At 42.4% G+C, this 124,523-nt stretch overlaps 4 protein-coding genes across 9 annotated transcripts; 2 read left to right on the top strand and 2 right to left on the bottom strand.

Annotated features, from left to right (window-relative positions):
• Window positions 1–9,697: 9,697 nt before the first annotated feature.
• Window positions 9,698–73,206, top strand: CCDC88A (coiled-coil domain containing 88A). 6 transcript variants are annotated; one of them, XM_056487172.1, is made up of 32 exons: window positions 9,699–10,473; window positions 10,575–10,675; window positions 24,216–24,324; window positions 26,986–27,055; window positions 30,539–30,597; window positions 31,203–31,286; window positions 31,825–31,965; window positions 34,419–34,582; window positions 37,209–37,290; window positions 38,084–38,242; window positions 39,554–39,700; window positions 40,176–40,320; window positions 40,863–41,047; window positions 42,418–42,555; window positions 44,574–45,644; window positions 46,062–46,189; window positions 48,754–48,892; window positions 49,460–49,636; window positions 50,115–50,276; window positions 52,444–52,721; window positions 54,704–54,847; window positions 55,383–55,569; window positions 55,909–56,054; window positions 56,682–56,774; window positions 57,130–57,344; window positions 61,966–62,049; window positions 63,042–63,245; window positions 63,520–63,591; window positions 64,141–64,227; window positions 64,558–64,638; window positions 65,989–66,245; window positions 67,317–73,206. In XM_056487172.1, exons 1-32 carry the CDS (start codon window positions 10,411–10,413, stop codon window positions 68,298–68,300), a joined length of 6,156 nt encoding a protein of 2,051 aa, XP_056343147.1. In that variant the 5' UTR covers window positions 9,699–10,410; the 3' UTR covers window positions 68,301–73,206. The 6 variants fall into 6 exon arrangements, with proteins under 6 accessions (XP_056343152.1, XP_056343147.1, XP_056343146.1 ...); XM_056487171.1 differs by having other exon boundaries at window positions 9,700–10,473; window positions 48,751–48,892; XM_056487176.1 differs by lacking the exon at window positions 64,141–64,227 and having other exon boundaries at window positions 9,701–10,473; window positions 67,317–67,806; window positions 71,349–73,206.
• A 2,725-nt stretch (window positions 73,207–75,931) lies between these two features.
• On the bottom strand, window positions 75,932–76,935 carry LOC130250957 (prolyl-tRNA synthetase associated domain-containing protein 1-like). The gene is made up of 2 exons (XM_056487178.1): window positions 76,792–76,935; window positions 75,932–76,461 (listed from the first exon to the last, which is right to left on the bottom strand). The coding sequence occupies exons 1-2, from the start codon at window positions 76,870–76,872 to the stop codon at window positions 76,024–76,026; spliced, it is 519 nt and encodes a 172-aa protein (XP_056343153.1). The 5' UTR covers window positions 76,873–76,935; the 3' UTR covers window positions 75,932–76,023.
• A 1,582-nt stretch (window positions 76,936–78,517) lies between these two features.
• Window positions 78,518–87,757, top strand: MTIF2 (mitochondrial translational initiation factor 2). The gene is made up of 14 exons (XM_056487589.1): window positions 78,518–78,712; window positions 79,734–79,965; window positions 80,445–80,550; window positions 81,357–81,528; window positions 81,676–81,836; window positions 82,235–82,411; window positions 82,772–82,911; window positions 83,300–83,424; window positions 84,114–84,318; window positions 84,881–85,133; window positions 85,811–85,951; window positions 86,709–86,873; window positions 87,021–87,161; window positions 87,501–87,757. Exons 2-14 carry the CDS (start codon window positions 79,741–79,743, stop codon window positions 87,668–87,670), a joined length of 2,181 nt encoding a protein of 726 aa, XP_056343564.1. The 5' UTR covers window positions 78,518–78,712; window positions 79,734–79,740; the 3' UTR covers window positions 87,671–87,757.
• A 522-nt stretch (window positions 87,758–88,279) lies between these two features.
• Window positions 88,280–89,985, bottom strand: RPS27A (ribosomal protein S27a). The gene is made up of 5 exons (XM_056487590.1): window positions 89,720–89,985; window positions 89,440–89,494; window positions 89,165–89,250; window positions 88,745–88,876; window positions 88,280–88,458 (listed from the first exon to the last, which is right to left on the bottom strand). The coding sequence occupies exons 1-5, from the start codon at window positions 89,765–89,767 to the stop codon at window positions 88,309–88,311; spliced, it is 471 nt and encodes a 156-aa protein (XP_056343565.1). The 5' UTR covers window positions 89,768–89,985; the 3' UTR covers window positions 88,280–88,308.
• Between the last annotated feature and the right edge of the window lie 34,538 nt (window positions 89,986–124,523).

Genomic DNA, 124,523 nt, shown 5'->3' with positions numbered 1-124,523 from the left:
GGCATTTCAATTACGTAGTCTTAGGATTAGCCAAAATTACAGAGAGGTTTGGAAGCAAAAAGGCCTGTTTGGATCCACATCAGCCTAATAAAAAAAAAATATGTAGAAGTACCATGTCCAACTTTCTGGGCCTTATTTGTAGGAAAAAGCACAAAGTTTAATTTCCCTTGTAGTTGAACAGTCACCCTCAGGCTGTCTACTCCTATGCATACAAATACATTAAAAAATCCTCACGGGGGCACTCTTGGTTTAAGCACAATGCAGAGGAGGTGCAGTTTCATCTTGATTTTCCTTTGTAGTAGACTGACAAAAAAAAAAAAGCTTAAGGAGCTCCTGGAATGACTTTCAAGTCACAGTTAAAAATAAGCTAAAATAAGTGTTACATAAGGCAAAGGAGCTTCAATTCTGTAATTCTGGTATAAAGCAAATCTAGTTATATAATCTCTACTGCCAGAATTTTGACTTTCACATTAAATAGGGTCATAGTAGGAATGAAAGGTCATTATTTAGAAATTTGGGGTTTAGTTGACTTACCTGTCTCATTGTTTTTCTTATTTCTTTTGCAGTCATTACTTTTGTTGTGTGTAAAAGGAGGGAAGAAATAAACTGTCACTGTATGTGATGTGGCTTTCCTGCTCTTACAGTGATGGGGAAATCTGGGATACCTAGGGAAGAATTTATTTGGTAATTTGGAGAAAGCTTCCTGCTTGTGTCCATTTCCCAAGCCTACAATAATTGAACTGAAATTATTTCTAAATTTGTATACTGCTAAGCTTCTTGACCAGCTGGAGTTCTCTTTGTTATCATTATTAAGCACAATTATTAGTTGTTCAAAGAGCAGATATATAGATATATTATCTATCATAATGCCATCACAAAACAGCCCAAGAAAAATTGGCAGAAAGGGAAGAAAATTACATTAAACACCTATTTTTGCTTTTTTGGTCTTGCTGCAAGAGCACTTAGTAGGTAAAACTGAACTATGCCATGGGCTCTTGAGCGAGGAATTCCTTGGAAGAAACAAGCCTTGCATTCTTCACAAGAAGGATTAGCAGTTCCTAAATGCCTGACTAATTTCTTAAACACAGTCCATGTCGATGGTACAAAGGGAACTACAGAACTCCCAATACTTCAGTGTTCTCTGCTTCCACTTAACTGCATCAGGGCAGGAGCAGTAAAAGAAAGAACTAGACAGGGCAGAAGATCTGAGCTCGGAGCAGTTATGAAGTCAAGTCAATCTGAATCATTTGCAATGTGTATTTCCACTCAGTGTAAAAGGATCAGCTCTGAAATATTTAAAAAAAAACCCAAAAAAACTCACAAGCTGGAAGCATGTCAGTCATCTTTTTAATGGAAGTGTGGGTGAGGTGGGGGAAGTCTCCAGGGAGCAGAGTGGGATAATTTGAGTCAGAGGTTACTCGTGGGCTATTTCCAGCTCTCAGTACAGCAGCCTCTGCCTTCCTGCCAGCGGCTCTGTGCTCTCTGTGCTCCACAGGCACTCAGGCTGGGAGCTGCAGCTCCTGCAGGGATCTCATCAGAGGCAGGAGACCTCTCTGTGCTTTGGGATAATGATGATTACTACTGCCAACACCCCTTTTGGGTGACTATCAGCCTCAACTGTAGCACAAAATTGGCTGTCCTTGTTCACTAATTAATTTTGTTTGTAAAATACTCCTCTGAGGGAGAGGGAATAAATGTTACCATTAAGGACTTAAATAGGCTTTCAGATGAAATACCATAACCAGCTGCAGGTCAGCAACAAACCATTCTTTGTTAAGGTGTTTTCCTTTTGCAGAGATACAGCCTGAATAAGCTGAATAATCTCATCCTTTTAAGGCAGACTGTTAAGGTGGACTAATTCTATGATCAAAAATATCCTATAGATCATAATAGCAGGAAGAAATAAATTTCAAACTATTCATTATCTTAGTAGAGCTTTTTCTGTGTGAAAAGGGCTACGATCTCCTACTTTGTATATTAAGTATATCTATTATATTTTAATACTTTATATATTTTTGGCCTGTTACTAATATTTAAAAGTAATAGCCTTAAGAAAAATTAAACCTTCTCTGGCCCACAAAAGAATTATCAAGCGCTGAAATCAAAACTGATACACGTAAAAATCAGAATTCTAATTTTACCCAGGTTATTAAAAAAAAAGAAATCAAACAAATCATAGACTCCTTTAGATGGGAAAAGATGTTGGAGTCCACCCATTCCCCAGCCCTGCCAAGGCCACCACTAAACCACATCCTCAAGTGCCACATCTTCATGGCTTAAATCCCTCCAGGGATGGGGACGCCACCACTCCCCTGTTTCAGTAGTAATTGTAGGTAATTGCTTATTAATTGTAGCATTAAAAATCAGGAGTGTGTTAAATTGCTTCATATCAGATTTTAAAAAACCCAGACAATTGGCATCTCAGTATAAGCCTGAAATTAGAAGGAAATTTAGTATTTTGCTGAACCATCCTTTGACCTTTCAGCCACTGCGCACTGCACCCTTAATTCAGAAATTGTTTTACAGAATGGACTGTAAAAATCATAAAGAACTACAAAACTGTTGGACTACCTAAGTTGAAAAATAGAGCATTTTGTAGGTACATGAAGCTGGCAAGAAGAATCCACTGAGGGAGATATTTAGGCACTGGAAAAGAATAGGCAGGAAATAGCTGTTGATGACAGCAGTTTGGAAAAGCCTAAATAAAATGTATCACTGTAGGTTTTAGCAGGAGAAAAATTACCTGTTGTAGAAGAGTACTTCAGTAAGAAATTTTATAGAGTGGTAGATTTGGATAAAAAAATGGCATATGAGATGAACATAGGCAAGAATTCAAATGTTGTGTTCATCTCCAGTTAAATTCACGATTCAACTGGTGCCACAGTGAATTGAACCCTCTGGACTTAGTGCAAACAAAGGGGTCATGCAGTTAACAGTGGTGTCTGAAAGAGATGTGAGTGAGAAGGTTGTTCCCAGTTTTAGGTGACTCAGGAATCCCCCCTCTTTCAAGAACCTTCAGCAGAAATGCTATCTAGTAAGTATAATTACCATTTTTTTAATCCAGCATTAATTACTTTTTCATTATTTTTTCTGTTAATTAGTTAATATATTTTAATTTCAGCCTTTTTAGTGTAATGCTGTAAATAACTTGTGTTTTCTTGTTCTATAAGCTTTTCAAATGATTTTCCCAAAGGCAAAATAGGGATATCTTAAAAGCTCTTAATTGTCTCACCAGTATTTCATGGAGAGAAAAGCTGTTTTCAGACGTAAATAATTTGACAAATAACCAGGGGTAAAATCAGACATGGAAATGAATAGGATAATCCTGAGGGAGGGAGATCAGAAGAGCAGAGGTTTGAACAGAAAGGATTCTACTACAGCTGCATTTTTAGTGCTGTATATTTTTTCATAGCTAAGTCCACATACACAAATGGAAACCTCAAGGACAGAAGTGTTCTCCACCCAGTTCATTATTTCCTGACCTTGGGAAGATCCACCTCCAGCTGGTGAGGAATGCCTCTCTAATGAGACATGCTAACATCAAAGGTGATGCAGGGCTCTGGAATTTAATAACCTCTCCTGAGCTCAGAAATCTGGGTCTCACAGCAGCACTGCCCAAGCCACTGGGGTCAAGTGGCATCAAGAGTGCAGAACGTGGGTGAAAGCAGGGAGGCACCAGCAGGAGTCCATGGCAAAGGGAGCCAATTACCAGGAACGTGGTGTTGTGTGAAGGAAAGCAAATTAATGTCATCATGAAGCAAAACTGAGGCAAATGGAGTTTTAATTGGTACAGAAGGGGTACAGAACCTCTTCAGCTTTGTGGAGCTGAATGGGGAGAGTGCTCCATGCTGAAGGAAAACACCAGAGAGGAAAACCTGTTCAATGTTTCTGTACATCAGGGACAGGAGATGGCCCAGTGCTGTTGGTACAATCCCAGTGTCTTGCTTCCCTAAGCCACAGATCTGCAGATCCACGGGCAGCTGTGTCTGCTGCACTTTGCTCCTCATCAGAGGAAATGCAGAGTGTGCTCTGTAATTCATCTTTCTGACCCAGTTCATGGAAACACTTTTGTACTGGCAGGATCTCCTCTGACAGAAGGCATGTCAGCAAGAGCTTTTGCTCAGTCTCACTCCACTGGCCACAACAGAAGAGTACCAAAGCTATTGTCCTGCTAAGTGCTGTTTTTGCTGGAATACTCAAGGCTTGCTTTTAGGAAAATAACAATCTCTTTCCTTTATATGCAGCAAATAGCAAAGGGAAATTCACAAACAGCGTTGTTAGTCTTGGAGTTCACAGATAAACAGGAAAAATAGCCGAATTGTAATACTAAGTTCAAATGAATTTTCTTTGAAAGGGAGAATTTCTGTGACACCTTTTTAGGAGTTAAACTATGGAAAATCTTAGGAATGGCTATTAAATTTAAAAATCAAGATAAATACTTGGTCTATTTCTGATCACACGGGTTGGCCTGCCATAGTGACATTCTTCCTGCCCAACTGATTGAAGAGTAACAAAAAGCTGTAGGCTCCTCCCTCCTCAGATGAATCCCAGCATTAGATGTGACACTTTTACCAAATGTTTCACCTTTTAAGTGCTGTCCATGTAGTTCTCCAAGGAAAGTGTGGACATGTTAGGCTAGAAATGGTCACTAGCTGTTCTTGCAATGAACATTGTGCCTGACAGGAAATTCTGATGCATTTGACACTGGTACCCACACAGGGTATTCTTTGTCTGCTGTCTCTGTACTAATTTCTTGCTATTTACTACAATTGGACACAACCTGTAAAATGTCTGGGACCTGGAAAACATCTTAAATGGACAACACCAACTTTCTCCAAGGCCCTACTGTTTTCTTCTTAAATTTTAATTCAAAATACCCTCGTTTTGAGGTTACTTACAATTTTCTCAGGAAGTTCCCTTAAAGCTGATGGGGAATTTTGGTCACGTCAGAGCAGACGCTGTAGCAGGGAAGAAATCTTCGAGAATTGTTGTGGAATTTTCAGTTCTTTATTAATGTTACAGATGGATTTCCCCTTCTTTGCACTCCTGTGGGACAAAAAATAACTTCTAGTCTGCTGTATTTGTGGCACCTCTAGGAATTCATAGCCACTTAACAAGGCTCAACCCCTCAGTGCCCTTACTCTTTATTGCCCCATCCATTCCTACTGTCTTGGTTTGATGGGGAAATGGGATTCTCTGGGAACACACATGACTAAGAAGGTGCCTGTCTTTGTTTTCACTAAACACTGTCCTATCTAGCCAGCCCATATTCAGAACATTCCAGTTTTGGCCGTGGTTTCATGACGCTGCTGTGGATCCCAAGCACACACACTTGGTCCCTGTTTTTTTCCCGTGTTCTGGAGTCCCCCCCAGGCAAAGGCCGTTAACCCAGCAGGGCTGACGGGGAGGCGGAGCCAGGGACGAGAGCAGCGTCACCTCTTTCCTTTTTGTGCGAGAGGAAGAGAAAACCACTGCGTTGCATCAGCTAGAAAGGGCAGGTTGGTTGTCATCGGCCCCCCAAACTGTCCCCTCCCTTGGCTCACTCTGGGCAGGGCTGACCAGAAATGTTTTGATAAACCCTGACAAGGTAAGTGGGGCTGTGCATGATCACGCTTCCCTGCTGTCTGCAGATTCAAGGTTTTTTCTGCATATTCTTTTTCAATTTTTATTTTGCAATAGCAGGTACAGGAAATGATGCCACGACCAAAAAAAGTTCACTGAGAAGATGATGTAACTCTGTAGTTTGCAGATCTGGCATCTAGGCACAGATCATTTGTAATTCCCATGTCTTCTGTGTAGAGTCTTTGTGGTACATGGGAGATGCAAAAGAAAGGAGATGGGGGTGCTTTACCTGTACAAGAACAAACATTGCTCTTCAAACAACAAGGTAATCTCGAAATATGTTTTTTCAGAAGCAGTAGGCCACACTCTGTATTAAATACTGACAGTGCTGTTCCAGAAAATGAGATGTGAAAGAACAAAATTGTTCTCTATGCATTTTTTCAAATTTTAAAAAGGATACTTTTTTTAGTTCCAAAATATTCCTGAATGTACATTCTTAGAATAGTTAAAATAATATTAAAACATTGTATTTATGACTTTAATATTTAATATTAAAACTTCAGTTTTATAATAATGTTTCTTCTCTGTTTCTGGGTCAGGCTAACTTCAGCTGTCAGCTTCCTCAGCTTCTGGGATTCACCACTGCAAGTGCAGTCATCAAACTTCCTTTTAGGAGCCTTCCCAGGTAAAAAGTGCTAAAACAATGCAGCCGAATGTATCACAAGCTACAGGTTACAGCCCTGTGGAGCTGTGAGCTCTGAGTATTTCCTAGAACAATGCTCCTGGGACTACGCTGAAAATGAAAGCCTTCCTTATTCAGTTCGGGATCAGAGAAATAACTCGAAAGACAAACATTTTAATTCATTTTCAAGGCTGTCTGTCAAACAAGGGCTCGGCAATCAAAGGCTGACAGCTTCCTGTCCTGGGGCGAGTTGTCTCACCTCGCTGAGGTGGCTGCAGTCCAGGTTCTCCTGGCTCTGACTCCGCTGCAAACATCTGCCCTGGCAGCGGTTCATCCTGGTCGGTGTCTGTGTGTACCTGAAAGGGAGGTGAATGTTCTCACACTCGTGGGACAAAGGGGCAGCTGCTTAGAAGGAACTTTAGAGCTTCTTCACAGGTTTTCAGGGCTCTTAGTCTTGTGGGGGAAAAAAAAAAAAGAAAACAAAACCCAACCCAACCCAAAAGCAAAAACAAAACTCCTCTGACCGCGTCTGGATACCTTTTCTGAAACTTTGTCTTGTACTAATCTCCACTTCAAATAGGGAACTGTAAATCATCCGAGGTAAAACAGCTGACAGTGCATTTCATATCTAAAATGTAGCAGTCCTGCAGGAACGTGATCAACAGCCGCGCTGAGCACACAGGCCAACTGCACGATGTGGATGGAAGCAAAAACATCTAAAGCCATTTAACTCAATTTTGAATGCTAGGGAATCTCAGTATTAAATGGTTTCTGTGAGCCAGCTGCTGTTACTACTGCATGGGCTATCAACTTCTACTGGCTGGGCTCTAATTCCTAGAAATTGCTTTATGCCAAAGTCATTACTGCCTAATTAGAGCCCGCAAGAAACAAGGGGATGAGCCAGGGAAGTTCCGTGGCACTGTGGGCACAATTGCATGTTTACAGGCTGCTGCCAGACACAGGGAGCCGAGCGGTTGGCTGGCCAGGCTCGTACAAAAATGCTTTTGTGGCTGCCTTTAAGGGCTGGGAATTTATTATTGGCAGTTATTTCACCCATGGATCACCAGGTTCTTATTCAGAACCAAGACTGCAGAGTTTTCCTCTGCCCTTCCTTATTTCTTTTGTTTCACTGAGTTCACTCCAGAGATCTGGTTTGGGAGGGAAAGATCTGGTTTTTGCGGAAAAAATAAAAATGTGAGAACCAAAGTCATTTAACTATTCAACATTGTCTAAATTTAAAAAAAATCCTTAGAATACAAAAGACAGATTAATATTAGAAGCTTCATAATTTATTTTCTAATCTGTTACTTAGGCATTCTTCAGGGGAAACAAGTCATGATTGGAATTGGGTTTTTTCCCAGTTTTGGACATTAGGAAAAATGTATATCTGGTATTTGGGTTAAGAAAAACCTTATCTGTTTAGCTGTTACTTGATTTCTTTTCAAAAGCACTTAATTTCAGTCACTTCTATTGCAATGTTTTGTGGGATTTGTTTGTTTTTTTTTTAATTGGATGTGCAAAACAAAAGGCATTTGAAAAAATGCTGCTGCAATTTAATTTATACCACACAGAAGAGAAGCTGGATTTAGTTTGAGATTTTCTAAAATGCTTTGTCAATGAACCACATAATGTATTAAGCAGATATATAATCCATGCATATTAATGTAGGATTTTGTACTGGAAGCACAAGTAGCAGGAGAAGGCTCAGGGAAGGGACAATGGATCGGGCCAGCACACTGCTTGCCATCCTCTGATTCCCCACAAAACCTTTCCAGAAAGTTGGATTTTACCTTAACATGGGTGTGTCAGGATTCTGCCTTCTGAAGAGAAAACCTGTCCTGGATTCCACTTCCTGAGGGGAAAATCAGTCCTGCTCCTGGATTCCAGTTCCTGAGGGGAAAACCTGTCCTGCTTCTGGATTCCAGTTCCTGAGGGGAAAACCTGTCCTGCTTCTGGATTCCAGTTCCTGAGGGGAAAACCTGTCCTGCTTCTGGATTCCAGTTCCTGAGGGTATGAGTTTTTCTCAAAAAGGGAAATGGAAAAACATCTTGGTCCTGCACTGAGTTTTTCCCTCACGGGCACCTTTATTCCCCAAAGGAGAATAAAAGACCATCTTTTTCTCCCACACTTTCCCCCTCATGGGCATCTTTATTCCACATGAAGGGAATGGAAGAGCCTCTCCCTTCCTCCCTCTCTTCCTCCCGTGCTTTTTCCTTACAGGTACCTTTATTCTCCTAGGGGAAATAGAGAATATCCCTCCTGTACCGAGTTTTCCCCTCACAGGCACCTTTATTCCCTGGGGGAGGAATGGAAGAGCATTTCCCTCCCTCACACTCTTTTCCCTCACGGATACCTTCCTTCCCTGGGGCGGGGAATGGAAGAGCATTTATCTCCCTCACGGACACCTTTATTCCTCAAAGGAGAAAGGAAGAACATCTCTTCCCGCCCTTTTCCCCTCACGGACACCTTCACGGCACAAGGGGCGATTGGAAGAACCTCTCCTTTCCGCGCTTTTTTCTTCCCTCACGGGTACCTTCATTCCCCAGAGGGGAATGGAAGAGCATCTCCTTCCTGCCCTTTTCCCCTCACGAGCATCTTTATTCCCCAAAGGGGAAAAGGAAGCCCATCTCCTTCCCGCCCTTTTTCCCTCACGGGCACCTTCATGGCACAAGAGGAGATTGGAAGAACCTCTCCGTCTCTCCCGTGTTTTTCCCCTTACGGGCACATTTATTCTTCTGGGCCGAGTTTTCCCCTCGTGGGCGCCTTTTTTCTTCAAAGGAGAAGGAAAGAGCATCTTTCCCTCCGACACTTTTTCCCCTCGCGGGCACCTTTATTCTCCTGAGGGAAATGGAGAATACCCCGCCCGCGCTGGCTGAGTTTTCCCCTCAAGGGCATCTTTATTCCACAGGAGGGGAATGGAAGAGCACCTCCCTCACGGGTACCTCTATTCCCCCCAGAAGGGGGATTGGAAGAGCATTACCATCCCTCAGGGGCACCTTTATTCCCGGCGCGGGGAAGGGACGAGGCTCTGTCTCTCCCCCTCACGCCGAGGGCCGAGCGCTGCCCGCAGCCGCAGCTCGCGCGCGCGCGCCGGGCGCGAGTCCTGCAGCGGTTTGGGGCGCGGCCCCGCCCCTTTCTCATCGCGCCGCCATCCCCGCGCGGCGGCGGAGGGATACCCGGCTGCGGGCGGAGGGATCCGCGCGGCGGGGCCGGCCCCGGGCAGGGGGAGAGAGCGGGAGGCAGGCGGGGAGGGAAGGAGGGCGAGCCGGGGGGGCGAGCGATGCGGCGCGGCCGCGCTGCCTGAGGCGAGGTGGCCCCGCAGTTCCGGAGGACGAGGGTGGGGAGCGGAGCCGGTGCCGCGGGAGCGGCGGCGGAGCGGCTGCAGAACAGCTGGGGAGGGGTCAGGGGCCGCTCCGGGAGCGGCGAGGGGAGAGCGGAGCCTGAGGGGAGCGGCCAGCGCGGGGGAAGGGCGAGGCTGCGGGGCCGGGCGGCGTGTGCCGGTCGTGCCGCTCTCTGGCGTCGTAGTTTAGTGGAAAAGGGAAGGGCTAGAAAAGGGAACTGATTTAAAATAGCCCCCGATCCCTGCGGCGGCCGGCTCCCCGGCGGTGGCATTGCGGGGGGCAGCGCGGCGCTGGTGCAAGCCCGGGGGGCTCGGCTGCCTGAGGGGCGGGGGGCGCTGCCCGAGCTCCGCTCGCCCGGGCTCGGGGCTTTTTTTGTGGGGAAGGGGCAGGATGAGCCTGCGGAGTTTGGCTGGAATTTCTCCTTCCTTTCTGAGGCGCTGCCGCTGCTGAAGCAGATTTTTCCTTCCTCTCTCTTTTTTTTTTTTTTTTTTTTTTTTTGTCTGATGCAGAATCCCAGTAGCTAGGCAGCCTCCCTCTTTTCTTTCCTTCCTTCCTTCCACCCCTTCCCTATGTAGGGAGAGGCATCAATGGAAAGGCTGAAATATGCGTAGATGGACTTTCGGATGCATTTTTTCTTGAAAGAGGAAGACAAATCCTGCTTGCCAGTGCACTCACTTTTGTTGCTGTTGCATCGCTCGGTAAAAATGGGGTTCACTCACTCCAGCTGAATCCTTGGAGCATTCCAGAGAGTTGCTGCAGTGAAGGACTTATCCTTAATTTTCTGCATCAGAGGAGCTGCATTGATGTTAACCATTTTTTTGTAAAATGGAGAACGAGATCTTCACACCCCTTCTGGAGCAGTTCATGTCGAGCCCTCTTGTCACCTGGGTAAGCGTTCATTTTCCTCCCCTCACCCGTTCCCGGCTTATTCATTGTTCCAGCGAGGTGGAGTTGGTGTCACCGTGCTGCTGCTGCTGCTTCTGTTCCAGGTGAAGACGTTCGGGCCGCTGGCTGGAGGAAATGGGACCAACCTGGAGGAATATGTGGCGCTGGTGGATGGAGTGTATCTGAACGAAGTCATGCTGCAAATGTGAGTGTGGGCAAGCGCTGCCTTGGGGGAATTTTTTGCTAGCTTATCTATCTTCTTTTTTTTTTTTTTTTCCTGCCTTATAAAAAACCCTTTTCCCTCATCTCCCCGTATTGACCTTGGTGAATTACTCTCATTTGTGCGTGACACGGTCATGTGGGGAGTTGAGAGGAGGCTTGGGATGGTGGCAGATCCCGGCTCTGCACAGCTGAATGTCCAGGCAATGTATTTTGCAGGATGTATAGTGTGATACAGGCTGAATCATCATTGTAGAACTTACTGGAAAATGGGATGACTGTAAATAGTTTCCCAGATTTCCACTGAGAGGAGTAGAAAAGGTTCATCCTGCTGTAAGTCATGCTCATAAAGAAAATTTTGAATAAATTTGCTTGGCTAATAAGGTTCTAATCCATATCTTGGTGCACGTGACATGCAACTTAAGGATGGCGTGCAGCTCACACAGGATTGTTCATTGAGCAAAGGGACTGCCCTTAAACTCCTTCATCTTCGTTTTCCATGCTTCCAAATTAGAGTGGTAACAGTTGAGCAGTAAAACTGATGCTTTAATTGTGAGTGTAGAGTGTTTTCTGGCCATAGCCAACAGAAGAAACGTTTTTATATGGCTTTATAAACTGCTTATTGAAAACTCGGGTTGTCAGAAAAAATCCTTTACAGTGGCTCTCTGTTAATCATAATTTTGACTGGAATGTTGCCCACTACTGTCATTCTGGGGAGTAACACTTGTCAGGTGTCTAGTGATATAATCATAAAAGTGTTACTAGTGCAAAAATTTCTACATACGTTTTTTTAAAAAAACATTTTGAGTCTCTGCAGAGAAATTCATCAATTTTCTGTGTAGGTATGAAAAGTTGTGGGCTTATGGCTGGCTGGGTGCATCCATCAGTGCATGAGCAGCTTGTGTTGGCAGCTGTTCCTCAGGAGCACTGCTCAGGATGGGCATCCTCTTGCTCTGCTTTTAGCTTTTATTCATATTTAGTGCTTTAAAAGTTTTTACCCTTGGTGGAACTGATAGGTGTCAAAAGAGCAACACTTTACCACATTTAAGTGTGAATTCACAGCTTTTTGAAACCAGTATTTGCTTTGTCACCTACTTCTGTGCAACCAAGACTCCCAAGTATTCACTCCTAATACTCACCCTAATGTTGGAAAACATGGAAAACTTGGTGGAATGGAGCTTTTTGGAAAAAAAAAATTCTGAGCGAATTCTGGCACACTTTAATGAGAATTTTAAGTGATGCATTTCACTGAAGAATACTATTTTTATTTTGTAGCTTTTTTTTTTGGACTGCATAAAATAAATAAATTGTCAGCTGTGGCCACACATTTGATATGTAGAGCTTCTATGGGATAAAAAAGTTGGACAGCTGGAAGGCAAATTTAGCACTGGAACAAGGTGATTTTGGAGAATATAGTCTTAAACTTTTTTCAGTCAATTTTTTAATGCTGAGTATAAATTGATACCTGATGCATGTATGTGAAATGGAAAACTGTGGAGAAGGAACATTGCCATGCCTAAGGCACTGTGTGTTGAATTTGGCTGTGACTTTGTGCATCCTTGACCCCATGCCATGATTACTGTACTTAAGAAGCATTGGGTGTGTATGTGTAAAAAATACACATTGGAGATTTTTTAAATCTCTAATTTTTTAAAAAATTAGTTTGGTATTAAGAGCAGTGAAAACTGCTTCAAACTGGAGGTGTGTGGAAAGCATTGGTGCACAAAAAAAAAATAGTTTTAGAAATATGTCACTACACTGGCAGGTTTTTTGGGAACTGAGATGTATAACTGCTGGTTACTGCTTAGAACTGCCTCTCAGAACTCTGTTCACATTTTGGGAAAGTTCAGTTTGTTTTGGGTTTTGTGCCAGGATTGAAATAGGGGAAAAATTGTTTCATGTTTTGCAGTGTGGTCCTGTCTGTGGTGAAGTCACTGTGGAAACCTGTGTTAACTTTTAGTCCTGCTCACTTTGAATATCCAACTATTAAGCAAGTGGCTTCATTTGCAAGAAAAAATCACTTCAGAGATCTGGCTTTAATTAATCATCAGTACAGATTATTTCCAGTGTTTTCCATTTTTATTTCTCTTTTATTTTCCTTCCATTCTTTACTGCCATACATTGAGGAAATGTGGCAGAAAAAATTGTGTCATATGACTTCAAAAGAAAAGTTTTTCTTCAGAGGGCTGGGGAATTGCTTTTGGTTGTTTGTTTTGGTTTTTTTTTAAAGCTCAGTGACTTCACATGCAAACTAGAGGTCTGTGGTTAGGAGCTATGGCAGTGGGGGCTGTTAGAGGTGCTGTGGTCCTGCTGCACATTTACTTTAATACTTACTTTATTCTTGCCAAATGTTGAAAAAACAAATTCTGTGACCATAAAAGTGAGTGTTAATATTGGATTAGGCATGGTTTGTAAACAGTTACACAGTAAAAAAAAAAAAAAAAAGTGGTTTGTTAGTTAGAGAAGGTTTTTTGTTCAGTTAGAAAAGAGTTAATCCTGTCCTCCATCATCTACAAGTGAGAGTCCAGCATTTGTTTCTCCTTGTGCTTGTCTGGATCAAACTTTATTTTCTACAATTGTAATGATTCAGACAAGGAAGAGAGGTGTCAGCATTGGAATGGTTGCAAGATGTCATGGTGCTGAGATTGTGGCATTTATCAGCACTGAGTTTATTAGCACCTCATCCATGAGAGAATTCATTAAATTCCTTTATGTTTTTTTATCTTTGGGTGTTTCATGTGAAAATTTTACAGATTCTGTTCATTGTCCAGTTATACCTGATGGGCTCTTCCTTGCTGGAGATGCTACAAGCCAATTTAATCATTATTTTTAAATTTTATTTTTAATTAAGGAGAGTCCCAGTGTTTATAGTATTAGCTTCTAACTTGAGAGAATGTCTCTAATTTCCTGTTTAAATTTAGGTCCCGTTCTTCAGAAGTATCTGGTTACTTACCTTCTGCTGGGATCAGTCAGTATCTGATGCTTGTGGATAGAAACCCATCTGTCTTTCTAAATCTGAGCCTTTATCTTGGTGCTCTTTGATACAAAAAAGGGGTCATGCTTCTTGGAAATAAATCAGAGCACGAGAGATCACTGCAGTGGTGTTCTGCCCTGGCAGGGAGGTGGAGGGGCATGCCAGGAATGCTTCATACCTTCACTGCACCTCTGTATCATAATGTTCCTAAAATGATCTTTATGAAGTGCTCAGTGGAGTCTGTTGTGTGTGGTACTGAAATCGGTGAACCAGTGTAATTCAATGGATTAGTCACCTGTTGCACACCCAAGTGCAACTGCAGTAAAATAATACTCAGTTGTCCTGGTGATATTTTTCCAGAACCTGATTAACATCACCTCAGGGCTTTTTTTAATAGTCTTAGCACTGTGCTGTTTATAAACTCCACTGGTCCAAAAGAATCACACTATTTTTACAGAAACACTCATTTTCTAAGTGGTATTTATTTTCATTTTTGATAGATCTTGTTCTCTGATATTTGTTAACTGGATTCCAGTAGGATTGGGTAAGAAATGATGAAAGTCTTTTAGTATGAGCTGTGGTTCCCAAACTGACAAGAGTCTTGCTGGTTCCTTTGAATAAAATGAGACAGCTGCAAGTAGTTACAGGATGGAGGCTTTCATTGCATTTACCACCACCATTAATATTTGGTCAAACAACAAAGACTTGAAACAGTATTTTAGCTCTAATTGTTTTATTTTACTGTGCTTTGTATTTGTGGAAATAAATCTGCTTTAAGGGAACTATTGGACCAGACTATGTGCAGAGTTGGTAATGTACAGAACCAAACTCTGGAACTGAGTGAATTTAATCCACTGTCTGGAAAACCAGGCTGCTTTCATTCCAGTGTGCCGTTTATAACTTTGGTCTTAATTACATAAATTAAGTGATACTTTCCATATCAGTCTTTGCATCCAGACATGCTGAAAACTACTTGAAAGATGAAGTCTTTTATTCTTCTCCTGGGTTTTTCCCCTTTTACCATTCTCCCAGTGTTTTTGCTGACTGGATCCACTTGCAGGCCTTTCACACCATCAGATTTTCCAGGTGGACTGGCTGCCTGTTTGCTCCCAGCACGCTGGTGGTGTGTGCCTAGAATGTGGACAGCTTCCTTGGCTGCTGTTCTGAGCTCTCAGCCTTCAGTTGTGTGCTTTTTTCCAAGCACTTGAGCTTGCCAGCCCATACTCCTGGCTTGCCTATATCTTCTTTCCCTGAAAACTGGACTGGCTCTGCAGTGCTGGAGCCAGCTGCCTGGCTCTGTGAAAGAGTGCAGCAGCCACTCAATCCCATTAACTCCTTCTTGGGAAGGCCAGGGAGGGAGAGGCAGCTTCAGCCAGCCTCTGCCTGCTGGGGAAATGGAAAAGAGTTTGGGGGAGCAGGAAATCAGAGATTTTGGCAGCAGAAGTGGGAATGTGTGCTTTAGGAAAAAAGGTCAGATATTAAGTCCACACCTTTATCACTGCATGGTGTAGGTTCACACTTCCCAGATGTGCTCTGTCAGGTTTTCCACAGGTGCAAGGTGTCACTTGGACTTTGTGAGAGCTGTTGCTCCCAAGAGTGGTTCTGCAGCAGCAGGGCTGAGATTTTTCTTCAGGAAAGCTGAATTTGTAGCAGTCACTTTCTCTGTGAAGAGGCAAATTCTTTAATAAGTGGTCCAGCACAATGTACACCAGGACTGTTAGAATGAAACCCTTCTGATTAGGAAAAGGAAAATGTAGAGTAATAATGATTAAGTGGACACAGGCTGAGGTGCTTGGTTTTTTCATAGATAAAGGGGAAAATTGCTTGGGTTGATCAAGCTTGAAGTGCTTGATCTTGTCTTGTCTGTGTTTTACTAGTTTTTGTTATGCTTTTGTACCCTGATCTCCACTTCCCTCCATCCTGGCTACCATTATTTATTTCTGAGCAGGAAACTACTCTGCAGTTCACTCTTGTTCCTTGCAAAATTTTGAAAGTTAGGAATTAAATAATCTAACCTTCCTTTACACACACATACACATCCACTTCTTCCCTCTTTCCTTCATGTGCCATCTTGGTTATTTTTCTTTGACTCTGTCTCCTTATTTCTTTTAGTAGCCTGCTACTGACTCCATCCTTACTATAGGCTGGTACCTTGGGCCAGGGAATAAAAACTGAATTAAAAACTGTTTTTAAATACATACAGAGGTTTCTGTTAAGCCTGTCAACCTGTTCCATAAACAGCCATCTTAGATCTAATATCAAAATAACTTGTCTCAGCATTGAAAGCATTCTGGCAGAGAATGAACAAACATTCACTGTGGCTTTGCAGTTTCTTTTTCAGAGAATTTTGCATTTCACCTTCTCCATGCTGTTTCAAAGCACTCTGTGGGAATAACAGGAGCAGTAAAATCCAGGGTTTGAAGTTAGCTGCAGACACCTGGCTGATTAGCTTGTGCCCTTCAGTGCAGGGCTGTGCTATTTCAGATTTCATGGCTGGTCTGGGCATCTCTCCACCACAACCTTTGCAAAGTATTGCTGTGCTCTGATCTTTCTTTTACAAACTAACCTAGTTAACTGAATTTGGGTGCTAAAACATGCTCATCCTACACCAAATTTGAGACTTACTTCTAGATTTTCCTCATTTATTTCTTCTGTTCAAAAAGGACTTTTGATTTTTTGTTTTTGTTCATATGTCCCTCTTATTTTTATTCCCCCTCTTTTTTTTCTCTAAGAAAAATAGCAATTTGTTGCCTTCCTTGTCTTTCATAATTCACCACTTTTCCCTAGGTAGCAATTATTTAGGGATCAGGACATTTTTCCAAAATGCTGCTTTGTTAGAGCACATGACTTCAGTGGTCAAGGATTATTTGGGAGTAGCTGTGTGAGAGTCTCTGTGTTTGTTTACTTTGTTTTAGAGTCCAGTCTTTATCCTGAAGATGCTCCAGAGGCACTGTTTGCAAAATGCCTCCCTTTCCTTTCATGGGATTAATTGATTCCAAGGCTTTGAATTGAAGCCAGGCTACTGCTTGACACAAGCCAAAATTGTCTGATGTTGTATTTTTGGATGGGAAATTGTAAGGGATGAACTCATAAATGGTGCCTGTCGTATTCCTGGCCATTGAGTGAATCTTTGTGTTGCACATTTAGAGACACTCCAATACTTGCTTCCTTTCCTGTAGTGACAGAAGACAGTCCACTTAGGTTTATTACAGAATTTTATCTTGGTTTAAGCTTCAGGGGAATATTTGATTTAGTTTTTCCTCTGTGTGGTATCTTTGTTTTTCTTAAATAAGCCCCTGAGCAAGAAGTGTCTTCTGGAATTTCCTGGTAGCTTGGGAATACACTTGTATATTTGGAGTATTGTGTGTGCTGGGCAAAACCAGAATACAGATGCTAGGAGATGTATGAGAGAATGCAGACAAATGTCACATTGTTACTGGTCTGAAAATGAGAAAAGTTGAAAATGTGTATTTTATTATTACTAATTGACTTATAGAGGGTTTGTTTCCCTTCATGAGAAAGGAAGTTATCTACAGTCATGGTGTTTCAACCAAAAGTATTTTGTGGAAATCTATGCAATGCTATTTTTACAACTGAAGGTCTTTCTAGTCACTAAAACTGCAATATTTGTGTAGCTTTGGTGCCATCTCACTTGGCTGATCACACATCAGTGTTTCCTGTTGTTATTAGTGCTGAGAACTGATGTGTTTACCTGTGGTCAGACTGTTGTGACTCTGAAGCAAGAATTAATAATTTTTTTGAGAAGTTGTAGCTTCAGCCAAGTTTAAAGTCAAGAGTAAAATGAGTGAATGCTTTTCTAAGTCTTTCAAAGGAGAGATAATTTTTGGTGGTGCTGTGATTATCAAATAAAACCAAGTACATGCTGCTGTGGTGCTGTTACCTAGAATAGAAGAAAAAAACCTTGTGCTTACAAATGCCTCTTAAAAGTTTTTTTTCTTCATGCTTCAGTAGAAAACACTGCATATATGTCTATTGCTTTTAAATCCTACATAGCAATTTTCCCTTTCCTTTTCATAGCCACTTTCAGGAGCTCATCACAAAGTCAAGCAGTTCTCAACTGCTATTAGTTGGTACTGAACTGAATAGATCTTGAAAATTTGGAGTAGTTTTGGAAGTAAAAAATGTTGGTTCTGAGGGGGGAAAATAGCAAGCAGTGCTTGAAGTAGAAGTCAAAACTTTAGATTTCATGGTCCTCAGTATTTTGCTTCTGTGGAATGTCCATGCTCTTGCTTTCCTCTCCTCTTTTGCATCCATGGGCACCTTCTGGGTTTAATTTAATTTGGAAAATTGTGTGGTGCAAGTGCTACAGCAGTATAATTCTTCCTTTTCAAATGATATTTCCTGCTAAACCTCCTGTAGTTAAAAAAACCCTCCAAAACCAACCAAGCAAACTAACAAGATATCCCTTGAAAGATATTTAGATTTGTTGGAGTGTTTGTCAGACTTTCTGGTTCTCATATATTTTTCCTCAATTAAAAAGTTTGTTTGTTGATGTTTCTTCTAGGAATTACCAAATTTTGTATATTAGGTGTTCTGTGCTGCTCTGAATCCTATAGATTTTCCTTTCTGTGAGTGACACTTGTTAATTTGGTGGCAGCCAGGTTACCTTTTGCCAGCTGTGGAGCAGAGGCTGCTCCACATTCATTGATTTGTTGTGGGGAGCTCACCCATCAGCAGTGACTCACTAGGTTCAGTTTTTGGCAGAAAACTTTATTTTTTTTACATACTACCTTTTAGTGTGATAGGAAAAGAATGGTCAGGGTGAAACAAAAGTAATGAAGTTATTTCATACTATTTGGTGGTAAGGACAGTGGTTGCTGTATAAACTTGGAAATTAGGGGGTTTTTGGTCTTTCCCACAAGAGTGTGCTTAGTCAATGACAGGGGAGCTATTTTGCCTCCTTTCTTCTTTTCTCACACATGTAACTCACCTGCATCCATCTTCCTTACTGCAGCTAGGGAAAAGAGAACAAAAATAAATGGGGGCTGTTCTAGACTTAATTTTGTTGTGATTTTTTTTTTTTTTTAAACCCTGGGAGGAAGAAATGAAAGGTCAGTCAGCAGACCTGTTGAATGCACATTCCCATGTAAATCTGGGGGGATGTGAGGGGATGTCACTTCACACAGAGGTTGTGATGTGCAGCAGGTCCCCATCCCTGGAGCAGGGTGGCACAGGGGTGTTGAGCAGGAGCCTTGGGAAGCTGCAGCTCCTGTGCTGGCAGTGCCCTGGGAGCAGTGGAGCTGCAGAGATGCTGAGCTGAGGCTGGCACAGGGAAGCTGCCTGCATCTGCTCAGTATCCATGGGAATGATCTTGGCACAGCTCCCTGGGATCCCACCAGCCACTCTGTTTGGTTTAGGCCACTTGGTCGTGGTTTGGTTGTTTTTTATTCTTAAGTAGACATAGGGCTTCAGCCTCCCAGCAGTTTATGATGTTGGACATAATCCTAGGAAGTGGGGTTTTGTGCAAGGGCCAAGAGACTTTGCTGTTAGGCCTGCTTCCCAAAGCATGGTCACGAGGCAGAAAACGTTGGGTGCAGCTGTTGGGCTTCTGGCACACACAGGCAGTCCTTGCTAAGAGCAGACTTAGCAGAGTGTCCTTAAAGTGAGGTTTTAATACTGATCTTGTGGCAAAGGGTATCTCAGTGCTTGGGATACCTTCAGATGTTTGAGCAGATGTGTGCAGAACTGCACGACTGTTTCTGCTGTGCAGTGGATTTTGCTCAGTCTTGAGGGTAGAAATACAGGTGTTGTCCAACCTAGATTGTCAAATATTTATGCAGTTTGAAGATTATTAATTTTTCTCCAGTTTTGTTTTGACTTTTTTATTGTTTTATCAGTAAAAGGACACTGTTGGATTAAATCTCTTTGTCAAACACATTTTGAGCATGCTTATTAGTATATGATGAAGATGCTGCTCTATTAGTTGAAGTCTATCCCAAAATTCTGTTATCAGTAATTACTGAAATTTTTGACAGATACCAATAGTGAGCCTCAGCATTCCAGTTAAAAGGACTTTGCAGAAAATAAACTTCATTAGGCATTCTATCCCAAAATTCTGTTATCAGTAATTACTGAAATATTTGACAGATACCAATAGTGAACCTCTATGTTCCAGTTAAAAGGACTTTGCAGAAAATAAACTTCATTAGGCATGAAGCATTGATTTGCAGCAGTGAATGCTGTGCTGCTGTAAGCTAAAGCACAGGGTAGCATTTCCCTGAACTCACCAAATACATCAAACAATGGTATATTTCAAATTAGGGTGTGTTATGATACCAGACTTAATCATTAAGCACCATCAAGGAACAGATGGCAAGGGAGGACACAACTGGTTTGCAGTCTGCATAGATTTAAGCACAAGGCCATTAAGCTATCACATTCCCATTTCTGATAGATTTTGGTCAATGAAAAATTAAAGACACATAATCCCTGATTATATGAAGTCTCAATCTGTGATTCATGACTCTGGTAGTATTTCAAAATCACTGAAGTTCTGTAATCAGGAGTTTTAAACTAATGCATTATTGGGATAGATGCTCCTGTCTGCTTTTATTGCTATTGAAATTAATGTATCTTGTCATAAGTAGGTTGCTCTTAAATGTGAAATTGCTTAAGGGTATCTTTTACTGCTCTGCTTCCTATCGACTTCTAGACAGATTTGCCCTATTTTGCTGGGCTGTTTGCCACTGAAGCAGCTCAGTATCCCCACCTCATAAAAGGAGCAGGTCAGAGCATGGATGGCCTTAAAAATGTTTCTAGTAGCCACCAGAATCCTGGGTTTTTAAAAAGCTGCTTTTTAAAGCTGTGTCTTAAACTGGTTCCAAAATGGACCTTTTGATCTTCAAAATTATTGAATTTGCATCCTGTGTTTCCACCAGTTTATTTCAGTGTCACTTGGCCTAATGTATTCTAATAAACAGAATTGTTCTGCATTAATAAAATATAAACATTTTACTGGTCATAAAATTCAACAGCTCAACATAACGGTGCAAGTGCTTAATTAAAATATTTATTAAATTAATTTTCAAGAACTGTAAATGAATTTAAAGATGCTCTTAGAAAGTTTTGGCTGTTCAACTTTAGAATTTTATCTTTCTGTATGAAAAATAGGTGCACATCAGACTTCATGTGTGGTAAAAAATATTAGTATGCTATGACTTGGACCAGTCTGAAAAATTCTAGTTCTGCAAACAAGACAAAATGGAAATGTGTAGCCAACATCCTGCTATATTATTTCCTCTTTGAGAGGGACAAAATATGACATCAATACTTAAGATGATGAGCTATATTGACTAAATAAATAATATTTAAAATGCTGTTTAGTGCATTTGAGAAAATGACACCTGGTTATCAGTATTGGAAATGAAGGTGGGTTTAGTTATTTTTTTTTAAATAAGGAATCTCCTGTTCAAGGACCTAATCATGGTCCTTTCATAGCAGTGGTGTGAGGGAGGATCTGTCAGGTCTGTGCTTGGCTGTTCCATCCACAAACCTGACAGCTGTAACACAGTCTGAAAGGTAGAAATAAATCAGTGACTGAAGATGAGGGAGCTGTGCCCAACACCAGCACAGAGGGCACCTGGTGGAAGAATCCCTTGGTTTTCAGTGTTTATTTTCATTTTAGTAGGTAGCCTGTAAACAGTCTGTGTTTGTAATCATTTAATGACATAATCTGGTTAGAAAGTTCCCAGTTACTGCAGCACTGAGGAGAAGTGCAGGGTTTCACTCTGGGAAACAGTGGAAACAATTCTCTGTCCAAGTCACTCATCCTGGTCATGGCTAACATGTATTAATTGAGAGTGACTTCCCATGGTTGGAGAATAATGAACCAAGAGGACATTCATTACCAAAAATACCAGAAAAAGGAATCTACTACCAATAGTGAGTTATTGAGGGTACATGTTTAATTAAATCAAAAATGATTGGAAGAGATTAGTAGAGTTAGTACTGATATCTCACTACCTTGATTTCATTGAACCTTAAAAAAAGGGGGTTAAAGTTCTTTTTTATTCTTTTAAGTTCTGCTGAAAAATGTTAAGGGAACTTGGAGTTTGAGGTTTCTGTTGGCCCCTTTGCCATAATCTGGGAAAGTTTAAAATATTTTTTTTTTCTGTGCACCAGGTTGTCCCAAGGCTAACATTCTGATTTTAACAGCTCTAGCACAGCATCTTGAAACTGGACAGTGGAGTTTTCCAAAGTGGTAAAAACACAGTTCAGGGCACATCTGTGGCCCAAGTTTTCCCACCACAAATTCACAACCTCAGTAAACTGCTTCCTGCAATTTAAGCCAACAACAAAAAGCCAAACCAAAACAAAAAACCTCCCCAACTTTCTGTTTTAAGCTACAGGAATGAATCATTTTGGCACTAAGCAGGTCAGTTTTGTCATAGAGGGAGGTGAGGTGGTCAGGGGCTGATCCCCTGGTGTCATGAAGATCCAGTGCTGTGCAAATATTCAAGTTTTTGTTCATCCAGGATCAATCTCAATATCCTAATGCAGCTTTGGGAATGAGAAAATGGAAAGCCTGAGCTTTTTATGACGTTTGTGTTGTCAGTTCTTTATGGTTGCACGCTAATTTTGGTGTCAGTGCTGAAAATAAGAGCTGGCACAATGTCCAGGAAACCCCTGTGCCCTGTTGTGAGTGCTCTAAAGGGAGAGGCATCTGAAATGTGTGGCTGTAGAAATGCTGCTGAAGATGATGAAAAAGCCCAGAGATAATCCCCTGGTCATTAAGATTAAAGATGAAGATTAAGGGCCCAAATCGGCCTTTTGGAGATATGTATGCAGGAATAGGAGACTTCAGCTGATCTCTGTAGGTCAGCAGGATTTATTGTGGATTTTCTCTTCTGATTTTAACAAATTTGAATGAATTCAGTGTGGAGAGGAGTCCAGTTCTGTGCATCTGCAGAGCAGAATTATTTTTAGCCCATTTAGTTGCTTTTAAAGCTACAGGTTGGCTGAACTCATGATAATAAACCCAAGGTCACACCTTAGTCACATGGCTTGGCTAATATGTTCTAGAATGTATTTTAATTGTTAGTAATATTTTTAGGAACATGGTGATGAACATTTAGGAATGAGGCAATTACCCCTGTCCTAATTTTCCTAGATTTATAGTAATGAGTATAGAAAAAAGATCCTATGCCTACTACTTTTCTTTTAAAAATGTCTGTTGGAGGTACATTTTTTATATGACCTGACTTCCTTTCCCAGCAGTGGTTTTTTTCTATTATTTCTATTTGTGTTTACAGGCCAGGAAATGCTGGTAACAGTAAACTGAAGAAAAAGCATAAATATATATTTGAAAAAAACCTGATATGCTAAAAGTTAAGCAAGCTGTAAAAGGCAAATAAAGTTTGTGTAGGTAACTTGTATATAAGTGAAAAATATGTAATTTTTGTACAGGGAGTATGTGAAACTACCAGTTAAAGGGACAAATTGCATCAGAGGAAGTCATGATAACACAATGTTCAGGTCACTTTTGTTTTATAGCAGATGACTTCTCTTTCTGCATTTGATTCTGACTCTAATCCTTTGCCTGTGTGTGAGTTATTGAATTCCATTACTTTTGCACTTTACCAGGATCATTCTCCATTGCTATAATATTTTTTGAAGGTTGTTTTTTTGGTTTTTTTCCCTCCCAAAGTTTGCCAGTGGCTGTTCTGGAAAGTGTATTCTGTATTCCATTGTTGAAATCATTAATGGCAATGTTGAATAAAGCCAGAGCCAGCAGACACATATCCCTGCAGGGAGCCCTGGTTTGAAAAGTTGGTAGTTTGTTTCTGAGTGCAGCATCCCAGGCAGCTCTCATTTATCTGATAATAATATCATTAAACACTACAATAATGCCATTAAATATCAAAAGTTGCATTGTGCAGCTGTATCAAGAATCTGTGAAAGTGGGAAACTTCACACTGGCCATCCCTTAGGAATTCTTTCATTTCAGAGGGGGTTATGGGGGGTGCTTTGATTCTGCATGGTTTTCCATGAGAAATCCCAGAGAATGGTTGATGTGCTGTCCTGTGTGTGTTAGGAGGTATTGAAAAAGGGTGACTCATCTGCATTTCCTCAGGTCCTTTCTGTTTGTGAAGGAAAAAGTGATTGATTTCCTCCCTGAAGCCAAGACAAACCAGAGAAAAATCTGGTAGTGTGTGACAGTGCATGACAAAAACTCCAGTTAATAATCCTTTTGTTGACACATTTCAACAACCTGTACATATATTTTAAAATCTGTAAATATATTTATATTTATAGTTTAGTGTGTGTTAGCACAATGTGTTTCATATTCATCATCATTCTAAAAGTTAAAAATTACATTTTGTTCCTCATGGTAGTGAAATACCACCACAAGAACTTTCCTGTCAGACACATTTCCTGGGAATTGTGGTGGGTGCTCCCAGTTTGAGGCTGCACTGATGGCAAACAAGGATGTGGGGCTGAGCTGACTGTGTCAGAGACACATTTCAAGCTCTTTCCTTAAAGATTTATGTTCAATGTGTTTAATTTTTTCTTTTTTCTTTTCTTTTTGCAGCAATCCAAAGTCTGCTAATCAGAGGATAAACAAAAAAGTCAACAATGATGCATCATTAAGGATTCAAAATTTGTCTGTTTTGGTGAAACAAATAAAAACTTACTATCAGGTCAGTATTTGTTTGTTGTGTTATGTTTTGCCTGGAATTATTTCTAAATTTTGTTCTGTAGTTATGGCATTAAGGGTAACAGGAATAAGATCAACAAGAAATACTTGTATGGATGATGTTAAGATATGTAGTCAAATTTCTTATCATTGTTTACAGGTATAAAAGTGGTATGGACATACTTTAATATGAATGATGATTTTTTTATAGAATATATATACTCTGTATGTTCAATTACTCCTATGGTGCAACAGAAGGCACAAGCTCTGGCAGGATTGATCTTTATTGGCACACAAAGCATTCCCTGTCCTCCACTGGCCTTGTGCTATCACCAGGCAGAATTGCTGGCATTGAGGTTCCTTTGGGTGATTCAGGATTGTGGATGTTGCTGCAAACCTTTGTGATAGAAATAAGTTTATTAGAGCTTTTTTAAAATTAAAAAAAAAAATACAGTTTTTGAAGAGATGGTAAATCCAGTCAGCATGCCTGTAATGGTCCAAGCTATACTGAGCTGCCCTTTTAACTGTTTTATACACCTTTCCCTCCCAGTCTTTCAGGGTTTTGGTCACCATGCAAACACTTGAAGGGCTGGTGTTTGTATCAGGAGTAATGGCATTTACTCTCCAAGCTGGAGAGCTCCTTAGAATCTGAAATTGCTTTTTCCATGTGCAGATACTCACTCCCTGCAGTGCCTGCAGGGAGCTTTGTGCTTTGTGGTAGTTGAAGTGTTAAAGGATGGGCTGTTCCACCCAGGGGTCAGCTGAGTTCCTGTCACCTGTGAAATTCCCCAGGGCAGGAAGGCTGGGGCTTGATGGATGCCTTGGAATCAGAATGAGAGGCCTCCCTTAGCCTGGGGTGAGCAGGAGCCTCACAGCCCAGTGCTCCTGGAAGCTGAGTGTGCCCAGGGGTGTTCCCTGGGGATCCCAGGGGAGGGCAGAGAGCACTCCCTGCACCCAGAGAGGATTGTACTCACTGCTGGAACCACTGATGAATGAGGGAATGTGGAATTTTCAGCGTTTCTCATTGTGAGCTTGTCCATGCTGGTTTGTTCCTTTTGGATTTAGAACAACCTTCTCTCATTTAGTGAAAAATCACAGCAGTGCTTTGGATTTACTTGTCAAAAAACCTGCACTGGTAGAATATAACATTCAAAATTAAGGTCTTATGTTAGATTAGTCAGGTTTTTTATTCCTGCATCATCTCTGTTGTCCTCTGGAATTACAGTTCTGGTCCTGAATTTGAGTGTGTACATTTCTTGGCAGTGTGGAACTGTTCTCAGCAGTTAGTTTAAGACAAGTGATTGTCAATTTTTGGTGGGCTCAAGAGGTTTAATCCAGTGAGCAGATTTGACTGAGGATGTGGAAATCTTCAGTAAAATAAATGTTAATGAGCTGTAAAAGTTTGTGCAGGCAAAGCCAGTGCTGAGGTTAACACCAAGTGACAGAAAAGGTGTCAGACATCTCTGGGGCAGGGCAGAGGTGGTGTAAGGAAACAGGTGATCATGTCCATGCAGCACACACATTTTGGTTATGCTCTGCTTTGATATATGATCAGCTTTATGATAGCATCATGGAATTATTTGAGATACCAAAAAAACACCCCTCAAAAAGCCACTCTAAAAATAAGTGATTTTCTTTCATAGTAGCTGTTGCTGCTTATTAATCAATTCTGATACCATTTTGTTGTTGTATATTAACTAGTGGGAACTTTTAAGTATAGCTGTAGCTAATAATTTCTACAGGTGTTTTTCAAGAGACATTGGTTTGGTTGTTTTTTTTCAATTTGACCTAAAGCAAGTGGACTTGTGTTAGGTTATTGCTGAGGATGTGACACCTGATTTGTGCCTTGGGATCTTCTGGAATATGTTGCTTTTGTATTTTATGTAGTCATGGATCTGTCACTGTGGAAAAACAAAAAGCCTGAGTATAGGATGGCATCTGCTGGGAATAAACATCTGGGAACAGGAGAAAGACTGTTCTGCTTGAGGAGAATTAGGCTCTGTCTAGACTGGGGATTTGACCCGATTACAGCCATTTCAGGAGCTCCACTGATGGAATCCATGGAGCAGAGAGGCAGAGCTGCTGCCTGCTGTGTGCCACTTCCAAGCTAAAATTCCCTGTGATGGTGCACACAGGGATGTGCACCTTTGTATTCCCAGCTGGCCCAGTGCCACCGCAGCAAAACCCCTGGGAATTTCACATCCATGTTTGGTGAGGCCAAAGAAACAGTAAAATAAAGGAATTTTTTTTTTTTTTTTTTTCAGTAGAAATGCACTTTAGAGTCAATAAAATAAATACATATCAATAAGTTAGTCAGGGAAATATGAACATAATAAATTTAAAGGGTTTTGCTGCATTCTGAGAGGTGGGATCTCTTTGGCTTAAGATCCCTGAGCCAGCTCATTGCCATGAGAGGATTTTGCTGTGTGAGGTGATTGTGCAAACCAGTAAAACAAAGCTGCTGTAGAAGTAACTCATATTTGTCAGGTTTCTTTTACAATTAGAATGAAAATAATTTAGTATTGTACGAATTGTGTGCATGAAGTCCTGAAAAATATTACAGCTGTTTAATTAATACTGATCTCTCTTTATTGGTTGTTGGTGTTTGATGTTTGCTTCCATTCAGTACATATGATGTAAATAATGTTTTAATTAACTTTTATAGGAGACTTTGCAGCAGTTGATCATGATGTCTCTGCCAAATGTGCTAATAATTGGCAAAAATCCTTTTTCTGGTAAGTTTATTTTTGGCTAAGATAAAAATGTATACTGGTGTGATAATTTATATTCTTTCACTGCAAATGAAGTTCCTATAGGGTTGAGTCATTCAACAGAAGATTGTGTAAATACTTTATCAAATAAGTGGTTTATTAATGATGAGTAATAATGTAATAATGATTTTCTTTGTCCACACAAAGGGTCCACACTCCAAAAAATGTGTTCTGTCCCAGCCTCAGCCCTGGCTCTTGCTAGGATTTATACTGAGTGCATTTCCCAGCAACCAGTGAACCACTGATGGCACAAATTAAAGTTTCATGTACTCCCAGCTACTGCACTTTCTACTTTCTTTACCTGTGTCACTGCTGAAGGAATTGGCAGCTCAGTGCATCTCACTTGATCCAGCTCCTGATCCTTGTTTCTCCCTCCCCCAGACTCTCCTGCTTCTCTTGCATCCTTACCTGAAAAGTATTGCAATGACCTTCTTGTTTTCTCCCCTGAACTGACACTGTCTTCTCCATGCTCCCACCTTCTCTGCTTCCAGCTCTGAGAGTTGCAATTTTCAGACCAAGAAAATTAGCCTGTGTGGAGCCAGCTGAGTGTCCACAGCCACTTGGGAATCTCTGCACCATGCTCTCAATTCCAGAAGCACGGAGCAGACACACCTGGCCTGCATGGAGCCACAGTGGATTGGGCAGAATTTATTTACTTGGGTCTAGTGTGCCCCAGGTGTTCTCCTCCTGACGTTCTGGCACCTCAGCAGAGAGGTCAGGAACTGCTCTAACAGGCTGTGTAGCTTCCCCTGGCTGTTTTGATTTCTTTGGGACATCTTCTCTGCCACCCTTCTGTGTTTGTGGGACAGGGGGTTCCTCATGAGCCAGCAGAGCCATCTGTGTTTGCTCACTTCCCAACCCCAGGGCTCATAACATCAGTATTTTCCACATCCCATCTGCACATACCCCATCTCTGTAGGTACCTTGCTTGAATTCTTTTGGGTTTTACTTGCTGCTTTTGAATATTGCTGCTTTTGCTTCTGAGGTCACAGCTTTTTCAGTTCTTATATGTGCAGCTGCTGTCATATGCACCAAGAAGTGTGAATGTGGTCTCTTCCTTTCCAAAAGAACAGAATGCATCCTGCTTTTATAATTTTGATTGCAGGCTTTCTTGCCTAGAAACCAGACTTACTGGAAAAACAGATTTGAAAAACCCCAGGTCATAGTATTGTTTTGTAGTGACATTATTTATTCTGTTCAAGATGCTGTGAGAAAATGTCTTAACAATATTGTGTATAAGATGACATTTTATTGAAAATGCACTATCAAACCCCACAGAGATAATTCTGCATTCAGTTGTATACATTCAGTTTTATGGTGTGGTCATTTTGAAGGAGGTGTCTTTGTCTTTTGGGATCTGTGGTTTGGCAGCTCTGCTGATGTGTGCTTTGCTCTTCTGTGGGGCTTTTGTTGGATTTGTGAAAAAATTTGGACTTTCCTGTGGTGTAGCCCTCATATTAAAGAAAAAAAAAAAAAAGTTATATTTGGACAACATTCTTGAAGGTGTTTCAGCTCCCTACTGGAGTTCAGTCACAGAGTTTGGTCTGAACTAGAATATAGACCTGGTCTTTTGGCTTCTGTCCAAAACCTTTCCCCTTTGAAAGTGAGGACTGCTCTTGCTGTGTCAGCTTGGAAAAGGATCTCATCCCTCCATGTGTTTTTTAGCTTTTTGTGGGCAGATGCAGGGAAATAAAACCTCAGTGACCTTTGGAGACACTTGCTGTGTAAATCTGGTTGCATGGAGGCAAGCCCCAGAGTAAAAATCGATTCCCTGATAAAGACTTGGATTTGGTCCACTAAAACTTAGGCTGGAGGTGTGATTTTTCACAGGGATGTCTCCCAGTTTTTCCCCTTTGCACTTGAGGAATGATAAGCAGAGAAATCCCAGAAGATGCCAAATTGCAGATGGCAGGAGCAGATACCAGAGGGGCAGTTGGCTCATGGAGGAAAATGCAGGGAGAAGGCTGGAGATGAGGTTTGCTAAAACAGGGATTTTATCAGGAAATATTTCCTGAGCTGATTGGCAGGAATGCAGTTGGAGGAGAGCTGCAGCCTGTGACTGTAAATGTTAAATTAAATTACAAGGGGATAATGATGAGGCAGAGGGGAAAGGGAAAGATGAAAACAAGTTGATATTCCTCAGGGAGCAAGGCAGGGGAGAATGGGGGGTGTGAGTCTGGGATAAGGGTGAAAGATCAAAAAAAATCAAACAGTGACACAGGGTAGGGACAAAGTTCAGCAGCAGGTTCAAGAGTGTAGAATAGAATTGTCTATTTTTGTGTTTCTGCTGGAGGAAAAAAAGAAAACCAGAAAATGAGGGAAGCTGAGATGGTTCAGTATTTTGCCCTGTTCCTTGAGGGGATGTGAGGGTTAGACAAGGAATCAAGATTCAGGCAGTCAGGAGATGAAGAGTGAAGAGGAGCTCAGGGATTGCTTAAAAATTAAAAAAGTGTGATTAATTTATTGGGATAAGTGAATGTAGGCTAGGATGTTAACCTTTATTGATACCAGTAAAGGCACAGCCAGGTGGAATCCCCCTTCTTCAGCTGGAGCAGCTGCTGCTGAAACACATTCCTTGATGGTTTTTCTATTTCTCCATAAAAGACTTGACAGTTTGAGCCTTTGGGATACAAGAAGTCTGAATAAAGGATCAAAGCTCTCCCATCTGAGCCCATGTTTTTTGCAATGTATTTATCTACCTGAGAAACCTCTTGAAAAATTGCAGTGTTCCGTGTTCATTGGGATTATTCACATTATGTAGCTCCCTCAAAAGCAGCTTGAGTCAATGCCTGAACTTTGTGTCATCCTTGAAGCATTTGTTTCATGGCATTTGTGTTCTAGATATAGAAAATATCTCTATGTTTAGTAGCAAGATGAGGACACTGTGAGCATAAAAAGTAAGGAACGTTTGTATTAATCTGTAAAACAGGGTTCTTTAACTTAAGCTTCTTTAGGAGATTAAGATGCTTAAGGCCAGATTTGGAAATACATTTTGATTTTTTTGGATGTCCAGATGAATATCTAATACAGCTTTGTAAGGAATTTAAATGAACTTGTCACCTGAACTGTTCCAACTTGGGAGTGGCAGATAATTTAAGCACTTTCATAATTATCTTGAGATACCTGAGATTACCATTGAAAACTTGATTGTAGGTCTCCAGAGCACTTCTAAAAATGTCACTCTGAAGTGAAGTCTTGCTTTTTGAAGGGCTGAATTTTTTTCCATTTGAAATTTTTATGGCTGTTAAGGTGTTTGATAACTGGAAGTCAGCAGTTAAATGGCAAAAAGGACTGAACTCAGGACTGAAATCTCATCTGGTTGTTTTCTAAACTAGGTTAACAGAAATGATATGGAAATCATGAGAAAACCTCGTGTTTTCTGAGCTATAGGGGAAGAAGCTCTAATTACAATTTTGCAGTTACCATTTTTTCTTGTTTTCTTCTTAGAGCCAGGTACTGAAGAAGTAAAAAAGCTCCTCCTGCTTTTGCTTGGTTGTGCAGTTCAGGTGAGTTTAATTATGTTTGTGTCTATGAAACTTTTGAGTTATTGACCTCTTTTCTTACTATTTTAATACTTGGGTGGTATAAAACCTTTTCTCCTTTGGTGGTACAATGGCATTCCTTGAAAAACTGGAATATTCTGAATTTTAATTAAATGGCTTCAACCCTACATCTATTACTGCACAAATACCTCCAATACCACCATACCATTCTAATGGGTTATTAATTTCAATGGTGTGAATTTACCTGATATTGTAAAGAAAGAAAAGAATTGGTAAAGTACTGAAAATTAACTCACTGCACTATTTCATGTATTTAATAAACTATCATAGAATTTATTTATTTAATAAACTATCACAGAATTCGAATATTCAGCAATTTTTAGAAATCTCTTGCTTGTCTCATTTCAACTTGTTTTTCCTTGTATCATTTAATTAGTTACAATTACTGGAACATGGCATAAAGCACAGAATTATTGGGCAATAATTTAGCCATGTGACAATTGCAATATCAGCTTTATAAGTTCTAGCTCTTATAAATACAAAGGAGAAATGAAAATACTTGTGATTATCCATATAAATGTGTATAAAATAGATGTCTCTATTTTTAGTGCCAGAAAAAAGAAGAATTTATTGAAAGAATCCAAAGTCTGGATTTTGATACCAGAGCAGCTGTTGCAGCTCATATTCAGGAGGTATTTTGGGTTTTTTTTGCTTTTAATTTTGGGAATTTTTTTGAGCTGGAATGTTACATTGCAGGAAAGGGATTGCACGTGTTCAATGCCAAGTAAATCACATATGTGATTTGCATATTGAGTGGTTGTAGTAGGCAAAAAAGGCTTTATTTTTTCACTTGATTCACAAAAAGATTTCATGATTGAGCATTTTTGGCTTATATTTTTAGAGCAGTACCAGAAAGCAAATTTGTTGCTTCATGGATTTCTTAGTTACATCCAGCAAATTTAGTTTAGTGAAGTCTTTCTATGCAAATTTCTTTGTAAAACATAATTCCAATCTAATGTATGTGGTAGGGAATTGATAATGTTATTGTCACCTTGCCAGAAGGACAAGGTGCTGCTTCCAGGCAGACAAAAAACTCTTCCTTTACCTACAATTAAATAGATTTTAAATGTTTTTTCAAACCTTGTCCGGAGAATTTATTTTCTTTATGCTTTCTTTCTACCCTTAAGATTTCAAGAGAATGTTTTTCCTCTTTCATTTCCCCCCATGCAGGTAACTCATAATCAGGAAAATGTGTTTGACCTGCAGTGGATGGATGTGATTGTGCTGACACAAGAGTATGTTGAGCCTCTCCTGAAAAATATGGCATTGCATTTAAAAAGACTTATAGATGAAAGAGATGAGCACTCAGAGGTATGGATGTGTACAAAAAAATCTTTTTTTTTGGGATAATGCAGCTCAGGATTTTTATAACTAACAGTTTAATTTTCTGCTGATGTGTTCAAGCAAGGATTCCTGACTGCCAGAACATTGTTTCAGGGAGTTCCTTTGTGCATATTTGTTAAATAATGTAGGAAATACAAAGTAGGAATAAAGTAGGGAAGATAATAGGTGATCTTTTCCACATAGCCAGAGTGGGAAACAACTTCAACATTGATTGGTGGCTGAAAACAGAGAATCCAAAGCTGTATCAGCTGCAATGACCTGGAATCAATAACCATCAATTGGCAAGCCAATCACTGAAAGCTGCCTGTTCTATTCCCATTGTCCAGCTTTGAGGGGGACAAAGCAGAATCCATAGCAGGAAAGGAGGTTTTGCAGGCTTTTCATGATTTACAGTTGTGCTACTGTGTTAGAATCAAGAAACAGAACTGCATTTAATAAAAATTCTGAGTTGTGAATCATCTCAGTGGTCCCAGATTTGCCCCTCAGTAGAGTGGATGTGTAATGTTGCAATTATTCCAGATACTCTTTGAAAGTTTTTTCAGATGACAGCCTTGGTAGGAGTAAAATAGAGGGTGGAGGATGGGGGTGATGCCTTTGTGCAAAGCAAAGGAAAAATGCTTTAAACTATGAGAGGTGTTCATATTTGCCTAACACCTTTATTTATAGGAAAGAAATGGGGTTAAATAATTTTAAATTTTATTATTTATGGGGGAAATAGGAATGTTCCTGTAGAGCTTATGCTTTATTCAGTTGTCAAGGATGCTGCTGCTCACTGAAGAACACAACTTCATTTAGAGATACACACTTACCTTTATTTTCAAGAAGTGGTGGTTTTTAAGGAAGTCACACCTTTCATTAGTCAGTCCATTCTGAGCACTGGTCATTTTGTGGGCTTAGAAGTCCAAAGTGAAAAATAAAACTTCAAATAGCAGAAGGTCCTGATGAAGAGCTGTGGCTCTTAGAGGTCTTCTTCAAAACCTGAGCACTGGTCATTTTCTAGGCTTAGAAGTCTAAAGTGAAAAATAAAATAAAAAATAGGAGAAGGTCGTGGTTAAGAGCTCTGGCTCTTGGTTTTAGATTTAGAGGTCTTCAGAAATGGAGCACTGGTCATTTTATGGTCTTAAAAGTCCAAAGTGAAAAATAAAAGTTAAAATAACAGAGGGTCATGTTCAAGGGCTGTGGCTCTTAGAGATCTTCAAATCCTGAGCACTGGTCACTTTGTGGACTTAGAAGTGCAAAGTGAAAAACAAAATTTAAATAGGCAGGGCTGGCTGTGAGTGGCACCCCATGGCACAGGCAGGGCTGGCTGTGAGTGGCACCCCATGGCACGGGCAGGGCTGGCTGTGAGCTGCCCATGGCACAGGCAGGGCTGGCTGTGAGTGACACCCATGGCACAGGCAGGGCTGGCTGTCAGTGACACCCATGGCACAGGCAGGGCTGGCTGTGAGCTGCCCATGGCACAGGCAGGGCTGGCTCTGAGCTGCCTCTGGCACAGGCAGGGCTGGCTGTGAGTGACACCCATGGCACAGGCAGGGCTGGCTCTGAGGTGCCCATGGCACAGGCAGGGCTGGTTCTGAGCTGCCCATGGCACAGGCAGGGCTGGCTGTGAGTGGCACCCCATGGCACAGGCAGGGCTGGCTGTGAGCTGCCCATGGCACAGGCAGGGCTGACTCTGAGCTGCCCATGGCACGGGCAGGGCTGGCTCTGAGCCTGCCCATGGCACGGGCAGGGCTGGCTCTGAGCCTGCCCATGGCACAGGCAGGGCTGGCTCTGAGCTGCCCATGGCACAGGCAGGGCTGGCTGTGAGCTGCCCATGGCACAGGCAGGGCTGGCTGTGAGCTGCCCATGGCACAGGCAGGGCTGACTCTGAGCTGCCCATGGCACAGGCAGGGCTGGCTCTGAGCTGCCCCATGGCACAGGCAGGGCTGACTCTGAGCTGCCCATGGCACAGGCAGGGCTGGCTCTGAGCTGCCCCATGGCACAGGCAGGGCTGACTCTGAGCTGCCCATGGCACAGGCAGGGCTGGCTCTGAGGTGCCCATGGCACGGGCAGGGCTGGCTGTGAGTGACACCCATGGCACAGGCAGGGCTGGCTGTGAGTGACACCCATGGCACGGGCAGGGCTGGCTGTGAGCTGCCCATGGCACAGGCAGGGCTGACTCTGAGCTGCCCATGGCACGGGCAGGGCTGGCTCTGAGGTGCCCATGGCACGGGCAGGGCTGGCTCTGAGGTGCCCCATGGCACAGGCAGGGCTGACTCTGAGCTGCCCATGGCACGGGCAGGGCTGGCTGTGAGCGACACCCATGGCACAGGCAGGGCTGGCTGTGAGCTGCCCATGGCACAGGCAGGGCTGGCTGTGAGTGACACCCATGGCACGGGCAGGGCTGGCTCTGAGGTGCCCCTGGCCCTTGCTGTCCCCAGACCATCATCGAGCTGTCGGAGGAGCGGGACTGCCTGCGCTCGCTGCCGCACGCCGCGCCCTCGCCCTGCGGCTCCCCCGGCATGAAGCGCACCGAGAGCCGGCAGCACCTCAGCGTGGAGCTCGCCGACGCCAAGGCCAAGATCAGGAGGCTCAGGCAGGAGCTGTGAGTACCACTCCATGCTCATCCTTCCCCAGTCCTTCCTCTGCACACCAATCCTTCATCCTCCCAAGTGCTTTCTACTTACTGCTCCCCAGGAGGGGTGTTTTGATAATAGGAGATTTATGGACCTGCGGGACAAATACAACTTTTCATCTCCATTTGTAATCATAATGATTTTGCCCTCTGATGTCCCTGAAATCATGGATTAAATCTCCCAAATCACTGCATTTTGTTCTCATCAGGTGATAATTAAATCATCTGTAGGTGATTCCTTCTCAGCAGCATGATTTGGTGACCTGTTTCCAACAAGAAATACTCACCCATGTTTAATTCATGGTATAAATTCATTGCAGATAGGACAAAAAATTTCCATTAGAATGCTTTCCTGTCTCCCACCTCTTCATTCCTGTGTAAAAGATTTCTTGTCTGCACAACACTTGCTCCTGATCGTGTAGGTATCTGTGGGCACTTTGTCTTCATAGTCAAGGAGCAAATCTGAGCAGAATGAGGAGTTATTTAAAGAGAAGATCAATAGCAGACCTGTGGAGAATCTGCTTCTCCCTGTAGCAAAGTGTCAGTTGTTTTAGCTGAGTGAAGTGTATGTGTGTGTTCTGAATTAAAATGCTCTATCTGAAGAGATTCAATGTGTGTAGAAACAGCAAAAATAAAGATTTATTTTTTTTTATTTAACAATAGAGAAAGGAGGTAGGTATATTGAATCACAAGCTGAAGGCAGCATAAGTCACAATTCCCAGAGTTTGTTGATCAGATCATTTCTAGCTGGCTGGATGAAGGATCTTGTTGGTTTACTCTGAGGATCCCCTTCCCCCACTCCAGCATGGTCTTCATGAGGAACAGAGGACAAAAGATGGGGCTCTTTTTTCCTGATGTCTGTATTATTATGTGTCTCCTGCAATGAGCCCGCCCAGGATATTCTATAAACAGCTGCACCAAGAAAATTAGTGAAAAAATTGCTGTTATTAGTTTGATTGACAGTTAATAGATAGCCTAAACAGTGAACACTGGTATGTTCTGTATAATTTAGTCCAATCCTCTCCAGTCTGTAGCTGAAGCGTGCAATTAGGGCAGCACTGATGGCTCAGAACAGTCCACATTTTGCACTCTTATTTGAATTCAGTTGGTAAATAATTTCCCTTACAGTATCTTAAAATACCAGACTTGGATGAATTAACTGCAGTCTGCAGCATTTAGTGTTAAATGCTGCATCTATTTGATAAATTTAAAATTACATTAATTCCAGACTTGAAAATACTCATAAAATTTAATTCTAATCTGGTTTTGGCAGTGAACCTTCATACCTGGTTTAATATGCAGTGTAGCTGATGTAATTTCATTTAAAAGGTCTGTAAAGATTATTTTTCAGTTGGATGCAAACCAGGCAATACAGAAACTCCAAAGCTGGAAATTGCACACCTCATTTTCTGAGTGTTTGAGTTCTGTGTGTTCCCACATAGAACAATAACAGGAATATGGATGCTGATGGACAAGTTACAGAAATCAGGAATTAATTTGTATTTGTGCCTGGTTTCTGAGCACCTCTGGAGGGGGAAAGCTGTGCTTGTAGGCTCAGTGACCTTTTCCAGAAAGATCATTCATGGTGAAATTGGCTCATTTTTAAAAAACAACTGCTCTAGTTTTATTTAAAACATAACTAATTTTTGTTGGTATAATTGCTTTGAGGCAATATTATACATTTCAGTCAATTAAATTCTCTTATTTCCCCCTTACTTTGTTTCTTACTTGTATTCCAAAATATGGAATAATATATTAACACATTTGAACATGCAATATATCTTTTAAGAATATTCAGTATTGGCAGGTTTTTCAACAGCAAATATTGTTTGTTCTGAGGTGCAGTTGAATTTTGAACATCAGATGTTCTTTCTCTGTGAGAGATTAAAATATTTCCTTTACATTTGTGGTTTAACCAAATAATTTTTTTAAGAATTGGGAAATGAGTTGGAAGTTAAGAATGAGTCCTGTAAGAATTGTAGCATTCTGTGTCAAGTTGTTTTTATCACAGGTTTGGGAGTAGACTAGAACAGACACTGTGTTGTTTCCATAAAATTAAAATTCATTGTGTGTTTCATGCAATTACTGTGCTTATTAAGCAGTATCTTCTTCAATTGAGTAAAGACACCTAAAACCCTTAATTCTTCTCTGCAAGAAAAGGAAAAAATCACAGAACTATAAAAGTGCTTTTAAAATTTACTTGATTGTGACAAGGGGTTGGTGTCTGGTTCTCCTGGGAAGAATTTGGACCTTTTCAGTGTATAATTTGAAATTATTTTGAGTTGGCTTTTGAATGTGGATCTCCTGGTACACATTCACTTGTATTGTCTGTGGCTTTTTTACAGAAAATCCGTTACTGCAAAAATTCCCTTATTACACTCTTGTTTTCTGCCCTGCAGGAGTAGGAAACAACATCTAAAATATTACATAAAGACTAAAACCAAAAGAATAACTAAGTCATAATGGCAACCCTAAATTCTACACTCTGATGTCCCTGAAATTGTGGGTTAAAGGTGGAAGCCTCAGAAGTCTCAGCATTTTGTTTCCAAACCTGGTGATCATTAACATTTAACTGGTTTGTGTTTTTTCCTTCAAGTGAGGAAAAGACTGAGCAGCTGCTTGACTGTAAACAAGAACTGGAGCAGATGGAAGCTGAACTGAAGAGACTTCAGCAAGAGGTGTGGGTTTAATAATTTTATATTTTAAGAAAAGTTGCCACCACCAGAACAATTCTCCACTCTTTTTCTGATATTTAGTATGTTTTCATGTTTATTGTTTTATTTTGCACTCTGAAGCTGATCTTGTGTCAATTATTCCTTTATTTGGTATATTCTGATGGAAAAAAATGCCCTGACTTAGGTTAATAGTTCTTCTCTAATTTTTTTGTTTCTTCATTCAAGCAGTTTGCCACCAGTGCATCCTCTGAAAGGATCTCCCCCCTTTTCCTCCTCCCTTTTCATTCCCCTTTTCTTTTGCTCCTCCTTTTCTTTTGCTCCTCTTTTTCCTCCCCCTTTTCTTTTCCTCCTCCTTTTCCTCCTTCTTTTCCTCCTTCTTTTCCTCCTTCTTTTCCTCCTCCTTTTCCTCCTTCTTTTCCTCCTCCTTTTCCTCCTCCTTCCCCTGCTTAATGAGTTTAGGTGATTTTATGTAATCGAATAAAAAAGTCCACATTGCAGACCACAGGTAGTTAGTTATTAGGCTAAAAATAAAAATAATTTAGGCAGCTTCTCTTAATGAGATAATTTACCCTTAAAAGACCTTGTAAAGAAAGAAATATATCTCCACTTTTAACTTGTCAGCTTAAGGTGCTGTAGAACTCAGAGTTTGTAATAGAAATAAAAATTACGAAATGTCTTAGTCGGAACGGGAGCGCGAACAGGATCTGTCTCACACATTTAACCCCAAAATAAGAAAATGAAATAAGAAGTAGCCCAAAAGGGCCCAAAGCAGAGTGGTGTGTCTGCTGTGTCCCAGAACATGAGCCTGCTGTCGGATGCCCGCTCGGCCCGGGTGTACAGGGACGAGCTGGACGCGCTGCGGGAGAAGGCGATCCGCGTGGACAAGCTGGAGAGCGAGGTCAGCCGCTACAAGGAGAGGCTGCACGACATCGAGTTCTACAAAGCCAGGGTGGAGGTGAGGGAATCACCCAGCAGCACCTTTCTTCTCCTGGCTGGGCTTTTCTCTAACTTTTTCAGTGCTTTAATTTGGGTGTTAAAGCGTTGGGATGTGAGAAGGGGTTGCAGCTTCTTGCTCGAATAGCACAGTCAGGTTTTTGGGATAGATTCCAGTTGTCTAATGGCATCCCTTTGTGAAGGATGGATTGAAAAACCTGCAGAGGAATTAATTCAAAAAATGCTATAAATATCATAATTCCCTTCTCCTCCTGTAGGTCTCCTAAGGAAAAGCAATTTTCTAAGACAAGTATTGAGGAAATGAAGGCTGTTCACATAAATGAGTACAGGACAGTGGCATAAAAGACACTAAAAAAAGATGTGCCAACACCAGGCAAGGGGAATTTAAGAGTTCTGGCATGAATTAGTAATTTAGGAGACAAATCAACATGCAGGAATTTATCAGGCCATCATTCTGTCTGTAAATGCCACATTTGATGGGCAAGTGCCATATGGCATAAAACTTATTAAAGGAAAACAGATCAGTGTACAGGATTTGACAGCAGTGGAAGTTTCATTTTCATAGAAGGTTCAAACTAATAAACCCCCTAAAAATTGTTTGTGTCTTCACAGTTTGTAAACTACCAGATATTTCAAGCATGCTTCAGTACAGACAGATGTTAATTAGTTGGGTTTGCTTCATAAAAATTAGAAGTTAACTTAATATTTGTGTAGGGAAGAGTATGAAGGATATTTGTGTGGTTTTTTTCAGATTTTGCAACTGATTATGTGCTAAAGTTTGAAAAGTTTTTGGCTTTATATCATGAGGAAAGTTGCCAGTTATGTGTTTCACACCTTACTTTCATCAGATGCTATTAAAACATCCTCTATGTACCAGGATTAAAGTTGCTTAGGCCCTTTGAGAGTGGCTGGTTGTATTTTAAGATTGTGGATGCATTTTCAGCATCATGGCCTGACTTTGGGCCCAGTGGCCTATAAACCTAATTTTGGGCTGTACATGCAGTGCTCCTTTCCAGATCACAGCCCAAACGACAGAGATTCTGATGGTTTGATTAAAATTACCAACACCTTATTAGTTCTTAATGGCTTAGGGAGTATTTTATTTAATTTATGTCAAGTTTTATTTTCACAGAAACTCATAAGTTGCATTTCTGTGGAATTGCTGTAAATGTGTTTTTTATAAAAAGTCTGTTGCAGCTCCCAGTTTTAGTTTAGGTTTCTGAACCTGGTTGTGATGTGTATCATAGTTTGTATGAGCAGGGGAATACTTCTGCTTTGGAGTTTATTTGTTGTTGTTGCTCCATTTTTGCAGGAGTTGAAGGAAGACAATCAGGTGCTGCTAGAAACCAAGACAATGTTGGAAGATCAACTGGAGGGGACCCGAGCCCGTTCAGATAAACTGCACGAGTTGGAAAAAGAGAATTTACAGCTGAAAGCGAAATTGCATGATATGGAGATGGTGAGGGTCAGGGGAGGGTGGCAAAGACAACTGATCCACATTGAATTTCATTTCCATTTTTAATAAAAGCCTTCAAAATAGCAGGGAAGAAAAGGAATGTGATAAATGCAGAGATTCAAGAGCAATATAATTGATTTTTTTTTTTTTTTAATGTGAAACAATTGTCACTTAAATATTTTGTTTACCCCATGCTTTACTCCCTAATATTCAGAGAGAAGTAAACTTTGGAAGAGTAGGGAATGATTTCTTTAGGTTATGAGGAGAGGTTCTTTGTAATCTTCTTTTTACTCTTCCCTTCAAAGTTCTCTCAACTTTTGCAAGTTTCTCTCCATCTCTCTGTCTAGGCAGATCAGAAAAATTCCCTGTGACAGCATAATAAAGATAGTAGAATATAGATATTAATAGAATAATATAGATAATAAAACACTTGGTATGTATTGAGACTTTTCTTTTAACCTGGGAAATGATTTTCCAGGAGCGTGATATGGACAGAAAGAAGATTGAGGAGCTCATGGAGGAAAATATGACCCTAGAAATGGCTCAGAAACAAAGTATGGATGAATCTTTGCATCTTGGCTGGGAGCTGGAGCAGATAAACAGGACTACTGAACTTTCTGAAGGTCAATCAAGTTAATCCTTACAAAGTGATTCAAGTAGAAATCTCAGAGGCTGTGTGGAATTAGGAAATGAAATGCTGATTCCCCTGTATGCATGGAGATACAGTCAACATGAGAAGTCTGTTCTTGTGGGTCTTGTTCAGTTAAACAGTGGTGTAAACCCCATAAATACCTTGAACTTACTTTATTCAGACTTGTGTACTCATGAGTCTTCTTGCTTTGCTGTTCTCAAAGTTAAGGAGAAGAGCTGTGGTAAAAAATTTGATTTTTCCAGTATAACATGTTTGGGTATAAACTGGATTCTGTGCAAGGCACTTGTGGAATTTGGAGATACATCCTGAGCTGTGGGAATCAAATCTGTGCTGTCATTAGGAGAGTAGGATGTATTTTAATTTCTAATATTTCTAATCCTAATCAGCTCTGGTCATCAAGAAGGTGATTGAAGGTCATTGCAAGGACCTTCAAAGGCTGTTAAATCCTCTAAGAAAAATGCAGATAAATAAAATATTACCTTTTATTTTAATAGTGGTGTTTTTCTCCTGCAGTGCCCCAGAAATCACTGGGCCATGAGGTGAATGAGCTGACATCCAGCAGGCTACTGAAGCTGGAAATGGAAAACCAAAGTTTGCTGAAGACAGTGGAGGAGCTGCAAGGTGCAGTGGGCTCTGTGGAAGGCAGCAGTTCAAGGATTCTGAAAATGGAGAAAGAAAACCAAAGACTTAGCAAGAAGGTAAAGGTCAGGGTGTGCTTGGATTGTGTGAGAGACAGCTGCCTGATGTTCTGTGCCATTTTCTTCCTGAAGGGTAATTTTGTGAATTGCTGTTGTTTTGGGTGAGGCATTGCAAGGTGCTGAATGGAGTTACAGTGTTTGTAAGTTCATGGTAAAGAATAAAACCATCTCCAAGAGGTTTTTCTCTTTTTTATTATGTGAGAGTGTGTGACCAGTTTATTTAGAAAAGTCTTTGAATAGTGAGGGGAAAAACAATAATATGTTGAGGATATGATGAGTAATGAAAGTGGTTTAGAATACTGGAGAGCATTAATTTTGGTAATTATGAAGCAGAAGAAAGTGTGAGTGCAGAGGTGAAGAGTGAGTGATGAGACTGAGCTGAAAACTTGGTCCTGTGTCCTCATTTTAGCTGAGGAAGGGAGAAGGTGGGTCAATGAATTGATAAACAGCTCAAGAGGGGAGTTTGTCAGCTCTAACTGTGCTGAGCTATACTTTACTCCTCAAATTATGTGTATCAAATAGAATAATTTAGTCAGTGGTATTTATAGAGAATAAAAATTAGAGAAAAAAAAAAAAAAGCTGTGACTAATTACAGTGGAGTGAAAATGTCTAAATGCCTGAAATAGCTTTGACTTCAGCAGCTATTTCAGGTGAAAGACTATTCTTAGAGTGGCTAAAAGATAATTTTAAAAGAAAGAAAATTAAAGAAATCCCTACAGCATTCCATGCTTCCATAAGATTTCTAAGAAGCTGGTGTTTTTTGGAGCAGGTTCTGTGCTGTGCCCAGAGGGCAGCTGGGAGGTACAAAAGGAAGGGATAGGTGTAAGAAACACACAAATATTGTTCAGCTCAGCTTGTTACCACTTAAATGGGACAGAGAAATCATGCTTGGGCATTTTAAATTTTAAATAATGTTGCTCTCTGCAAATTGGAGCCATTTGACAAAACAAACTCATATATTGAATTCCCAAGGAATCATCTTAATTATCTCTTGAAATAGTTTAGTAAGATCAAACAACATTCAACCTTTCTAAGTTAAGAGTCTTGGAGGAGCAGTATAAATCTTACTAAAATGGAATTTTAAGAGAAAAAAAAGATGCTTGAGGAAATATCCAGAGCCTGAGAAAATCTGACCCTTATTTTTTTTTACACTAAAGTATTTTGCAGGATACAGTGTTCTGAGCCAGGGAGAAAATTCTGGCAGGAGTCAGTGTGTATTCCCAGGAGAAATTAATGTTTCAATTAAAGATTAGAAACTTCTGTTTTATTCTTTCCCTTAAGCTTCTTTATTCATTTCTATAAGGGTGCCTTCAACCCAGCTAATTCTGTCATTTTTAACTACATTTTACAACTTTTGTTTCTCTTCCCAGCTTGAGGAGCTGGAGAATGAAATCAGCCAAGAGAAACAAAGTCTTCAGAACAGTCAAAATCAGAGCAAAGATTTGCTGAAAGAAAAAGCCCAGCTTGAAAAGACACTTGAAGCACTTCGAGAGAACTCCGAGCGACAAGTGAGTAGCAGAACCACAAGTTTTAATGCTGCTTTGTGCTCTGCTGCTCTCCTTTTGTAGGATTTTACAGACTTGGAGGGATTGTAAATGCAGTGGATTTGCCAGAAGGAGGTTCCTGCAGGAAAACAGCTTTGCTGAGAGCTGCAGGCAGTGAGAGACGTGACTCATTTCTGGCTGGGGCTTTCCTCGTGGGCTCGGAGCTTTGTGGTGCTGTAATGCTCCTGTGGGCATCTGCTGGAGCTGCTTGGAGGGTATAGCTCAGCCAGGAGAAATTTGGGAGCTTTGGAGGGAGGCCAGACAGCTCCCAGAGGAGGAGAGCAGGTCCCAGGCAGCTGGCAGTGCATGGAGTGATATTGGAGTTTTGATGGGAATTCCAGCTCCATAATTCTGCCCTGCACTGGGGTGGCTTCCTGCTCTGACCACCTGGATTGATTGAACTGGCATCTGAATATTTGTGAAATATGTACCTGGGCCTGGTGGGCAGCACTGGCACCTTCTGAGGTGTCTGCACAGCAGCAACCAGGAAAAAGAGTTCTGGAAGTCCCAGATTTAGGAATTCACTCCTTCAGAATTGGAACTGCCATTAGTTTTTATAGATTCTATTTGTATCTCCTGGTGACATGGCCATTCAGTTTAATTTAAAGTACAGTCTTTTGAAATGCAGAATATTATATTTCAAAAATGCTGAATATTTTTCAAGGCACTGTTTAATCAGTAAATGAAATTCCAGAAGGAGAGAAAATGGGAGGGGGACAAAAAGAAGCTTGGCATGGAAGCTTTACTTTCGTTTAAAGATATATATCCTGTTTTAGGACTTATTTTTTAATGGGTTTATTTCTGCTTTAAAATAATACACTGAAGTGCTGATGGGTCAACAGCATCTTCCATATCTCTTCCAAAATCCTGTGCTGACACTTACTGGAGTCTACTCATTCAAAATCATGGAGGCATTTATCAGGATTTTTTGTAGAATTAGGATTATAGAAGCAGAATTCATGGACAGTAATTCAGTGCCATGCCAGGTGCTGCAGAATTGTGTTTCTAGACACCTGTTAATGAGTTTCTGGTGAATATTGCAGAGCAGTTTGTCACTGCTGGGAGCAGAGCTGTGGATCTGTAATTAATGCTTCCATTCAGATTTCACTCTGGAAGAACAGCCTGTAATTTTCTCAGTCTGTTTTTCATTGCAAGCAGCTCTTTTGCTTTTCTCCCAAACAGTTTATTGTTGAAACATCCCTTACACTGGGTTATTAGTGTACACTTAAATATTGATCCAAACAGTTTTGCTGGATCTTGCTGTCTGATGTTACATGCCCAAATAATTCCAAATTATTGGAAGCAACCTAAAAAGCCAAGAAATACTAAAAATTAAGGTGTAGGTTCTGCTTTTATCCCTGAGTTAAATCTGGGAAAATGTATCCTAGGAAAATAATTTCAATATGATTTACTTATTCTAAAGCTGGTTTGGAACTAAATATCTAAAGGTTTTTTTAACTCAAAAATCAGTGTAACTTTGGTGTGTTTCTTCTCAAATTATTGACTGTGATCAGGGTTCCCTCCCACCCATCACCTTGACTTTTTCCAAATGAAATAAAGATATTTTTGTGGCTCCCACACCTTCCTGCCTCTCAGGTTTGGTTTAGAACTTTTTGCAGTCCTGTTCTTTGTGGACACTCAGCTCTGGAAATCACAGAGTGTAAGAAAAAACAACTCAAATCCAAACACAAATGAAAATTAAATCTGCTAGGAAGTAGGTAAAGCTTTCCTTTGATTGGTGCTTTATTTGTTTTGGGTTTATGTTTATCCATTAATATTCAAGAGGAAGAGATTTAAATATTTACTTTGTCATCCAACTTGAAATAATGTTTGTAATTCTTCACATAAATATTAGCAGAGTAAGAGATTTTCTTTAACTTCAAATGTAAATATGATATGATGAGTATCTTCTTGTTTATATGTGGAAGCAATTCCTTGTTGGTACATTGTTTATCACTTTACCCTTTTTCTACCCAAATTAGATTAAACTCTTAGAACAAGAGAATGAACACTTGAATCAAACTGTGACTTCTCTGAGGCAGCGCTCACAAATCAGTGCTGAGGCGAGAATGAAAGAAATTGAAAAGGAAAATAAAATCCTCCATGAGTCTATCAAAGAGACCAGCAGTAAGTTAAATAAGGTTGAATTTGAAAAAAAACAAGTCAGGAAAGAGCTGGAGCACTACAAAGAGAAAGGGGAGAGGGCAGAGGAATTAGAGAACGAGCTGCATCGTCTGGAGAAGGAAAACGAGTTATTGCAGAAGAAAATCACCAACCTAAAAATCACTTGTGAGAAGATTGAGGCCTTAGAACAAGAGAACTCTGACCTGGAGACTGAGAACAGAAAGCTGAAAAAAACCTTGGATAGCCTGAAAAACCTCACTTTTCAATTGGAATCCTTAGAAAAGGAGAATTCCCAACTCGACGAAGAAAATTTAGAGTTACGGAGGACAATTGAATCCTTGAAGTGTACAAGCATGAAAGTGGCACAGTTACAGTTAGAAAATAAGGAGCTGGAGAGTGAAAAGGAGCAGCTCAAAAAAAGCCTTGAGCTGATGAAAGCCTCTTTTAAGAAAACTGAACGCTTGGAAGTCAGTTACCAAGGCCTGGACACGGAAAACCAAAGGCTACAAAAAGCCCTGGAAAATAGCAATAAGAAGATTCAGCAGTTAGAGAGCGAATTACAAGATTTAGAGACTGAAAATCAGACCCTGCAGAAGAACTTAGAAGAGTTAAAAATCTCCAGTAAGCGCCTGGAGCAGTTGGAAAAGGAGAATAAGTTGTTAGAACAAGAGACTTCTCAACTGGAAAAGGATAAGAAACAGCTGGAAAAGGAAAATAAAAGGCTTCGACAGCAGGCAGAAATTAAAGATAGTACCTTAGAAGAAAATAATGTCAAAATCAGCAATCTGGAAAGGGAAAATAAATCTCTGTTTAAAGAAATTGTTGTGTATAAAGAGTCGTGTGTGCGCCTGAAAGAACTGGAAAAGGAAAACAAGGAGCTGGTGAAGAGAGCTACCATTGATAAGAAAACCCTGGTCACTTTGAGAGAGGTAAACACAGAGCAGTTTCCATCCCATCATAATCTGTTTATAATCCACAGAAATTATATCTGGGTTTCTGATTTGGGCATTTTTTTCTGCTTTAATCTGGGCACTACTAACACCTTTATGCATTAGATAATTGAAATTTCAGTAATCATAGTCATGATCATATTGCTGGAATGCTTCTCCTTCACTGTCATGTTCCAGACCAGATTTAAAGGGAAATTCTAAAGGGAAAGGGAGAGAGCACAGAGAAAAATCCTATTTTCCAGCATAAGGTCTGATACAGCTGAAAGCTGTCAGCTGGGAGAAGAGTTAAAGTTGAATTATTCCAGTCATGTAGTGATAAAACATCCTAGGACTAAGACTACATTCTTTCATTTCACTGAAAACACTGACTGTAGGTTTTTTTTTTTTCTGTGCAAGGACTTGGTGAATGAGAAATTGAAGACTCAACAGATGAACAATGATCTGGAAAAACTGGCCCACGAGCTGGAAAAAATTGGTTTGAACAAGGAGCGTCTCCTGCACGATGAGCAGAGCAGTGATGACAGGTGAGAATGGCAGGGCCTGCCTGGCAAAAGGGACAAATGAGGGGTTTTTTTATTCATAAAGTGGTTTTGCAGACTGGTTCTGTGCCTACTCAGGTTTTTAAGGCACACTCATGGGCCCAAAAAGGAACTCAGTATTTTTGGAAATTAATTAGTTGATGTGCTTTCACATTCAGCTGACTGTGACAGTGAGTTGCCACTTTTTGTTGCTAAGAGACTCACTGAAGTATGTCAGGAGATAGAGTTAATTATAATTAAAATGTTTTATGCTCTAGTCAGCAGCAGCAACAGTAGCAGTAAAAGATAATTAGCTGAAAGTAGTTTTTTTTTTTCCTTTTTGTCTGCCTGTCTGACACAAATGGTTTTAATCACATAGTGCTTACCTTCACTGTCTCACTCTTTCCTTGCAACCATTTCCCTCTAATTCTTCCATCCTGAAGGATGCTGCTTTCCCACTTTCCCTGGCTGGGAAGTATCCAGTGCTTGAGTGTCTCCAGGACTCGGTGGTGGCTCCATCACTCCTCCACACCTGCCACTGGGCAGCAGCTGCTGCCCTGACATCTGTTTTTCCTGCTGCAGTTCCCTCCCCTGCCTTGTCCTGCAGGGATTTAGGGCATTTGGTGGCAGGAGCAAAGCAGACTGGTGTGGGCTTCCAGCCAAGCTTTGCTTCCCAGTGCAGTTCTGCTGTTATGATCTGTTATTACAACTGATTGTCATGAGCCTGGAGATTGATCTGGGGCCTTCTGTGTCCATAGGAGCCCAAATAATCCCAAATAGTGGGGTTTGAATCCAGCTTCCCCTTCCCAGTGCTCTGTCACAGGGGTGGTGCCAGGCTCCTGTGGCTGAATGTGTTACCCCTCTTGGTTTCTGCTGGTGCCTTTCACCTGCTTTTCTCAGCTCCCAGATCAGTTCAGGAAAAGCTGTCAGAGCTAGGACAAGTTGGATTTCTTCTGATTTAAGCATTTCTGTGTCACTTGCAGCACTTGATAAGCATTTGGTGTGTCCTTAGATAAATATATCCAACAAAAACCCACCAGGCCTTGATCCAAGGTGAACTTTAAACTTAGGTGAAGCCCAAATGGAGCAACATTTAATCAAGTTCTAGGTCAGAAATGGTTGGGCTCTGCTGCTGGCTTGAGCTTCTTCCCAAGCTGGAGGATCATGAAAGGGCATTGTTTGTTTTCAAAAAAAAAAAAAAAAAAAAAAAAAAAAAACTAGGATTGGTTTGAATAAATATCCTGCTTTTCCATTCTCCACTTCTTCATTCATCCCAGAGATACCTGGATTGCTTTCCTTGCATATCAATACCTAGGTGAGTCATTTCCAGCTCTTTCATCAGGGCTGTGAAGAGCTGGGGTCATTAGGGATACAATCACTTCTCAGTGGAGTTTTTCATCTGCCTCTGTCGTTTTGATGATGGAAATCTAAAATGTACCATTTTCCTCCTCCTGATTGGAAAGAGCTGCTTGTGGTTTTTGATAAATGGTCTTGGTAGCACCTCAGAGTCTTTCTGTTGAGATCTAAACTGGATGCATTTTATGACTTTGAAGCTCCAGAAGGGGAAATACTGTAAATTCTACTGGTCACAGGCTGCCTGCTTTTCTGTAAATCCTTGGGAATTGGTTGTCATATCTGAAAATCTCAGATTCTCCTCCTGCTGCATGATGCTACTGGACAGCTTTCTGCTTATTAATTCTCTTGCCATTGGCTTTCTGCTCCAGTTCCTGACTGGATCTGATGCTCTTGTCCATTCAGGAGTCTCCTGCAGTTTATTCCCCTCACTAAACTGATGGATCCTTCAGCAGCCAGGATTGGAAAGGGGAGATCTCAGTGGTTGGGGTTATTTTATCCAGCTGTGGGCAGGAGTGGGGTGTTCTCCAGATTCTGAGCCACACACAGGGACTGAACTGCTTAGAAGTGATTAATGAGTGTGGGTGTCAGTATTTCCCATAAAGGGTGTGGAGTTCTAAATCAGTACAGTTCAATCTGACCACTTCTCTCTCCAGCTGACATTTTGGAGGGGTTCAGGTGCCCTAAATATACCCTGAATATGGTTAAAAATGGAAGCTTTGCACATCAGGGGTGGCAACAGCCTTAAAATATCAGCAGCTGGGCTGAGTGAGCAATTTGCACATTGATGCACTAAAGTGTGCACCTGCACAGTGCTGTGCTCCATCTCCTTCCCTTTGGAGCTGGCTGGAAATAAGAACTGATGAAAATCTTGCTCTCCAAATACTTCACATTCTAATTGAGTTCAGGTCCCTGCTGGATTTGCTGGAGTGGAGCCAGGGGGGAGTGCATGCAGAGAAACCCAGCACCCTCCTGGTGGGCCTGAAGGGGTCTTTTGCTGGGCCTAACATGTTTTAAAAGAAATCAGGAGCCAAAAATAATTTTGACAACCATCTTCTGGTCATTTTTGACATTGGACTTGCTGTGGATGCTGAGGTGTTCTCATACTTTTGACCACAGCACTCAGGGATGTTTGAATGTAGCTCTGAGTCTGCTCTAGAACATTTTAGAATTTAAATACCTTAAAATACAGACTCTTTCTTGTTGTTGGCCAGTAGGTACAAGCTTTTGGAGTCCAAATTAGAATCCACTCTCAAGAAATCTCTGGAAATAAAAGAAGAAAAAATTGCTGCTTTGGAAGCTCGTTTGGAAGAATCAACAAATCTGAACCAGCAGCTACGTCAGGAGCTGAAAACAGTAAGGAAAAGGGCATTTTTCTGTAATATTAACTGAGCTGTTTGCTTTTTGGGTAAGACAGCAAAAAATGGGCATCCTTCAGGTGATAGGAAGCAGGACAAAGGTGTGAAGGCTTTTAAGACTGTGTTAAAGTCACATGAAAAGTTGTTGAGTTTATTCACTGGCCATGTAAATGTCAGCTGGATAAATAACCTGGATTATCAAATCAATCTTGAATGGATGTCATTTCCAGCTACATTTTCTGGCCTACCTTGAGCAGCCTGAGATTGGTTAGGAAAGGAAATTCTTTCACCTTGGTTGTAGAGTTTTAGTATAAAAGTTGGAGGATGCAGTTAAAAACACTGAAGTAAAATAGAAAATAGAGGTCTGCTGTTTGTTTGGGTTAAACTGTCTATATCCATAAATAATTTGTGCATCTTCTCCCCAAACATGTACAAAAACCAGATTTACAAATACAGCACTTTCTGTTCTTTGAGAAAGAGGCATGGTCAGGTAATAAATTAATAAATTTGGACATACAGAATGGAAAATTCTAACCCTAACTTAAGTTGTCCCAAATAATTCCAGGTGAAGAAGAACTATGAAGCTCTCAAGCAAAGACAAGAAGAGGAAAGGATGGTTCAGAATTCTCCTCCAAGAAGTGGAGAAGAAAATCAGTCTGTCAATAAGTGGGAGAAGGAAAATCAGGAGACTACAAGAGAATTACTGAAAGTTAAAGATAGATTAATCGAGGTGGAGAGGAATGTAAGATGTGTTTTGAATATCATTCTGGTGGTAATTATTTGTGGTGAGCTGTAATGCAAATGAGGGTGCTGTTAAGACACTTTAATTTATCACCTCGTTTCCATCCCAGGCAGAATCTGAATTAAATACAGTGCATGCAGCAGCTGGATTCTGCTCTGTGGGATGCCACAGAGCACTTGACAGGCATTTAAAAAGGAAATGTGCAAACCTGAATTTGTCCTTTGGAATCCACAGCTCTCTCTCAAATCCCTGTTATACAATCCCTGTCCTGGAGGTTCCTCCCCTGTTTCTCCCTAGGTGCAACATCTGTCACCTGGTTTTTTTTGGAGTGATAAATCCCCCCAAACTGTGTTTGTTCTGCAAGTTTATCCCACCCTGTAAATCTCTGCACAGCCCTGCTGCTTTCTAAGGTGTGGGAAACACTTCTGTTGTATCTTGGAGTTCCTGAGCTGAGGTTTTGTGTGGTTTTAACCCCCAGAATGCGACGCTGCAGGCAGAGAAGCAGGCGCTGAAAACGCAGCTGAAGCAGCTCGAGACACAGAACAACAACCTGCAGGCTCAGATCCTGGCCCTGCAGAGACAGACTGTGTCCCTGCAGGAGCAGAACACAACTCTGCAAACTCAGAATGCCAAGCTGCAGGTAAGGCTGCCTTACTCTGCTTTTAAAAACAAGGGGTTTTTTCCAAAGGAAAACTTAAATTACATTGTTATTGTTAGCTTTGAAATCCCATTTGGCTTCCTGGAGAGACATGGGAAAGGTGATGTGAGAATTATCTGCACTCAGCAGTCAAATAATAGTTTGTTTGTTGATAAATAATTACATTTTTAGAAATTGGTTTTAATCCCTTGTCCAGTGTAAAATCTTGACTTCATACTTTGAAGTAGAGAAGATTCTCTTACCCAGTTTCCAAGATTCCTTGGGCTTTTTATTGTATTTATACATCTAAATTTGGTCAGGGAAGTAGTGTGTCCAACTGTATCTTAATAAACTTAATGTATTTTTAAACAAAATAAAAGTAAAGCATTAGCTAAGAGGAAAATCAAGATACTTAAATATAGAAGATCTTGGAAAAAAAAAAAAAAAAAACCAAAAGAAAATGGAAAGCTACATAAGTATGTGAAGACCTGAGTTTAGATAATTGAGAGACAGTGAAAAAAGGTAATGTGTGACCATGAAAATTATAAAAATGGTTGTTCCCAGGGTCTTGCAGCTCTTCTGGCCAAAATTCAGATGTTGCCCTTATAGTTTAATGGGGTTATTAAATATGTATCTTTTTTCTTTAAACATTAAATATTCTTGTTAATGGATTTAATGCTTTTTGGAGTTCTAAGAATCAAAACTTCTTCAAGAAGGAATAAAAATCCCACAATGCAGCAGAAATAGCAAAGATGTCAGAAAGGATGGAGGGCTGATGGAAATCAAGATGTCAAGGGCTGTTAAAATAAAACAAATAATGCATTTGGTGGATGCCTGGAGTCTCCTCCTGGCTCTTCCTGGAAAGCTGAACATTTTTGTCCCATGGATGCACTTTCTGCTGCCACAATGAAATGTCCTCAGTGCACAGCACTGCAGTAAAACAGAACATTGCTGCACACCCTGTGCCTCCTCTGGCTGTTAAAAACCTGTGGATATGACATGGAAATATCTCATTCAATCAGTTGAGAGGGGATTGCTGGGATTCAGAGCTCTCTGAGTACTTGGTAATTCCCTTCATCAAAAAAAAACAGGAATCTTTGTAGTTCCTCTTTTGTCTCATGCCCAGCAGCTCAGGCCTTTCCTCTCTGGCAAGACAATTCTCCATGAACTGCAAATCCAAGTAGAAGTTGAAATATGTTCAGGAAAATCAAAATGATGAGCTGTTGGCTAAATCTGAAGTGCAGACTGAGCTGCTCTACCTGGGCTGTGCCAAAACTGTTCCTGGGCAACTCATTCTTCTCTTCCTCCTGATAGCCATGAGGAGCAGCCAGAGGAAAGGATGTCTGAGAAGGGTAACTGGGAATTCTGACCTAACCAAACTCAGATTCAGCCTGGGAAGTTTCCCAGCACACCCCTGCCATCAGACATGACTTCATTTCCAGTGAAAGGTTCAGCTTTCTCATCTGTAACAAAGAACACTGCAGTTCCAGCAGGAAGGGATTTGTTCCCTGGTAACAGCGGGAACTGGAGTGAGAGATGGAGGTTTTTTCCCTTAAGAGATACCCCGAGGGTATTGGAAGGCTCAGCAGTTTGTGGTTTTCATCTTTCAAGCAGGAAAGAGAAGGAAGCTGGTACAGGTCAGGTGACAAGCACCAGTTCTTTAAGATACCCAGGGATTTCTCCAGAGGCACAAAAAGTGAAGTTGTTAGTTGGTTGGGGCTTTTTTAGACTGTCTAATGTTGAAGGCTTTAGTGTGTTAATACACATTAATTCTCTTCTGGGACAGCTGTGCAGCCCACAAAAGAGCACAGAACAGAACATGAGTAGTTCCTTCCAGGTGCTGTTGTTTATCTCCCTCTCTCTGTTAAATGGATGCTCCTGTTGGAACTCTCATTGTGAACCTATGCATGGGTACTGTGAAGATTTTACGGTGACAGAATTTTTTTAAGAATCAATCTCCATGCCAGTGTGAGAGTTCCTTTTATTTTAGTCATGTCACAGATTTGGCTTTTATTAGGACCACCGGTGATCCATTTCTCCGAGGTACCTTGGTGCTGGAGGGAAATGGCAACGGGAAGGCTGCCAGTGGAGCAGCCAGAAGGGTTCTGAGGGCTAAAGCCCAGAGATGCTGGGAGCTGCAGTAACCAGGCTGTGCCCCTTGCTGCTGCAGGTGGAGAACTCCACGCTGAACTCGCAGAGCACGTCGCTGATGAACCAGAACGCGCAGCTGCAGATCCAGCAGTCGGCCCTCGAGAGCGAGAGCGAGGCGGCGCTGAAGGAGCGCGAGGAGCTGCGGGCGCTCTACGAGGCGCTGCTCAGGGACCACGAGCGCCTGGAGCAGCTGCACGAGCGCCAGGCCGCCGAGTACGAGTCCCTCATCAACAAGCACGGCAGCCTCAAGGCAGCCCACAAGAACCTGGAGCTGGAGCACAAGGACCTGGAGGACAGGTGAGTGCTGGCAGCAGAAACCATTCTGGTAAAATAGAGAATATTGAATTAATAAAGTATAGAATGAATAAAATCACTGAGTCCATCATCGCCAAGCACGGCAGCCTCAAGGCAGCCCACAAGAACCTGGAGCTGGAGCACAAGGACCTGGAGGACAGGTGAGTGCTGGCAGCAGAAACCGCTCTGGTAAAATAGAGAATATTGAATTAATAAAATCACTGAGTCCGTCATCGCCAAGCACGGCAGCCTCAAGGCAGCCCACAATCAGCAGAAACCACTCTGGTAAAATGTAGAATGAATAAAATTCAGAATAGAATACAAAATGAATAAAATCGCCATCACTTAATCACTAAGATTTAATGAGTCCCTCATCAACAAGCACGGCAGCCTAAATGCAGCCCACAAGAACCTGGAGCTGGAGCACAAGGACCTGGAGGACAGGTGAGTGCTGGCAGCAGAAACCATTCTGGTAAAATAGAGAATATTGAATTAATAAAATATAGAATGAATAAAATCACTGAGTCTGTCATCGCCAAGCATGGCAGCCTCAAGGCAGCCCACAATCAGCAGAAACCACTCTGGTAAAATGTAGAATGAATAAAATTCAGAATAGAATACAAAATGAATAAAATCGCCATCACTTAATCACTAAGATTTAATGAGTCCCTCATCTGCAAGCATGGCAGCCTCAAGGCAGCCCACAAGAACCTGGAGCTGGAGCACAAGGACCTGGAGGATAGGTAGATACTATCAGCAGAAATCACTCTGATAAAATACAGAATATTGAATTAATAAAGTATAGAATAGAAGATAGAATGCATAAAATCATTGCTTAGTCACTAAGATTTAACGAGTCCTTCATCGCCAAGTACGGCAGCCTCAAGGCAGCTCACAAAAACCTGGAGCTGGAGCACAAGGACTTGGAGGATAGGTAAGTGCTGACAGCAGAAATCACTCTGATAAAATAATTTTGTTATCATTCATAATTTTATCATTATCAGTGTATCATCTGGTAGAATGAATAAAATCACGTAATCACTAAGATTTAGCAAGTCCCTCATCGCCAAGCACAGCAGCTCACAAAAAACCTGGAGGTGTGGAGCACAAGGACTTGGAGGATAGATAAATACTGTCAGCAGAAATCACTCTGATAAAATACAAAATGAATAAAATACAGAATAAAATATAGAATGAATAAAATTAATAAAATCACCATCACTTAATCACTGATTTAATGAGTCCCTCATCACCAAGCATGGCAGCCCACAGGAACCTGGAGCTGGAGCACAAGGACCTGGAGGATAGGTAGATACTATCAGCAGAAATCACTCTGATAAAATACAGAATATTGAATTAATATTAAATGAATAAAGTATGGAATAGAATGTAAAATGAATAAAATCACTGAGTCTCTCATCATCAAGCATGGCAGCCTCAAGGCAGCCCACAAGAACCTGGAGCTGGAGCACAAGGAGCTGGAGGATAGGTGAGTGCTGGTAGCAGAAATCACTTTGGTAAAATATAGAATATTGAATTAATAAAGTATAGAATAGAAGATAGAATTAATAAAATGAATAAAATCACTGAGTCCCTCATTGCCAAGCACGGCAGCCTCAAGGCTGCTCAGAAAAACCTGGAGGTGTGGGGCACAAGGATAGGTAAATGTTGTCAGCAGAAATCACTCTGATAAAATACAGAATATGGAATGAATAAAATGAATAAAATCGCCATTGCTTAATCACTAAGATTTAAGGAGTCTCTCATCGCCAAGCACGGCAGTCTCAAAAAACCAAGGACTTGGAGGATAGGTAAATACTATCAGCAGAAATCACTCTAATAAAAGTATAAAATTAATAAAATCACCATCCCTTAATCACTAAGATTTAAACTTTAACAGAGGCCATTTTGTCAAATTTCCTTTTTTTTTTTTTTTTTTTTTTTTTTTTTTTTTTTTTGTCATTCTGTAAATTTTGTCTTTGCAGGTACAATCAATTGCTGAAACAAAAAGTGCAGCTGGAAGAGCTGGAGAAGGTTCTGAAGACAGAGCAGGACAAAATGCTGCAGCAAAGTGAGAAACATGAGACTGTGGCAGCAGAATATAAAAAGCTTCGGGATGAAAATGAAAGGTAAAGAGAATTCTGGCACTTGAGCACCCTCCAGGGCAGCCTAAACAAGTGGTGTGTTTTCACATTTCTTGGACACCTGATGCTGCTATTCCAAATATTCATGATCCCAAAGAAATATTCATTATATCCTGAGGGGACATGTGGGATAAAGGGGCATGGCAGGGCCCAGGAGGGACAAAGGGAGCCCAAGAATGGATATGTGTAACCTCCACAGTTGAAAAAGTTTGGGCCATTCCTGTTTTGTGTTGGCAGGAAATTCCAGCTGTTTTGTAAGGTTCTTTTTATTCTGAAAAGTGAAATCTTAAAACCAGTTGTGATGTAGAGATGCTGCTTTGTATTTAAGCATACAGAGAACAGTGCTTGGCTCAAAGGCAGAACACATTCCTGGGGAAATGAGGCTGGGATAACTTACAGGATGTGACAGTAAGGAATTTGTGTGTGTATTTGATGGAGTAGTTGGAAATGTCATGTTTCAGAGGGAGTGTGGGTAACAAATTCATTTCCAGCACTCTGTGATGGTGTCTCTGCATCCCAGGCTCAGTCACACGTACAGTCAGCTCCAGAGGGAGAATGAAGTGCTCCAAACTGACCACAAGAATCTGAAAACATTGTTGAACAATTCCAAACTGGAGCAAACACGCTTGGAAGCTGAGTTTTCCAAACTGAAAGAGCAGTACCAGCAACTGGATATTACATCAACAAAGCTAAATAATCAGTGTGAGGTATGTGGGAATACTGCTGTTTGTTATTTTTATAATTTATTTATAATTTAATGAATGTGCTGGAGTATCAGTCATTTATAGATAATGAAGTGGATTCAAAGGCTAATTAATTTGCTTACTGTACAGACAATACACAATTTCAGGCTCATATTAAGGAAAACCAGTTTAAATTATTTAAAGCATCCAAGAGGCTTTTATCAGTTGATTTGTGATTTAATTTTGAGTTCAATTTGACTCTCAGAATCCCTCTGTGGACCTAAACTTTCTTGCTAATCTCATGGTCTGTGTGTAAAGTGCACTCACATAAAAGTGCATGGGCAATTTCATCTGTTTTAACAGCTGCTCAGCCAACTTAAAGGAAACCTGGAGGAGGAAAACAGACACCTGCTGGATCAAATCCAGACCTTAATGCTGCAGAACAGAACTTTACTGGAGCAGAACATGGAAAGCAAGGATCTCTTCCATGTGGAGCAAAGGCAGTACATGTGAGTTGTGAAAACAAGGAAATCACTGTGATTAGGGCAATGCCAGCAATACCTGCATTTTTTAAAAAAAGCTTCTGTGATGTATAGAATTTAACACATGTGCTGCTTCTGAAATGCTTCTCTTTAAAATTAGAATTTCAGTGATAACTCAAAATATGAACATGATATTTGTAGTTCTAAAAGATCAGTGCATCTGTGTTCATTGCTGATGATGGAAGTGAGGAATAAAAACTGTATTTATTCTTCATTCTATTGCTGGCAAAGTTTAGATCTGTAATCACTGTATTTGCAGATTGATACATACATACATTGTAGATTTGTAATCTAAACTTTTTAATGGACTTGAGAGAAGAGGAAATGTGCTTATCTAAATGATACAGCACTTTATTTTAAAAGAGGGAATGTGTAATAAAGGCAAATGTAGTTTTACTCCATTCTATACCATTAAGTTAAGCCTAAGGCTGATTGTTTGCTGTATCTCTTGCTTGCTCAATAAGAAACAAGTGTTATACAAGAATTCCTCACAAAAGGTGACAATTTTCAGATGACAGATTCCCAGAGGAACGTGCTGCCCACACACCTGTGTATGTTTTTGAATCATAAATTACCATTAATTTCTGTTGGCAGCGACAAACTAAATGAGTTGAGGCGGCAGAAGGAGAAACTGGAGGAGAAGATAATGGATCAGTACAAATTTTATGAGCCATCTCCACCAAGAAGGTACTGTTGAACATGATGTGAAATTGTCCTGGTTATAAGGACAGGTGTCTACCAATAAAGGGGAAGCTTCTCTTTGAAACTGAGAATGTAAACTCCCCTTCTCCAAATTATTATTATAATTTTGATATTAAGGGGCTTTCAGGCAAAGATATGGGAATTAGGAATAACAGTTATTTACTAGGAAAATTAAAATAGAAATACAGTATTACAAAGAACAATCCCAACACTGCCAAAGTCAGAATCCAAGCTGACACCCGTCAGTCAGTCAGGGTGTTGGCACAGTCCCATTCAATGGTGGCATCCTGAGCAGTGTGTTAGAAATGCAGTGATGTGCTTGATGTGCTGTTGGTGACAGGAGGGGCAACTGGATCACGCTGAAGATGAGGAAGCTGATCAAGTCCAAGAAGGACGGGAACCGCGAGCGCCTCAAGTCGGTGACGCTGACGCCCACGCGCTCCGAGTCCAGCGAGGGATTCCTGCAGCTGCCCCACCAGGACAGCCAGGACAGCTCCTCTGTGGGCTCCAACTCCCTGGAGGATGGGCAGACCCTGGGCACCAAAAAGAGTAGCAGTGAGTACTGCAAACCGCTCGGTCGCGTGAATAAACCGTGGCGGAATGTTGGCAAGGTCTGCGCGTTGTGGAGGGTTTGTAAAGGTCTTTTTTTGGGCTGTAGGAATGAAGCCTGGATTAGTTTATTAAGGGCTGAAGTTCTTGCAAACTCCCTGAAATGTTTGGGCATCTCGAAATGCACTCTCAGTGCCTGGGTAAGATGGAGCAGGCACTGGTACTGGGTCAGGCGAGCAGGGTTTGGGATAGAATGTCAGGTGTCACCACCTTTTTGTTTCTCCCTCTTGTCCCAGCATGACTCTTTCCCCTTGTCATGGAAGTGTTTTTCCAAGCTGTGGCTGTGCTAACATCCTGGAGTTGCTAAAAACACTTTCTGCCTGAAGGTGTTCCCCCAGCATCTCACAAAATCAACCATGAGATCTGGATATGCAACAAGAGTGTTAATGTGGAAACACGACCTGTTAAAATTACAGGAATTGTTACTGATTCTGAAATTGGAAGTGGTTGAGAGGGAGAACAAGGACTTAGAGAAATGTGATTAGATAGAATATTCCAGGCACAATTTGCTGACCTTGAAAGATTTGATAGCCATCCCATTAGGGTGCCCATGATATATATATATATATATATAAGGCCAGATTCTGTTTATTATTATTTATTATCTGTGTTTTTTGTTCTTTACTCTTGGCATGAATCATAAACTGCCCAGTTTCTCACAACTTGAGAGGTATAATTACAGCCAAGTTATCAGGATGTAATGGTTCTGTTTAATAACTGTGCACCAAAAGCATTTTGGCTGTGCATGTAAAAGCATCAGAATCCATGTGCATTAACAGTCACTTCCAGCCTTTGCACTACTACTTTTAAATGTGATGTATTGGGGTTCAAAAGACAGCAGGTCTGGGGTTTGTGCCAGCTGTGAATTATTACAGCCATTATGATGTGCTTTTCTTTTTCTTCTGGGCTTCTTGGAGAAGCTTAGTCAAAAATGGCAGAAGATAAAATCAGATCTGTATTTTTTTTAATAATAAAATAGTTCAGGGGTATTTTTAGCATTATTGTTACTAACTTACCCCTTTGGGGAGCTCAACCTTTTTCAGTGTAAGCTTCAAAAGAGTTACTTTTCAAACTTGTTTAAAAAGCAGCTGTTGCTTTTACATCCAAACCGTGAGTGGTGTGGAACTGGGGAGTGACTGCAGCTGTCCTGGATGTGTGTCAGGGGGAGCTGGGGGTGTGCACGCCGTGGTTCAGCCCATCTGCATCTGTGTCAGCAATGTCATGTTCTGGAAGGGCTTTTCCTGTGGCAGTGCTCTTTGCATGATCCTTGGGACCTTGTAGTGTGCAGTTACCCTGCTGGGGAGCCACGGCTGCAGTTACGGTGGCTGAGCCTCAAAAGAGGTTTGAAGCTGTTCAGACCTCATTAATTTTCTACTCCATGGGCCTTGTTCATGTTTCCCTTAATCCCAGTGTATTTATCCACAAACTGGAAGGGCTGATCTAATTCCGGATCCTAACCTTCCTCCATTGCACATGTCGCCATGGAAACCAGAGTTTTGGAGAGAATTCGGATGTGTTTTGTGCCAGCTCAGCTCTGACAGGCTCTGGGACAGATCTGAGACAGTTTGTGCCTCACAAAGCAGAGAGAATATCTCAGTGTGACCAGGGCTGGTGATGGTGCACGTTTTGCATTCTGTTTCTTCTGCTCCTAGAGTGACTGTAAGTCCTAAATCCCGGGATTTGGGGGCTTTGCTTTTCCCTGGGGAGCAGTTTGGCAGCAGCAGCTTGCACTGAAGGAGCTACAGGAGGGAGCAAAGATGTGAGTGCCACCTGTCTGTGCCAGTGCTCAGGTGCTGGAGCTCTGTGCTGGCTGAAGAGGAGTTCTGTGCCACCCTGACCTCCAGAAGTGGGGAAGAAGGAACTGATTCCAGCGGGAGCTGCCGGGGTGAAACGTCCTGAGTGTCCTTGAGAAGGCAGCTCACCTTCCCTGGCACCAACCAGAGCTGTTCTGAGCTGCAGGACTGAGCATCTGCCACACAGATCTCCAGGCTGCACAGGGCTCACACCCCCACTCCCTGGCACAGATACTGGGTTCTAAAGTGCAGTGTGTGACATCTGTAGTTTTTCCTCTTTGTGGCTGCTGGTGGAGGTTGTGTTTTCCCAACACAGGCCACTTTCTCATAGAAAAGGTTTCCAGGAGAGCTGTTATCTCCCTGGGAAAGGTGATCTTGGCACAAAAATCAGGTTACCCTGTTCTCAGAGAACACCAGTTGAGGTCTCAGGGCGTGGCCAGAGCCTGTGTCTGATCCCTGTGGGAAGGAGGGGGTGTCTGGAGGCTTTTGCTGTCACAACACAGGTTGATCCTGCAGGAAATGTGTGCTCCTGACTGCAGGGTTTCACCTTGGCTTTTCATAGCCTCCTTCTTCCCAGGTACTGCCCCAAATTATTATTGATCACCCCTAATGATCAGCTGAATGCTGTGGATCTGAAACCTGCTCTGTGCAGAGCTTTTCCTCTGCATGGATGGGGCCATTCTGGGCTTTTCCAGAGAAATCCCAAGACAGGCAGAGGAGACTTCTCTTTTCTGTGGAGAAATACAGATATCCTTTGCTGGCTTCCACTTTAGCCAGGAGTGAACAAGTTCCCAGTGACTCAGGGCTGTTAGTAAACTCTCATCTCCACTAGGAACACCAGGAGCAGGCATGCTGTGCCACAGAGAGAATCAAAGGAATGTTCTGGGCTCCATTTTCCAATACCAAAGCATTTTTAAGATTTCTGCCTCATATTTTCTTCTGTGCATGGACACAACAGTGTCAGGATTTAAATGCAGAGTTCACAGATTTCAGGCAAGCAGGAGAGTTACAAGATGGGATGTTTTCCACTCAGTTCAGGAATTATGCAGTACTCATCATTCATTGTCAGCTCAGAAAGCAAGAAGGTGTTTGTGGAATACTGAAAAGAAAAAGAAGAGTTGATTTCTGCTGTAGCTCTGCCATCCCAGTATTAATTATGATTATTACTATCATTACTATTCCTGAGGTGAATTCTGTGCAAACATTACTGACAGTTTCCCAAGAATTTTGGTTTTCGATGCAGGATTTCCAGGACATGAGTGGTTGTAGGGGAGGTTCCTGGTGGGCACACCTGCTGAGAGCCATAAATCAGTCCTTTTGGAGTGGATTTGTGCTATTGGACAGGAAGGACAGATGACTCAAACACTTGTTGACCATCCTCTGGTTACTTTTTCGTAAGATTAAGGAGTTTTTAGTGAAGAGGAGTCAGTTATCTTCCATAAAGGATTGCAGAGGGATGAGTTATTTTGTCTGTAAAGAATTACAGAAGTTACAGAGGTATTTTTTTTTTTTTGTGTCATCTTGATGACAAAAAGAAATAGAACAGAATGACCTCTTTGGTTAGATTGTTTTGTGAACCTGTTCCTGTGGGTGCAGACACAGGAAGAGCTGATGGAGAGGGAGGAACAGGGAATATTTCACTGCCAGGGTAGCTCATGTGCACTTGTAAATGGTATATATGATATATATGCACTGCTCTGTACAGAACTGCTGTGTGCCAGGCTGGGGGAGCAGGGCACACCTCCCAAACCAGGCACAGCATGGTCCTGCAGAACTCTGCAGAAAGCAGAGCTGCTGCCACCTGCAGAAATCACTGCTTTGGGCAATTCCATCCTGTGTCCCCTTCTGGGTCATTCCATGGTGGCTCCTGTGCCTGGCATCAGCCCCCAGACTTCCCCAAGGCAGGTCAGCAGTTCCTAATGCAGAGTTCCTGACTCCAAGGACAAGATTAACTCGTGACTTCCCCCTCCTCCCTCTTTTAATACTGTTTGTAATTTTAACTCTGTAATTCTCCTGGTAGACTTTAACTCCGTTTTCCTTGGGCCCTCCCAAAACGTTACAGCAACACTCACTTTTGGATTTTCTTTTGCTGTTTTGTTTTTTTTTTTTTCCTTTGGTGTTTTTTTTTCAGCTAAAATACTTGCACATTTCAAGCAGATTGATTTTAGTATTTTACCAAAATACTGCCCACAAATTAAATTGACCAGAAGGCCCTTGCAGGTTTTCTATGAGACAGTAGATGACCAAAGTTATTACTGAGCACAAAATGGAAGAACTGAAGACAGATGAAGACTGTGTCCCCTTAGATGTGCAGGCAAAGCATTACAGAAGTTATTAGCCCCTCAAAAATAATGATGTGAACATATTTTAACATAGAGATTGTGCTTAGAGTTGCTTTCATTTTCAGCTTTTTTTGGCTTCACATTTTTCTTAATGTTAAAAAAAAAGTGTTACTTTTCACAGTAAAAATTACGTAGTGGTCAATTCCTGTAATCACCAGCAAAGAAGTTGCATTTATTTTTTCAATGTATTGCCCTCTGCACTGTGATTTTCAGTGCATTTCTGAGTTACCTGAGCTTTCCTGTTTCAGTGTACTTTTCATATTTCATTATCACCCAGAAGCAGGAGAATGATAGCTTTTAGCATAGCATACCTAGCTTAAACTCAGACATTCATTTCTGTCCTTAGTTTCAACATTTAACTTCCATCTGTTCTTCTCCCTTTTTTTCTTTCATTTCCCTGTTTCCGTTTTTCCTCATGCTATGACATAAAAGTGGGTGCACTGAAAAGACTGCCCTTTTTGAGGAACAGACCGAAGGAAAAAGACAAAATGAAGGCCTTCTACCGTCGCTCCATGTGTAAGATTTATGACAGTTCAGCTTCTTCTCAATGGCTACACTGGCTTCCATACTAATTTTTCACTAACCTCTCCCTGGACTGCGCTCTGGTTTTCCTCCTCTTTTGCAATGTGCAAGTCCTGCTACGGTACAAGGAGCTGGAGCTTTTTTCTTTTTTTACTTTTTCTTTCCCCCGTCCCCAACCTCCTTTTTTTTTTTTTTAATAATAATAAAAAAAAAAACTTTAGCACTGAATGCTTTATGTCTGTGCCGTGCACATGCATATAATCTATTCAGTGCCTTGTGACTGCATATATTTGTATACATGGCTGTCTATATACACATGGCCCCATGTGTATATGAATTTACAGTGCACTGTGTTAACAGAAATAGTTGTAAATGCCACGTTTCATAAGCCTTTTGTTAAGAAGTCACTGTAATTATTTTATTTTTGTTTTGTTTAAAGCAAGTGTAGGAGATTGTGCAAGGCTCTCTGGTGGTCTGTCACTCTGCGAGTGTTCCTCAGAATGCTGCATTGATTTCTTTTGTTTCGTTTTATTTTCTAATGAGGGGTGGACAGTTTTCTGGAGTGTGGGGCAGTGAAGGTGAATATCATCAGCTGTGGTATTTTTCAGATCCTCTCTCTGTTGCTCTGTAAACCCCAGTGTGCCTGCAGTAACCTGCACTGTACAAGGATCCCGTGTGAGCGCTGGCACTCCGTTCTATGAGCACCCACTTTTGTCCCCGCTCATCCCATTTTCTCACGGCAAGCAGAGCCTCTAACAGCACCTGGCGCATGGCGATCCCTGCTGAGCTGTTTTGGGCACCTCCCCGGGCTCCGGAGCCCCTCCCTCCCTCCCTCCCTCCCTCCCGGTGCATGCGGTACCCGGGGTGTGGTTTGCTCCTGCTGGCGCTTTAAACGCTTCCAGAACTGTCCGACCTTTGCAATGCCAGTTAACAACCCCGGCAGGTCCATTGCCCACGCTGATCATTTGCTTTCATTTGCATCCCAGCCATGAATGACCTGGTGCAGTCCATGGTCCTGGCAGGAGGACAATGGACAGGTAGTTCTGAGCATCTGGAGGGTCCTGATGATATATCCACGGGTAAAAGGAGGAAGGAATTGGGAGCTATGGCCTTCTCCACTACAGCTATCAACTTTGCCACTGTCAACTCCTCCACAGGCTTCAGATCCAAGCAGTTGCTAAATAATAAAGGTATAGGTAGAAGCTTTTTGCACCCTGATGTAACTGTGTGAATGTTAATGTTTTAAGTTTTTTCAATCTTAATAATTGAGTTGCAGTGCTAAGATAATGACCTGGTTTAATAACTGCAGTTATAAATTGTTTCAAGGTTTTTCCTACATAATGTTTCCTAAGTAAAAATTGATTGTTTTGAAAAATAATTTTTACCGTTTCACCAATGATAAGTATTTTAATAATCTTTCTACTATATTTTATTTTACATCTTCCTTTATGTCTCTGTGTGTAGATACTACATCCTTTGAAGATGTAAGTCCACAAGGTATTAGTGATGATTCTAGTACAGGATCAAGAGTTCATGGTAAGATGTGAGCTTTAATGAAATGAATTAAGGATGTGTGGTGTGAATGTTAATGAACTTGTGAAAATACAGTGAATGGCATCATTGCAATGAGCATGCTCTCTCTGATTTTCATATCTCTCGAATGTATTGTATCATTTCTTCAGATTCTCCTTTCTCTCTTAACTACTACATCAGACAGATGTTCTGTATCTCTGGTAGAAAGTATTTGTGAAGTGCATCTGAACAGGATCAAAACATTTTCCCCTTTAGTGGGAAAATGTTTTAACTTCCATTCGGAGTTAATAGTAAATAAAGGAAGTTAGCATTTCAATCTTAAAAAACCAAGTCCAAATCTGGCCTGAGTTTTCAGTGTTTATTGTTCAGTGAACCCCAAATTTGCCATGTGCTGTAGTTTATAAGCTCATGTTCCTTCAAGCAAAGCTTTGAAGTGAAAAATAGGCTATTAATAGAAGTGAAGTTTTAACTGCACTATAAACATTTACAATGAGTACAAGCAGCAGACATTTTTGAGGCTCCTAACAGTGCATTTCCCTTGTATTGGCTTAGGAGTACAGGACTTTATCTGTGCAGATGCTCTTGCTCCTCCTGTCCGTGGCATTCCAGCCCTGTGCAGGGTTCCCTGTCAGATCTGTTGTAAGTGACCTGAGCACAGCAGCCCCTGCATGCCCCTGTCTGAGCCCTGCTCCCCTCTGAGCACTCAGTTTCAATTCTAAACTACATTCTCTCTCTTTTCCTCTCCTCTGTACCTCGCTATTCCTGTAGTGCCCTTTTCCAAAGTGTCCTCTTGGACCGCCTGGAAATTCCTTCGCTTTCTGATCTGTAAGAAACCACTTTGTTCCCATGGGCATGCTGAGCCTGGGAGGTCGTGCATGATCCTCTGAGCATTCTCTCAGCACAGTGTGAAGGTGCTGTGTCCTCTGCTGAAATGTTGTTCATCATGGTGTCTCCTAATTTTCCATTCAGCTTCCAGACCAGCCAGCCTTGATAGTGGCAGGACATCCACTAGCAATAGCAATAACAATGCTTCACTCCATGAAGTCAAAGGTATGCTGGGGGTGAATTCACATCCCTGCTTCATTTCCATTCTTTTCTCTGTAAGATCATCTGTAGAGATTCAAAAACCCCCACAACCAAAAGCATCCCACTGCACAGCACAGCCTGTGCTTCCTTGAGTGTTTCACAGCCTTCCTTCCCCAGACTAGAAGCACAGGTATTTCATGGTTTTAATAAGTATTAAAAGGGTGGTGTTAATTTTTAAACAAAAACTATTTTAAACCAAACCTAACCCAGATAACATTACAAAATCAGAATTCCCCCCCAAATTACTTTAAAAGCTTTTTAAGCTGAGGAGTTGCTCTTGTTCTTGTTTTTTTTTTTTTTTTCTCCAAGCATCCTCCTGCGCTGCACTGCTGCTGTGGGCTGTGTGCTGTACAACTGCACAACATGGCACTTGTGATTCATGCTGAAAACCTTGATATTTCTGTTTTAATAGATTATTAACATCCCTGGATTTATCAGTATTCTCTAAATGTTATGCATTAGCCCTGATATATTTTTGTTTCTTGTGGCTTTTTTGGCTGGAGACTCTTGTACAGACTAGACTAGAGCACTGCCAGCTCAAGACTTCATTTAATATTCATGGCTTGCATCTTTTAAATGCTGTCTGTTTGTTTGGAAATTTAGGAATGAATGCTAGCTGAATATTTCTGGTAGTTTAGTTAAATCTGTTAGATTGCTTCTTTCTGTAAAAGATCCCTTGAGGTCCTCCTCACCCTAGTGTGTTTACAAGATTAGGCATTTCCACCAGAAACAATTTATCTTGGTTCAAACTTAATTTCATTTCTTAGAGGTGACATGAAGCTGGAAATACTTGATTATCCATCAGTATTTTTTAAGCAATTCATAGTTACTGACAAATCAAATGAGCTGGTGTTGTGGAATTTATTTTGCATCTAACACCATGTGCTTCCTTCAGGTCCCAGTTGTAACAAACTAGGAGTAACAGCAGAAATTTTTGGAGAAGGAGCATTCCTGAGTAGTTCTTGATGGAGAAAGTACTTTCCTTTATATTTCCTTTAACATTTAATTACCCTGTGCCTCCCAACGATGCTGAACAGGAGTGGAGATGTCTCTTGGAATATAATACTATGTAGGTGGAGGCCCAGATTATAAGAGAAAGGCAGTTGTTATTAAAAAAAAAATCCCATGTTTGAAGGCTGCAAAAGGTAAGTCAGGGGAGTGCAATTTTACAGAGTAAAAAATAACAACTGGACTTTTTAAAATAAAATTAATATTAACTGAATCTGGTGACATTGCAGACTGGAGTGGGGCTATAGGGGTTGACAGCTCTTTGGTGTGTTTCTGATGGGAATACTGACTGCCTTCCCCCCAAAGCAGGTGCACTGAACAGCCAGAGCAGGCCCCAGAGCCACAGCAGTGGGGAGTTCAGCCTGCTGCACGAGCACGAGGCCTGGTCCAGCAGCAGCAGCAGCCCCATCCAGTACCTGAAGGGACACAGCAGAGGCAGCCCTGTGCTCCAGCACAGGACACCTGAGAGCTGTGGCAAACACACCAAAACAGGCTCCCCTGGCAGTGAAGTGGTCACCCTGCAGCAGTTCCTGGAAGAAAGCAACAAGAGTAACTCCAGTGAGGTCAGTCTGAGGGTGTTTCACCATGCAGTGCCCATCTGTGGGCTCAGAATTAGTGAGTAGAGTTCCTTACAGATTCCTTGGAGCTGTCAATCACACCTGCATTGGGAGGTCACAGGTACTGTCCAGTTCCACCAGCAGGAAATCTGGAATTCTGCAGCTGGACCCTCTGTGGTGCCTGGGTTGGGTAGGAAGGCTGACCCAGTGTCCAGTGTGTGGGACAGCAGGCCCAGAGTGGGCTCAGTCTTCTTCCAGTCCAGCAGCAGCTCCTGTCATATCTGTCCTGCATCAGCAGCAAGGAACATGTTTCATTTCATTCCCTGGGGAGACTCTTGTCTGCTTGACTTTCATCTTAACAATACTGGGAAATGAAGAGTGACCTTGGAGCTTACTGAAATCTGGAGTGATTTCAATGAATGAAGGGAATGTTTCTGTAAATCAGTGACAGTTCCTAAGAAGCCCCAGATCACCTCATCTCTGCTGGTATTCCAGGTTCTGAATCCCTGCTTCTTGAGCAGATCTGCCCAAACTCCTGCTGTAGGATAAACCACTGTGACTGGGCCTCTCAGGAGTGAGATCCGGGGTTGTCTGGGGCAGGTGGAACAGATCTGGAGAAGATTCTGCATTTTTTTATTTGATACTTTAAATGGCTCTCACCTGTGGTCTCCCTGAGAAGGATTTTTGGGGTTTAAGCACTAAACAATATTCTTCTGGCAATACCAAATAAGAAACCCCACCTAAGTCATCAAGCCAGGTCCACTGCTGTTCCCAAATCCCAGCATCCCTTTCATAGCCTCCCAGAAGATATTCAAGGGGTTTCTTTCCACTTCTGACAGAGCATTTCCCTAATGCCTTCAGCTTAACTTTTCCCCAGTTGTCTCTGGTACCATTTTGAAAACAACTGCATTGTGAATATTACTCATCTAAATTCTTTCTTTGTAAACTGTACCGAGAGCTCTGAGTATGTGTCATAAATGCTTTGAGACCTGAGAAATTTTTTTAAAAACCTGAATCTTTGTAGAATGGTTCTTCATTTCTGTCCAGTTTAGAAACTCGAGTGTCCTGTTTTCACAGATGAAGTCTGCGAGCGAGGAGAACCTTTTGGACGAGGTGATGAGGAGCTTGTCGGAGTCGGCGGAGCTGGCAGGGAGGGAGAAGCTGCGCAAGCAGCCGGGGGCTGCCTGTGGGATCGTCAGGTCCCTGAGCGTCAGGAACACGGGGGATTTCTCAGATGGACGGTCCCTGAAGGCAGAGCAGCTGGTGAGGCCCGGCCTCAGGAAGGCTGAAGATCTGTGCTTCAGCAGCTCCCCCATCAAGTTCACGCCCGGCGCCCCGGGCAAGGCGCGGTCCGTGAAGGAAAAGATACAAGCGACTGTGAGCCAGCGACAATCCAGGGACTGCAACCCCTACGCCACCTTACCTCGTGCCAGCAGCGTGATTTCCACGGCGGAAGGAACCACCCGAAGGACCAGCATCCACGACTTTTTGTCCAAGGACAGTAGGCCGCCCGTGTCCGTGGATGCAGCGCCGGCCCCGGCCGACAGGAGTGCTCCGCCCAGCTCCAGTGAGTACCCGGCACTGCGGGTGTCCTCTCCCTGTGTTCACTGTGTGCCTGCCGGGGGGGAGGCAGCTCTCCCGCTCGCACCACGCCCTGCGGGAGGCGGCTGCGAGCTTCCCAAGCCTTCCAGGCTGGAAAGGCCAGGTTGTCGAGAGAGGACTGTGCCGAGCGCGCGCGTGTTCTGGGATAAGGGCAGCGGCTCCGGGAGCGGCAGCGCCGGTTCCTTCGCTGCGCCCCAGCCCTTCCTGTCCCTCAACACCGAGCTAGTCAGCAATATCAGCGGGCTGCCCCCGAGACCCGCCTCCAAAGCAGCTGATCAGGCCAGCGTGTCGGCCTTCAGGTCGGTGCTGAGGGGGCAGGAACAGCCTGGTGCTGCTCCGAAGGCACCGGGAGACCCGCGGGCAGACGCTGTCCCTGCCCCCGGCGCCAGCGAGCCGCAGCCCCCGCTGCTGGTCTCGGAGGATAACCAGACCCTGTGGTATGAGTATGGCTGTGTATGAAAGCTGTGTTGTTACATATATATATTTATGTGCCCAACATGCCATAGAGGTGTTCTCCACGTCCGCTGGATGAGAGAGGAAACTCCCTTCCAATGAAGGAATGCTTCTGGTTTATCCGCGGGGCTGCCGTTCCCTGCGGACTGTGGCATGTTTGAATGTGGAATTGTAACCCCACCAAAGCCTGCATGAAACATTAATTGCACTGTGTATATTTTGCATGCCTTTATAATGCAAGCTCTTATTTTTATTTGTCACGCATTGCAAATGTTTTGGTGTTTTTCCTGTTGGTTCCTGCTGCATGTTAAAGCGAGCGCATGGGAACAGCATTCCTGGGACAAGGACAGCACTGCCAGTGGTGCTCCAGCTCTCAGCTCTCATCATCTGCTTGGAGAGAAAAACCTTTTTTTTCCCCCTCTTCTTTCACAGAAAGGAACGTTTGGAGAGATCTCAGTCTCTTTACCCTTTGTAAATGCACGAGGAGCAGGTGCCAATAATCCAAGTAATTCAGTGCCTCTAGTTTGCACAGTAAACCTTAATTACTGTCCATACTGAGTAATAAACACACAGACCATTCATAATCCTGAACAGAAATGATAATTCTTACAAAGAGGTGATAAGTAGTCTCATGATGCACAGCACTTGTCATGAAAAAATGACCTTTTCCACCTTTTCCCTTTGGTCTGCTTTGTCTTTCCAGTCGTGGGTGCAACTGTGATGAAGTGTTTGCTTTTATCAGGGGTCAAATAACAGGCTCCTTATGATGTACAGGAATAAAAAACTGCCTTGAGTACGGTGGAAGTTCATTTTTTCTTGCCAACGGGAAGTAAAGAACAAATGGTGTAACAAAATAACAGAAAATGTTAAATTAACAGTTAAATAAAAGAAGAAACAACAAAGTTGCTTGCAAGGTTATGGGAGGATATGAATTCTTCAGCAAATAACTCATTGAATTCCAGATGAGCAGCTAAAGAGAAATGCTGAATTAATTGAAGTGCCACTGTTTCTGCATGTACTTGAAACTTCTCAATGGTAAATTTCAACAGAGTTTAAAATTGTGTCATATTTAAGCTAAAATTACAGGGCTTTGGACACAAGCACTTCTTTGCAAGAGGACATTGGTTGTGCCAGTTGTGGGAGCTAAAATACGTTACCAAAAACTTGAATGACAGTTTAGCTAGAGGGAAAATAATTCAAATTGAAAATATGTATTGAAAGCAACAAATGTCACATTCCATTTTGTACAATTGCATTTGTTCTGCCAGCAGTTTTGTGGCAGTCTCAGAACCACTGTGTGGGCTGAACTTTTAATTCCTTAGTGCTTAATTAGGGAGGGGCAGTGATTCCATAGCTCCCCAAGGAAGAGCAGCAGATATCCCATGTGGGAGTCTGGAAGAGCTCTGTTTTCTATGGGATGGGAAGCCCTGCATTTCAGGAGCAAGGGGAGGGTATTGAATGTTTGTGGAGAATAAAATGGCTGTTTGGGGTTGTGACACTGTCCTTCCCCAGGTCTGCACATTGGGCTGATAAATCTCTCGCCCTTCCCAGTGCTGGGTCAGTTATTGCTGTGTTCCCTCTGGAACTATCTCAGCAGCAAAAGACTGAGAAATCTGAGATATATAACCTTAATTTCACACACATTGACTGTCACAGAGCAAGACCAGTGTTGTGGGCTTGGGTCATGCTATTTGACTCCAGTTAATCTGCATTTATGTTGGGATTAGGTGGGAGGTGAGAGCACTGATATCCCAAGCAATGTGTGCACATTTTGCAGTTATTTAAGGAATTACAATCCTAGCTCTGAGAGCACTTAGTACAAACGCACCTGTGCTGCCAGGGCCTGGTTTTTGCTCCCTGTGCCCTGCAGAGACAGTGGGCAGAACAAGGTGCAGCTCTGGCTGCAGGAGCCTGGAGTGCTGCTGCCTCCTCTTGCTCAGGTCCTTAGACAGTCACACCTGCAAAAACTTGCAGTATTGTCCCTCTCACACCCCAAGGGCTTTGGAATAGCCAAGCATGAGTGTCCTGGAGCACTAGTGCCCCCAATCTGCTGGAGTTGGAGACTAACCTTGTCCAGCTCAAGCCACTCTGCACTGCTTTATAAATGTGCAATGAATTGCATTTCAGTTCTGAGTTTTGCTCCAGTGAGTTGGGCAGCAGCAGAAGTGTTCTGCAAGTGAGTGTTTAATGGCTCTGAGTAATGATTTAACCAACCTTTGTTTGTTACATATGAAAGAAAATGTTGTCATGGACAGAAGGATCTTGTTTTTTTTCTCCACTTTTTGGTCTTTAACAAGAACTTCATGGATGTCTATGTTCAGATAGTGGAAGGTTCCATGGGATTCTTCCCATTCCCAAATCCCTGCTTCTCCTCATCCATGTGCATGGCAGGCTGTGAAACACATGGAGCTCTTGCTCATTCCTTGTGCTGAGTTTGGACTTTGCATGACCCTGATGAACACTAAATGTGTGGCTGCTGCCCAGGAAGGTTTTGTTGTTCAGGCTCAGCCCTTTGCTCACAGCTGAGGTTTGCCTGGCTCAGGGTTTGCCTGGTGCTTTGCTTTCAGTGACTGGTGCATTCAGATGCTGCATTTTGCATGTTGGGGCTGTTGCATGCAAAGGCAGTTTTGTGGTTTGTGGAACTGAATGTGAACCTCTGTCAGTGTGCAGCAGGTCAAGCTACAGTGAAGAGTTCTCTGCTGGGGTCAGTCAGCTGTGATTGCACCTCACTGTTGCTTCTGCTTTCCATTCATGCAGAAATGCAGGGTTGGTGCAGCTAAAGGTGACACTTGCCTGACTGTGCCTTTGTGAGTGACACCTGGCTGCTGTAAACGCTGAGGTGAATGTCAGTGAGTGTAGCTGAGCAGGCACTTGCAGTGAGTTTCTTCTGTCCCTCTCCTCTGTCCTTTCCTCTTAAAAGCAACCAGAAAGTGTTTATGTATCCTTTTGCTCTCCTAATGAGTAGAATGTGTTTTGATGCATGAGGGTTTTTTTATTATTATTATTCATGTCCTGATAAACACAATGAATAACCTGAAATGCTTTTCTCTGCAGATGTGGAAGCTATCCCAGAAAGCAGAAATTCAAAAAGCAGGTCTAGGGAGCAACAAAGCTCCTAATTCTATTACCCACTACCTGAGCTGTGGGCCAAGTGGTGAGTTTCCTGCCCAGCCTGTAAATGAGATGAATTTCATTTACAACAAACTAACAGCATTCCATCTCAGCCCCAGAGCACATTGCATTAACCAGATGTAAATCCTGCTTGCTTACCTGCCTTCTGTTTTACTCACTCCTTAGGCCAGGAGGGTGGCTCTCCAGAGCTTCTTCCAGAGGCAGGGAACCTCATCCTGTTTAGCCTCTAAAATTGACTTTTATTTTTATTTTTCCAATCACCCGAAGAAAAAAGTTGAAAGAAACCCCATTAAGAAATAATACTGAAGTCAGTTTTTAGACAGGGACAGGTAAATCTGAAAAATAAGTTGAACAAAACTCAGAGTATTCAGTACCCCACAGAATCTGCCTTTTTTATAAAGCTTGTTTTTGGTGTTCTCTCCTCTTCTTGACTTCCCTGAGGCCCTTTGGTGCATGCTGTTAGTGCTGTTAGTGACTGAACTCTGTGTTGTGCCTCTACACCTGAAGCTTTTTCTTACACTCTTTTCTCTTTCTGCCTTTCAACTGCACACAGAGAGAAAAGTGTCCTTCAGTATCTCAGTGTGAAGCCTTTATATCTGAAGTAACAAGACAGCGACTGTAGGAATCATTAATAAAAATTAAGGGAATTTTTTACATTCTTCGTGACTAGAGCAGGCAAGAAATAAAAACCTACCTACCTACCTTCCTTCCTTGAATCAAGGAGCTCTACTGGAGTCTACTGCCGAAAATGTGTAGATGGTCTTAGGAATTATTGCACATTGCACTGTTAAGATCTACTGAATAAAGGACAGTTCTCATCTCCCTAAGGACCAAGGATTTTAAGGTCTCAAGAATTACTCCAGGGAAAAAAAAAAAAAAAAAAAAAAAAAAAAAAAAGCAAACAAAAAGCAAAACTTCTTTCATCTTCTGTTTTTGAAATTAGCCACTGATTTGCTTAAGCTTCTGCTAATAATTAGCCAAAAACCCCCCAAACTAGCAGTTTCTATTTACGTCTGTAAATCTAAAGGAAATGCTGTAGAGTTTTGTTGAAATGGACTGTATATACAGATACAAAAACCTCACAGCTACTGGCACTTCACTGCCTTATTTGGTTAGCATAATCTGCATGAAATTGCTCTTAAGAAAGTTGATGCTGATTTTTGTTGCATACTGCAAGAGAAAAATTTGTTTACATCCATGGAAAAGCTCGGTAACAGAAGTGGGAGTCATGGGATAATGGTATTATAGAAACATTGTTTGTCCTTTGTGTTTTTCACATTCCCAAGTTACTCTGCATATGTATGTTCAGATGTTTCTGACAGGAAACTGTCTGGTTTTTTACAACTTTTATTTTAATATAAGGCTGTTTTCCACAAATGCCATTTCCAGGATAAGACTGTCTTACAATGTTTGTGTATTGACTAATTTTTTATTTTTTTTTTTTACTGTTTGTCTTTTGACATGAGCTGATTGTGGCTTAGGAGGTTTCTTGATGGCAAAAAGAAATGTAAATAATATCATATGCATTTTACAATCAGTTCCCTCTAAGGTTATTTTTTGCTAGATACATTTTGTTCATTATTGATTTATATTAAAGTTGACAAATGTTATTGGTACATTTGGTGGTTGCATATATTTGTCTGGAAAGATTTGCAGCGAGCTCAGAGGAAGTGGACAGGAACTGAGACCCAAAACGAGTGGTTCTATTTTATTAAAGCCAGTAAGCACATTCCTTTCCTCATGTGAAGGGTTGAGTTCCCTGTGTCACCTCCCAGTGTCCAGCAGGCAGGTGTTTAATGTCACCTGCAGCTTCCTCAGGTGAGCCCCACTGCTGAAGGCAGTTCAACAGGTTCAAAAGCTTGAAATCTTCTCAAAAAGAGGGAAAATGAGGCATGCACAATAAGCTTCAGAAGGGGGAATGTTCTGTTTTCTTTAAAATGAGTTTGTTCTGACATTTTTTTGGTGATAAAATGGGCTAAGAGGTCTGTACTAAGGGCATAGCGGGTATGTCAGACAATTCAAATGCCATAAAGATGAGGGAAGTGTTTGCACTCTGCATGGCAGGGAGTGCTCAGCCTCCTTCCAGGGGCTGTGCCTGGGTTTTCCCTCTCTGCTGACAGGGGACTGCTGCAGCTCCAGCCCCCAGCCAGAGCCATTTGTCACACTGAGCCAGGAATGGAAACTGCAGTGCCAAATGCTGCCCGTGCTGGCAGGATCCCTGTGCCTGGGGACACTCTCATTGTCACTGTCACCCCTGCTGGGCACGTGTGGCTGCCCTCAGCACACCTGATGTGTCCTTCCCATCCCTCTCCTGTCCACTGAGCAGCTCAGCTCTCCCCAGCTGGCTGCTTGGCTTTGCTTTGCTTTGCTCTGCTCTGCCAGTTCCCCTTTTCTTCCTTTCTTTACCTTCCCAGTCTGTGCCCTCAAAGGGAAATTTAAAAAGCAAATTAAACTTGGGAGCAGCTTCACAGCTGCTGCTCCTCCCAGTGCCAGGGAAGCACAGGGCAGCTGTGGGACCCCCCTTTGTACCCCAGGAACCCCAAACCCAGCACTGCCAGCTCCAGCTTACAAAGGAGCTTCTCATGCCGTACAATGTCTGTTTTATTTACTTTTATTATAGTCTCTGAGGATTTAGCAACATTCCCAGCACTTATTATTTCTGAATTTTGTCCAGGACATGATGCAGCCTAACAAAGGAGCTCATGTGTGGTTTTTAGGGGTAGCTGATGATGTATATGTAAATAATGCTTTGATATTAATAAAACTGCCTTAAAGGAATGTACCAAGGTGTGAAACAGAACTTAAAAAGCTCTTATTTAAAACTGTAATTTCCTTTACATATTGATTTTTTTAATGTTTGCCATTGTATACATTTATTAATGATGTTATTAAAATGCCAAACCAAATAATTTTTATTCTTATTTTGTGTGTGTATATTTATACACACTTTTTTTCTGGAAACTGATGTTACTGGAAGGGTATTGGTGTCGTGGTGATGTGTGCAGTGAGTATTTCTTCTGGAAGGAAACTGATAAAACTGTAGCAGAATTTTTCTGGACCACGTGTAGTTTGTTCTGTGTGATTTGTGTAGAGCTGGGTAGCTTTTAACTGTACACTATTTTGATACTATTATTTAAAAAAAAACCCCACTGATTTCATAAGTAAACGCAAAAAGAAATCATTCTAGATTTGCCAAATGTAGTATTTGAAGCCTGTATTTATTTTTGCTCAGATGAGTCTCAGGATCCCTTCTGAGGATGAAGTTAGTCACACTTTAGGCAGTGCAGATTCCAGGATTGTGCACATCCTTCAAACAATTTGTCACATTTAAAACATGCCAGATTTAAAAACCTTGGCAAGTCAAATCTAATACTCTTTTTTTGGGGTATTTTGGGGTACTACAAGGAAAAAACTTTAAGGGGGAGGGAGAGTGAATGGCAGAGTGAGCAAGATAAATATTACTTTTAAAGACACATCCTAATGTATCAATGTGGAGTTATTTAGTGGTGCATTTGTCAATCCAGAGCTCATCATCAACCCAGTATTCCTAAATACCAGATGTTCCCTTCAGTCTACAGAATCTCATGTATCTGGTAATCTCTCTAGTGACTTCCTACAGCTGCAGCATTTTTTGGTCACTTCTTTCCCAGTGGGCATGACTCCCAGGATAGATGGGGTTGGTTTGTGTCTGTCAGAGGTGGAGAACCAAAAGTGCTGGGTGGTGAAGGGTTCTGTCACTAAGATGGTGCCACATCCTTCCAGATGAAGGAAACCATGGTAAGGCTGTGAGAGGAGTTTGCCTTGGTGTGGTTGATGATTTCTCATACTCAGTTTATAGTAATTGTTCATTTTGTCCATCAAATCCTACATGTTTTAATTGATGCTTCTGTAGTTTTGGTTTCAGTTCATCTCAACCTGTGCTGAGGCTGTTGCCCCAGTGGCATTGTTTGTACTGGCATTTTCCTTGGGCTGCATCCAAAAGCCTTTACCCCCATCACCTTCAGATTCCATCCCTCCCTCACTGCTCCCCTGGCTCTGGCTTTTGGGGGGTTGCCATGGGATGTTTACTGGGCTTGAGGGAGTTTCTGCTGCTTCTGCCTTCAGCACACCATGACTGAAAAATGACAATCGGATGCATTTCCTGTAGTGTAGGTGAGTTGTTATTTTAGGTAAAAAAGAATAAAATGTGTTGTAGGGCATAAATGGGTGCAGGAGCAGTCACTGTGTCCTGGGGGTATTGATCTACAACTTGGAATTTGTTCTTCCCTAATGATGTCAAGTTTAAACCTTCAAGGCCAGTCCCATGCCTGGGAAATTCTAGTTTTATCCATTTACTGACAAAGACTACAATAGTATTTAAATAATACCTTTTCTACTTACTAGCTGCTTAGTGGTAGATTGCAAATGTCTTTTTAAGAACACTGTTAAAATAAAAGGCAGTATTTTTTTCTCACCAAATTATACAATACAAGCTTACATAATTGAAACAAATGAAAAAGGAGTAAGCCATTTTTTCCTCAAGTTTTATTTGTAATGAGATTTTCCACCAGTTTTGCTCTGCAAGATCTGTGAGTAGTAATAGAAAAAGGAACTTCGTCTACTTGATGTCTTCCTCGAAGTGTACGATGAGGGGATCGTGGCCTGTTGATCGGACAAACTTGAGGAAGTCGTCGGGGCTCAATCCCATGGTGGCAGAATTTGTCATTGGATGGAAATACAGCTTTTCATGGCCCCCTTGGAGCAGGGCAGCGTCCAGCACCAGCCTGACATCGCCCTGGTCGCGGAAGAGGGCGAGCGGCGTGGCACAGCCCTGACCCACTCCCAGTTTTTCCAGCATGGCATTTTCCTCGGCAAACCTCAGGTTTCCGCTTCCGACGCCCAGCTTTTTACCGAGTTCGTTTAAATTGACCTGCCTGTTGTGCAGGACCGTCACCAGCCAGAACCCTTTCTTCTTTTTGTCCTTAAGAAACAGGTTTTTACTGTGACCTCCTTTCATGTGCTGGACGTGGGGCATCATTTCTTCGACAGTGAACACCTGGAAAACAGCAGCAGTCAGACTCCTGCATCCCATCAGACTGCCAGCCGCGTGTTAAATATTTACAAAACACTGAATGTTCCACTCGGCCTAACAGCTGTACCCTTTTACGAAGGGGTTTTAACAGAGCACGAATAAAAAAATGTGACGAACTGCTCCGGCACACTTTTCAGAATCTTTTCAGAATCTCGTGTGTCTCGCTGTAAAGGCGGCGCTGGGAGCGCTCGGAATGACGTGGCTTGTCACCGGCAGCGAGAAAAAGCTTGGGAAGCATCTTGGATCTCCTCAGACTGCGGGGGGACTCCTGGGTTTTGGGGGGGGCTGCCGTACCTGGGGGTGCTCGGCGGTGACGGTGGCGATGCCCAGCTCCCGGAGCCGCCGCTCCAGCGCGTCCCGCAGCTCCGCCGCCATCGCTTCCCTTCCCTTCCCTTCCCTTTCCTTCCCTTCGCTTCCCGTCCCGCCCCTGCCCGCGTCCGCCCCGCCCCGCTGCGGAGAGCCGGGGTTAAATCCGCACCCTGCTAGGTATGAAAGTTACGGAAAACTCTAACAGCGAAATCAAAATGCATTATACACCCCAAAAACAAAACCTGCATCATTTATATATATATATATTTTATAGTAATCAGGAATTGCAGCTAAGGGACGAAGCCAAACATTAAGGTCACGCAGTTGGGAAATATTTCTACAGCCCAAACCATCGCGCTGACCTGTGACATCTGAAATTATTTGTTTTCAGTTTGCCCTTCAGAAAATCTGTAATTGGTTTTGAATTAAAACAGGATGGCTCTGTGGTTAAGAGACATGTGGATAAAATATGATCCCGCGCCAATTCCCAGAGCCTTGCAGCAGCGTGCAGGAGGATTTCCAGGCAGCATCCAGTGGAAGATGAACTCAAAAAGCAGATTGGCGATAAACTCTGATGAGTGCTTTGCATTTTTCTAAATCTATCTTTCTAATAAAATGTTTTTTCAGGTCAGTCTCAGAACGTGCTGCCCTTGTAGTTTCCCTGTGCCAGCCCTTCCTTCCCAACGCGTCCTCCTGTGCTGGAACACTGACTGCTTTTAATGTGCTTTACACAACTTTTAATATTTAATTTCTTACTGTGGTTTATTTTTGAGATGATTTTTCCCATTTTACCCGTGGAGAAACACTCAAGGGCCCTGTGCATTTCAAGGTGTACCCCGCCTTTGAAATGCAAAATGTTTATTTTTGCAACACTCAGCATCATAAATGAGCAAATACTTGTAGGAAAGCGACTGAGGGCAGCAAAACACGAATTATGGCTCTTTTCTTGTGGAAAATCACAGATCCCACATTATGGGCAAAGAGCATGAAGCATACAGCTGAAATATAATGTAAAGGAAATTACAGCCATTATTCGTCACATAATTTAGCATACAGCACTGTCTCACACACACCCTTGGGATTATGTCTGGGTTTTACAACCACCATTAACCACGTAACATTAAGAATTTTTAATTTGTAGAGCTTCCTCTCAGATTTTTGTTTTCTCTACTCCATTAAGTGGAGCTGTTTTAGAGATACCAAATTAGAGAGGAGTTAAAATCAGACACGTTAAAGCTTTAGATTGGATATGGGTGGGAGGGCTTTGCAAAGAAGATGCTGTCTCCCGGCAGGAAGGAGTAAAACAAATGTGTGTAGATGGATAAATAGATGTTTTAAAAAAAAAAAAAAATTAGTTTCAAAACCCTAGAATGGGCATAAAGTCAGAAAATCTCGGAATAATGATGGGCTCCGTGTCCCACCTCCCGTGAGGGGATGCTGAGGGGATCCATGACCCTCCAACCCTGAGAGGATTTCCCGCCTCCCCTGAAGGGATCCATGTCCCCTTTCCCTGAGGGCATTTCCCGTCTCTCCTGAGGGGATCCATGTCCCTCCTCCCCTGAAGAGATTTCCCGCCTCTCCTGAGGGAATCCATGTCCCCCCTTCCCTGAGGGCATTTCCCGCCTCCCGTGAGGCGAGGCCCCGCCCCCGCCCTGGCAGCCCGAGGGTCGCAGCTGCGCATGCGCGGTGCCCTCGCGCCCCAGCCCTGTCGCGGCGCATGCGCAGAGAGCGGCGCGCCCGGCGTGAGGCGCGGAGAGGACGCGGGGGATTTTCCCTTCGTTTTTCTCCTTTCGTTCCCTCTTTTCCTCCCTCTTTCCTTCCTTCATTCCTCGGGCTGTCAAGGCCGGGACCCGGGGGCTCGGAGGAAGGCGCTGTCCCCGCAGGGAGGGCGGGCTGCAGCTGACAGGTATTGATTAGCCGGAACGATGGAGAGCGGCAGGAGCGGGAATGTTGCCGCTCCGCCCTTGGAGCCGGGAAGGGTTTTTCCACAGTTTTCGCCTCTGTGTGCTGGGCCTCGACCTTGTGGTGTTTGTGCGTGTGCAGCGTCTTGTGGCAGCTCGGCTTTTGCGGTCCAGCCCCTTTAAGGTTCTGTAGGGTTAAAAAGCCCCACCAAAAGAGCTGGGTTTGGTTGGTTGGGTTGTCATGCGCTCACTTCCTGCAGGGATCCGGGTGTGAGGGAGGTTTTAAAGGGCCCGCAGCCGATCTGTAGGAACCCGGAGCACTCCCTGCCTTTGGAGCTGCAGGGAGGTGACACAAGGACACCTGAGAGGGGACATGAGGGGACAGAGATCCCATCCCCGAGCAGGACACAATCACTGAATGGTTTGTGTTGAAAGGGACCTTAAAGACCATCCTGCTCCACCCCTGGAGCAGGGACTATCATCCCAGGGAACCTTGGGCACTTCCACAGCTGCTCTGGGCACCCTGTGAGGAATAAGCAGCTCTGAGCAAAAGGAGAATCCCAGGGAGGAGCCTCTTGTCCATAATACATAATTTAATTGCCAAAACGACTCAAACTAAAGATGGTTAAACCAAGATGTGGGATAAGCTTAATTGGTGAGCAGGGCTTAGCCTCAGGAGGTCCCTGACCACACGACAGCACTGGCATTGGGTAATTCTGTCAGTATAGCAGGAGGAGTGCAAAGGTGGGGTTTTTGTAGGAGATGTCAAAGAACATATATCAGAGGTCAGTGGAGAGAGATGAAAGATATTATAAACTCTTAGTAGATCTGTGTGTCAGCAGTGGGGTAAAGCACAGAAGAAAACAGAAAAACTGCAGCAGTTCCTAAATAGTTTAATATTTTCAGTGTTTAAAAAAAGCTGTTTGGAGACATAACCTTTGTGCCTTGTGTTCCTGTCCCTTTCATCCTGAGGAGGAGGGTCCCTGAGCCTCGAGGCTGATCTCAGCGTGTGCTTTGTGTTTTCAGTGGGGAAATGAACCGAGGCTTGCTGCTGAGTTTTGAAAATGTGCTGCAGCTCCGCGGTGCCTGCCTGCAGCTGCGTGCCCTGTCCTCCAGGAAAGTTTGTGGAGCACAATGGAAGCCTGTGCAGCTGTCTGCACATCCCGTGGGGTCCCTCCTCCTGCAGCCACAGCTCTGGCCAAAGCACAGGTTAATCAGTGCTGCCCTATCACAGTGCAGACATCTAGCCACAAAGGAGGTAATTAAGGACATCCAGCAATCCCTGGCTTTGTATGGAATGTACAAGAGCTCAGTTTCAACATTTTAATTAAAAAAGGGAAACACTTTATTCCTAGAGAAGTTGTTACAAATCTATAAGACAGAATGTACTTAATATATAGTTTTTTTTGCCATTCCCTCTCAAATACTGACTTAGACCAACAGAATCATTAATTTCTGCTGACACTGGAGGAGATTATTGCAAACAGAAATGGAAATGGCTTTACTGATTTTTGTCCTTGTTCTGAAAAATTAAAAATGCAGAAAGATTAAGGGTAGTGTGCTATACATTTGAAATGTTCATTATGATGTGTTAACTCATTCATTAATTGTAATTAATTGGTATTTTAGTAAAGAAGATGTGTTTACCTCATATGGCTTGAGACTGTTGTCTTTTTAATATTGTTTTAGTAATTTCTTAGTTTACATATTCCTGTGTATGTGTCTAATTCCATGTAGGAGACCAAAAAGAAGAAAAAGAAGGTTCCCCTGACAAGAGGTGAAGTGGAGATAAGGCAGAGGATGACTGTGGAGGAACTGGCACAAGCTATGGGCAGAGACATAGGTGAGAAACAGCAACATTCCCTTGGGAATCCCTTGGATCCATCCTACCCATCCCAAAGGAAATGGTGGGAGACACAGTGCAGATTAAAGAGAAAAGAAGTTGGCCCATCCAAATCACCCTTTAAATGTGAGGAAGCCAGGTCTGTCTGTCCCTTCCAGCAGGAAGGGCTCAGATCCATGCAGGCTGCTCCTTGTGGTTCCCAGGGGCTGAGTTATTCCAGGAGGAAAACATTGCACCCTGGTTTGGAGCTGGACCCCTGTGAGTTAAGGACTCGTGGTTAAAGAGCTTCAGCCTGAAATCCAGAGTAGGAGTAGGGATCTTGGGTTCAGCAGCAATTTGTGTTTCACTAGGACAGCCATTTGAGTAACTGGGATTTGCTCCCTGTAACAAATTTTGACTACTGTGACATGTTCTGTGTCTCCACAACCAAAGAAAGGAGCATATTATCAGATTTATCAAATTTCCTTCCTCCTTGAATCATTCCTTTGCTGTTTGCTTTGGATGAGTTTAGATTGTTTTCTCTTGAGGGGTTAGTGGAAAAGTAAGCCATGAATATCTGAGTAGAAAAATAAGATTGTAGCAACTAACAGAGTAGTAATTTTCAGTAAATCTGCAAAAAGTTATTTACTGCAAGTACATACATTAATGGCAACTTCTAGATAAATCTAACTAAAGGAAAACTGCTTGGTGAATAATACTTATTAGCACAAAGAAAATAATGAAAAAATCTGATGAAGTGGGTTGGAATTTTTTGTCCCACATATTTTTGTGGATGTAATTGTTAAATGTGTTTGTGTTTGCTGCAGATCATATTTATGAAGCACTGCTGTACACAGACATGAACCTCAATTCACTAGAACCAGATTCCATCTTGAATGAAGACCACATCAAGATGATTGTTCAAAAATCAGGAATGAAGTATAAGTCAGCAAAACTGAAAGAGGAAAAGGAAAGAAAAAACACAGATGCTGTGAAGAGGCAAGTTGTGAACTGTTCTTTTTGGCTCTTTATTCTGCTTCTTTCTGCAGGTGTTTGGGGAGGAGGCAGCCTCGAGTGCTGTGGGGGGCATGGCCCAGTGAATTCTTTTTTTTGGCATTTACACCCCTGTTTTTGGTGCAATTCCAGACCTCCTGCAGACCCAGCAGTACTGACCCCACGGCCCCCAGTTGTCACCATCCTGGGACACGTGGATCACGGGAAAACCACCTTGCTGGACAGCCTGCGGAAAACCCAGGTGGCCTCCATGGAAGCAGGAGGCATCACTCAGCACATTGGGGCTTTTATTGGTATGATCCCAGTCCTTGTGCTCAGGGGTAACACAGTCTCCTCTCCACCTCACACAGCAGGCTCACTCAGGGAAAAAAGTTGCCACATAAATGGTGAAAAAGGAAACAATAACATAAAATGTCTGTTGCTGGTACCTGTCCTATCTGTGTACATAGAGCTTTGAAATGGATTGTCTTCACAAGCTGACATTAGACTGTTCTGGGTTATGGAATATCCCAGGACACTGTATTGTTCCTGAGGATTTAACAGCACCTTTGACCTTCATGCCAACCATTACCCAACTGCCTAAAACATGTCGTTATTATTGAAATGCTCTCAAGGGAGTGGTGCTTGATCTAGAGCACATGAGATGAAGCTGGGTGAGATGCTGATGTAAAGCTGTACCTTTTGTTCCCAGTGCACATGCCTTCTGGGGAGAAGATAACCTTCCTTGACACTCCTGGCCATGCAGCCTTTTCAGCCATGAGGGCAAGGGGCACCAACGTCACCGACATCGTCATTCTGGTGGTGGCAGCAGAGGATGGAGTGATGCAGCAAACCATAGAGTCCATCCAGCATGCCAAAAATGCAGGAGGTACACAGTGGGGGCCTTGGGGAACCTTGCTTTTACCTCTCAGAAAAGAGACTTGGGAAGTTAACTGTCCTAGTCCCATTCATCATCCCCTGCCATATTTGAAAATGCACTCAACGTTGCAGTAATACAAAAAGATCCTAAATAATGAATATTTAGCAAGACAGGGGTTCATTGTTTGGGTTTTTTTACCTTTTTTTACATGAATAACTTCTCCAGCTTCCTCCTGGTAGCTCAGATTAGGATGGCTGCTCAGAGAAGAGGCACCAGATGAGATGATCTAAGTGGTCATAACTTGCTCTAACCTCTTCTGGCACCAGGTTTTGGTTAGGTTGATGCTGAGTTTGTGCGTTCTCTTTCTAGTTCCTCTTATCCTGGCCATTAATAAATGTGACAAACCTGAAGCTGATCCTGAAAGAGTAAAGAAGGAATTGCTGGCTCATGATGTGGTCTGTGAAGAGTTTGGAGGTGATGTTCAGGCTGTAAATATTTCTGCACTCAAGGTAAGATTGTGGTAGAAAACATGATGGTGTTCATGGGTGTTTAAAATGTGCAGAGAAATGCCCTTTTATTTGGCAGCTGGGAAATAAAATGCTTCTCTTCCTGGTATTTGATATCTTGCCATGAACTCAGTGCTATTGGCTCTTGCCAGAATTATTTGAAACACACTGAAATGTATTTTGTGGCTCAGACTTCCAGCAAGCAATAGTATCTCATTTTTCTACTGGTAATTCAGTCCAGCAGTTTTGTGTCTGATGTGCTGAAGTCTTGCCTGGGTGTTAAATGTCATCACATTTCAGTGGGGGAATTTGGCACTAAGGGCTGAACTTGTGATCTCACTTTGCTTGGGCACTTCCTTTACTCTGTGTGGTTTTGTGTGGTTTGATGCAGGGGGAAAACCTGATGGTTTTGGCAGAGGCAACTGTTGCTCTGGCAGAGATGTTGGAACTGAAGGCAGATGCCACAGGGCTGGTGGAGGGGACAATCATTGAGTCTCGGAAAGACAAAGGGAAAGGGTGAGTCTGCAGCTTCAGTGAAGCACTCTGGGACAGCACAGACACTCTGGGCAGGGGACTTGCAAAATAAATAAAGCTGGAACACTTCCTTTGCAGTGTTCCTGGCCAAAGCCTTGAAATACCCCTCTGCAGCACAAGAGGTTATAAACTGATGGGGCAAAATTCATCATGTCCCTGAAATGAAAATCCTGTGACAGGAAATAGTTTTAAAATGATAGAGCTGATGTGGTTTTTTAAAAGTCTTATAAAAAGTAGGAATGATAAAGTTAACAGTCAGTGCATACAAAATTCTTGACAAGTTTTGTGTAACAAGACATTCTACCCTTAAATATCTCAGTCCATTTGCAGGTTCTGCCTTCTTTAGAAATGAACTGAATTCTACAGAGTTGTTGGGATTTGTTGTTTGAGGTTGGGGTTTTTTTGATGGGGGTTCACTTAATGTGTAAAATCATCCTGTTGCTGGGTTCACAAGTGTCAGATTTTGGATTGATCTGCAGAGATGAAGAGTACAGTACAGATTTTGGGGCTTTTTAACTCACTGAAAATTTGGTGAGTGCTCTAGTAAATGGTCACAGGAATATTCTGCCTGTGATGGATCACAAATTCATTCTGGTTGTGTTGTGCCGTGAAGACAGGGGGAAACATCACTTGGATTTTGTCTGTTCCTTTTCTCCTCTGCTCTTCACTAGTCCACTCACCACAGCCATCATCCAGAGAGGAACTCTGAGGAAAGGCTGTGTTCTGGTTGCAGGGAAGACCTGGGCAAAAGTGCGTTTCCTGTTTGATGAGAATGGCAAAGCTGTGGATGCAGCCTCCCCAGGCATCCCCGTGGAAATCATGGGCTGGAAGGAATCCCCTTCAGCAGGAGATGAAATCCTGGAAGTAGAGTCTGAGGTACAGAAAGAACTCTTCAGCTGCAAGGAAGGGAAGGAGCTGAGTGGCAAAATAAGTGAGAGCTTTTAATCACCTGGGTAATCCCATGAAAGGTTGAGCATGGGGATTAAAGGACCTGAGCTAGATGCTCTGGAGGAGGAATGAGGGTTTGCATTTTGCCTCTTTCTTTTCCACCTTTCCCCTGCTGGACTGCCCTCATCTCCACTGGAACAATCCAGTACTTGAGGAGATCAGTGTTTTAAAGAAAAACATAACTCTTGTCTGACAAAAGGAAAATGCATAAAATGCAGCTTGAATTAGGTGTTGTGAGAGCTGGAAAAATGAAAGAATGAACAGTAATTCTCTTCTGCAATGCAGACATACTATAAAAATAGGCCTTGAGTCATGTGGTAGCTCAGGGAAGAAAAGTTCTTGTCTCATTCTCTGCCATCTGTGCAGCAAAACCTGTAGTTAAAAGTGAAGGAACACGGCTGAGCCAGTAGAGAAGATGCAAAAGGATGAAATTACAGATTATTCTGATAAAGCAGTGCTTTAAAGGTAATGTTTGTGTCTTCCTGCCCAGCAAAGGGCACAGGAAGTTGTGGCTTGGAGGACCTACGAGGAACAACAGGAGAGGGTGAAGAAGGATCTGGAAGTTATTGAAGCAAAGCAAAAGGAGCACAGGTTGGAATATGAGAAGAAGCAGCAGAAGCTGGCCCACCTGACCTGGAGACAGAGGAAGGCAGCACTGTACAAGGCCAACAAGCATCTGATGTTCTCAAGGCCTAAGGAGAGAGCAGAGATGGATGAAAACACCCTCTCATTAATAGTCAAAGGTGCTGTCCCTGTCTGTGTGCTGCTTCTTTGGTCCTGTGCTTCTAATGCTCAGTCTGAAACAGCTCTAAACTAAACATGGTTTCTGTGAACCGAAGTTTCATCAGTTTAAAACTGGTTATTGAACTTCTCTCCTAAGAGCAGGGAGAAAAAATCCAGAGGTCAGGAGGATGCACTGCCAGCAGGCCCAGGGCAGCAGGAAAACTTAACATGCCCAACACACTTACCCAGGAGCTCCTGAGTAAAACCCATAGATATAAACCCCTATATAAATATATATTTACACATATATAAAACCCTATATATGTAAAAAAAACCCAATCAAGCTATAAGCATTGCATCAGCAAAATAGAGGAGAATAACAATTATGTATTCAAGTGGGATAGGAGGAACTGGGTTTTACCTCATTTAGTGATACTCAAGCAATGAATGTAGTTGAAAATCTGTGAGCTTGACCTGACAGTGACAGCAGATGTAGAGCCTCTGGCCTGTCTGTATTTATCCAGTTTATTTTTGGAATTAACAGACTTTTGGGATGGGTTTTAACATATTACTCTAAATACAGTAAGAGTGACAGGTGTCAGAATTCTTTCTGCTGCACAGTGTGGAGGTGACATTAGTTGTATTTCTGTGTCTTTGACTTTCACCAAGCCAGCAGCACTTCCATTTATCCCTGCAGGTGATGTGGATGGGTCTGTTGAAGCTATTCTGAACATTCTGGACAGCTATGACTGTGAGGATGAATGCAAACTGGAGATTGTCTACTTTGGAATGGGAGATATCAGTGAAAACGACATCAGCCTTGCTGAAGCATTTAATGGTGCATGTTTAAAAATGTTTAAAAATCATTTTAGTTTTGAAATTACTAATTTATTCAAATGGGTAGGCCTCAGTCAGGTTTTGTTTTCTCAATAATAATTAACTGCATCACTAATGTAAATTTTTGTGAATCTTGCAAATGTTTCCTTGAACATGACTGGTGCAGGAGGGGGGACTGAAAGTCTCATGGAAATGGAAGGACTCTGGAAAGGCTCTTGCCAGAAATTCAGTTGTTAAAACTCTGGCTTTTCACTCAGGCTGCTTTATGGTGCTCACACAGGGCAAAACTAGAAAAGCAGGTTAGAAAATCCTTTCCTTTTGCTCAGGAAGGCAGCTGGATCTAGGACTGAGTCAGTTGTTGTGTTCATACCCCATAATTGTCACCTGCTGCAGAGTGAGGTCACTGACCTGCCATAGCCCACAGATGGGCAGGAATCCTTTAGAATTCACTTCCAGCTTTATTTGGGCAACCAAGTTGGTTTTCCAGCCCAAAAAGAGAGGTCACTGTCCTTTACATGAGCTGTGTGTGCTATTTTCTGTTTTGATGCCTCCACCTCTCTCATCAGGGACCTTCTGTGGGCTTTTTTGGGCCATTTATTTTGATAGGTTTGTAGCAGTCCATGAGCCTTAGTGGGAGAGGCAAATGCCACCCCTTAAAAGAGAAGCAGGAATAAAATGTACCCTGTGCTGCAGAATTTCATAACTGTTCAAAGACTCATCTCTTGTAGTCATCACTTGACAGTTGTTTCATTTATCAGGTGTAATATTTGGATTCAGTGTGAAAGCCAATGAAAGTATCAAAAAGCTGGCTGATAAAAAGGGAATAAAAATTAAACTTCACAACATAATCTACAAACTTATAGAAGACTTGAAGGATGAGCTGAACAGCAGGCTGCCCCCAACTGTGGTGGAGACTACAATAGGTGAGTTTTCATTGATGCATTTTTGCCTCAAAATGTGGCAAATTCTGTACTCTCCTGTAAGCACTTTTTTATCTTTAAGCATGGCAAGTAGAAAAATGCAGCCTGCTTCTACCTCTGTGGACTTCAACTTTAATTTATTTTTTTTAGGGGAAGCTTCTGTTCTCGACACCTTCTCTGTCACAGTAGGAAAAACCAGGATTCCAGTGGCTGGATGCAGAGTGCACAAGGGGCTGCTGGACAGAAAAATGAAGTTCAAGCTGATCCGTAACAGGGATGTTATTTGGAAAGGTGAGTGGAATTGCCACAATATGTGGATTTGTGTTTAGTATTTTTACATCTTGCTAGTTCCCTGGGAAGTCAGTGTAAAGGATCCTAGAGAAATCCTGAGTTCTGTCCAGGATGGAGAGGAAAGCCACCAAACACCAGTGTATTGTTTTTCCAGTCACACTCTGGTGGAGCATCACAAGATCTGCCTGCCAAAAGGAGCTGGTGTCTGACTTCCATTTACAATCACCCCCAATCCCTACATTTTCCTGCTTTCCTTGTGGAGCCACAAAGTGAAATTAATCCTGCAGGAAGGGCAAACCAAACCACTGCTCTGCTGATGGTGCCATTTTCTCTTTGTAGGATGTTTATCATCACTGAAGCACCATAAAGATGATGTCCAGGTTATAAAAACAGGAATGGATTGTGGATTGAGCTTGGACAAAAATCTGGAGTTCTGTATTGGAGATGAAATTATCTGTTATGAAGAAAAAGAAGTTCAACAGACAACTTCCTGGGACCCGGGATTTTAAAGACATCTTAACACATCAACACTAAAGGAGAGATACTATGTTCCTGGCTGGCCTTTAACTCTTAACATTAAATGAACTTTCAGAGATGCACAGGAGCTGTTCTTTACATCAGAGCACTTCAGATACATTTTATATCCGAAATGTTCTGCTTTTCTAGCATGTCAAGCAACCAGCTGCCCTTACTGAAACACGGGTAACTACAGGCACTTCAAGTGTGTAAAACCACCATGGTAAAGTATTTCTGATGGTAATCTCTTGGCTCCAGAAGAGCTGAGCCATCTCCTCCCTCCCCTCCCAGTGCTGCTGAGCAGTGTTCCAGTGTATTGCCTGCATTTGTCACCAGACCTCCCCTACCCCATTCTCTAGCACTGACCCCCTTGCAAACATGACTCCAGACCTCTGAATTTCCTGTTTTTCCAGGTGAGAACTGGAGGGTTTTTTTCCCTTTTGCAACTGGTACCCCATATTCTTTAAATCAAACTGCTACTTCAGTTTTACACCAAGTATTTCACCCTGGCTGGCAGGCAGCTCCCAAAGGTGCACAGATCTTTCCCACTGCTCAGCAGAGAGGAAACACAGCACCACAGAAATAAATCCTTCAGCCATACAGAAGGTCAGATTTTTATTGTCTGGTACATTTACTTGTCTTCTGGCTTGTTGAAGCAGTATGTCAGACAGCACTTGCCACAGTAGTGTCTGTCGAAGTGGCTGGCCATGAAGACTCCAGCCCCACACTCCTCCGAGGGGCACTCCCGGCGCAGGCGGCTGATCTTGCCGTTCTCATCCACCTGGGAGGACAGACAGCAGAGGGCTCACATACACTCCCCACCTTTCAGCAACAATAGTCATTCTGAGCATTTTCCATCAGCACAGTGGTTTTTGTGGCAGCAGCTGCATCAGCTTCTTGAGGTGCACAGCCAAAGTGCCCTACTGCAGCAGATCCTGTGTCTTTTATTTAACACGTGGGATATTTGCAAATAGGCGTTTAAGTATTAAATACACCAGAATCTGTGCAGACCAGTTAGAGGAGAGCTGAGTCTCCATCAAGTTTCTCCCTGAGTTAGTTCTGCCTACCTTGTAGTACTTGAGCACTGCAAGCTTGACCTTCTTTCTCTTGTGCTTGTTCTTCTTGGGAGTCGTGTAAGACTTCTTCTTCCTTTTCTTAGCACCACCACGAAGTCTCAGCACCAGGTGAAGGGTTGATTCCTGTTTTGTAAAGCATAGGAAACGAGATTCAAAATGCCTTCTCAAGGCAACTGCAGCATTTAAACAGCCTCTTCCTCCTACCCAGAGAAAGCACATCTCAAGTGCCAGGCACTTAGGAAAGCTCTAAAAGGATTATCTGCTGTTAAGATGGTATCCCAAGCTCCCAGCATCAACACTACTCCAATCCCTTGATTTTGTTAAACTTATTAAGAACACTTCTCAGTCTCAGCAGCAAAGATCAGTCAGCTCTGCCCGTGCCAGCTCCCGTGTCCTGCCTTTCCCACTCACTTTTTGAATGTTGTAGTCGGACAGTGTGCGTCCATCCTCCAGCTGCTTCCCAGCAAAGATCAGCCGCTGCTGATCCGGAGGGATGCCTAATGGAGACACAAACCAGGAATAAATGAGGGACGTGAGCTACGGCACGCTGTAATAAAATTAAGATTGCTGCAGGAAATTGCATCTGTGTGAGACATCAATTCACAGAATATATACAACATACGAATAATAAATACAACGTATACTGATTGATAAAAATATAGAATAGTAAGTACTTTAGAGCTTACCCTCCTTATCCTGGATCTTCGCTTTTACATTTTCTATAGTATCAGAAGGCTCAACCTATTGAAACAGAACACCAGAATCAAAACGCGCTGCACATTTTAATCAGCCCAGGAAGGCCGAAAACCCACGAGGCGCTCCCGGCACACGCCCGGTGCCGCCGCGGCCACCGCGTGGTCGGACCCGCCCGGGGCAGCGCAGGCCGCGATTCCCCGCACATCCCGCGCTCTCCCTCCCGCCGCATCCCGCGTTCGGGCGCGCCGGCAGGCACGGGCCGTGCCTCACCTCGAGGGTGATGGTTTTCCCCGTGAGGGTCTTCACGAAGATCTGCATGGCGAGGCGGGCGGGGGCGGCGGGGCCGGAGCGCGGGCTGCCCGCGCTGCTCGCGGAATGGCGGCGGCGGCCCGAGAGAGCGCCGCGCCTGCACGCACGGGGTTTCCGTGCGCGCCGCAGGGGGAGGGCGTGAGGCGCTCCGGGACTACAGCTCCCGGCATGCACCGCCGCAGACGGCCGCGGCCGCGCCTGCTGGGAGTTGTAGTCCCGCCACTGGAGGAGTGGGCGGGAACCGCGGCTCCCACAGTGCATCGCGGTGGCCGTGAGGGGAGGAGGAGCCGCCATGACGCGTGAGGCGGGGCCACCATTGCGGGCGAGGCGGGGCCGCCGTGAGGGAGGAGGAGGAGCCGCCATGAGGGGACGGGGAGGAGCTGCCGTGACGGAGGAGGAGGAGCCGCCATGAGGGGACGGGGAGGAGCTGCCGTGACGGAGAGGAGGAGCCGCCATGAGGGGACGGGGAGGAGCTGCCGTGACGGAGGAGGAGCCGCCATGGCGGGTGAGGCGGGGCCGCCGTGAGGGCGGGGTTGTTCAGCCGCACGACTCGCATCTTCTCTGTGTTGTGGTGGCAGTCGGTGGGGTTGTTACTTTAGGGATAGCGAGTTTTTATCGTATCTGTGTCTCGACTCCGACTTGGAGCACCCATATCTAGTGGAAGGTGTCCCTGCCAATTGCTGGAGGATGGAACTGGATGAGCTTTAAGGTTCTTTCCCACCCAAACCATTCTGGGATCTTGTGATTTTCCGCAGCGTAAAATCCCAGAATTCAATGTCCTGGTTCCTGAGGGGGCAATTTAAACACAGCCACCTGCGAATTCCATGAGATCAATTCCAGGTTTATAATTGGGCAAAGATTTTTAAAACTAGAAAGCCGTAGGTAAATTGGGAATACAGGAGCCGTGAGTCATTATTTATATTACTTGTTAAGTGGTTTTATGCTTATGAGTCGAATAAAGGAATAAAGCAGAATGGGGACATGCTTGAAATAAATCAGCTGGGGCCATTTTGACAATTCCAACCCTTCTGTGTTTTGATGAGATGCTGAGAAAGTAGGTTGTGTTGGGTAAGGTATTATATACAATAATGCATTTTATAAGATAACAAATAGTTTTCAAGTAATTGAGCACTTATGTGAAAAGTGATTTGCTGTTTCTTTTGTCTCCCATTGGTACAAGCAGAGGGGTTGTGACCTCTGTATTGTTACAGAAATCAAGGATTTATACATTTTAGCTGGTTTTGGTGCCCCTGTAAATATTGTAGAGTCAGGGTCACTACAAACAGGAATAACAATGGTTTCATGCTTGAAAACCACTTTTCCTAACTTTATGGGAGTTTTGAAATGATAAAGCTGTCCTAAACCAAGAAAAAATCTACAAACCTAAAAAGACCCCATGGCATTTATCCCACATTATCCCTGTGTTAGCATTATCAGCCCTTCTGTGCAAAGGTTATTGCTGAAATTCCTGGGGGATGTCTGCCTTTTCCAGGCACTGAGATGGGAAAGGCCTAGAATAAATCAAGATTCCTGGTTCCTGAGACTGACAGGAAAAAGGGATACTGGCTCTGCTTTTATATCTTGAGTTGGGTTGGTATTTTAAGATACTAAGATGCACAACCCCTGCTCCCTTGGTTTTCCATAGCTATAAGTGCAAAGGACATTTAGTGACTACAAAGAGAAAATATAAATTAATATATGCTGCAGCTGTCCAAAAAAGTGCTGATTACCTTAGTTTTAAACAATATTGGTGATTATTTAATTTCAGGTGAATTTAGAGACTGCTTCATAATGAAAACTTTTCTGCATTTTCATCATCTTGAGCAGTGCTATTTTAATTTGGGGCCTTTTTTGTTGTCTTAGAGCAGCACCATGAAGCTTGCTGTATTATTTTCCCTATTCATATGATTTTCATTCTGCCATACTTATTAGAGTGTTCCAGAAAGTTGTTCTCCTGTCCATTCTCTCTGTATAAACATCATATCCAAAAATACATCAGTGGATAATGCAGTGGGTTACTGTATGCAAGGATATCCTCACTTCAGCCAAAAATGGGAGTGTGAGGTGTTTATTGCCAGAATGGTTAAAGGAATGCAGTTTTTTCTTCACAAGAGATTAAAAGCTCTGGAATATGAGCCCTCAGCTCTGTTATACTGTAGACTTTTATATATATATAATACTCTAGGAAAACAGCAATGGGGCTTGAACTGAATTATTAATATTTCTTATAATAAATTATTAATATTGATATTTAAATTATTAATATTTAAAATATATGTTATTTTAGTTAAGACATTGATTATTTAATCATCTCTGACTTCTTTAATGTATGTTTTTAAATGTTTCCACTCTTATTTTCATATGGCAGCTGCTAATGATTATGTAAAAATTGCTAATGTGAAAACCTGAATTTAACTGATGCTGCAAAAGGTGTTTCATAAAAATCATCTGCCTGAGGAGAATTTTTCAGTTCTTAAAAATACATCTTCAGTTTTAGAAAATATATTTTCATATAAATATATTAGTTGATAAAGTTTGTGATTATTTGGGTTTTTTTAATTTCTGTTCATAAAAGGCTTTAGCAGTTTGGACTCTGAATTTGGCTCTGATGTCTGAAGTGATGAGCAATTTGAAACATCCCAGTTCACCCATCACTGGACCCTGGAAGTTCTTTTGGTGACCCTTTTGGTGTCTGTCAAAGTGCTGCTGTGGCACCATGCACACAGAGTCCATTTTTATCCATTTTCAGAGCTTCTTCCTTGGCCCTTTCCCTGAAGGAACTGAAATTGCAGAGCTCAGCTGTTCTGTGTGCTGTGAAAACTGACAAACCTTAATTCTATTTCTGAGTGTACAGATGAGAGTGTGCAGCTTGAGGCTTTCCCAAAAGAATCCAGAGTCCTGGAAGGAATTGGGCATTAGGTGCTGTTGGAAACCCCAAAAATGCAATAGTCTATTTCTAGGTGCTTGGATCTCATTGCCAAAGTAATCCCTGGGTATCAAACACACAAATTAGTTCATTAACTCATCTCCTGTAGCCTGCTGAGTAACTGCTACTCAAAAATAGCTGTCTCCTCTTTCTGGCCATTGATTAATTAGATTAGTTCTTCCCAAATCACAGATGCTATATCTGCTGTAATTTCACTTGAAAAGCAGAATATTCTAAGGACTTCCAGCCCCCTGAGATTTACCTGTCAAAGGTCAAATGTGTCCTTTTCTTTCTACTCTCCTTCTCATCCTTAGACTGTTGTTGCTTAGTTATGGCACAATTCTTAATTCTTATTTTATTTCCTGGCCATATTTCAGACCATTTTACAGGAGGACTTTCGGGTTACAGGAAAAAATGTTTTTTGTATCTATGTTTTCAAGTAAAAGGTTAGATTTTAATATCACCTTCAGGTTTTTCCACAGTGTTCAGGGAAATCAGTCAAGATCATTGTGGAGCTTTGTTTATTTTTGGTAGGGAAAGGGAGAGGTAACCATACACAAATACAGAATCATCTTGCTGGTTGATTTTTCAGATTATTGCTTTTTTCTGTTGGAAAGCTGCCCTAACACTGCATTAATTCACTGTCCCAGTCAACAGTGGGTTAGAAAACCACATTTTTCATTTACGAGGGCTGGTTTTTACCTCAGCCTATCCCAAAAAGGATGAATTTGGGCTGCTGGAAGAAACGAGGAAAAAAAAAAAGAAAACACAACAAAATTTTAATAACAAACTTTGAAACTTGAAATTTTAACTTGGCTCCCATTCCAGCCTACAGATGACTTTGGATTCAGTGCTCCTTTGGGCAGCTTTCCATGGAGAGAACTCTGCAGGCATTTGGCTTTTAGTGGAGCTGACTCTTGGGCAAGCTGCAACCTCAGCACTTAGTGCTCAGGACACACAAAAATAAACAGAGCCCTGCCTGGTTCCAAGGTCTGGAATTTTTCAGAGAGGCTTTTTCTTGCACTGCCAGAGCCAGGGGCAGAGGCTGTCCAGGCAGCAGGAGCCCGAGCCAAGGGCAGGCAGCTGCAGCAAATCACAGGGGCAGCAAGTGCCAGGAAAGCACTCTGCAGACCAGCTAACACACGTCTGCCTGCGCTGGGATTTAAACACAAAATCCCTGAAAAATAGGGCTCTGCATCCACTCATGTTCATTTGCATCTAGTGTGCCTTTTGTGTCTTGCTCCAATGAGCTGCCCTTGGCTTCTGTGCCTGCAGCTCCTCTGTTGCTGCTGTGGGTTTTACACATGAGTGCAAGCAGGAATTCTGGCCTTTAAACCTTTTAAATTAATATGCACTCTGTTTCTCTTAGGTGTCATTAATTTCATCATCTTTGTTTTTTCAACTCAGTCTTTGGATTTCTAATCCACCTTGAAATCCATGAGTGAGTTCTGCAGTATGTTTAAATAATAAAAGTCTTTTTAGGGCAAATTCAGGATATTTAAATGTGAACTTTACTTTTTCTTGGGTGCATTATTATTATTCCGAATGATACCACCAGTACTTTGTAAGGCTGTTCTAAGACAGAGGTTTCTTGTGGAGAAAATAAGCGTGGAAAGTTATCTCAGGATGGACTACTTGGAGATGGGAAAGGCTGATGGAGCACGTGTGCTGGTAGTTCCTCTGCACATCACCAGAGGGAGCGCTGGCAGCAGGCAAGTGAAGAATCCTCATGCAGGAAACACTGACCATCACAAACAGTGCTGAGAATGCTCCGTGGTAAGAGTATCGGTTCTTGTCCGTGTGAGAATGTGTCATGTTTGTGTTTGAACTGCGGGTGTATTCCCCGTGGAGAAGGCAGCTCTGGGATGGTGTGGAAATATTAATGTATCTGCTGCCAGCTCCAGTACATCGGGTGTGTCCTTGCTGCAGCGTGCACAAGGGTTTGAGCCAGCGTGGGTCAGCTGCTGGTGGGAGCTGGACAAAGGAGATGCAGTGTAGATGTCCCAGTGCTTGCTCTTTCTGGTTTGTTCCCTGCCAGGTCATTGCTAGAGTCACAGGACAAATTAGATTATGGAGATAACCTAACAAATTCTGTCAAAACAACCAACACCTGCCTAGAACAAATGCAGGCTTTGGTCACGTGCACCCACCTGCTCCTTGGGCTGCTGTGGGAATTGTCTGGATGTGGGCATATTAAACTGTCACAGCCAGTATGGGAGCTTGGCTGATCCTTAAGAAATGGATAATTGGGCCTTAAGGAGGGAAGATGCCCAGCTGCAAATTCCCTGTGTGCCTGTTGGCAGAGCCTCTTTTTAGCTCTCAGCCCACAGCCAGTATCAACAGGAAGAATCCTGAATGCCATTTGCTGTTGGAGCTGTGCTACATGTTCCCAAATAACATTTATCTCAGTGATTAAGATACATGTAGCTCCTGCTGTTTTATGCATTTTGGCACTCTTTGAGAGCCTATTTATTATATGGATAAATCTGCTGAGTTAGGATTCACAGGAGAACTGTAGGTAAAAGAAGAATTGCTAGTGTACAGATATTGGAAGTATTGTGTAGATGAGGAATAGAGAAAAGGTATGGAAGTTCACTTGTCAGCATGTGATGTGCCCTTAAGTATCTAACCCTTAAGAATGTAACTCATTTTAGTGTAATATAGTTCAAATTTTGGCCAAAGGAGTGAAACAGTGAATGAAGAGGTCACTTGGTGACTTTTACTGCTCAGAATCTGACCATGCAAGAAAGCAGGGCAGATGTAACTGCCACACTCCCTAGAGTGATTTCATGGTTCTTGTTCAATGTTTGCAGCAGCTGAGAAATGAAAAGTGATTCTTAAATCAACAAGACAGTGGGGTGGACAAAACGACAAAGTTTTATTCTTTTTTTTCCCCTTTGTAGCCATTTTCACTGTGCAGCAGGGGTTTCTAACAGGGATGCATGAACAAATGGCAGTTAGGTGCTTTTGCTGTTGACCTATTTACTTGTTAGTGGTTTTTATTCAGCATCCTCTGGAAGTTTTAGAAATAAGAAAGTGCAGGTGCAGTGTCAAATGAACACTAAAGCAAACTGGTGTGCTGCTGTGGCCTTGTGTGCCTCTTTCCTTCAGAAGAGCTTGGTGTCTGTCAATCCAAGACTCAGTTGCTAATCATCCATTGAGATTTAAACCAGTTTAGATGCATGATTTATTCAGTAACCTCAAGAATTTTCAGTTACTTCATCTTGAAAAAAAAGAAACTCTCTAAAAAATTCTCTAGCAAGATATCAATACACTTTTACCCAGACTGTCCATAAAAGCCAAGTAGTATTTTAGCAATATTCAAGCACCCAATGTTAAATATAAAAAAGGAATTGAATTTCATAAAAGTTATTCTGATTTAAAATTAATTCATTATTCATCTTCTGTCTTTAATTCATTAGTCACTGGAAAAAGTACAAAGCCCATCCAAGATCCACTTCCAGCTGAGTGCCCTTACCACATCGAAGATGGTTTTGCTCCACCCCCTCACTAAGAAATTTCATTAGAGCTTGAGGAAGTGATATTATTTTTATTTGTGAGATTTTTTTTAATATTACTCTGACAAGTTTTATGGAGTGGAGATGGGCATAACTAAGTTTTTTTGCATGCTTTAATCACAAATCTCTTATGTGATGTGAGAGTTAGGTTTTCTGAAGTTATCCAAAGCCAAATAAAATTGTGTGTTACAGCTTTTACCAAATGAAAATGATGGGTAGAAGGTTATACGTATAAAAGAATTTGTATTGACAACAAATAATTGATAGATGTATTGATGAGGGTTTATATTGATGAGTCTATAAGTGATATCCATTAGGACCTTTTAAGGGAAATCAGGATATTCAATTTTTTAATGTTGTTTCTTCAAGCTCTTACCATCATTTCACTTTTTTTCTTCTACCTTCCTTGTAACCCCATGGGCAAATTCTCCTTATACTTGAAACCTCAGCATGGGAGGAGCAGTCTTTCCCTGAGAGAAGATTAATGATATTAGAATGGTGACCTAATAGGGTAAATGTGCTCTATTTCCATCCCTCTGTAATCCCATTGAAATCCATGAGTCACACTGAGGATGTTTGGCCTTAGTCCCTTTCCTTCCCTGAATCCATGACTTTTTCTGCTCTCAGAGCTGCATACAAGCACCTGCTCTGTTGAAGCCATTGAAAAAAGCACCTCTGGCTAATGATCCAGGCTCTCCTCAGCCTAGAGACAGTAACAATTGTGACAGATCATTTTGAAACTTCCAGATGCTCTGAGAAGTCCTGGTAGTTTTATTCCAAATTAATTGATGGAATCTGCTGTCTAGTCACAGCACTTGAGGCTTCATTAATTAAAGCTTCTCCCTGAATTTAGTAAGCCATAAATCCTGGGCTGTGTTTTGCTGTGATGATACTCAGTCTGGCTATTCTGCTGGAGAGCTGGAAATGGAAGTAGGTTATCTCTGAGGAAAGCAGAGCAAAAAATGAAATATTATCTTCTGGGCTTTTTGTGGTTGGGCCTGTCAGGCTTGAACTCCAGTTGTTCTCTATTTTATGCTCTGCAAAAATAAGCATAGTCTAAAATCTTTTCTTTAAAAGTTCCATAAATACAGCACAGGGGACAAGATTAGCAAGTATGCAGCTGCTGAAGGCACTTGGATAAGATGGAGTAAATTAATTTTGAATGAAGCTCACATTGATATGAAATTTTAAAGGTCAGATCATTTTCCAGTAACTCACCATTAGTGTCTGATGCAACTGGAACATCTAACTAAGTTCTTCTACTTCAGGAGTAAAAATTAAATGACAGTAAAAAGAGAGTGAAGTGTCATGTCAGCACAGACTATTCCACGCTTGATGTTGCAAGTGAGAGCTGCTCAAAAGCAGGAAAACCTGCACAACCCTCCCTCCTGGAATCACCAGAGCAATTCCAAGCATTTGGATCATAAACTATCAAGGGAGGGGGAGGTAGCCCATGGAGTTTCATAAACTGTAGGAACACAAAACCATGTAAGAAGAATGTTATTGAAAAAAAAAGAAAAAAGAGGATTTTTTCCAATAAAATAATATTAGAAAAGAAATCTCTGCTGGATATCTTGCAGAGATTATTATTTCCTGCAGAGCTATAGCACCAAGAGTATATTCTCATTTCACCAGATATTGCTCAAATATCAAGAGACAGAGAGCAAAGATGAAAAGAAAGCACACTGCAAATATTGAAGTAGATCTGGAAAGGTCAGTGATAGACACTTTTGTTCTGGTTACTTTTCTGAATTCCAAAATACACAATGGAAAGAGCAGAGGGGAGAGAGACACTGCATAATAATTTGAATTTTTTAGATCTGATTCTGATTCTAGAGATTAATTGCTGGTTAATTAGTACATCATGCAGTTCTACTAGGACTAAAATTGAAGAGTAATAAATGTGGTTGCATTATGAATATAATCTGAGTGTGTAGATAAGCTGCACAACTACTTTCTTGACAGCCTTGGGTGTTAGGTAATTTTATTCATAATTGCACAAAAATATAAGGTGGTTGCAAAGTGGCCAGCACCAGTGAGGAGGCTGCACCGCACGGGGCTGAGCTGCTGCTGCGGGCCGGGCCCCTCTCCCTGCTCCGCTCCGCTGCCGTTGCTCCGGCAACAGGATCACAGCACTGAACAGCAGAAGGGAGCTGGGAGGAGTGGGAGGAGAGAGATTTCCCAGGGGCTGTGGCAAGGGTGGAGGAAGGAGGCAGAATATTAGCGCGTGTTTCAGAGATTTACCCTCGTACAGAGCGCTGCCAGAGGCAAAGCACTGCAGCTGCTTTGTAAGTTTGGGGCAGCTCCCTTCCCTCTCGTGGCCTTTGGGAGAGGTGAGCGGATGCAATGAGGTGCCAGGCGCTGGCACTCTTGATGACAGGAGTGTCGGATTTGTCTTTACAAACAAGCTGTAGATCTGCTGGTAGATAAGGTTAGCACTAAGAGATAAAAGAAACAATGGGATGATTCCACTGATTGATGAATGGGAAAAGATATTTGCCTTTACAAGCAAACTGAAATTGGATATCGGAAGATGAAAGAAGCAACGGAGAAAAACGATGAATTCTACAAGAATTAAAAATTAAAAGGGAGGGTTATACATTAGAGGGGAATCTCAGGTGTCAGGCGTTCCGGGAAGTCTGTGCCTCTCACGTACCTCAGCAATGGGGAAAGAGAGAGGGAAAAGCGGCCGGGAAATTGGGATAAAAGGAGGCTGCGTTCTCCAAGAATCGGACAGACTCCAGGGGAATGCCCCGTGGCCTCTCCCTTTATTGGAATAAAGCAAAAAGGACTCCTCTGTCTCCTTTTTGGCCATAAACCTCTGGTGTTTGTGGATTAATTTTCCTTACAGTTGATATCCTCCTGGCAGGGCGTGCTCGAGGCTCCAGGCAGGTGACTTCACCTGGCAACCTCGGGATGAGGCGCCGGCAGCAAAGCTCAGCGCCCCGAGGAGCCGCTGCCGGCACCAGCGCTTCTCCTCCCCTCGGCTCTCCGTGCCTTGGGGGCGCTTGTCCCAAAATCAGGATCAGGAAGCTTCTGATAGCTGATTTACCACCAGGGAGGATGGTGTCCGTGATCATGCTCTTACGGGAGTGAGGAAACGTTAAAAAGGGAAAAAAGCACAACCCCACACACCTCCCCACATTTCTGCAACTGCATTTGATCCCTTTACCAGAGCTGGTCAAAGTAAGAACTTGTTACTGAAATTTCTTTGAGCTTAACACTGATGAAAAAGAAATGTTTCTTAGTTCTCAACATTACCTCTTCATTACAATTTGATTTAATAGCTATTACTTTTATTTCATCGGTACCATGAACACTCTGTAGGCTTAATGCAGTCTGTCCTTGTAATTCTGATTGCCAGTTAATTAAGATTGATTGGCTGGCCTGACATTTATATTTGTCACATCTTATGAAGGATCCAGGTTTTCCTTCACATAAATTTTACTGCTGTTCTCTGTTGGCTGTTTTGTGCAAAAAAGCCTTACATTATTTCAGATAGAGTAAAAAAAGCATCTTAATCTTTAGAAGTTGCATTGCAGTCAAGGTTACTATCAACAACAAGATTTTTCCCCCTTAATTGCTAAGAATTACATTGTTTGGATCTGTTTGTTTTCATGGTCATTTTTTGAAAGTTCTGAAATGAATTCTTACAGTGATGCTGACAAAAATCCTGGTCGTAATTGTATGATTAGCACTTCTCATGTGGGCCAATGCTATTATCTCATTACTTCCCTTGTAGAAAATTTCCATGTGTTGTGTCTCATCTCTGTCAGTAAATTCCTTGGAGCCCTGATTGTCTTTTGTGCTATATATAGTTGTCCTGCAAATGAAGTCTTGTTTGTGAGCAGGGCCCTTGTGCAGCGTGGTAACAGAAATCAGAGCTTCCTCCTGTATGTTTTTCCATTAAAATGGGCAGTGAAGGCAGCAGCAGAACAATGACATTGACAGACTTGTTTGTGCTCTTTGGGCTGGGGAGTGCTCCCAAAAGCTGCAAGGGGCTGCTAGAAGTGGTTCTGCCACTGCTGCAAAGCAAATATTCAAAAACCAAGTTTTTACACTTTGCCTCCAAGTCTGAAGTTCATCTCTTGGGAAGAACAGCTGGCTATGTTTGTATCAGCTCCCACAGAGGGAATTCTTTGGAATGAGATATAGAATTTAGAGTTAGTAAGAGGAATAAATAGAATTTATTACATCAGGGTAGGAGTGGTAAGGTAAGTGGGAAGGTGTCAGAAAAGAAAGAAAAGTTAGTTAAGAGTCATATCCAAATGATAGAAAGAACAGGAGATCAGAGCTGGCCAAAAGGATGGTGATTCTGTGCTGAGACACTTACCTGGTATTTAATGTTTTTTGGGGCACAGCACCTGGGATCTCACATTTGAAGCTGTGACTTTGTACCATGGATGTGTGATATTATTCCATAAAAATGTACCTGTCACATCATCAGGTACATAAATAGTTGGTTTTGCTTTGTGAAAGGATTAATGACTCAAGAACAGGAAGAACAGAGAGTCAGTGTAGTGCTGCACAGAAAGGAAAGCTGAAAGAGGAGACCTGGATGCATGTGAGGAAGGAGGAGAGGAAAGTTTCATATTATTTATGGACTTTGAGATGGGAGACAAACAAAGCAGGAGGAAAGTGTAGGAGAGGATACAGAAATTTAAGGCAGCATAGGCACTCCTTGAGCTGTAAAAATCAAATAATGCAAATGCTTCTGGGTGAACAGCAGGGAATGCTCAAGAAAGGAACCATGAATTCATAAAAAGGATGGAAGGAATGTCAGAAGACAGGTATAACTTTATTTTTCAGGGAGGAAAGGCTCTCATCCAGGGGCCCTACAGCTGGTGGCTGTATAGCTGGTATGCCTCTCCTTTTTCATTCCTCTAGTCTGTTTTGGTTTCTTGAGATTTTTCTTTTAGTGTACAAAAAGCTTCCTTTCCTTGAGCTCTTCAGTAGAAGGACACATAGAAGCCCAAAAATGAATGGAATTGTTTACAGTCATATCAGTATTGGACTGAAAACTCCAAAAAGTGAAATTATTCTGGTTAGAGAAAGTATTCCTTTGCAATGTGGGTATTATGGAAGTGCTGTTCAGGGGAGGTGATATTTTCTGCTTTGGGATATTTGAAGCTGTATTGGAGAGAAGAGCAGAGGTGAGTGCTGGTCTGCTGATCTTTGTGTGTGAGCACAGCAGAGGTGCAGGATCAGTGCCATGTGCAGCTGAACCAGCACTGCTCTGCCATTTGCAGGTCTCTATCTTTAATTACACTTACAGACAAGTAATGCTGCCTGAATTTGCATCCCAACAGTTGCATTCCAGGGTGGGATTGGAAGTGCAAACAGGAACTGGCAGCTGCTCTTGGAATATTTGAATTCAAGGTTATGTTCAGGATTTTCTTTCAGCACTGAGTATGGGTATAAATATTCTTATGCATCAGGATTAATACATCCCTCATTAGTTGCACATGTCTAAATCCTCTTTGCACTGAGATACTTACAGGGTGGGTTTAGTTATTCTTAGGGTTGATCCTTTGGTAAAAAAATGTATGACAGGGTTTAATAGTCATACACTTGCTTCTGCTAAGCCCTGCTATTAAATATATTTCTAATTTCCATTTGGTGAGTATATGCAATTTGTCTTCATAGCTGTGGTTATAGGAACAGGTTCGTATTTTTCTTTAGCTGATGTTTCCAAATTGAGTTTTGTGTCATCAGCAGAGAATTTTAGGGCTGAATTTCTTCCTCATTCTACAGCCTACATGTGGCAGGAGGTTTTCTTTAAGAGGAGCAGCTCAATGGTCTTCTCATTCTAAAATGCTTCTGGAAATTCCCTGTTTGATTCATACTCTTGTAAATTTAGATTGTGTTTGTCACACACAAATAATGCCAAATTCTCTTGTGCCTCATGGGGATATCTGACTCTTAGAGGTATTTATTCTGCTGGGTTTGGAATGACAGAGATCTGTACAAACACATTTGTTCTTCCCAGAACAGAGTGTGATGCCTTTGTCTGCAGAGGGAGTGTAAGTCTCTCTCTCTAGGAACAGGCATGCACTGGAGTCTTACATCCGTGTAAGTGTTTGTGAGCTGCAGGGTCAGAGGGATTCATGATCTTGAGGGATTCATGGGTTTGGGTCCAGATCTCGGCACAAAACACCTTTTTTATCTCTTAGCAGGAGGTGACTCAGCCTCCCCGCTGGTCAGAATGACCACAGCGCCTAGAGTCGTGCAGTGGAGACTGCGTTTCGGGGCGTGGGGTCAGCTGCTGAGACACGGTGGGTACCGAACAGAGCAGGCTTGGCTCAGGAGCGGTGCTGCACCTTGTGGGTGGCACACTCCCACCTCTGGAAGGCGAAATTCCTCTGGGAAGCGCAGTGGCCGTGACCACTAAACAGCCGGCAGGTGGCGCCCGAGAACACCGAGTGCCGCGCCCGTCCGGGCTCGGTGTCACCGGGGCGCTCCCAGGGACCCCCCCGTGCCGTGGATGGCTGCTGGAATTTCATCCTGCTGCCACGGGTAGTGCACCAAAGCGACACCGAACTGTGGGGAGGCTGCCTGTGACACGGACACACAAGCACCGCGGCATCAGAGGGTAGTGCCATGGCTGGAGGAGAACAATCCCTCCTTCCAGAGTGGCCTCATTAATTAGTGACTTGTCTGAAACAAATTCCTATGGCAGATAAAACCCTTGTAATGCCTTGCAGAAGGCCAGGCTGTTGCAAATAAATAATTACTTGGGTGGGTGTTAATAGCTGTGGCACGTCAGGAATTATTTTTTTTCTTAGTCATGCTTTGCAACATGTGTTCAAGGATTTCTTTGCTCTCATAAATATTGGAAAGAATAAGATGGGAGTCTAGGTGGTGGAGCTTTCTTCTCTTGCTCTCAGGTGAAAACACAGAGGGATTAAAAATGGATTAGATAAGAATTCTTGAGGGATAGAGAACTCTGGAAAGAGTGCTCTGGCCTATTAATTGTGAAGGATGCAAAAAACTGCCTGGCCCTTTTCTGGTTGGAAAGGCACGATATTTATATTGGGTTTTATCTCATGTACAGCTTGGTTTGTTTTTGTTGGATTGGATGATTATTTTTCCCCTGCATATCTTTCTTTTTAACTGTTTCAGGGTGCCCAACGTGTCTGCACGGTTCTGTCCAGGTGTCCTTACTCTGCATGTCAGCAGGACTGAAAATAAAACTGTGACCCATAAATGAATACTAACACTGTCATGAAATGCCAACTTGTCAAGATACAAAAATTTCCTTTTAGGCAATTTATTCTCTACAGAGTTCTCTGCCTGATTATTTCAGAATTTTATTGTTGACTGCAGTGGGAAGGAAGAGAGGCCATGCCATGAATATACTTTGTGCACCTATTTTGATTTAATCTTGTATATTTGCTAGATGATGGGCGTGGAGGAAAGTCAGAGCATGTAATTATTATGTGTTAATTAGTGTCCTAAAGCTATATTTAATTAAACCTTTAATAGCAACAGATTACAAATATTCCTGGGAAATAAATTCCTCTCAGTGAAGCAGGGCCAGTGCAGTGCAGCCTAACTACAAAGCCCCAGACTGAGAGCTTGCAGCATCACACGCTGATTTTTCTGTGGGGAGGGATAAGAACACGGTAACGAAGGGCAAAGTGTCAGTGTCACCATTTCAGCAGCTGAATCTATTCTGTCTGTCTCCTGCCAAACAGCCTATTAAACCTTCCAGCATTATGCTGTCTGTGACAGTAGGAGTTGGTCCCATTTATACAAATAGCTTTACTGAGAGAGTGGCAGGAATACCCTTCATTAGTCCTACAGATAAAACCCCACAGAGTACATGGAACAGAAGTTGCTTAAAATGTGCTGGTTTCAGTGTATTGTAGCATGGTGGTACCTACCTGAGGATGTTTAACACAGCCTAAATGGCATGTCTCTGAAGTTCCACACAGGATTGAAAGTATGAAACTGTGCCTGTAATTTCCATTTATTCTCTGGCTTCTGTTGAACTCTTTGACCCTTTACAAGGCCCTTTGTCTCTTTTCTTCCATGTGTCCTCTTTGTAATTCTCAATATAGTTCAGGATGGCACAAAGAAAACGTGCCAAGCTGAGCAGAAGTCCCTTCCTAAGACCTGTCAAAAACATTTTCTCAGCCTTCTGCACTTCAAAGCACCAGTGTTATCTTTTCTTATGGTTTGCTTCCTTGCTTAGCAGTAGTTCAGAAATTCAATATACCATTTGTTTATGCACCATGATTTGTTTCACAGAAAAAACTGCTTTTTTGCAGTGATGCTAGCTAAGAACCCAAATTGGGTTTGGTTTCCCAAAGTACAAATATTGTTAGAGGTTTCTGAGTTCTGGTACTGCATAGAACAGACCTCAAAGCCTTTCATCCCACTCAGCTGGGACTCAGAGTTCTGTGGAATTGCAGTGTGCAAGGTACTGAAGGAATGGGCAGAGACTGAACTCTTGCTCATGGTGAGGAATCACACTGTGCTGATCCAAAAATCTAATCAAACAAAAAGAAGGCAAAGGTAGATGTGTGGCAGGTGAATATTTAGTCAGAATTAAAATAAAGCTGTGGCAGTAAAGCCCCTCAGATCCTATGGGAAGTGTTGCTGCTCACAGAGCACACTTGGAAGGAAAAGCTGCTGAGACTTTTGGAGTCACTGGCAGAGGCCTCCTGCTGGAGGCTGTTTGGGCACATTGTTCCATGAACAAACACAACCCTCAGCCTCAGCAAGACTGACCTGTGTTCTAGATGAACAGAACAACCAAATACAAAGTGAATAATGGCAGTGAGGTGAGCAGAGAGGGAAAACTGCCCGATTTGCCTATGCAAATGCAGAACCTCCCTGCTGTGTATGTGCACTGTGGGAAACAGCCCAGCAAAGCCTGGCTGGGATTTCTCCTGTCCACACTTGTGCTGCCATACTATGCAAATGTTTGCATTCCCACCTGTTTACTCTGTGCATTTCCCTTCTCTTCAGCTCCCTCCCCACATCATTAAATAATTAAACAGCATATTTCCTGCAGAGATCTGTTGGCCAGTAAGTTTATTTCCAACTTTGCTGTTGGCCAGGGTTGTAATTGCTGCACATTGTCGTGTAAAGCAGCACATTTCTATTTCATGGTCTAGTTTGGTTTTCTTCCTCAGTGTTTACAAAGGTACTGCTGCTGTGCTGTGAACACCCATTTTTTTGGTATCTTTCTGGTTAAATGAAGTTTTCCTCTGTCAGGCTTTGAAGTCAACAGATGCTAGTGAGGCAGGCTGAGAGGTCTAAGCTGATAGAAGACTTTGTCCCCAAAGCTGCAGTCTGGGGAAACCTCCAGTAAATTCCTGGTCCCCATATGCTGTGGTACAGAACAACATGTGGTGTCCTGCTGTCCTTTCCAGGGAAGCAGTGTTTGGGAGGGTGAGCTCTGCCTGCCACTAAGATGGATGAATTCATTTCTGCAGGGTTCTGTACACAGCTATTGGTATCACTTCCAGGCTCTGGTTTGGAATGAACTGATCTTGACACATCCAGGGGGAAAAAGCATCAGAAGAGAAAAAATCAGTGTTTCCTCCACTAGATACTCTTTAGGGGAAGAAGATATGCAAATTCCTTTGGATTTCTTTACAGCAGACTGCAGCTCCAACACAGAGCACAGTGCTGCTGGCTGTGTCTCACTCAGCCCTTTGCTCCTTGATGGGCACTGCAGCAAAACCTCAGAATATTCACAGTGCTGCCACAGTGAATACAGTAGATCTGGCCTTCATTTTCAGAATTTTCTCATGCCACTGAAGGTTTCTTCAACTGGGTTCACTGAGCAGAGATCTCCCAGCTCCTCCTTAAAGCTTTCCTGCTGAGGCCCCACCGTTTTCTGTTAGGTAATTGAGGTTATTGTAGCACATTACTTGAGAGGCATACAAGAGAACAGACTTCATCTGATATTCCAAAATAAATGCTGACACAGTTTTGCAGTTAAAAAAAGTTTGTCAGAATATTTTAGAAACTAACAATTAGATGCTAATATTTCTAGACTAACAGGAATAGAAATCAGAATTAATGAGTTCTCTGCAGGTACCTCTGTCACGTATTTAATGATATGAGGCATATTTCATGCTCACAGCACTCTGCCAACATTATGCAACCCTTGTAATAGCTCTCTGCAGTAAATACCAATCTTGCTTTGCTGCTAGGGAAAATGAAACTTGGTTCCAGGCACGACACCCTGAGCCTTTAAGAGTGTCTCCTCCTAAAGACAGTGGATGTGGATGCTCCTTGGGCTGTCTGTGCACTTGAGGGGATTATTCATGGCTGCAAATGTCCTTGTCTAAGCCCTCTGCACAGCTCTGGCTGCCATCTCTCTGCATGGCCTGCATCACTTGGGTGCATCAGCTGCTGAAACTCCAGACACAGAGAAGCAGCACTTTCCAAACATACCTGTTGAGCTGCTCGTGGCTCCTGGGACAGAGGTAAATGCTAAATAAATACATTTGCTTGCAGAACAAAGTTTAACCTGGAACAACACTGTCAAGTTTCCAGGGGATGGTAATTGAGGGACCTGATTTGTCTCTGTTACCATTCTGCCCTGTGTAAAATCACAATAATAATTGCACCTATCTTAGAAGAAACTGGAAGGATGAATATTTCCCTATTGCTGAGGCAGTGTTGCTCCAATAGAAATATGTCTTAATCTTTCCTGTGATAGAATAAGAGCACCAAGCTTCTGTCCTTGAGAGTGCACATTCACTGGCTGAGGCATCCTCTTCTTGTGGCAAACTGTGCTCATTCCAAATAATCTGAGAGACTGGGCTCTTCCAGTCTGTCCATAATTTACAATATGGCCTAAACCAATTGCATCTGTGGTTCACTGAACCTGAAGTTTCCAAAAGAGTTTGCTCATAACTGATTTTTTGCTTCAAATTCACTGCTTTTTACTCATTTGGCTTGCTCTCATTTTTAGTCACAAGTAGTATAACTGTTATGACTATTAGTAGTTTTTGAGGTGAAAGTTGAATATAAGGAACACAGACATGATAGTTCCAACAGCTGCTGCAGTTCTATCTGAGATATTGGTGTTGGCAGGCACTGAATTCACTTCCCCAAACCAGAAAAGCCACTCCCAATTGCTTTGAGCATGGTCCTGGGGGATGTTCATGTTTCTTTTTGAACTACCACATTTCAGGCCAGGATAATTCCATGTATGACAGATGTTTTCAGGCATAGAGGGGGACCTCAAAGAGAAGCTTGAATTTGGATCTTAACTTCCCTGTCATCTAGGGGCTGTTTGAAGGTCTATGGGAACCCCACTAAAAGCTTGATTTCTCAAGTTCAGTTCTAATTATGAATTTTCCCTGGGCTAGAAATAAGGAGGATTTTTTTCCACCTGGATCTCTGGTATTTGTATTGTCTTTGACATCACTCTTGGCAGCATTGACTGAACAGAAAACCTTTCATTTTGTCCATTAAGGGAATCTCCATTAACCCTGTGTGATAAAAACTTTTCTCTTGAACATAGACCGTGCCTTATAACTTCATTCTTGAGCTGTGTGTGAAAAATAATTCCCTATTCTGTGAAATGGAGACTGCACTACACGGAAGTATTTTGGTTTCCAGAAATATCTCCTGCTGCACACGAATTGTGAAGCTTGTCTGTCACAGTGCTAACACACCTGGCAAGCTCTGTGGTAATGCTGTTTTTCCTTTCCTTTCTGGTGCATCAGAACATCTGTTGTTTTGTGCCTGTGCTGTAAGATTGGGCTCTTCCTGCAGACCAGCACCCACCCAAAAGGACCTCTTCACACATAAATCATCTTGGCTGCTGCCTAGGGCCTTCCCAAGCAGATATTAGTGACCAAAATGACCCAGCAGCACTCATTATTAGTTCTCTCACAAGGGCTTCCCAAGCATATCTTCTTTTTTAAGGATGTAGAAATAAAAGTGGTTGATAAGAACTGTTGATGCCTCACCACTGTTAGGGCCTCTGGACTAAAGAAACCAGTGTAGTTCTGTTGCTGTTCTCTTGCTGAGCTGTAGTAAGGACAGTTTTTCAAAAGGAAAAGTAAATCCAGGATGATGTAATCCCAGCAGGACCGTCCTGATGACTGCAGGCTGAGTGCATGGGCTTTAACAAGTGCTGGCTTTCCCCCTCAGGCCATGTCTACACTGCAAATTGCAGGGTGGCTCCCAGGGATCCAACCAGAGCCTGAACTACACTGAAACAGGGAAAGTTATCCCTTGGCACACTCTCCTCAGGACTGCTGCAGCCAGGGAACTTCCAGCTCTCAGTCTAACAAGCTGGGCTTGTTTGAAACTGCTTTGGGTTTCTCTGAATTGTATCTCAGGCTTCAGTAAGGATCCAGCCAGTTCTGATTTTCCCACTTCAATCCAGGGAAAATACTCTGTGTGCTATAGGAAAAGCTTTATCAGCTGTGAATAACAAATGCTGGGTGGGGCCAGTAATTTTTGTGGAATGTGTTTAAGGGCTGCACAAGCATCAGCCACTGGGCAAGAAAGGATGCTGGAGGGGGATGATGTCTTGGGTCCATTCTCTGTCTAAGATGTTGAAACTGCATCAAAATACCAATAACTCTGCTTTGATACTACTAAAATAATTTCCTGAGAAAGGTGTATGAGAAAAAAGGATGGGTTTAATTATTTTGATGTAATCTGTGAAGTCTAATTAGATATCTAGTTTTAAATCCAGTTATGTTTGCATGTGGCTTTAGCACTGCCTCTTAATTCAAGAGGCCATGTGACCATGTTATTCTCTCAGATTGCCCTGCAAACACCCTGTGAAGTTGAAATGCCCATCAGAAATACTCATTGGTTTTCTTTGTGACCTTCTTTGTTTTATTTCTGAAAACTTGTTTACTAATAATCTACAAAACTGGAGTCACCTTCATTTAAAAAAACAGAAAAATAGACAAACTTGAGTCAGACTGTTCCTTCCTTTTTATCAGAGCTGAACCTCAGGGAGGTCTCAGAGGAGGTTTCTTCTGCCTTCCTGCTTTACTGAAGAAATGTTGCACCTTCATATAATTCCACTTTGTAAGGATCTAAATTGTAGAGGGAGTGAACCAAGCTGTCCAGTGTTCAGCAGCCTGTGCTGTTCCTGGCCCCAGTTTGTGTCCTTTTAGGCCCCACTAGGGTCACCTGCATTTTGGTCATTGCCTCAGCTTCTCCTTGAGGTCAGATGTGAATAAGGATGAGTTGGGATCCAGGCCTGTGAAATCCCAGAGCAAGGGGATTTTCCTTGCTTTCCTGCTGGGCAGTTCATGTTTCACTCTGAGTCATGCTTAAACAGGTTCAGCAGCTGTGCCTGTTCAGTTGTTCTAGAGGCCTGTTCTTCTCATGGAAAGGGAGATGGAAAGGCAGAGTGAAAGAAATCCAGGTTGATAAGTATCAGCTGTGCTAATTCTAGCTAGAATTAAAGGTTTGCATTTGAACCTGTGGCTGATTTGGGAACACCATGGACAGTTGTTTCTCCAGTTTGAGTCCTTTGTATGCCCACCTTTTGGTTAAAGGAATTAGTCCCTTCCAAACTGGCAAGAACAAAGTTTGAATGTGTGGACCTGGCCATCACTATTTAACTACTTTGGCACAGATATTTGCAGTAGCCCCCAGCTGTTATCAAACTTCCACTCACCTTTTTCATTTCAATGGGTTTTAATTCTGGTAATCACATCTGGAAATCCATACTCCCAGCTATTTGCAGCAGCCAGGTACACACAGGCACACTGTGGATAAATTAATAGTGCAGCATGTGTTCAGGTTCAGCTTTCTCCTCTGAACTCCTCTGTCTCCTATTGCCAGTCATCTGTATAATATATTTCATAATTGGGCAGCTCATGCATAAAAGATCCTTATTGATCAGCCATGATGTGAAGAGGTGCTGTTCAGACTTGGCACAGAGTTCAGCAGGAGTCAAATCAAGGACAGGGCTGGCAAGTGCTCAGGCTCAGGCACCACAATGCTGAAATCTGCATTTATTCTAATCTGTTCAGATACGATTTCTGCAATGCAGCCACTGGCTAAGGCTGACCTTAAATCCAAAGAATCCTTGGCTGTTGGTCTGTTTCCAAAGGCTTAATCCCTTTTGGTGTTGAATTTCTTTTGTTCCTCCATGTGCCTCCACAGAATTTAATGGTATTTCTATGGCTGTGCTAGTTTTCCTGAGGCAGTCCTTCAAATTACTTATGGATTATTGGTATTTTTGCACTTTCTTTTTGAAGTAATAATTTCCCTTAATCCTACCTCTGCAGCAGTGTTTCAGCTGCCATGCAAGCACACTTGGAATTGCATCAGGACTGCTCTGAGAGTCCAGAGGGAGGACCCAGTGAGGTACAAGGCACTCCTCCAAAGAGCCAGAACACAGCCTCTGCTTCTGTCCCTGTGGTTAAAATCCAGCCCTGTCACACCACAGATCAGCAGCTCCCTGAGTGTGTTACAAGAGTTGTGATGGGAGCAAAGAGGGAGAAGTAAGAAACGAGCTGTGCTGCCCCAAGTCCCCATCTGTGATCTCTCTAGGTAACCTGGCAATGCTTTGTTTTATTTTAATAGGAGAAACCTCTAATAAGTAGAATCAGCTCTCTGTGGCTGTGCAGGCAAGGCATTTTATCCCTTTTTGCTCACTTCCTGCATAACTCCTTGTGTCAGTCTGGAGAGAACAGCTGCCTTCTGCACTGGGGAGGAGGTTACCATGGGCAGGATGGGGTAACCAGGTTCCTGACCTCATTTCCAGGGCCTTCATCTTCTAGCACCTGGTTTCAGCAATTACAGATCAGAGTCCTGCACGTGGGTAGTGCTTGCACTGTCTGATTCATACACAATTGTAAAAGATGTTGGGATCTCTAGAAATTTAGGGGCTTCAAATTCAAGAAACTCTACAAGGTACATCAGAGTTAGAATTCTTCTGAGGGAGGTAATTCTCCTTTTCTACTCTGTTCTTGTGAGACCCCACCTGGAATATTGTACACAGTTCTGATGCCCCCAGCATGAGAAGGACATGGAACTGCTGGAGAAAATCCAAAGGAGGCCATGAAGTTGACAAGGGGACTGGAGCACCTCACCTGTGGAGACCTCCCAGCACCTTCCGGACCTGCAGGGGCCTACAAGGAAGATAGAGTGGGACTCTTCATCAGGATCTGGGGTGACAGGATGAGGGAGAATAGCTTCAAACTGAAAGAGGGGAAATGTAAACACACTGGAGGAATTCTTCTCCGTGAGGGTGGGGAGACCCTGGCACAGACTGCCCAGAGAAGCTGTGCCTGCCCCATCCCTGGCAGTGTCCAGATGATCTCTAAGATGGTCTCTAAGATCCCTTCCAACCCAAACCATTCTGTGGTTCTCTATTATTCTAATATTTATATATTTATTTCAGGGACAACAAGATGCACTTTACCAGTTACATGCTCTTCCAGATAAAACCCAAAACCCAACCCTTTAAATACTCTAATAATTTATTTTTTACTATCACCATGACAGTGTGTTTTCCCCTTTGACTTATTTCCTGTAAACAGCTGAATCACTTTTTGCTCAAAAGCTCTCCAAAATTTGCGGCCAATGACATGGAAAATTTTGACAGAGAGGTTTGTAAAAAGCTCAAGTCAGATTGTTTTAGTGGGGAGTGGCAGCAATGTTCACAGCATGGAAATCTGGGAGTCCAGAGTGTAAACCACACATATGTAAACAGAAATGTAAAGTTAGATCATCCAGGGGAATAGAGGAGGAAAAACTTTTCTTCTGTTACAGGAATGCAAAAGCTGATTTTAAAGCAATCATTTTCACTACTAGTGATTGTGTTCCTGTGGGTGAGCCAGGCCAGCACGTTAGGTTTGCAAGTGTTGCGGGGATCTGCCCTTTCCTGTAAATCCGAGCGAGGCGGCCGCCTCTGGTTCCATCCCAAGTGTAGATGTGTATCTGGGCACGGCGGCTGGGAGCTTTTCTGGCTGTGCAGACGCTGTTCAGCCACAAGCTGAGGCTCCCTATCGCACGCTCAGTGAGATTCCGCAGGACAAAGGCTGTGTAAATTGAGTTACACTGACACCACCTATGGATTCCGGGCCGGTCCATTTGCATTACAAATGCCCTTACAGTGTGCATGCCTTACCCTCACCAATTAGGCTTTCTTCTCAACCCTCTTGGTCCTTCAGAAAAAGAGGGAAGGTTTTTTCTTCCCTGATGGAGTTGCAAAGAAAAGCTGCTAATGAAGGACTGATGAATGGTGTGATTGTGTCGCTGTTTGTATAGTTTCACCTTCATTTGCATCAGTACCAGGCACAGATCCCAAGGCTCATTTTTCACTTTTCAGCGCTCCTCTTCTTTGGCCCCTGCCTGCACCAGCACCAACCAAACAAGCACATTTATCTTTGCCTTCTGGAACACGGGCTCGGAATGTCTCCCTTCGTGCATCCCAGGGTGGAATGGGACCTCTCCCCAGCACAGCTGGCTTCTGTCGCAGGTTGGTTTGGAAATCTGACACCAGCTGGAGCGACACAAAATGTACTGGGAGCCGTCACTGCTTTCCCTCGGGAACACTTAATGCATCCTCTCTAAGTGTGTCTCCATTTCCTGCTCCAAGGAATGGATCTCCTATTTACTATCTTTTCCCAGCAGTTCCCACAGTAAAATAACTCCCCACTCTTCCAAGAGCAGGGAAAGCACACAAACAGCTCGTGGAATTGCTTACATAGATCACCCCTAAATGATCCAATCAAAACTCGGAGTCAATTCCACAAACAGTGGAGCAATCCCTCTCTTCCTGTAGGAGCAAACGAGTACACACAAGCCACGTTTGACAAGTGACTCTTCAGTTCTGGAGTTCTTTGGTTCTTCCTATTTTCCCTGTCATTTTGAAAATATAGCAACTGCCAAAAAATAATGATTTTCTTTTTAAAGAAGAAAAAAAAGAGAATGAAAGAATGTGGCCCTTTGTTTCTATATCTGTCTGGGGAACAAGCTTCATTGATTGAATGCCAGGAGGAGGATAATACAATCTCCCATTAGGCTTGTTTGCATCTTTTTCCAGGATGACAGTTTAAGTCTGCTGGCCACAGATGGCCTTTGACAACTGACAACACTCACTGTTATGCCAGTGCATGACTTCATCTGTGTGACACTGCATGTGACTGAAGCTTTCTTCCTCTGCTTGCAGGAACCATTCTCCATTTCGGGAGATCCAGAAGAGCAGAGGTTTCCCTTGCTGGAGCCAGGAGCCCAAAACTGCCCTGCAGGCACTGGAAAAGCAGCATTGTTGGAATATTGTTGGAATATTGTTGTTTGCTTGGGGCTTTAACTGCCAAGTCTGAGGTTAAGAGGCCAAATTTGGTAAAGCTTCAGTGCGTTTTTGAAAGGACATTTTTCAATCCTGGTAAGGCCCACATGGGCATTTCAGAGTGTCCCACACTCCAAAGTGCTTCCCAAAGGGACTCCAAGCTCTGCAGCTTGGGCTGGAGGTGCAAACCTGCAGACCTGTGCTGGAATTTGGAATTTTTGTGTTCTCTGAATCTTGGCAACCTCAGGGAATGCTGCAAGTTGAATGAATGAAGTCATCCATCATCCAGCAGTAACTGGAGTAGGTTGAACTCATTCCCATTCTGTCTTTTGCTTCAGAAGCAGGAGAAAATTAAGGCTTATATCCTGGTTTTTCTTTTTGCCACTTTTAAACACAGGTCACTATTTATGGTTAGTAGCTATTACCTTTTCCTGAATTTTATTATATGTCCTTATTTTTATTATAAGTATTTGATCTAAACTTGGTTCTCAGGCCTAACACATGTAATTTACTATTGGCTTTTCTGAACAAAAAAAAGGGAGAATACTTTTATCTTTTCTTCAACATATTTTCTCTTTATTGCTCTAGCAAATAGAGAGCTGAGATAACATGGAGTGGTGTGGTTCACATACAGGTGCTGTCAAAGCAGCCCATCACAGGCCTGGACTGGGGATGAAATTTAGCAAATGCTGGGCCTCACATCAGAAGATGACAGCCAAAGAGTTACTAGAGACAAAAATACTAGAAGTCATATTTTTCATCCTTTTTTTTTTGTTGTAATGGAACTCAGAAAGATTCCTCTGAACTATATGGCACAGGCATTTCAAAGTCTTCATGTTAGTAATTCAGTTTTAGCAAAACAATGTGGTTTTCAATGTCTGGGAACAATGAAGAGTGTATATAATGACCTCTATTTCTTCAAAGATCACATTTCAAAGATGATCCAATCTTCACTATGGAGCCACATTCCTGTGAAAATGCCACTGCCATGAGGCTGTGAACCAAACTAACAAATAGGGAAATTAATGTGCTTAGCTGAAAATTTATTTTCTTTGAGTGATTGTGTCCTTGAGTCTAGCCCACTGTCAAAAACTGTGGGCAACCTGGGAGGCAAGTAAAAACTGACGTCCCAAAAATTGCTTGGTATCAGTGAGGAGAGCCCTATATCTGCAGAACATGAGTAAATTCCATAACACTTTCAAAAGGCAGCATTTAAAAATAAAATTTAACTGTCCTGGATAACTAAAATATCTTAATTATAGGAGAGTGTAGGAAAAAACCCAACATTCTGGAAAGCTGATTCTCTCTCCATCTTACAAGAAGGCCAAACAAGCCCTTGTGTGTTGGATGAGTCACAGAATAAGTCTGTGACTCCTCAGTGGATAACTTCTCCAAGTATCACTAGTAAAATAATATATTCCCCACATCCTGCTAAGAATGAGTGGGACAGATGCTGCAGATTTAACCTTGACACCTCTCCCATCTGGTCAGATGGTCTAAGGGATGACAAAACAGAGGAATGACACTGACCAGAAGAATTTCTATCTGAGTTCCTTTAGTCACATGGTGGATGTGTTGGATGAGCAATCAAGGTTACATCCAGTGGTGGAAGTGCTGAGTTATAGTTCCTGCTCTGTTCTGAAATCCATCACCTCTTCTATCAGGAGTGATTGATCTCTTCAAGCTGGCAGGCACAAGGCCAGCTAAATGTCACCTCTGCTGTGATGCTCCAGCCACCCCCTTCACAGGCTTAGCTACCAAAATATTCATTTTATTCTTATAGAGCCTCCTGATGCAACACTGCTTCCAAAAGATCATGGATCAAACAAATTGATTGCTCCTTCTGCCCTTAGTTCTTGTGACAGTGGATGAATCTGCTTTCTTGTTTTGAGACTTCAGAATGTGTGAATTTTCCCCTTGTTCAGGCTGATCTTTGTCTGGTGATGAGAAGTTGAACCCATAGAAAGGAGAGGGAGGAACAGCAGCAGCTTGGCTCTGAGCAATCAGTTTGGCTGGCAGTCTGGGAGAGAGCACAGGCTGTTGACTGGCAGTGATATAAATATTCAGGGCTGGATTGACAGAATGCAGGACATAAGCCTGCTGGGAACAGTGAAATTGAGACATGACTTGTTTCCTTCTTTTGTGTTCCTTTGTGAAAGTGGGAAGGGTGGCCAGCAACAAGTTTCTTTCCTTCCCCTAAATAAGCTGTTAGAGGACAAATGGAGCTGAGCAGTGAGGAGCTGTTGGTTTTGTTTTCCACTTGGTTTCAAGTTCTGCAGACAAAGCTAGAGCTGGTAAGTGAATATTGCTTAGCCTGGGTGGCTGGACCTTCCCAAAAGTGCTGAGCCTCAAGGCTGTTCTTGCTTCTCCTCAGCTCAAGAGGGGCTGTGTGAATGAGAGAGTACTTTGGTGTTGGCTACATGGGGCCATTTTATTGCTGTGGTTCATCTCAGTACCTATCAGGTTTGATGCAGAAGATAATGAGTTTTGGTGACAGAGAAGAAAAAGGCTGGGTGATAGTTGGGGGCTGCATTTAAAATCTGGGTAATGTGGTGACATCAGTACTGAGGAATGTTATTTGTGGTCAGAAGTGCCAAAGGGATCAATGGCTCTCCAAGATGTAACCATCAAGGAAAAACAACAAACTTTAAATGGCTTTCTAGTGTGCTTGTTTCCTGAATGTCAAACTGATCATTAGAGCCCTTTTTAGCTTGTCCACTCATGGATCAGGTAAAACCAGTATGATTATTCAGAAGCACTCACCATATCCAGGTGGATGAATATGAGTGCTAAGCTAAAGAGCTGAAATCCTGCTTATCAACAGACCTAAAACTGCATCAGGTCTCAGATTTTTCCCAATAATGTAGCTAGGACCTTGAATATTTAACTGTATTGTGGAGTTGCATGTGAAGCAGAACCATTTCATCTCTGTACTTTTATTTATGTCCTTTATTTCCTGTCTTCCTTTGGGGCATTTTCATGTACACACCAGGAGCACACCTGAGATGGGCCCTGAAAATTGTTGTGTAATCTGTAGGCAAAGAGCATAGCAGGGGAAAGGCATGAAAGGAAAACTACCAGATTGTGAAAGGGAACCCAGACTGACTTTCTGCATTGTTCTTACTGGCACATGCTGTTTGTGCTTCACATTCTTACGTTGCTGAGGGACTCTGTCATCTGCAAACAAAACCAGCTCCTGCAGGATAGAGTGTGCCCAGAATGTAAAGAGGGAGGTGTCTGGAGGCAGCCTACAAAAGCTTGCCACGTTGCACACAAAAAGTTCCTTACCTTTTGCCACCAGCCTCACCACCCTGACAGGCATCCTTTCTGCACTTGATGTATTTTATGTCAGGAAGTTTTTCTGAAGACTTGTCTCCCATATTCTTTAGTAAATATAGAGCTGGTATTAAGTTATGCATTATGATCCAAAGCTTTGGTCAATGTTATATTGAAATGACAGCATGTGAATTTTCACCAGGAATATCCGTCCCAGTGTTTGTGGCTATTTCCTCATACCCTTGGAAAGACAGGTAGTTTTGGTACTAGATGTGGTAAATTCTTGCAGAGTATCTCTAGTTCATATTCTATTGATGATAGAATTTGATCCTGTCAGGAAAATTAATCCACAAATACCAGAGGTTTATGTCCAAAAAGGAGGCAGAGGAGTCCTTTTTGCTTTATTCCAATAAAGGGAGAGGCCATGGGGCATTCTCCTGGGATCTCTCCGATTCTTGGAGGACGCAGCCTCCTTTTATCCCAATTTCCCGGCCGCTTTTCCCTCTCTTTCCCCATTGCTGAGGTACGTGAGAGGCACAGACTTCCCGGAACGCCTGACACCTGAGATTCCCCTCTAATGTACAACCCTCTCTTTTAATTTTTAATTCTTGTAGAATTCATGTTTTTCCCCCATTGCTTCTTTCATCCTCTGATATCCAATTTGATTTACCAGCAAACCTACAGTTTGTTTGTAAAGGCAAATATCTTTTCCCATTCATCCCATTCAGTGGAATCATCCCATTGTTTCTTTTATCTCTTAGTGCTAACCTTATCTACCAGCAGATCTACAGCTTGTTTGTAAAGACAAATCCGACACTCCTCTCAATCCTGTAGTATCTTTAATAGTTTGGTCTCTGTCCATTTTTGTGTGTCCTGCCATCCCTTTATCAACTCTCAGGATGAAAAAAATGAGGCTTAGTGGATTCCTTTCTGAGCTGTTCACCAGCGTTTACCCAGCGAGGTCCAAACCTGTCCTTGGACATTTAGAAGTGTAGCTGTAAGTAGGAAATGCTGAGACTCTAAAATAAAAATGCATTCCCAGTGGTGGAACAACTGAAGATTTTCTCAGGCAGAAGCTGCCTGGGCAGACAGCCTGAGAGCAGTGGGCTGGCTGCATTCAAGATCCCCACGGGAAGACGCCGCTGGTAATGAAGCCCTGTCCCCAGGAAGCTGGTGGGAGCAGATGGCACTGCACAGCCTGGGCCAGGGGTCTCCTCACATTCCACTTCCCCATTATATCTGCACGGGGCTTCTCTCCTTAATGGGGGAGTCGGAGCTGGGCTTAATGGGCTCTGACTAATGACTAAAAAGGGGAAAAGATGAAGAATTAGCTCCTTTGTGATTCTCCTTTCTTTCTTTCACCCATCTTTGACAGGCTGTAAATGGATTTTCTGTAGCTGCAGCATTTCACTGGGAAAATGAGTAGGGTGTGTTTTTAGATGATTAGTCATTATCTGTAGGGTTTGTGCTCAGCCCTTGCGCTGCATCCCTGTGAGACCAAGGAGGTCTTTAAGTTTCCAAGTGAGAATTCCGACTGGGTGTTGATGGGGAAGAAAATTGCCTAAATTCTGTTCATGCCCAAGGCAGTAACAAGACCTGTCTGACCTCATGGCTTGTGACTAAAGCAGGCTCTGGGCAAGCATGTGACTACCTGGCTCCTCTTTGGAGCTGCATCTGTGCCACTAAACGTGGGTCAGCACCGTGGGGACAGAAAAGACTCCACTGTCTCCATTGCCTCAGCCCACCCTCTGCCTTTCAGAAGGCTTCAGATTTCCAGATATTCATGTATATGTTCATCAGACAGCTTTTTGTTGATACGGTTAGGAAATGGAAATGTTTACCCTTCAGGCTTAGCATGTAATTCCAACTTCCAGGAAAACTCTGTGGAGCAAATTCCCCGATGCCCCATGTTTTTGTTCTGCTAGCAGAGAGCTTAGCATGTGCCACGTCTGAGTTTATAGGAAGTGTGTTTGTTGGGTCAGTATTTCACTGTTGCAGTTTTGAAAAAAGAACAAGGGGGATTCATGAACCGAGAATGCAACTCTCTGTACAGGGAAAAACCAACACCAAACCTTTATAATAAATCTATAATCCAACTAGAAAAAGTGCTGTCTGTATTGATATGTCTTAGGTGAGGCTGTAAGGCAGGGAAGGAAAAAGCTTTAATTCAGGCAAGCTTTCTTCAAAGCTAAGTAATCTGAGAATATTTGGGGTTTTTTTCAAAGTCTGTGGAGTCCCCAGACAGATGAAGCCATCAGCTTCTTCCAAAAGCCAAGTGTGGTTATGCCTGTGCTGAAAGAGATTGCAGAGGTTGTTTAGTGCCACTGTCTCCAGGACTTTTCACTATCATCTCACTTGGCACTGAGCAAGAGATCCAGTCTGAAAACAAACAATTAATTGACTTGGTTTAACTGGGGAACACATGGAGGTAAATGTTACATTTACAAAGGAAGGTGAGTGACAGATAGAAAATGAATTCTGCTGTTTAATACTCTGAGAGTAAGCCAGAAAGAGCAGCAAAGCCTGTCACAGAGTAGTGTCTTTTATGTGTCTGCAAGATGAGGAAATCAAGCCATGAAGATTTAATGTGTGTGGAATTCAGGGGAAAGATTCCCTAAGGAGTTGGGGTAATCTGGAGAATAAGACTGGGGGAAAAGATTTGCTGTCACCTCACAGATCTGTGTCCCCTTTAATATTCACCAGTGCATTTTATTACTATTTCCCCAAATTAAAAAAAAAAAATCAATATACATATTTATTTTAAAACCATTAAAAGATTAGAGGGTTTGAAGGAAACAAGCCTATTAAGATGGAAATAACTATATTTCTCCAAAGAGGAAGAGAATGAAGGCAGAGAGTTGAGGTGAGCTATGTATGATAGGAGGATGAATGATTTGAGAAGAGGCTACTCCAGGCTTACTCCAGTGGCTTTTGTTGCTATTTGCAGTCACTGGTTCTGCTCCTCCACGAGAAACAAGGGCAAGCCTAAAAAACACAGACACCTCCAGTTGCATTCAGCTGGCCTCAATGACACAGGGTAATTAACATAATTGGCGTCTCCTTGTTTATGGTAGCTCAGGGTCTGGCCAAAATAAGTACAGTGTGCAGCACAATTGTACCTTCAATTCACAAAACATTAGAAACACGTGTAATTGCTGCTGTATCCGGCCAATAACCAAAACAGACTCAGTCGTTCGTGTCTGTTTGAACTCCACCTGCAAGAAGAAGTAGCAGATTTTCTGACTCAGGTGTGTAAAATGAAAACTTTTGTTCAGCCATGAGAGGAGACATTTGGATGTGGTAGATCACCCACACTTTGATAACATAAATAATGAAGTGGTAAAATGCTCTCAGTACCCTACTAATTGGTTACAATTAGTTGTTGAAAATGGCTTAATGGACAACTTGAGATAGGTTTCCTTTGTTTAGCTGTTTATTGTACTGTACAGATAACTGAGTTTTGGTCTAAGGTTTTTAGCATAAGTCAAAAGAGCAAGGTCAAAGTTCTGAGAGAGAAAGCAGTCTGTTTCAGACAGGCTTTAATTGCATTTTGTGACAAGGAAAGGACAGAAATTATCTGTCTGCTGTTGGTGGATGGAGACAAAGAGAAGAATGATCAATAGAGCATAGGAATGAAAGAAGAATAATTGTAGACATGTCAGTGAAAATATTTTTTTTCAAAGAGGAACTCAGTTTTCAGCTGTCTCAGTTTACCCGCTGGCTGCTCCTTTGGTACTTTCACTTTCCATGGCAGAACTTTCACTGATCATTTCTCCAGCTGGACATTCCACATTTCTGCCTTCTCCCAAGAGATAAATACTGAATTTCTTACAGCCCAGGTGGTGCTGTCTGGGCTATAAAGGGGAAAGGGACACTTATTGAATTAATTTTTCTGGTCAGAATTTAGTGAAATAATTCCCTGCTTAACTTGCTTATGCTTGAGCAGGATTATGTCATGGTTTTGCATGCCTGCTATGAATTAAGTGTCTGCCAAAGGTTTTCCACATCCATCTGCTGTTCCTCTTCACCATAGCAAATCTTCTGGAAGATCCCATTTGGAAAAGGCTGAAGCTGTGATATCTCTGTCATAGTTGGGTACTCCTGGATTCCTGGGATCACACAGGGCTGCTTCTGCAGTGCCTTGGGGCTGTGCAGAGATAATGGGAGCAGGCACACCAGAGAGTTCTCAGGGATAGTTCCTGAAATTCAGGTCCTATTTGGAGCTCATTCTTTATGCACCTCAGTGTTGCTGTTAGGCAACCCAGCTTATTTCCTTGGGTAAAATTCACATGTGCAGCTTTCTTTTGGCTCCAGTGTGAACATGAAGCAATGCAAATCAAAGCATGCTGTGTATATTTTTATTGCTGTTGCAATATGTGGATTGTTGCTTCAATCCACAAACAGTAAAACACAAGTTAGGGGAAGCTAGAAACTTAATATTTATTGAAATATTTACCAGTGCAAAGGCCCAAATTTGATATCTTTGTGATTATGTAAATTACTGTAGCTCAGTCTATGTATCTGCTGATGTGTGAGGCCTGGAAATATTTCTGCATTTTTGAAGTCAGAGGATGGATATTTGGCATGAATTGTTCCATAAAAATTGAATGCAGGTCACTGCCTGGCAGCCTGGTTTACCCTGCACGTGTTTAAAACAATGCAGGGGGTTTGTACTGAGTGCCATCATATTTTTGGCTGGAGTCTGCAACTTTTATACACATGAATTATTTTATTTTTGTGAATGCTTTCATTGAACTCTGCATGGAAATATTTTCAATGTGGAGCCTTGGCCAATGTAAATTCTTCAGATCAGCAATTATTATGCCTAATTTTTGGCTCTGTTGTAACAGAATATATTTAAACACATATCAAAAATATTTGTAATAACTGAAGCAGCAAATACACTTTCTAAAATGTGCTTTGAGAAAGGACTTATCACTTGCTAACCATTGAGAAGAAATCTACAGGAGTGAAAAACATTGGATTTGTGTAGGCTGGGAGAAAAAATCTAAATTTGTCAGATAGACTTATCTGTGTCCCTGCACTTGACTCATCATGCTACAGGTATGTAGGAAAAATAGAGATTAATTTTTTAACTGACTACATTGGCCCAGTGTTGTGGGCCAAATAAAATCTGGTCTCAGTGCTTACAGTCCTGTGGATTCCAGTTGAAGTGCTTATGGTAAATCAGATGTGGGCTTGACTATCAACCGTGTGTTGATCTTTTTACAAAAGATCAAATTAAATTTGCTGTGATCAAGGAAATTTCTGCTGAGGTTCCAGTCATCCCAACTCATTTCAGACCCTGTCAGCCATTGGCCTCTTTTTTTTAAAATAATGAGATACCTAACATAGATTTTGGTCTTTGTGTGGATACCTGGGAATACTCAAATATATTCTGTCATTTGCCAAAAATTTTGAGCCAAATTTTGCATGTTAATTAATCATTATAAACTCAGATGAGTACTTTATACTGCTGAGTAAGTTTCACCAATTTAATAAGGAAATGTGTTAGATTGTGTAAGATTTCCTGCTGCAACACCTCTCTTACTGCAACCTTTCCTGACAGAGAAAATTACTGACTCAGGTAAGAACACCATTTTTTTTCTGAACCTGGAAGTGTAGGCGTTCAGAGATGTGCAGCAGGTCTTGTAATTTATATTTTCTCACTGCTGTATAACGCCAGGGGCTTCAGCAGCATCGCTGTGTGCCAGGCTGGAGTTCACTTTGCGTGCCCAGCGCTAGAAATGCCTGCCTGATAAGCTGATGCACTTTTTATCTACTTTGGAGCCTGACTGACATCTCCAAACACTGTTGTATCTAAACAGCTTGAATATGTGACCTCATTCCTTAAATACCATCACTCGAACAGCTCTTGTTGCTAAAATAAAAGCAGTGTTGATTCTCTGTTGTGAAAACTCCCCCAGCCCCTCTGACAGGCTGCAAACCAAACCACACCTCCTTTTATGATGATAAAAGGTTCAATTGTAGCGATTGCAGCAAAGCAGGTTTGGCGCTCTTAATGTGAACCTGAGACTGCCACAGAAATTCAGGCATCTGCAAAGGGACCTGGAGACACCACCCCAGCCAGGTGAAGTGACATCGTTTTGTTTTCTTAGGCTGACAGTCGTTTAACTCTCTCTAAACTGCGGGAAGCTTGGAGTTGAGCCAAGCTTTCCAGAAAAAAAAGAGGCCAGGATCAGCTTTCCCCTTTTATGCTGGCTTTTGATGCTCAGAAACAATCCCTCTGCATTGCAGGCCTGTGTCAGGACTTTGTTAAATATAACTAGTTTTGAAAACACAAGCTATGCCCTCCATTCAAACACAACCACATGTTTCTCTGCAAACAGTGTCTGTTAAAAAAAGCTTAAAATTTTCATCTCTGAAGGCATTTTTGTGGCAGAGTTGAGGTGCAAATAAAAAAGAAAAAATGTACTTTTTAAAATGAACACACTTATTGCTTAATGTTTAAACAGACTTTTTAGTTCAGTGCTGAAAATCTCCAAAGAGAACTCACTATTTTTAATCTTTTCATCCAGTGATAGAAACTGCCATCAGGGTTAGTGTCTGATTGTCTCTTACCTGATTTGGTAAGAGGAGTGACTAAGAGTGACAACTGCAATTTGCATTTTGATTTATAGCAGCCAGATAGAGCATTTACTTAGAAATAAAGGACTTCCACTAGCTTTGGACACCAAAGCTGCATTTTGGGGCCAAAAAGGGTAAAAGCTCACATGTAACTGGTGATGACAGCAGGTTGGAGATGCCTGCAGGAGAGAGTCAGTGCTGCTGAGCTGCCACTGCCTGGGCACACCTGGTACCTGCTGCTGGGACAGGGAGGACTCAGCTGAGCCTGAGCTTGGCACTTGGAGGGTGAGGTGCACAGAAAGTGCTCAGTGGTGACTCCACAGGGCTCCAAAGGTCAAGAGGAAGCACCTTGGGGCCAATATTGAATGTGGCTGGCAACCAGGGAAACTAAGCCTCTGAGGGAGTTATGTGCTTACTCTGCCTGCTGCCAACAAAACTCCTGCCAACATCTTTTTGTGGCAGATGAAGTCTATTAATTCTGCATGCATACACAGCAGCACAGAGGCTCTGACATCATGCTGGCCCCAGTGGAACAAAGCACACACATGAGGAAGGGCAGGCACATCCCAGAGTGGCGAGGGGTGGATTGGCAATATTCCCAAAAAGCAAGGAGAGGCACTGCACCCCCACCAAGGCACTGGCTGTGCGCTGGTCCCTGGGGTTGGGAAGGAGCACTGTGAGATGTAAAGGAACACAGTTTAAGGATGTCTAGAGAACAGAGGCATTTTCTCTGCTCATACTGCAATAATTTGCAGACTTCTTAACACTCTGCTTCCAGAGGAGTCAGGTGCACTGACAGTGCACAGAAGTGGCAGATGGAATCCTGGTAATGATTTTTAATTACATCTTTGTGATACTTGGCATATGAATGAAATTTAGGCTTCCTGATGGTTTTATTAGATCCATAAGTGAAAAATTTACAGACTGAAGGAAAGAGCTGAGAACAGGGCTGTGAGGAGATCCATAAGGAGTGATTTAATGAAGTAGTTAAGTCCACTGTAGAACACAAACTGTTTTTAATTGGCAACGTTGGACAGTTTAATCTTTCTATCAAATGTTCGGAGGAAATCAAATACCCTGTTGTATAAAAAGCAGCTGGGACACAAGGAGAATGGCCCTTCTATCAGTGCTCTGTAAGAGGTCAATGACAATTTTAATTGATGCTATTTCAGTTCTTGTGGTATGGTGGTAACTAGAATAGAAATA

This window comes from Oenanthe melanoleuca, chromosome 3 (genome assembly GCF_029582105.1).
Source record: "Oenanthe melanoleuca isolate GR-GAL-2019-014 chromosome 3, OMel1.0, whole genome shotgun sequence".
Taxonomy (NCBI): domain Eukaryota; kingdom Metazoa; phylum Chordata; class Aves; order Passeriformes; family Muscicapidae; genus Oenanthe; species Oenanthe melanoleuca.
The sequence above is the reverse complement of the archived record's forward strand: the minus strand, read 5'-3'. Positions and strand labels throughout refer to the sequence as shown.

Coding starts and splice junctions, on each gene's coding strand:
- CCDC88A (XM_056487171.1), top strand. CDS start 10,411: ATGGAGAACGAGATCTTCACACCCCTTCTGGAGCAGTTCATGTCGAGC. Junction 31,966..34,418: donor AAAGAGATGAGCACTCAGAG/GTATGGATGTGT, acceptor TGCTGTCCCCAG/ACCATCATCGAGCTGTCGGA. Junction 40,321..40,862: donor GACTACTGAACTTTCTGAAG/GTCAATCAAGTT, acceptor TTTCTCCTGCAG/TGCCCCAGAAATCACTGGGC.
- LOC130250957 (XM_056487178.1), bottom strand. CDS start 76,872: ATGGCGGCGGAGCTGCGGGACGCGCTGGAGCGGCGGCTCCGGGAGCTG. Junction 76,462..76,791: donor TCACCGCCGAGCACCCCCAG/GTACGGCAGCCC, acceptor GCTGTTTTCCAG/GTGTTCACTGTCGAAGAAAT.
- MTIF2 (XM_056487589.1), top strand. CDS start 79,741: ATGAACCGAGGCTTGCTGCTGAGTTTTGAAAATGTGCTGCAGCTCCGC. Junction 79,966..80,444: donor GACATCTAGCCACAAAGGAG/GTAATTAAGGAC, acceptor AATTCCATGTAG/GAGACCAAAAAGAAGAAAAA. Junction 87,162..87,500: donor CAGGGATGTTATTTGGAAAG/GTGAGTGGAATT, acceptor TTCTCTTTGTAG/GATGTTTATCATCACTGAAG.
- RPS27A (XM_056487590.1), bottom strand. CDS start 89,767: ATGCAGATCTTCGTGAAGACCCTCACGGGGAAAACCATCACCCTCGAG. Junction 88,877..89,164: donor CCGACTACAACATTCAAAAA/GTGAGTGGGAAA, acceptor TTTACAAAACAG/GAATCAACCCTTCACCTGGT. Junction 88,459..88,744: donor CAGTGCTCAAGTACTACAAG/GTAGGCAGAACT, acceptor CTGTCCTCCCAG/GTGGATGAGAACGGCAAGAT.